Here is a 130302-nt window from a genome sequence, read left to right on the forward strand (position 1 = left end):
ATACCGGAAAACAGAACTGCTAGTGTGAAAGTACCCTTAGGCCCCTTTCACACGGGCGAGAATTCCGTGCAGGTGCAATGCGTGAGGTGAACGCGTTGATTTTCACGCATGTTCTATATTCTGCGTTTTTCACGCAATGCAGGACCCATAGAAAGCAAGTGCGGATGTGGTGCAATTTTCACGCATAGTTGCTAGGCGACGATGTAAGTAAATTGATAAAAGTCAATTTGCTGTAGTATTTTCCCTTATAACATGGTTATAAGGGAAAATAATAGCATTCTTATTAAAATGTGGCTTTAGGGGTTAAAAAATTAAAAAAATTAACTCACCTCACCATGTGGTCAGCGCGATTACATCATCAAATGTCCTTTGGCAGGTCCTGAAAGAAGAAGAATGAAGAAGATAGAAACATAGAAACATAGAATGTGTCGGCAGATAAGAACCATTTGGCCCATCTAGTCTGCCCAATATACTGAGTACTATGGATAGCCCCTGGCCCTATCTTATATGAAGGATGGCCTTATGCCTGTCCCATGCATGCTTAAACTGCTTCACTGTATTTGCAGCTACCACTTCTGCAGGAAGGCTATTCCATGCATCCACTACTCTCTCAGTAAAGTAATACTTCCTGATATTACTTTTAAACCTTTGCCCCGCTAATTTAAAACTATGTCCTCTTGTAGCAGATGCCAGCTGCGCGAACAACAGGATGAGGTGAGTTAATTTTTTAATTTTTTTTAACCCCTAAAGCCACATTTTAGTAACCATTCTGTATTAAGAATGCATAACCCCTAAAGCCACATTTTAGTAACCATTCTGTATTAAGAATGCTATTATTTTCCCTTATAACCATGTTATAAGAGAAAATAATAAAATCTACAGAACACCTAACCCAAACCTGAACTTCAGTGAAGAAGTCCGGGTTCGGATCTGGGTACCACAGTCAGTTTTTTATCACACGCGTGCAAAACGCATTGCACCAGTGCGATAAAAACTGAACATCGGAACGCAATCGCAGTCAAAACTGACTGAAATTGCGTACCTACGTACTCGGACAATTTTCCCTGATCGCACATACTACACATTCGGACTTAATCCAGACACGCTCTTCTGCAAGGGGCCTTAGCCTCTAAATCCATGTAGGAATACTTTATTGCCATCTAATGGTAAACTTTGTAATTACAGGTTCTATGCTGACCTCAGTAGGCAATGATTCTTCTGGTTAGCCAATAAAGGTATCATTGCTATAATTCTTTTGTCTTTTTTTAAAGTAAAAGTATTTAACATCACAGGTTTTTGTGGCTAACACAGTGCCATGCTATTTTTGCTAGACCTTAGTTTTGAAAGTCCATTTTCATCAGACATTTGACATCTAAATGCATGACTGCCGGTGGTTATCATTTTTTTCCAACTGCAATACTATAGAGCAGGGATGCCAACCCTAAGCGCCAGCTGTTGCAAAACTCCCAGCATGCCTGGACAGCTTACAGCTATCAGCCTACAGCAATGCATGGTGGGAGTTGTAGTCTTACAACAGCTGGAGGCCCGCAGGTTGAGCATCCCGGCTATAGAGGAAAGAATCATATTTTGATATTTCAACACATTAGGGGTCATTCACAAAATGATTCCCCCGTGTGCTGCCGGAGAATGCGCATAATTTATGCCTTGATATAAATTAGTCGCTTCTACAGCAGTCTGTGGGCGTGGAGTGAAAATCTACTGCACTCTGTGCCAAGTGGCGAGGATGGAGTAAAAAGCATATTTTATCACACGGGCATTTTTATTTTACCTCACTTTTGCATTACTAATTACCCCCATTGTTTCAAGTGACAAACTCAACTATAAAGCCGAATTCACGCATCTGCATGGCGGCTGTCTTATCTGTCTGTATTTGAACCCATGCACATGACCCTATCTGGTTTGCTGTCTGCAAATTGTAGCCCCGCAAAACACAGAAACACAGATGCCGGCCATGTGCATCCCGCATTTTTCCATAATGCACATTCCGTCCTATGTTAAAAATGCCTATTCTTCCGGAATAGAATAGGACATGCTCCATCTTCTTTGCAGGATGTCAGAACAGACATATGGATGTGGACAGCACACGGTGTGCTGTCTGCATTTGTTGCGGCCCTGTTGAAATGAATATGTAATACAGACAGAAAAAAAGCTTTTCAATGAAGAAATTGCAAAAATAAAATGTCCTCAACATATTTATGATGACCCTCAGAAAAAAAATGAATGCCAGAATTGCAGTTTTTGTTTATTTGTCACAAAAAAATAATAAAAAGTGTTATGTATTGCAAAAGACTATGGAACGCTCTGCCTGAGGAGGTGGTGATGGTGAGTACAATAAAGGAATTCTAGAGGGGCCTGGATGTATTTCTGGAGCGTAATAATATTACAGGCTATAGCTACTAGAGAGGGGTCGTTGATCCAGGGAGTTATTCTGATGGCCTGATTGGAGTCGGGAAGGAATTTTTTATTCCCCTAAAGTGGGGAAAATTGGCTTCTACCTCAAAAGGTTTTTTTTGCCTTCCTCTGGAAAACTTGCAGGATAACAGGCCGAACTGGATGGACTAATGTCTTTTTTCGGCCTTATGCACTATGTTACTATGTTAAAATGATACCAATGAAAACTAAAAATTGTCCCGCAAAAATCAAGCCCTTGGGATGCAGCAATGCAAAAACTTTATCTTTTTTTTAAATGTTTTTTTTATTGTGCAAAAGTAATAAAACATAAAAAATGACATGTATTTGGCATCACTGTAATCGTACTGACCCAGAGAATAAAGTTATCATGTTATTTATGCCGAAAAATGAACGCCACAAAATTTATAATGTAAAAACTCAGTTGGCAGTATTGCAGTTTTTTTTCATCCCACAAAAAAAGTGTTACCTAATAAAAGTAAATTAGTAAGTTATGTGTACACCAAAATGTAGGATTTCAGTTCTAGCATTAATGAAATATAAAATGCCTTTACTAAAAACATAGAAAACCTACACATTCTACAGTTTTCCTGCATAGGGAACACCATAAAAATGAAACCCATAAAACTAAGCTGGAATTGAGTATTTTTATAGCCTCCCAGTCCCACTACATCTTATGCAATATTAAATGGTGTCATTAGAAAGTACAACTTGTCCCGCAAAAAACAAACCCTCATATGGCTATGTGAATGGGGAAAAAAAGAAGTTATGGCTCCGGGAAGGCTGGGAGTAAAAACAAAAAACTGGAATTGCTGCATCAAGAAGGAGTTAGTATTAATACACAGTGCAAGAGCGGAGCCAGTATCCCCCTCACCATGCCGAAATATTATTAGTGGGACTTTGGGTAGCTCTATTACTATGGGCAGGACTATCTGTACAGCACTATTATTTCATATGTACAGGGTGAATCTAAATTCTCAGGACACCCTAAGTAATGGATGAGGGGGCCTATCTTTTAAGCCAGCGGTCCCCAACCGCCGGGCCGCGGCCCAGGACCGGGCCCTGGAGGATTGTTTGCCGGGCCGCGGCGATCAGGGCAGTCTTTAACGCTGTGCTAATGAAGCGCTTCCATTATGGAAGCGCTTCATTAGTACAGAAGGACCAGGAAGTGGTGAAGGATCTGTACTCACCACTTCCTGGTCCTCGGCTCGGCTATCGGCTGTGCAGGGCTGCGCACAGCGTGAGGTCGCTCTGTGACCTCACACCGTGCGCCGCGATACACAGCCGACAGCAGAATGAATGAAAAGGATCGCGATGGTGACTAGGAGCAGAAGAGGTAAGTGTTTATTTTATTTTATTTGCACTGGGGGCTGATGGCTGACCTGGGGGACATTGGGCAGACCTGAGGGGCTAATGGGGGACATTGGGCAGGCATGAGGGGCTAATGGGGGACATTGGGCTGACCTGAGGGGCTAATGGGGGACATTGGGCAGACCTGAGGGGCTAATGGGGGACATTGGGCAGACCTGAGGGGCTAATGGGGGACATTGGGCAGACACGAGGGGCTAATGGGGGACATTGGGCAGACATGAGGGGCTAATGGGGGACATTGGGCAGACATGAGGGGCTAATGGGGGACATTGGGTAGACATGAGGGGCTAATGGGGGACATTGGGCAGACATGAGGGGCTAATGGGGGACATTAGGCAGACATGAGAGGCTAATGGGGGACATTGGGCAGACATGAGGGGCTAATGGGGGGCTTATGGCTGACATGAGGGGCTAATGGGGGGCTTATGGCTGACATGAGGGGCTAATGGGGGGCTTATGGCTGACATGAGGGGCTAATGGGGGCTTATGGCTGACATGAGGGGCTTATGGCTGACATGAGAGGCTAATGGGGGCTTATGGCTGACATGAGGGGCTAATGGGGGGCTTATGGCTGACAGGAGGGGCTAATGGGGGGCTTATGGCTGACACGAGGGGCTAATGGGGGGCTTATGGCTGACACGAGGGGGTAATGGGGGTCTTATGCCTGACACAAGGGGCTAATGGGGGCTTATGGCTGACACGAGGGGCTAATGGGGGCTTATGGCTGACATGAGGGGCTAATGGGGGCTTATGGCTGACATGAGGGGCTAATGGGGGCTTATGGCTGACATGAGGGGCTAATGGGGGCTTATGGCTGACATGAGGGGCTAATGGGGGCTTATGGCTGACATGAGGGGCTAATGGGGGCTTATGGCTGACATGAGGGGCTAATGGGGGGTTTATGGCTGACATTGGGGGGGGGGGTTTATGGCTGACATTGGGGGGGTTTATGGCTGACATTGGGGGGGGGTTTATGGCTGACATTGAGGGCTAATAGATGGCTAAAGGTTTGGGGGTCTGATCTGAGGTCTGATTAACATTGGGGGTCTGATTGCTGGTCTGACCTGAGGTGTAATGAAATTTTTTTCTTTTCTTATTGTTCTCCTATAAAACTAGGTGCATCTTATAGGGCGAAAAATATGGTACAGTGCAGCAGAGACCAGTGCAGCAGAGACCAGTGCAGCAGAGACAAGTGCAGCAGAGACCATAGTCAGTTTATATAGTCGTTATATAGTGTTATATATTTTAATATGCACCTTGTGTTTTGTTATGCGCGTGAATCGGTCAGCCCCCCCCAAGCCCCGCCCCAGAAATTGTCTTGCATAAAACCGGTCCTTGGTGCAAAAAAGGTTGGGGACCACTGTTTTAGGCTATGCCCAGAACATGGCTGCCATCTTGAAAGTTGCAATATTGGATAAAAGGCAACATTTTCCAATGAGAAGTGGGTCATGTAGAATATGAAAGACCAGAATTTTCTCAGAAATCGATTGCTGCAATCAGATTTGCAATATCTCTTGTGGTTCAAAAGTTATCAACAAAAAAAGTTCAAAACTTCAAAGTTCTGTGTTCTGCATCCGGGAGAACACATTGAACACGTCAACTAGCTGTGCATCACAGGGAACGTTCCCAGTTGTTGTTGCAACTTTCTGTGTTAATAACTTTTGAACCACAGGAGATATTGCTTGATATATGCATATCATCCTTGATATGCTACATGACCCCCTTCCCATTGGAAAAAATTGCCCTTGATCCAATATGGCGGCTTTCAAGGTGGGAGCCATGTTCTGGACATAGCCTAAAAGATAGGCCCCCTCACCCATTACTGGGGTATTCAAATATTTCATTTTCCCTTTTATTTCTGAAATAAAAGGGTGTCCTAAGACTTTTGACTCCCCCTATATTTGGAGGAGTTGGGGAGCACAGTGGGCAGAGTATTGGGGATAGCAACAGGATAATACTGTTGGGGCACCAGGAGGGGAAGATGATTTAAAAATGAGGGACCTAAGATATCTGTGTGCCAAATTCTGCTGAAGCAAGTGCGGCTGAAAGAAGTCTTAAAGGCAGTCTGGTCCGAATAGAGAAGATGAGGAAAGAGAACATCAGAGGAGACATCACTGGATATAAGAGATATGTGGTGCTCAATTTTCTCCTCAGGCAGCAGAAAGGGTACAGTAGGTGCACCCCTGACAGAGGGGAAAATCATACTATATATCCCTAATACAGAGCCTTCTGGAGAATTACTGCCTTGTGAAATACTTGAAAACCGTGCCTACTGCTTATATTTGTACTGCAACCCTCATCATCTGTTCAGTAAAGAGAGACTTTATTTGTACTAACCAAGCGGCCGAGGTCACTGCCTCAACCATGCACAGGCCCCTGTACCTGTCCTCTTGCCAACCATCCACCCTCAAGGGCACACCAGCTGCCACCAAGCAGGATCCCCAAGCCTAAAGGGTTCCCCTCCATTCATTGCCCACACAGCCTAGGGAAGCACTGGCGCTGGGGTGAGGACTGAAACCACCCTCATTGCCACAACTCCCCTCTTCTCCACTCTCCATCCCAGCTCCTCCCCTTGTGGGTCAGTGCACAATGAATTGCCACCTGTGTCTATAGTTACCATTGATATAAATGGAAACTGCAAATAGTCTCTTTGTGCAGAGCTCCACCCTAGTGGTCGCTCCTGGAGAATACAGTGAATCTGTGAACCAGTAGAAGCATTTCAGTGCTGGCCTCCCCTTCCTCTGGGGCCCTTAGCAGTCACATACTGTATTACCTCCTTGGTAGGTACACCACTGCTAAATAGTACCACCATACAGTGACTGAATAATACCGGCATGTCTTGCCTTTTTCTTATTTTGTTTGAGGAAGTTGATATACAACTGCCTTACACCTGACTCTTGTTCTGCTATCAAACTGCTTAGTCTGACATTTGCTGGGAGGGGCTTTTTGATTGTTATGCCTTTTAATACCATTCGTTTTTGTGTTGCTTTGCTGGGTATAGTGAAAGTTTTCTGCAGTTTGTTTCTATAGTCATTGTCATGGGCAGTGGGTGTAGAACCACTGTTTCAACCAGTTTGACTTAGGGCTAATCCTAAGGGAGGCACCTGGCTGCTACCTTTTGGAATAGTCCCAGTGTGAGGGGTCAGGCAATACTCAGTAGTCAGTGACAGACAGAGGTCAGGGTGGGCATAGTATTTGCGAATCCGTGAAACTAATCTGAGGTCAGGGCAGGTGACAAACTATCAATACAGTAAACGGGCAAGGTCGGTACACAGGCAGATGAGTAAAATAGCACACCTTCAAAGGGAACTAACAGGCTAGACTACCTATTGCTCAGGCACCCTCCCTTAGGCGAAGGTGTCTTAAGTACCCAAAGGCAGCCAGCCATTGACTGAAGATTATGGTGCACACACTGGTCCATTAAGAGCCTGAGAGAGTGCGCTCACCCTAGCTATAGACCTGTCAAGGAAGCACAGGCTGTGGCCTGCAGAAAACATGTTGGTGTCACGAGGGTGTCAAGAGCCACGTCTGACTCCGTTATACCCGGGGTCAGGAAGTCGCAGCGGGTGGCTGCGCGCTCTATGTCTAAAGATCACGTTGTTTCTTAGTGATTGTTTTCTGTGTTTGCCTTGCAATCCTTTTTGTCTCACTCAGGGATCCGTAGCTTCTCCTCCTCAGCTGTTTCTTGTCTGCCACTCCCAACCTCCTTATATTCTCCTCTCACACTTCTCTAGTTGCCAGTTATAGAGCTTCCTGCCTGGACTTCTATACTGACCCACTGGAGCTGTGAATCCTGGTTGTTGTTCCAGAGTGCTACCCTCCGGATCCCTGTTGGGCTTTTTGTTGTCTCCTGTTGTCGCCCACCTGGGATTATATGTTGAGTCTGTATTGTCTGTCCTCCCCTTGGTGTTTTCCTTTAGAGCTAGTGGTGCGGACTAGTGTTCCCACCGCCCTGTTCACTATCTAGGGCTCATCTTAGGGAAAGCCAGGGTTTTAGGCACGTGATCGGCGTACAGGTGAGGAACCCGTCTAGGGACGTCAGGGCAGCCAGTTGCCAGCCGCAAGGTGAGTCAGGGGTCACCACCTTCCCTCTCACTTGGGCAGGGCCTTCCTCTTTCCCTCCCTCTGTGTCACGTATGTGATAGTCACGCCGATCGTGATATTATAACTGGCCCTTATTTTTGGGGAGAAAAAAAAAAAAAAAAAAAAAAAAAAAAAAAAAATTTTCTCTCTACTTAGAATCCAATATGGATCCTATTGCTGCTTTGGCAAAACAGCTTCAAGGCCTGTCTTTGGAGGTGGCAGGATTGAAGGCATCTGTCCTCCAACAACAGCAGCAAATGCAGCAGACCGCAAGCCCAGCGGTTGCTATGGGTAACCAGGTTGTTACAGAACCCAAGGTTGTTCTTCCTGACAGATTTTCTGGGGGAAGGGACAAATTTGTGACGTTCCATGAGGCCTGCAAATTATATTTTAAGCTGCGCCCTTACTCCTCAGGTAATGAAGAACAGCGGGTGGGGATTGTTATTTCCCTGCTTCAGGGGGACCCGCAATCCTGGGCGTTCTCGTTACCCCCTGGTTCCCAGGCTCTCCGGTCATTGAAGGGATTTTTTGGGGCTTTGGGTCTCATATATGATGACTCTGACCGAGTCGCCCTGGCTGAGTCGAAGTTACGGAGACTCCTACAGGGAGATCGGCCAGCAGAGGAATATTGCTCAGAGTTCCGTAGGTGGGCTACGGATACTCAGTGGAACGACCCGGCTCTCAGGAGTCAGTTCTGCTCTGGGTTATCTGAAAGGGTTAAGGATGCGCTGGCGCTGTATGAGACCCCCCTTTCCCTTGATGCTGTTATGTCCCTCTCTATCAGAATAGATAGACGTCTTAGGGAGAGATCGAAAATTCCTGAGCAATTGGTAACCTCTCCCAAGCAGCAGTTAGTCTGTACTGACTTAGATGAGCCTATGCAGCTAGGAGGAACTTCTCGTCAGGTCCGTCCTCCTGAGGTTCGCCGTAGGTGGGGGGCTTGTTTTTTCTGTGGGGGGAGGGGTCATTTCATTAATGTCTGTCCCTCCTTTCTCAAAAACAAAAGACCGTCGGAAAACTACTAACCCCAGGCTGTGCGGAGGATGTCAGCCGGGGGGTATACGTTTCCTCCATACGAACATCTCAATTTGTGTTGCCAGCGGTTATTGTTTTTGGTGTTAAGACGGAGTCTATTTCTTTTTTTCTAGACAGTGGAGCAGGGGTAAATTTGATAGATGCCCATTTTGCCCGCACTATGGGTTTGTCTCTCTGTACGCTGCAGAGACCTATTCCCATATTCGCTATTGATTCTGCTCCTCTGTCTCAGAGAAACCTCACTCACATTGTCCATAACTTACACCTTCGGGTACGGGACCACCATAATGAGTGTCTTTCATGTTACGTTCTGGAGGGCCTTCCCTCTCCTGTGGTATTGGGTCTTCCCTGGTTGGTAGCGCACAATCCAGTGGTGGATTGGCAGGCCAGGGAGATATTGGAGTGGAGTGAGCATTGCAGAGAGAATTGCTTAAATAACAATTGCTTAATCGCCTCCATAGCTTCCCTACCTACATTTATTTCGGACTTTGAGGACGTTTTTTCTGAAAAGGGTTGTCAGAAGCTACCACCTCATCGTCCTTATGATTGCCCGGTTAACCTGATTCCCAGTGCAAAATTACCCAAGTCCAGGTTGTATAATCTTTCGGGTCCCGAGAGACAAGCCATGAAAGATTATATCTCCGAGAGTCTGGCTAAGGGACACATCAGACCCTCTTCTTCACCCGTGGCTGCAGGGTTTTTCTTTGTTAAAAAGAAAGATGGGGGCCTGCGTCCTTGCCTAGATTTCCGTGAGCTAAACCGGATAACCATCCGAGACCCATACCCTCTTCCTCTCATTCCTGACCTTTTTAATCAGATTGCGGGTGCTAGGTGGTTCTCCAAACTTGATCTTACGGGGGCCTACAATCTGATTCGTATCAAGGAAGGGGATGAGTGGAAGACAGCTTTTAACACCCCTGAGGGGCATTATGAAAATTTAGTCATGCCTTTCGGTCTGACCAATGCCCCTGCTGTCTTCCAACATTTCGTTAATGATATTATTAGTCATCTCATCGGCAGGTTTGTAGTCATATACCTAGATGATATCTTAATTTATTCGGCTGATCTGAAAACACATGAAGTACATGTCAGGCAAGTACTGCAGGTCCTACGGACGAATAAATTATATGCGAAAATTGAAAAATGTGTCTTCGCCGTTCAGGAAATACAGTTCCTGGGATATCTATTATCTGCTTCAGGTTTCCGTATGGATCCTAGGAAGGTCCAGGCAATTTTAGATTGGGATCTTCCTGAGAACCTTAAAGCTCTACAACGGTTTTTGGGTTTCGCAAATTTCTATAGAAAGTTCAATAAAAATTATTCAGTGATCGTTAAACCCCTTACTGACATGACTAGGAAGGGGACTGATTTTTCTAAATGGTCTGACGCCGCTAAAATTGCATTTTCCTCTCTAAAAGAGAGATTTACCTCGGCACCTGTTCTAATTCAACCTGATGTCTCCCAGCCTTTTATTGTTGAAGTAGATGCGTCAGAGGTGGGAGTGGGGGCTGTATTGTCTCAGGGTCCGTCTCCTGGCAAATGGCGTCCTTGCGCTTTCTTTTCCAAAAAGTTATCTACTGCAGAAAAGAACTATGATATTGGAAATAGGGAACTGTTGGCGATTAAACTGGCGTTTGAAGAGTGGCGTCACTTCTTAGAGGGAGCAATCCACCCCGTCACGGTGATTACGGATCACAAAAACCTTCTGTACCTAGAATCGGCTAAGCGTCTCACCCCTAGACAAGCTAGGTGGTCGCTATTCTTTACCAGATTTAACTTTGTAATCACCTATCGTCCTGGGGCAAAAAATACCAAGGCAGACGCATTATCTCGTAGTTTCCCTGGAGGGGGTAATGTTAGTGATCCGGTACCTATTTTACAAAGAGGAGTGGTTGTCTCTGCTGTACACTCTGTTCTAGAGGGAAAGGTGTTAGAGGCCCAGGGGGACGCCCCGGCCTCTTGCCCCTCAGAGAAATTGTTTGTACCGTTAAACCTGCGTCTTGAATTATTAAAGGAACATCATAATTCGGCACTTGCTGGGCACCCGGGTAGTAAAGCAACCTTGGAGCTATTGTCTCGTCGTTTTTGGTGGCCAAGGTTGCGTCAGGATGTAATGGATTTCGTGTCTACTTGTTCTACTTGTGCACGCGCGAAAGTCTCTCATACACGTCCAGCAGGGTCTTTATTGCCACTTTTCATCCCCAATAGGCCATGGACACATCTGTCAATGGATTTCATCACTGACTTACCGTTGTCTGCGGGTAAAACAGTTATCTTGGTAGTAGTAGACAGGTTTAGCAAAATGGTACACTTTATTGCGCTACCCGCACTTCCTAATGCTAAGACTCTTGCTCAGGTGTTTATCAGTGAAATCGTGAAGCTTCACGGGGTCCCTTCCGATGTGGTTTCGGATCGGGGAACCCAGTTTATTTCTAAGTTTTGGAAAGCTTTTTGTTCCCGTTTGGGGGTACACTTGTCCTTTTCCTCAGCTTTCCATCCTCAGTCGAATGGACAGACTGAGCGTACCAACCAAAACCTAGAAACATATTTAAGGTGTTTTGTGTCTGAAAACCAAGAGGTGTGGTCATCATATTTACCGTTAGCCGAGTTTGCCATAAATAATCGCTGTCAGGAATCCACTGGCAAGTCACCATTTCTTGGTGCATACGGTTTTCATCCCCAATTTTGTACTTTCAAAGAGGGGGGGTCTTCTGGGGTTCCCGAAGAGGAACGGTTTTCTTCATCTCTTTCATCGGTATGGCAGAAGGTGCAAGCTAACTTGAAAAATATGAGTGGTAAATATAAATGCATGGCCGATAAGAAACGGTCGCCAGGTCCGGACCTAGGAGTGAATGACTATGTGTGGTTGTCTACTAGGAATATTAAGTTGAAGGTTCCCTCTTGGAAACTGGGCCCTAGGTTCATTGGTCCTTATAAAATAGTAGCCGTCATTAACCCTGTGGCTTTTCGCCTGGAGCTACCTCAGACTTTTAAGATCCATAACGTCTTCCATAAGTCGTTTACTCAAGAAGTATGTTCCACCTCTAGAACCATCACCGCTGCCACCTCCTCCTGTTATTGTGGATGGTAATCTGGAGTTTCAAATATCCAGAATTGTTGATTCTCGTCGGGTCCGCCGCTCTCTTCAGTATCTGGTGCATTGGAGGGGTTACGGTCCCGAGGAAAGAATGTGGGTTCCAGCGTCAGAGGTAAACGCCAACAGGTTAATTCAGGCTTTCCATGCCTCTCATCCTGAGAGACCTGGTCCTGAGTGTCCGGAGGCCCCTCGTGAAAGGGGGGGTACTGTCACGAGGGTGTCAAGAGCCACGTCTGACTCCGTTATACCCGGGGTCAGGAAGTCGCAGCGGGTGGCTGCGCGCTCTATGTCTAAAGATCACGTTGTTTCTTAGTGATTGTTTTCTGTGTTTGCCTTGCAATCCTTTTTGTCTCACTCAGGGATCCGTAGCTTCTCCTCCTCAGCTGTTTCTTGTCTGCCACTCCCAACCTCCTTATATTCTCCTCTCACACTTCTCTAGTTGCCAGTTATAGAGCTTCCTGCCTGGACTTCTATACTGACCCACTGGAGCTGTGAATCCTGGTTGTTGTTCCAGAGTGCTACCCTCCGGATCCCTGTTGGGCTTTTTGTTGTCTCCTGTTGTCGCCCACCTGGGATTATATGTTGAGTCTGTATTGTCTGTCCTCCCCTTGGTGTTTTCCTTTAGAGCTAGTGGTGCGGACTAGTGTTCCCACCGCCCTGTTCACTATCTAGGGCTCATCTTAGGGAAAGCCAGGGTTTTAGGCACGTGATCGGCGTACAGGTGAGGAACCCGTCTAGGGACGTCAGGGCAGCCAGGTGCCAGCCGCAAGGTGAGTCAGGGGTCACCACCTTCCCTCTCACTTGGGCAGGGCCTTCCTCTTTCCCTCCCTCTGTGTCACGTATGTGATAGTCACGCCGATCGTGATAGTTGGAAGCTGAAGGGTAGAGGAGGGTTAGCGGGTCTAGACCACAGGGAGAGCAGAGAAGCCAGCTGGGTGAGTAATGCGGCACCCATGCCTGCTATGAGGAGCAGAGCAGTGGTGGGTATGGGCCACCAGCGCAACAGTCATGAATCCTTGTCCACTGGCTTTGTTTGAGTGCATCCAGGGATTTGTAGTTTCACTGACTTATTGTTGCCTGTATTATAATTGTATTTGTTGTGGGTTCCGCTTTATGTTTGCTTTTGGGTTTTGATTTTCTACTGTCTTGTTGGACAGTCCATAGTCAGTTTCTGCTAGTTTTGATTCCTCTTACCTACATTCATCACTCTCCACCTATATGATATTGCTGTCTGCCATCTGTTCCATTGCTGGACTCCATGGGGGAGTTTTATCAAAGTGGTGTAAAGTAGAATTGGCTAAGTTGCCCATAGCAACCAATCAGATTCCACCTTTTATTTTTCACAGCTCCTTAGGAACATGAAAGGTGGAATCTGATTGGTTGCTATGGGTCACTAACCCAATTCTACTTTACACCAGTTTGATAAATCTTCCCCCATGAGTTCACTATTCTGTATTTGTTGCCTGTCAGTCTAATGTGCTTCATATATCTTTTTTGGTGACTGTCAAGTTGTTACATAATTCTGCTCTACTCTCAAGTCTGAGGGTATCTGAGTACCAAAAGCCTTAGTTAGGACTTGGCAAAGGCGACTATTATAGGTGAAGTCAAGTTCTGCACAATAATAATATATTATGTGACTGAATAATACCAGCATACCTTTCCTAAATTATATCACCATACTGTTAATAATAAATACACCCATAGTGAATAAAACCACATACCAAAACTGATACCTCCATATTATATTAAAGAAATTCTCCGGGAATTAAGAAAAGGAAAATACTTAAATATTACTTTAGTTAAATATATTCCCAAATACCTTTCATTAGCTACAATGGTTAATTTTGTTTAAGGAGCAATCATTAGGAGAACTAAAATGGCCGCCATCCTATTAGTACACACAAAACCTGTCCTAATCACACAGGAGGACAAGTTACTTTCCAACACTGAGGTAAAGAGCTGCCTCATCCTCCTCTCTGACCTGCTTGTCAGGGATTATGATTAGAGATGAGCTAATCGAAGTTGATGAAGTGGAATTTGATCCGAATTTCAGGAAAAATTCGATTTGCACCGAATCCGAATTTCCTCACGCTTCGTGGTAACGAATCACATTTTTTCCTAAAATGGCTGCTGCACGTATGAGGACATGGAGCAAGGAACTCTGGGAACGCAGGATCACTCATAATGTCATGCATGCAGCCAGCCCTGTGATGTCACAGCCCTATAAATAGCCTCAGCCATCTTGGATTCTGACATTTTCCAATGTACTTAGTGCAGAGAGAGTCATCAGCAGGCGCTAGGGACAGTGCTAGGAAAGATTTCATTGTGTTAAAAAAACAATATACAAGTTCAGGGAAAATTTTTTCAAGGTGTAGAGAAAGAATAGGAAGGAATCATTCCACAGCATTTATGTAGAACAGGGTTCAGTAGAGGAGGTTACAGCCTGGGTAATAGGAACAATCCTATTACACCTTGCTGCACTGACTGGGGATCCAGCAAACCATTCTTGCTATTGCAGGGTTTATTACAAGGACATATTTCTATGTCTTATTTGCCCTTGTGCGGTGCAGTTATATGTTCTAAAGCAGTTTTTGGCTTGTATTAGTGGGAAAGAAATGGCTTATTAGCCGTTGTGTGGTGAAGTGAGAAAATTACAGCTGTTTTTGGTGTGTATTAATGGCAAAAGAAAAATATATTTGTCGTTCAGCAGTGCAGTTTTAAGCCGTGTACCAGGGTGGGCTCGCTAGGATACAGCGGAGCCAGAGACAAGAAAAGCGACACTGACACCAGCTTTGTATGCAGAACAGAAACTTTACTTTAACAATAGTAATAACACAGCAATATTAATATATTGCCCCAGGCTCCCAGTAACTGTCCCTGTCCGAGGGACAGGCCTAGCCCGGTGGCGCACACAGTAGAGCCTGCGAGTCGTGCTGTGCCGCTAAACAGGACACACCTAGCCGGTGGCAGACGCAGCAGAGCCTGCAAGTCAAATACTGCGCCGCAGAACAGTTCTGTACGGCCTAGCAAAGCATATAACCCTATCTAACTACTTTGAGACCTAGGCTAGTTTCTGTTACTTCAGGCGCCACTCAGTATAAGTCAATGAATAACCAGGTCTACTGACCTGCGTCCGTTCTGGGCCCGAGGATGCCGCTTACCCGGGATGGCCACCAAACTATCAGCAACTGTGCGGCCTGGCTTGGTAATCAGATATCTGCTCACACACTGTAAACGGTCTTCCTGGAACAATCTCCCTTTCAAAGAGCCGGATCCAAGTAAGGGACAACAACTAGTCTCCTTCCTCTGCGTGCCCGTTCACTCCTGGACACCCGGAAGCCAAGATGAATTCAGATTCAGTCTCTCACAGAACATTGCTTCCACCATGGCAGATCAGCTCACACTTCCTGGTTCTCTTCAGAAGCAGCCTGCATGAGTCATAACCTGCTTTACATATGCAAATCCCAGAGTGTGCTGGTTGTAGCTGCAAAACAGTGGCATCTAGTGCCTGGAATGCCAAATGACAGTTTCAATACAATTAGGCACAAGCATTATATAGGAAGAGCTGTTCCACAATCTCACACAGTTATATGTTCTAAAGCCCTTTTTGTCGTGTATTAGTGGCAAAAGAAAAATATATTTGCCATTTAGCGGTGCAGTTATATGTTCTAAAGCCCTTTTGTGGAGTATATAAGTGAAAAAAAAGAAATATATATTTGCCGTTCAGCGGTGCAGTTATATGTTCTAAAACCTTTTGTGGAGTGTATAAGTGGAAAAAAATAAGGGACTATTTGCCGTTAAGCGGTGCAGTTATATGTTTTAAAGCCCTTTTTTGCGTGTATTAGTGGCACAAAAAAAGTGTTTGCTGTTGTGTGGTAAAGTGAAAAAATGACAGCCCTTTTTGGTGTGTATTAGTGGAATAAAAAAGGGCTTATTAGCCGTTGTGTGGTAAAGTGAGAAAATTACAGACTTTTTTTAATTTCCTTTTTATTTATTTATTTGATCTAACAGTATGTCAGACAGAGAAGTGCCAGGCCCTGCACAGGGGAGTGGCAGAGGCCTAAATGTTTCTTGCGCAGGCAAAGGTCGCAGCAGAGTAAGGGGGCGTGGCAGCAGGAGTCGCAGCGAGAGGACTGAGCTCCCGGTGTCATCTAGCGGTTGTGTCTTGACCAGCAACACAGTGGTTCTTGAATAGTTGTCTCAGTCATCCACTTCGTCCCAAGTGACATCAGACACCCCTAGCCAAGAGTCGGTGGGTTCGTCAGACACAACCCTTAGTTGACATAGCCCGGGAGCAGGCCCTGTTCCCTCACCTGTCCTCAACCTGGCTCTGTCCTTTTCTGTTCCCTTAGCCAGAGAAGTATTATATCCTGTGGGCTCAGCCCCACTATACAGCGAGGATGAGCTACTAGAGGACATTCAGCAGCTACTGGCCAGCCAAGATGTGGAGGAGACATCCGCCGCTTCCTCCGTTAGGTGGGCAAGTAGTGATGAGGAGAGTGACATGGGCGCTGGTGTTGCGAGCGGTGAGGCTCCTGACCCAGAGACCATTGAGGAGGACATCAGTGACATCCAGACAGTACTCGATGATGATGATGTAGCTGATCACACTTGGGAGCCGGGTGATGAAGGGGCTTCATCATCATCGGAAGAAGATGGTGGTAGCTTGCCTGTGAGGCAGCGGCAGAGACAGCAAGTCGCTAGTGTGGCCGGGAGTCAGCAGGGTGGCAGCAGTGGAAGGTTGGTAGCCAAACGTGCCTGGGGTAGACCACCTACTTCACAGCAGCCTTCCTGCCTGGAAAGTAGTGGTGCACTGGTTCATGGAAGCAGCAGTGGTAGCAGTCAGTCAATGCGTAGTGTTGGGGGTAAAATCACCTACTCGGCGGTGTGACAGTTTTTTGTTAAGCCGCCGGAGGAAGTGAACATTAGAATCTGTGGGCAGAATGTGAAGCGTGGCCAGGGTGCCAATGTTGGCACCACGGCCCTGCCTCAACATATGCAGCGTCACCTTGAAGTGGCTTGGCAGAACCGTGGCTCCGATGTGGTGGTCCAGCCTGCTGCAGCAACCGCTGCGTCACCCAGTGGCACACACCCGGTTTCAGGCAGTAAAGGCTCCACCACCTCACCCGAAGGGAGCTGTCTGTCATTCCCATCATCTGCTGGTCCTGATGCTCCTGCTCCTCCTCCTCATCAGAGAATCAAATTACTAGTTGATGATGCATTTGCTGCCGACATTATTGACAGATCCCTCCATGATTACTTGATTGCGACACACCCCACCACACCGGTTCTCTACACCCTACCAAAAATACATAAGGATAGAACCAACCCACCGGGACGCCCGATTGTATCAGGGATAAATTCAATCTTTTCACCAATAGCTGTCTTTTTAGACAAGGTACTCCAGGAATTTGCAACCACGGCCACCTCCTTTGTCAGAGACACCTCCCACTTTCTCCTTAAACTAGAGGAACTTGAATACACAGAAGGTAATCTATTGGTCTCATTTGACGTGGTAAGTCTATACACCAGCATAGAACACCAGAAAGGACTAGAAGCAGTACAACACAGACTCGACCATTCCAACTACACACCACAGAAGGTACAATTGATTCTCTCCCTTTTGGAAGTAGTACTAACTTGTAATTACTTCCTGTTTAAAGAGGATTTCTATGTCCAGTGCAGAGGAACCGCAATGGGTTCGAATGTGGCGCCAGCCTACGCAAATATGTATATGGCATATTTTGAGGAGGCCCACATATATCCATCCAGCTTCTTCCAGTATGTGAGAGGCTGGATGAGATATATCGATGATATCTTCTTCATCTGGACAGGAACCATACCACAACTGCAGAGATTCAATGACTACCTCAATGGGATACACCAGGAATTACAATTTACAAAAGTATACTCAACTGAACAACTTCAATTCCTGGATGTAAGGGTATATACTGAAAACACCACTTTACAAACAGATTTATTCCGCAAGGAAACTGACAGAAACAACCTCCTGCGTTTTGACAGTGCACACACGCGCGGAATGGTAAAGTCTCTCCCATATAGCCAGTTCCTACGGGTTAGGAGGATAGTGAGTAAGGAACAGAATACACATACCCGACTAAAAGAAATGACACAAAAATTCACGGAGAGAGGGTATCCCCCTAAACTGGTCCTAAAACATAAAGACAGAGTACAGTGTATGTCCAGACGGGAACTGATTGAAAAAAGAAAACCTAGAGAACAACTTAAAAAAATACCATTTGTATCTACATATACCCCCCTGAGCAACCAAATCTCATCCATCATTAAAAAGAACTGGAAACTCTTAACCCAGGCCTTCCCAGAAACTCCTGAGTTCCAGAACCCCCCCCCTACTTTCCTACAAAAGGGGAGCGAACCTACGAGACAGGTTAGTACATGCAGATGCACATACCCCAAAACTACAAAATAAAAGAACGGGCAGCTTCCCTTGTCTAGGATGTTGCCATTGCAACAGCATGATGAAAGGTAATACATTTGTACACCCACGGACAGGTACTAGATACCGTATTAAACAGCTATACACATGCAACTCATCATTTGTCATCTATATTTTACAATGTCCCTGCGGACTACTATATGTGGGCGAGACCACACAGGAGATCAAAAAAAGACTTACGCAACATAAATCCAAGATACGCAAACACGTTCTTGAACTACCTGTCCCAGAACATTTTGTAAAAACCGGACATAATATCTCACAGTTGAGATTTCAAGTCATCGATGGAGTCCCACAACTGAGGAGAGGTGGGGACCGAGAACTAAAATGGATCCATAGACTTGATACGCTGGAACCGAAGGGACTCAATAGGGACTTTAATTTGAGCATCTTCTTACATTAACATTTTTTTCCCCAGGTTATGTCCTGCCCAATCTCTATTCATGACTTTGCTACGGACGATTTTATCATAAGTAGAGTGCCCAACAATAGATAATTGTTGTGTTTATTTTAATCACTTCAGTCACCTTTTTCACCTTTACCTTACAGGGGGTCCTCCATGTGAAACCAGGTCTTATTAGTTTCTCCATCCGACTACCACTCCAGCTGCGCCTACACAGATTCCACAATGACCAAGACCTCTATCACTGCCATACTTCTTCAGCAGCTACACGGGAACCGCGGGGGTAAGTCTGATGCATTAGCAGCCCTCTAATGAGTATGTATGAACAGGGTGGTGTCGCCCCCGGTCGCCATCTGAATAATGAGCGGCCGGGGGGACACTACCATGTTAAGCAACCCCTGTCACAGAATGAACACACTCAAGGAATTTTGTGGTTTATTCTGTATACAGATAGGGGATGTATGAATGTCGGACTGTGGCCCCTGCTATAGGGACTGATGGCTAACCTAGTGTTGGCCACGTCCATGTAGGGGCCACAGCCTAGCACGGACACCCAAGTGACAGCTGGAATTGTCTAAACAACAATTCCAGCCAGATGGGATCCTCAGGCTGAAGATGCTCCCCCCGGTTCTCCCCCAGTTGCATATATATGTATGACAATTGCAGTTGCTGTGGAGGGGAAGCGATCCGAGCTCTGCTCGGGACTGCTGACTCTCCCCAGCAACAATAGACGTCATCAGTGCCTGTGCTCTGATTGGCGCCGCGGCCGGAGGACATTCCCTTCACTGGGATCTGCCCCCCGCCCCCGGCAACAGCAGACGTCACGGGCACCCGATTTTTCTATTGGCCGCCTTAGAATCCCTCCCCCTGTGGATGTGGGGACTCGGCGCAGGCGCATATGGAATCGGAACATGCCGGTTTTTGGCGCCATTTCACCTCCTGACTGAGCGCGGTTTTCACATGGTCCCTCCCCCATCAGTAAGTATTATGTGATTTTATGTATAAACGATATGTTAATGATTCAATTAACTACACTGAACCACTTGATAGGCTGAACCCCAACACTGAAGTTATCTCACATGTTGATTTTTGTTGCTCTATTGATGGGAGACACACCCATTGAACCACTATTTAAAGGCACATGTCACTATATGATTTCATAGCTTGATAAAGACCAGAGATGGTTGAAACGTTGCTATTCCAATGCTGCTGTTACCAATAAAGTAACCAGCTTATTCACCAGAACTGAGGAGTGCTGTGGATTTTCTTCTTTTTTATTTCCTCCTCCTCATCAGTCATTCCGTCAGCAATCCATCACCAAAGCGATTGCCAAAAGACAGCAGTATGCGTGCACTCATCCAACGGCGCAGAAGCTGAATGTGATCCTGTCCAAGTTGCTGGTGCTGCAGTCCCTCCCTTTCCAAGTGGTGGACTCTGCATCTTTCAGAGAACTGATGGCTTGTGCTGAGCCAATGTGGAGAGTCCTAAGCCGTCATTTTTTTGCCAAAAAGGCAGTACCAGCCCTGCAGACACATGTAGGTGGGCCAGTCCTTGAGCCTTTCAGTGTCTGCCAAAGTGCACGGCAGCGCCGACGCGTGGAGCTGTAACTACGGTCGGGGACAATACATGTCCTTTATGGCCCGCTGGGTTAATGTGGTTCCTGCACAGCCACACCAGCAACTTGGCCAGGAGGAAGACATTGGAGCACAAGCAATGTGTAGCTAAATGGGTGGTTTTTACACACAGGTGACAGGAGAGGAGGAGCAGCCAGAGGAGCTACAGGGCGATGAGGCCGCTGACCGAGTAAAGGCGGATGCTCAACAGACAGTACCCGTTTTTTGGTTTTTTTTGTTCTGACGGTTTAGAGGAAGGGCAAAATATTCAGTGACGTCAACACAAACTTACTCCTGACACCCTCTCCACTCTGTCAGGGGGCCTCTACTTGTATAAGCGTTTAATAGAACAGGTTCTGTAGACATCTATGTGGAATCAGCTGACGACAGTGTAAAAGGAGTGCGCTTCTTCTTGCCGCTAACATCGACCTGTAAGGCTGAGTTTATATTTGAGTTATTTGGTCAGTTTTGGCCCCGTGACTGCCCAAATAAGTGAAGTGTGCAGTGATTCTAAGAGCGACGCCTGTCATCTAAATGTCATACTGACTCACAGTATTGTTTCACTACCACAGTAGACTTCCTATGCGTGTTACTGCAAGGCACAGTGTTCTACACCACCATAAAGGCTCTCTGGAGCCAGGAAATAGGCGCTTTTTAATGCGATTCGGCGCGAATAAACTCGGATCTAAATGAATTTTAGCAAACAATTCAGCGAACCGGATGATTTTTATTTTTATTTGCTCATCTCTAATTATGATTCTGAATACAGATGATAAGATCTTCAGCTGAATCTTTGTAGGAATGGAGTTCATAAGGAGACATGAAGTACAGAGAGGACAGGACAGACTGTGGTAATGGAGACTGCATACAAGTGCTGCTGCTCATTATCTACACCCCCACTTCCTCTCTGTACTTCATATCTCCTCACGACCTCCATTCCTACAGAGATTCATTTAAAGATCATATTAAACTGTATTCAGGATCATAATCCCTGACAAGTAAGAGAGGAAGATGGCGCAGATCTTTAACTTACCCTCCTGTGTAATTAGGACAGTTTTTTTGTAGACTAGTACGATGGGAGCCATTTTATTTCTCCTAATGATTGCTCCCTGGACAAAATTACCATATAGTGGTCAGGTACCAGAGTATTACCAATCACCAGACTGGTCACAGACTAGACTAAAATGTGAAAGAATATAAAATATAGTTCAGGATGAATATTTAATAATTCAGGAAGGGCAATAACAGGAAGTTATTCTGATTGCCTGATTGGAGTCGGGAAGGATTTTCTTTCCCCTCTAAAGTGAGGAAAATTGGCTTCTACCTCTGGATCAACTTGCAGGATAACAGCCTAAACTAGATGGACCGATGTCTTTTTTCGGCCTGATAAACTATGTTACTATGAATTATTAGCCCATTCAGCTATCGTTGTGCACTACATCCTTTGTCTGTGGAGAGGTTCTGCATATCGTAACTCTTGTAATAATTATCACTCAGTTCATACAACATCTCCAGTTCAAATACCAGAGGCATCGTGACGGACACAATTGTCTGATGTCTATATCTATTCATTGTCCACTGAGAGGGGGCCTGTTCTCATACACTACTTTATTGTTAAAATATGACTCAGCCCCACAGACTTTCCTTGTGACTAGAGTTGAGCGAACACCTGGATGTTCGGGTTCGAGAAGTTCGGCCGAACATCCCGGAAATGTTCGGGTTCGGGATCCGAACCCGATCCGAACTTCGTCCCGAACCCGAACCCCATTGAAGTCAATGGGGACCCGAACTTTTCGGCACTAAAAAGGCTGTAAAACAGCCCAGGAAAGAGCTAGAGGGCTGCAAAAGGCAGCAACATGTAGGTAAATCCCCTGCAAACAAATGTGGATAGGGAAATGAATTAAAATAAAAATTAAATAAATAAAAATTAACCAAAATCAATTGGAGAGAGGTTCCATAGCAGAGAATCTGGCTTCCCGTCACCCACCACTGGAACAGTCCATTCTCAGATATTTAGGCCCCGGCACCCAGGCAGAGGAGAGAGGTCCCGTAACAGAGAATCTGTCTTCATGTCAGCAGAGAATTAGTCTGCATGTCATAGCAGAGAATGAGGCTTCACGTCAGCCACCACTGCAACAGTCCATTGGCATATATTTAGGCCCAGCACCCAGGCAGAGGAGGGAGGTCCCGTAACAGAGAATCTGTCTTCATGTCAGCAGAGAATTAGTCTGCATGTCATAGCAGAGAATGAGGCTTCACGTCAGCCACCACTGCAACAGTCCATTGGCATATATTTAGGCCCAGCACCCAGGCAGAGGAGAGAGGTCCCGTAACAGACAATCTGGCTTCATGTCAGCAGAGAATCAGTCTTCATATCATAGCAGAGAATCAGGCTTCACGTCACCCACCACTGTAAGAGTCAATTTTCATAAATTTAGGCCCAGAACCCAGGTAGAGGAGAAAGGTCCCGTAACAGACAATCTGGCTTCATGACAGCAGAGAATCAGTCTGCATGTCATAGCAGAGAATCAGGCTTCACGTCAGCCACCACTGCAACAGTCCATTGTCATAAATTTAGGCCCAGCACCCAGGCAGAGGAGAGAGGTCCCGTAACAGACAATCTGGCTTCATGTCAGCAGAGAATTAGTCTGCATGTCATAGCAGAGAATCAGGCTTCATGTCAGCCACCACTGCAACAGTCCATTGGCATATATTTAGGCCTAGCACACAGGCAGAGGAGAGGTTCATTCAACTTTGGGTAGCATCGCAATATAATGGTAAAATGAAAATAAAAATAGGATTGAATGAGGAAGTGCCCTGGAGTCCAATAATATATGGTTATGGGGAGGTAGTTAATGTCTAATCTGGACAAGGGACGGACAGGTCCTGTGGGATCCATGCCTGGTTCATTTTTATGAACGTCAGCTTGTCCACATTGGCTGTAGACAGGCGGCTGCGTTTGTCTGTAATGACGCCCCCTGCCGTGCTGAATACACGTTCAGACAAAACGCTGGCTGCCGGGCAGGCCAGCACCTCCAAGGCATAAAAGGCTAGCTCTGGCCACGTGGACAATTTAGAGACCCAGAAGTTGAATGGGGCCGAACCATCAGTCAGTACGTGGAGGGGTGTGCACACGTACTGTTCCACCATGTTAGTAAAATGTTGCCTCCTGCTAACACGTTGCGTATCAGGTGGTGGTGCAGTTAGCTGTGGCGTGTTGACAAAAGTTTTCCACATCTCTGCCATGCTAACCCTGCCCTCAGAGGAGCTGGCCGTGACACAGCTGCCTTGGCGACCTCTTGCTCCTCCTCTGCCTTGGCCTTGGGCTTCCACTTGTTCCCCTGTGACATTTGGGAATGCTCTCAGTAGCGCGTCTACCAACGTGCGCTTGTACTCGCGCATCTTCCTATCACGCTCCAGTGCAGGAAGTAAGGTGGGCACATTGTCTTTGTAGCGTGGATCCAGCAGGGTGGCAACCCAGTAGTCCGCACAGGTTAAAATGTGGGCAACTCTGCTGTCGTTGCGCAGGCACTGCAGCATGTAGTCGCTCATGTGTGCCAGGCTGCCCAGGGGTAAGGACAAGCTGTCCTCTGTGGGAGGCGTATCGTCATCGTCCTGCCTTTCCCCCCAGCCACGCACCAGTGATGGACCCGAGCTGCGTTGGGTGCCACCCCGCTGTGACCATGCTTCATCCTCATCCTCCTCCACCTCCTCCTCATCCTCGTCCTCCTCGTCCTCCAGTAGTGGGCCCTGGCTGGCCACATTTGTACCTGGCCTCTGCTGTTGCAAAAAACCTCCCTCTGAGTCACTTCGAAGAGACTGGCCTGAAAGTGCTAAAAATGACCCCTCTTCCTCATCCTCCTCCTCCTCCTCCTGGGCCACCTCCTGTTCCATCATCGCCCTAAGTGTTTTCTCAAGGAGACATAGAAGTGGTATTGTAACGCTGATAACGGTGTCATCGCCACTGGCCATGTTGGTGGAGTACTCGAAACAGCGCAACAGGGCACACAGGTCTCGCATGGAGGCCCAGTCATTGGTGGTGAAGTGGTGCTGTTCTGTAGTGCGACTGACCCGTGCGTGCTGCAGCTGAAACTCCACTATGGCCTGCTGCTGCTCGCACAGTCTGTCCAGCATGTGCAAGGTGGAGTTCCACCTGGTGGGCACGTCGCATATGAGGCGGTGAGCGGGAAGGCCGAAGTTACGCTGTAGCGCAGACAGGCGAGCAGCAGCAGGATGTGAACGCCGGAAGCGCGAACAGACGGCCCGCACTTTATGCAGCAGCTCTGACATGTCGGGGTAGTTGTGAATGAACTTCTGCACCACCAAATTCAGCACATGCGCCAAGCAAGGGATGTGCGTCAAATTGGCTAGTCCCAGAGCTGCAACGAGATTTCGCCCATTATCACACACCACCAGGCCGGGCTTGAGGCTCACCGGCAGCAACCACTCGTCGGTCTGTTGTTCTATACCCCGCCACAACTCCTGTGCGGTGTGGGGCCTGTCCCCCAAACATATGAGTTTCAGAATGGCCTGCTGACGTTTACCCCGGGCTGTGCTGAAGTTGGTGGTGAAGGTGTGTGGCTGACTGGATGAGCAGGTGGAAGAAGAGGAGGAGGAAGCCGAGAAGGAGGAGGTGGCAACAGGAGGCAAAGAATGTTGCCCTGCGATCCTTGGCGGCGGAAGGACGTGCGCCAAACAGCTCTCCGCCTGGGGCCCAGCTGCCACTACATTTACCCAGTGTGCAGTTAGGGAGATATAGCGTCCCTGGCCGTGCTTACTGGTCCACGTATCTGTGGTTAGGTGGACCTTGCTACAGATGGCGTTGCGCAGTGCACACTTGATTTTATCGGATACTTGGTTGTGCAGGGAAGGCACGGCTCTCTTGGAGAAGTAGTGCCGGCTGGGAACAACATACTGTGGGACAGCAAGCGACATGAGCTGTTTGAAGCTGTCTGTGTCCACCAGCCTAAATGACAGCATTTCATAGGCCAGTAGTTTAGAAATGCTGGCATTCAGGGCCAGGGATCGAGGGTGGCTAGGTGGGAATTTACGCTTTCTATCAAATGTTTGTGAGATGGAGAGCTGAACGCTGGCGTGTGACATGGTTGAGACGCTTGGTGACGGAGGTGGTGGTGGTGGTGTTGGTGGTACATCCCCTGTTTGCTGGGCGGCAGGTGCCAACGTTCCTCCAGAGGCGGAGGAAGAGGCCGAGGCGGCAGCAGCAGAATAGGCCGAGGCGGCAGCAGCAGAAGAGGTAGCAGGGGGAGCCTGAGTGACTTCCTTGGTTTTAAGGTGTTTACTCCACTGCAGTTCATGCTTTGCATGCAGGTGCCTGGTCATGCAGGTTGTGCTCAGGTTCAGAACGTTAATGCCTCGCTTCAGGCTCTGATGGCACAGCGTGCAAACCACTCGGGTCTTGTCGTCAGCACATTGTTTGAAGAAGTGCCATGCCAGGGAACTCCTTGAAGCTGCCTTTGGGGTGCTCGGTCCCAGATGGCGGCGGTCAGTAGCAGGCGGAGTCTCTTGGCGGCGGGTGTTCTGCTTTTGCCCACTGCTCCCTCTTTTGCTACGCTGTTGGCTCGGTCTCACCACTGCCTCTTCCTCCGAACTGTGAAAGTCAGTGGCACGACCTTCATTCCATGTGGGGTCTAGGACCTCATCGTCCCCTGCATCGTCTTCCACCCAGTCTTGATCCCTGACCTCCTGTTCAGTCTGCACACTGCAGAAAGACGCAGCAGTTGGCACCTGTGTTTCGTCATCATCAGAGACATGCTGAGGTGGTATTCCCATGTCCTCATCATCAGGAAACATAAGTGGTTGTGCGTCAGTGCATTCTATGTCTTTCACCGCTGGGGAAGGGCTAGGTGGATGCCCTTGGGAAACCCTGCCAGCGGAGTCTTCAAACAGCATAAGAGACTGCTGCATAACTTGAGGCTGAGACAGTTTCCCTGGTATGCATGGGGGTGATGTGACAGACTGATGGGGTTGGTTTTCAGGCGCCATCTGTGCGCTTTCTGCAGAAGACTGGGTGGGAGATAATGTGAACGTGCTGGATCCACTGTCGGCCACCCAATTGACTAATGCCTGTACCTGCTCAGGCCTTACCATCCTTAGAACGGCATTGGGCCCCACCATATATCGCTGTAAATTCTGGCGGCTACTGGGACCTGAAGTAGTTGGTACACTAGGACGTGTGGATGTGGCAGAACGGCCACGTCCTCTCCCAGCACCAGAGGGTCCACTAACACCACCACGACCATGTCCACGTCCGCGTCCCTTACTAGATGTTTTTCTCATTGTTATGGTTCACCACAACAACAAATATATTATTTGGCCCAATGTATTGTATTCAAATTCAGCGGGATATAAATTTGAGGCCTAGTATTTAGGCGCTGGGTGACCGGTATGGATTTAGTGACAGAATTAGACTTGGAAATGCACAGAAGCGTGTGTGTGTGAAGTTATTCTGAATGACCCAATGTGCACCTTGAATATTATATACCCTTTTAGGGATAGATTTCAAATAGCTCTGATATAGCAGAAACCACTAAATTATGAAATTGCTAAATTGGGAATTGTACTTCAACCCAGAACAAAAAATGTGCTTTGACGGACACTAAATATCTTGCCCAGCAACAACAGTACAACGGTGGGTAACGAGAGATTTAGAGGGAATTAAATTTGAGGCCTAGTATTTAGGCGCTGGGTCACCGGTATGGATTTAGTGACAGAATTAGACTTGGAAATACACAGTAGCGGGTGTGTGTGAAGTTATTCTGAATGACCCTATGTGCACCTTCAATATTATATACCCTTTTAGGGATAGATTTCAAATAGCTCTGATATAGCAGAAACCACTAAATTATGAAATTGCTAAATTGGGAATTGTACTTCAACCCAGAACAAAAAATGTGCTTTGACGGACACTAAATATCTTGCCCAGCAACAACAGTACAGCGGTGGGTAACGAGAGATTTAGAGGGAATTAAATTTGAGGCCTAGTATTTAGGCGCTGGGTCACCGGTATGGATTTAGTGACAGAATTAGACTTGGAAATGCACAGAAGCGTGTGTGTGAAGTTATTCTGAATGACCCAATGTGCACCTTCAATATTATATACCCTTTTTGGGATAGATTTCAAATAGCTCTGATATAGCAGAAACCACTAAATTATGAAATTGCTAAATTGGGAATTGTACTTCAACCCAGAACAAAAAATGTGCTTTGACGGACACTAAATATCTTGCCCAGCAACAACAGTACAACGGTGGGTAACGAGAGATTTAGAGGGAATTAAATTTGAGGCCTAGTATTTAGGCGCTGGGTCACCGGTATGGATTTAGTGACAGAATTAGACTTGGAAATACACAGTAGCGGGTGTGTGTGAAGTTATTCTGAATGACCCTATGTGCACCTTCAATATTATATACCCTTTTAGGGATAGATTTCAAATAGCTCTGATATAGCAGAAACCACTAAATTATGAAATTGCTAAATTGGGAATTGTACTTCAACCCAGAACAAAAAATGTGCTTTGACGGACACTAAATATCTTGCCCAGCAACAACAGTACAGCGGTGGGTAACGAGAGATTTAGAGGGAATTAAATTTGAGGCCTAGTATTTAGGCGCTGGGTCACCGGTATGGATTTAGTGACAGAATTAGACTTGGAAATGCACAGAAGCGTGTGTGTGAAGTTATTCTGAATGACCCAATGTGCACCTTCAATATTATATACCCTTTTTGGGATAGATTTCAAATAGCTCTGATATAGCAGGAACCACTAAATTATGAAATTGCTAAATTGGGAATTGTACTTCAACCCAGAACAAAAAATGTGCTTTGACGGGCACTAAATAACTTTCCCAGCTACAACAGGACAACGGTAACGAGAGATTTAGAGGGATTTAAATTTGAGGCCTAGTATTTAGGCGCTGGGTGACAGGTATGGGTTTAGTGACAGAATTAGACTTGGAAATACACAGTAGCGGGTGTGTGTGAAGTTATTCTGAATGACCCTATGTGCACCTTCAATATTATATACCCTTTTAGGGATAGATTTCAAATAGCTCTGATATAGCAGAAACCACTAAATTATGAAATTGCTAAATTGGGAATTGTACTTCAACCCAGAACAAAAAATGTGCTTTGACGGACACTAAATATCTTGCCCAGCAACAACAGTACACCGGTGGGTAACGAGAGATTTAGAGGGAATTAAATTTGAGGCCTAGTATTTAGGCGCTGGGTCACCGGTATGGATTTAGTGACAGAATTAGACTTGGAAATACACAGTAGCGGGTGTGTGTGAAGTTATTCTGAATGACCCTATGTGCACCTTCAATATTATATACCCTTTTTGGGATAGATTTCAAATAGCTCTGATATAGCAGGAACCACTAAATTATGAAATTGCTAAATTGGGAATTGTACTTCAACCCAGAACAAAAAATGTGCTTTGACGGGCACTAAATAACTTTCCCAGCTACAACAGGACAACGGTAACGAGAGATTTAGAGGGATTTAAATTTGAGGCCTAGTATTTAGGCGCTGGGTGACAGGTATGGGTTTAGTGACAGAATTAGACTTGGAAATACACAGTAGCGGGTGTGTGTGAAGTTATTCTGAATGACCCTATGTGCACCTTCAATATTATATACCCTTTTTGGGATAGATTTCAAATAGCTCTGATATAGCAGAAACCACTAAATTATGAAATTGCTAAATTGGGAATTGTACTTCAACCCAGAACAAAAAATGTGCTTTGACGGACACTAAATATCTTGCCCAGCAACAACAGTACAGCGGTGGGTAACGAGAGATTTAGAGGGAATTAAATTTGAGGCCTAGTATTTAGGCGCTGGGTCACCGGTATGGATTTAGTGACAGAATTAGACTTGGAAATACACAGTAGCGGGTGTGTGTGAAGTTACTCTGAATGACCCTATGTGCACCTTCAATATTATATACCCTTTTTGGGATAGATTTCAAAGAGCTCTGATATAGCAGGAACCACTAAATTATGAAATTGCTAAATTGGGAATTGTATTTCAACCCAGAACAAGAAATGTGCTTGAACGGACACTAAATAACTCGCCCAGCTACAGCACTAGGGACAGATTTAGCTGGATATAAATTTGAGGCCTAGTATTTAGGCGCTGGGTGACAGGTATGGGTTTAGTGACAGAATTAGACTTGGAAATACACAGTAGCGGGTGTGTGTGAAGTTATTCTGAATGACCCTATGTGCACCTTCAATATTATATACCCTTTTAGGGATAGATTTCAAATAGCTCTGATATAGCAGAAACCACTAAATTATGAAATTGCTAAATTGGGAATTGTACTTCAACCCAGAACAAAAAATGTGCTTTGACGGACACTAAATATCTTGCCCAGCAACAACAGTACAGCGGTGGGTAACGAGAGATTTAGAGGGAATTAAATTTGAGGCCTAGTATTTAGGCGCTGGGTCACCGGTATGGATTTAGTGACAGAATTAGACTTGGAAATACACAGTAGCGGGTGTGTGTGAAGTTATTCTGAATGACCCTATGTGCACCTTCAATATTATATACCCTTTTTGGGATAGATTTCAAATAGCTCTGATATAGCAGGAACCACTAAATTATGAAATTGCTAAATTGGGAATTGTACTTCAACCCAGAACAAAAAATGTGCTTTGACGGGCACTAAATAACTTTCCCAGCTACAACAGGACAACGGTAACGAGAGATTTAGAGGGATTTAAATTTGAGGCCTAGTATTTAGGCGCTGGGTGACAGGTATGGGTTTAGTGACAGAATTAGACTTGGAAATACACAGTAGCGGGTGTGTGTGAAGTTATTCTGAATGACCCTATGTGCACCTTCAATATTATATACCCTTTTTGGGATAGATTTCAAATAGCTCTGATATAGCAGAAACCACTAAATTATGAAATTGCTAAATTGGGAATTGTACTTCAACCCAGAACAAAAAATGTGCTTTGACGGACACTAAATATCTTGCCCAGCAACAACAGTACACCGGTGGGTAACGAGAGATTTAGAGGGAATTAAATTTGAGGCCTAGTATTTAGGCGCTGGGTCACCGGTATGGATTTAGTGACAGAATTAGACTTGGAAATACACAGTAGCGGGTGTGTGTGAAGTTATTCTGAATGACCCTATGTGCACCTTCAATATTATATACCCTTTTTGGGATAGATTTCAAATAGCTCTGATATAGCAGGAACCACTAAATTATGAAATTGCTAAATTGGGAATTGTACTTCAACCCAGAACAAAAAATGTGCTTTGACGGGCACTAAATAACTTTCCCAGCTACAACAGGACAACGGTAACGAGAGATTTAGAGGGATTTAAATTTGAGGCCTAGTATTTAGGCGCTGGGTGACAGGTATGGGTTTAGTGACAGAATTAGACTTGGAAATACACAGTAGCGGGTGTGTGTGAAGTTATTCTGAATGACCCTATGTGCACCTTCAATATTATATACCCTTTTTGGGATAGATTTCAAATAGCTCTGATATAGCAGAAACCACTAAATTATGAAATTGCTAAATTGGGAATTGTACTTCAACCCAGAACAAAAAATGTGCTTTGACGGACACTAAATATCTTGCCCAGCAACAACAGTACAGCGGTGGGTAACGAGAGATTTAGAGGGAATTAAATTTGAGGCCTAGTATTTAGGCGCTGGGTCACCGGTATGGATTTAGTGACAGAATTAGACTTGGAAATACACAGTAGCGGGTGTGTGTGAAGTTACTCTGAATGACCCTATGTGCACCTTCAATATTATATACCCTTTTTGGGATAGATTTCAAAGAGCTCTGATATAGCAGGAACCACTAAATTATGAAATTGCTAAATTGGGAATTGTATTTCAACCCAGAACAAGAAATGTGCTTGAACGGACACTAAATAACTCGCCCAGCTACAGCACTAGGGACAGATTTAGCTGGATATAAATTTGAGGCCTAGTATTTAGGCGCTGGGTGACCGGTATGGATTTAGTGACAGAATTAGACTGGGATATGGCCAAAAAATGAACAGACTATTGCTGGTTAAATGCACTTGGTGTGACAGCTTCACCCTGATGTAGGCTTTAGCCAAAAAACAACCACACCATTGAGGGTTAAATGCACTTGGTGACAGGCGCAGCTTGCCCCTGATTTTGTATATGGCCAAAAAATGAACAGACTATTGCTGGTTAAATGCACTTGGTGTGACAGCTTCACCCTGATGTAGGCTTTAGCCAAAAAACAACCACACCATTGAGGGTTAAATGCACTTGGTGACAGGCGCAGCTTGCCCCTGATTTTGTATATGGCCAAAAAATGAACAGACTATTGCTGGTTAAATGCACTTGGTGTGACAGCTTCACCCTGATGTAGGCTTTAGCCAAAAAACAACCACACCATTGAGGGTTAAATGCACTTGGTGACAGGCGCAGCTTGCCCCTGATTTTGTATATGGCCAAAAAATGAACAGACTATTGCTGGTTAAATGCACTTGGTGTCACAGCTTCACCCTGATGTAGGCTTTAGCCAAAAAACAACCACACCATTGAGGGTTAAATGCACTTGGTCGCAGCTTGTGCTGGCGCACCACAAGACACAAAATGGCCGCCGATCACCCCAGAAAAATGAGACTGACAAACGGTCTGTGCAGCCTAAAAACAGTGAGCAATTGAGGATCAGCAGCTCAATGATCCACAGCTGCAGATCGATCAGTTAATCAAGTCCTTTGGAGGAGTTAATCTGCCTAATCTCGCCCTACTGTCGCAGCCGCAACCTCTCCCTACGCTAATCAGAGCAGAGTGACGGGCGGCGCTATGTGACTCCAGCTTAAATAGAGGCTGGGTCACATGGTGCTCTGGCCAATCACAGCCATGCCAATAGTAGGCATGGCTGTGATGGCCTCTTGGGGCAAGTAGTATGACGCTTGTTGATTGGCTGCTTTGCAGCCTTTCAAAAAGCGCCAAGAAAGCGTCACAAAAGCGCGAAGAAAGCGACGAACACCGAACCCGAACCCGGACTTTTACGAAAATGTCCGGGTTCGGGTCCGTGTCACGGACACCCCAAAATTCGGTACGAACCCGAACTATACAGTTCGAGTTCGCTCATCCCTACTTGTGACCTATATATTGCTCCCCTTGTACACATGTTGGCACGTAACTCACACTTTTCGCATTTTTAACATGAACTAATAATAGTTACGTTTCATTTTTTCCAAATCCCAAATTCCATTCTCGTTTGTGGAAGTCAAATTATTAGGGAGTGGAGACCAAGGGCAAAGCTCACATATGCCATTATATCATCTTGTTTTGGTGAATTACAAATAGATCAGATACAGTCAAAATACAAAAATAGAGGGAACAGCACCCTAAGGACTCTTTCACACTTGCGTTCTTTTCTTCCGGCATAGAGTTCCGTCGTCGGGGCTCTATGCCGGAAGAATCCTGATCAGTTTTATCCTAATGCATTCTGAATGGAGTGAAATCCGTTCAGGATGCATCAGGATGTCTTCAGTTCCGGAACGGAACGTTTTTTGGCCGGAGAAAATACCGCAGCATGCTGCGCTTTTTGCTCCGGCCAAAAATCCTGAAGACTTGCCGCAAGGCCGGATCCGGAATGAATGCCCATTGAAAGGCATTGATCCGGATCCGGCCTTAAGCTAAACGTCGTTTCGGCGCATTGCCAGGTCCGATGTTTAGCTTTTTCTGAATGGTTGCCATGGCTGCCGGGACACTAAAGTCCTGGCAGCCATGGTCAAGTGTAGTGGGGAGTGGGGGAGCAGCATACTTACCGTCCGTGCGGCTCCAGGGGCGCTCCAGAGTGACGTCAGGGCGCCCCAGGCGCATGGATGAGGTGGTCGCATGGCACGTCATCCATGCGCATGGGGCGCTCTGACGTCATTCTGGAGCGCCCCGGGAGCCGCGCGGACTGTAAGTATACCGCTCCCCCGCTCCCCACTACTACTATGGCAACCAGGACTTTAATAGCGTCCTGGCTGCCATAGTAACACTGAACGCATTTTGAAGACGGATCCGTCTTCAAATGCTTTCAGTACACTTGCGTTTTTCCCGATCCGGCGTGTAATTCCGGCAAGTGGAGGAAACGCTGGATCCGGACAACGCAAGTGTGAAAGAGGCCTAAAAACAAACAAAAATCAAAAATAGAGTGGGTGGTCATCAATGTGGGGTTTAGTCCAACTCACCCCAAACAAAAAGTAGAGGCAGCAATTGATAGCAATATGAAGCAAAGGTGTGTTGTTTATTCCAAATGCAACTTTTTGGTCGCAGAGCCTTTTTTAAGCATTGCATCTGGAATAAATCATACATCTTTGGTTTACATTGCTATGGCGTGCTGGCTCTACTTGTCTTTCAGACGCAACGGCAGAATAAGCATATCCAATGATTTACAAGAGACATCTTCTCTTTCTGCATGTCCTCTACCCAGCACAGAACCCTATGGCTACTTCTCCCAGCCACCATTAGTCTCTGTAGAGTTTACTGCCTCCATTGGTGCACCACACGATTATAAGTAGTAGAGTGCTGCTGCAGAGCCTGTAAAAAGGCCCCATGTAAAGTAAAAGTATAAAAAAAAGGGGGGGGGGGGGAACCATCTGCCCTCTCAGCATTCACACATTGCTGATCAGTGGCCATTTCACCCCTCTGGTCACCTAGTATTTTATATGGAAGGGTGGGTAGGTTGGAAGTGGGATTTTCCATTCTCACATCCCCTAGTGCAAGATTTCCAAGTTGCCCTTGGTCAGCTCACAAAAATTTCTCACTGTACCCCTAGTTAAATACCATGAGAAGTGTCACCTAACAAACAAACTAAACATTCTCACTATACCCCTAGATGTAGAGTATTTTTCACCCTATAAGACGACCATAATACACACCTAGGTTTTAGAGGACAATAAGAAAAACATTTTTTTTTTCATTAGACCGCTGGTCAGACCACCAATCAGACCCCCAATGTTAATCAGACTTCAGCTGACAGCCCCAATAAGACCCCCAATGTTAATAAGACCTCAGATCAGACTCCCAATGTGAATGACCCTTAATCAGACCTCAGATAAGAGCCCCATATGCCTCTCACCAGCCTCCAGCAGCCTCATATCAGCCCCATTGCCTGTCACCAGCCCCCAGCAGCCTCATATCAGCTCCATTGCTTATCATCAGCCCCAGCAGCTTTATATTAGCCCCCTTTGCCAGTCACCATGCCCCCAGCAGCGTTATATTAGCCACCACTGCCTGTCACCATGCCCCAGCAGCATTATATTAGCCAACAATGCCTGTCACCATGCCCCCAGTAGAGTTATATTAGCCCCCATTGCCTGTCACAATTCCCCCAGCAGCGTTATATTATCCACCAATGCCTGTTACCATGCCCCCAGCAGCAGTATATTAGCCCCCATTGCCTGTCACAATGCCCCCAGCAGCGTTATATTATCCACCAATGCCTGTTACCATGCCCCCAGCAGCAGTATATTAACCCCCATTGCCTGTCACCATGCCCCCAGCAGCGTTATATTAGCCAGCAATGCCTGTCACCATGCCTCCAGCAGTGTTTTATTAGCCCCCAGCAGCGTTATATCAGCCACCAGTATCCTCATATTAGCCCCCATCAGCCTCATATGTAATAAAATAAAAAAGCACTTACCTTTCCCGCTCTGGACGGCCCCACCCATCTCCTCCAGCGCGATCCTCTTCCTTGTGCCACAGGCTGTGCTGTGAACTGGCGTGCACAGCGTGAGGTCACAGTGCGCCCTCACGCTGTGCGCAGCCCTGAACAGTCGACAGCCGAGGACCAGGAAGTGGTAAGTATAAAGCCTTCACCGCTTCCTGGTCCTCTGGTACTAATGCGCACTTCCATAATGAAAGTGCTCATTAGTATTCCCCCCATAAGAAGCAGGGGCATTTTTGCCCCACTTTTGGGGGAAAAAATATGTCTTATGGGGCAAAAAATACGGTATATCATGTGGGATGATCCAGAAATTCTAACAATACCGCTAGATAAATACTTGAGGGGTGTCACTTCACAAACTAAAAGTTTTCTCTATACCATAGATAAATTCCTTAAGGGTGTAGTTTTCAAAATAGGTTCCCTTCTTGGGGGTTTCTTTTTTATTTCACCTCAGAGCCTCTGCAATTGTCAGCCAGTTCTGTGTAAATGACCAAATTAGGTCTCAAATTAGCATTTGCCATATTCCCAAGCATCAGACTACGGTCACGTGTAGGGTTTTTTGAAAATCAGGAAATGCCAGCGTAATGATAAGAGGGCTGACTTTTTGAAGACTGGGCTCAACATATTGGGTACTGAAATGGCATATCTGTTTTATAATTGCACACACCTGTGGGGTAAAATTCTCACTACACCCCTAGTTAAATTTCATGAGGGGTGTAGTTTGTAAAATAGGGCCACTTCTTCAGGGTTTCCATTGTACTGGTACCTCATGGTCTCTGCAAATGTGACATGGTGTCCAAAAGGCATTCCATTAAAATCTGATGTCCAAAAGCCTAATAGCGCTCCTTCACTTCTGAGTCCTTCTGTGCTCCCATACAGCAATTTATGACCACATATGGAGTATTGCCATATCTAGGAGAAAATATGTAACAAACTGTGGTGTGCTTTTTGACCTTTTACCCTTGTGAAAAAGCAAAATGTGAGGCTAAAGCAACATTTTAATGGAAAATATTTATTTTTATTTTTACAGCCCAGTGTTGATAAATTCTGTGAAACACCTGTGGGGTCAAAACGATTACTACAATCCTAGATAAAATCCTTGAGTGACGTAGTTTCCAAAATGGGGTCACTTTTTGGGCATTTCCATTGTATTGGTTGCCTCAAGGCCTCTGCAAATGCAACATGGTGCTCAAAAAGCATTCCATCAAAATTTCTGCTATGTGCCTGTACAGCAGTTTATGACTACATACAGGGTATTGCCATATTCAGGAAAAAATACGTAACAAACATTTTATCCTATTACCCTTGTGAATTTACAAAATGTGGGGCTAAAACAACATTGTATTGAAAAAAAATAACTTTATGTAATATGACTATCTGTCTTAAGGACTCAGAGCGTACCGGTACATCCTAAATTTAAATTTACATTGAGAGGCGTGGCGGGGGTTAATTGTGACAGGATGCCCGCTGAAATCATTCAGCGGGCATCCTGCCACAACGCCGGGGGGGGTCCCCCCGTATCGGCGATCGCCGCAAACCGCAGGTGAATTCAGACCTGCAGTTTGCGGCGGCGATCGGGCGGTGCTGCCATCGGGTCCCCATGCGGCTGTGGGGGGGACCCGATGGCATGGAAGGCAAAGCAATGTCTAAGGAACGCATTGCGCTGCCTTCCGGTGAAGAGCCTATGAGATCCAGCCCCCTGGATCTCACAGGCCCCAGAAGCTGTATGAGTAATACTCACTGTATTACTCATACAGCCAATGCATTCCAATACAGAAGTATTGGAATGCATTGTAAAGGAATATACCCCCCAAAGTTCATGTCCCAAAGTGGGACAAAAAATAAAGTGAAAAAAAGTTGAAAAAATAAAGTTTTTCCCCCCACAAAATTAAAAGTTTCAAGTTAAAATAAACCAAAATTTCATTTCCCCCAAATAAAGTTAAAAAAAAATTGGTAAAAAATAGGGTGGGGGGGAGTATACATATTTGGTATCGCCGGGTTCGTATCGACCGGCTCTATAAACATATCACATGACCTAACCCCTCAGATGGACACCGTAAAAAATAAAAAATAAAAACTGTGCTAAATAAACAATTTTTTTGGCACCTTACATCACAAAAAAGTACAACAGCAAGCCATCAAAAAGGCGTTTGCACACCAAAATAGTACCACTCTAACCGTCATCTCATCCCGCAAAAAATGAGCCCCTAACTGAGACAATCGCCCAAAAAATAAAAAAAACTATGGCTCAGAATATGGAGACACTAAAACATCATTTTTTTTGTTTTAAAAAAGCTGTTATTGTGTAAAACTTACATAAATAAAAAAAAAAGTATACACATTAGGTATCGCCACGTCCGTATCGACCGGCTCTATAAAAATATGACATGACCTAACCCCTCAGATGAACACCGTAAAAAATGTAAAATAAAAACTGTGCTAAATAAACAATTTTTTGTCACCTTACATCACAAAAAGTGTAATAGCAAGCGATCAAAAAGTCATATGCACCCCAAAATAGTGCCAATCAAACCGTCATCTCATCCCACAAAAATCATACCCTACCCAAGGTAATTGCCCAAAAACTGGAAAAATTATGTCTCTCAGACTATGGAAACACTAAAACATGATTTTTTTTGCTTCAAAAATGACATCATTGTGTAAAACTTACATAAATAAAAAAAAGTATATATATTAGGTATCACCGCGTCCGTATCGACCGGCTATATAAAAATATCACATGACCTAACCCCTCAGATGAACACCGTAAAAAATGTAAAATAAAAACTGTGCTAAATAAACAATTTTTTGTCACCTTACATCACAAAAAGTGTAATAGCAAGCGATCAAAAAGTCACACGCACCCCGCAAAAATCATACCCTACCCAAAGTAATCGCCAAAAAACTGAATAAATGATGTCTCTCAGACTATGAAAACACTAAAACATGTTTTTTTTTTCTTCAAAAATGAAATCATTGTGTAAAACTTACATAAATAAAAAAAGTATACATATTAGGTATCGCTGCATCCGTGACAACCTGGTCTATAAAAATATCACATGATATAACCTGTCAGGTGAATGTTGTAAATAACAAAAAGTAAAAACGGTGCCAAAACAGCTATTTCTTGTTACCTTGCCTAACAAAAAGTGTAATATAGAGCAACCAAAAATCATATGTACCCTAAACTAGTACCAACAATACTGCCACCCTATCCCGTAGTTTCTAAAATGGGGCCACTTTTTTGGAGTTTCTACTCTAGGGGTGCATCAGGGGGGCTTCAAATGGGACATGGTGTAAAAATAAAACAGTCCAGCAAAATCTGCCTTCCAAAAACCGTATGGCATTCCTTTCCTTCTGCGCCCTGCTGTGTGCCTGTACAGCGGTTTACGACCACATATGGGGTGTTTCTGTAAACTACTGAATCAGGGCCATAAATATTGAGTTTGGTTTGGCTGTTAACCCTTGCTTTGTAACTGGAAAAATATTATTAAAATGGAAAATCTGCCAAAAAAGTGAACTTTTGAAATTGTATCTCTATTTTCTATAAATTCTTGTGGAACACCTAAAGGGTTAACGACGTTTGTAAAATCAGTTTTGCATACCGTGAGGGGTGTAGTTTCTTAGATGGGGTCACTTTTATGGAGTTTCTACTCTAGGGTGCATCAGGGGGGCTTCAAATGGGACATGGTGTAAAAAAAAACAGTCCAGCAAAATCTGCCTTCCAAAAACCGTATGGCATTAATTTTCTTCTGCGCCCTGCCATGTGCCCATACAGCGGTTTATGACCACATATGGGGTGGTTCTGTAAACTACAGAATCAGGGCCATAAATTTTGAGTTTGGTTCGGCTGTTAACCCTTCCTTTGTAACTGGAAAAAAATTATTAAAATGGAAAATCTGCCAAAAAAGTGAACTTTTGAAATTGTATCTCTATTTTCCATTAATTCTTGTGGAACACCTAAAGGGTTAACAAAGTTTGTAAAATCAGTTTTAAATACCTTGAGGGGTGTAGTTTCTAGAATGGGGTCATTTTTGGGTGGTTTCTATTATGTAAGCCTTCAGACCTGAACTGGTCCCTAAAAATTGGATTTTTGAAAATTTCTGAAAAGATTTGCTTCTAAACTTCTAAGCCTTAAAATATAATTCCCAAAATGATCCAAACACGAAGTAGACATATGGGGAATGTAAAGTAACAACTATTTTTTGAGGTATTACTATGTTTTATAGAAGTCGAGAAATTGAAACTTGGAAATATGCAATTTTTAACAAATTTTGGGTAAGTCAAGAATAGCCTGGATAAGTCAAAGCATTTTAAAGTTATCAGCACTTAAAGTGACACTGGTCAGATTTGCAAAAAATGGCCAACTCCTTAAGGTGAAATAGGGCTGAGTCCTTAAGGGGTTAAAAACCTTCAGTTTTTCATGCAATCCCCATTCATTTCTTTGAGACCAGAGCTGAATGAAAAACGTACAACATAGAACATGCTGCGATTGTTCTTGAACACAGAGATTATGAGTGATAAACAATGTTCATGTGTACAGACCCACGAAATGAATGGATCAGGATTCAACCTGGACGGAAAACTTGCTTGTGTGGAAGAGGCCTAAGCCATTTTGACCTTGAGGACATGAACCATTTCAAATTTTTTTTTTCTCTTGGCTTTCTGGCAAACATATATTTGTAGTTCTTGATATTCATTTTATTCAACTTTGTTTAGGGGCTTAGTCACAACACATCACAAGGATTCCTCCCTTTTTATGTCATAAGTGTTGATTGTGGCATATATAGGGTTGAACATGGGAGATCAGAAGCTTCTTTGAAAAAATACCATGTTAAGACAGAAGGCCATGGTTTGGGTGTTAAGTGTATTTTATTAGGAACGCACCTTTCAGGATCCAAGTCTCACCTCAGAATCTTATTGAGACTACTGTGAAAGCAATACTTTGAATAGAGGGACAAACCTTCTTTCAAAAGCAGTTCGTATTAAGGTGCATTACTACCTTATACTTGCCATCTTTTTTTAAATGTACAGGAGAAATGGGAGCTATCTACTAGAAGATCTCCTGGTTGCCTCATATGCTCACCTCTTCCTATTCCTATGCTTGCCACTAATCCTGGGCTCACTACAGACAGCGTATTGACGCCAAATGACTTACTAAATGTACATGTTCATGCACACAACCTACAGAGCATTGAACATATACCTCTATAATTTTTCCAAATTTTTTCACGTTACACCCACAAGCTTAAATTTATTTTTTACATGGGATTTTATGTTATATACCAACACAAAGTAGCAAGTATGTGTGAAGTAAAAATAAAATGATACACGGTTTTCAAAATTTTTAATAGATGGAAATCTGAAAAGTGTGGCATGCATTTGTATTCAGCCCCCTGTGCTCTGATACCCCTAAATTAAATCCAGTATGACCAATTGCCTTCAGAAGTCACCAAATTAGTAAACAGAGTCCACCTTTGTGTAATTTATTCTCAGTGGAACTACAGCTTTTCTATGTAGGCCTCAGAGGTTTGTTAGAGAACATTAGAGATCAAACAGCATCATGAAAACCAAAGAACACACCAGACAGGTCAGGGATAACGTTGTGGAGAAGTGTAAAGCAGGGTTAGGTTATAAAACAAAATATCCCAAGACAAGCCTACCAAGACATGGCTGTCCACCTGAACTGACAATCCAGGCAAAGAGAGCACTGATTAGAGAAGCAGCCAAGAGGCCCATGGTCACTCTGGAGGAGCTACAGAAATCTACAGTTTAGGTGAAGGATCTGTCCACAGGACAATTATTAGTTGTGTACTCCACAAATCTATCCTTTATGGAAGAGTGGCAAAAAGAAAGCCATAAAAAGTCCTGTTTGCAGTTTGCAACAAGCAATGTAGGGGACACAGCATATATGTGGAAGAAGGTACTCTGGTCAGATGAGACCAAAGTTGAACTTTTTGGCCTAAATGCAAAATGCTATGTCTGGGGGAAAACTAACACTGCACATTACCCTGAACAGACCATTCCCACCATGAAACAAGGTGGTGGCAGCATCTTGCTGTGGGATGCTTTTCTTCTGCAGGGACAGTGAAGCTGGTCAGAGTTGATGGGAAGATGGATTGAGCTAGAAACAGGGCAATCCTGGAGGAAAACCTGGTAGAGGCTGCAAAAGACTTGACACTGGGGCGGAGGTTCACCTTCCAGCAGGACAAAGACATACAGCCAGAGCTACAATGGAATGGTTTAGATCAAAGCATATTCATGTATTAGAATGGCCTAGTCAAAGTCCAGACCTAAATCCCATTGAGAATCTGTGACAAGACTTGAAAATTGTTGTTCACAGATGCTCTCCATCCAATCTGACTGAGCTTGAGATATTTTGCAAAGAAGAATGGGCAAACACTTCAGCCTCTAGATGTGCAAAGCTGGTAGAGACATGCCCCATATTTGCAGCGAAAGGTGGTCCTACAGTATTGACTCAAGGGGGCTGAAATCAAATGCACTCACGCACACCCTTTCCAGATTTTTATTCATTAACATTTTTGAAAACCATGTATCATTTTCCTTTTACGTCACATATACTTGTTAGTTTGTGTTGGTCTAACACATAAAATCCCAATAAAAATACATTTAAGTTTGTAGGTGTAACGTTAAAAAATTTAGAAAAATTCAAGGCACTGAAAATCAGCCAACTTATTCTAAAGTAGCTCTTGAAGAGATCCTACATAGGATATGCTATTGCATTCAATGCTCTTTAGAAAAATATATATTCTAAGGCCTCTTGCACACAAACGATTTTGCAAGCAAGTTCAGTCAGTTTTGTTTGCGGTTGCGTTCAGTTGTTCAGTTTTTATTGCGTGGGTGAAATGCGCATTGATGAGTTTTTCACACGCGTGATAGAAAACTAAATGTTTACAAACATCTCCTAGCAACCATCAGTGAAAAACGTATGGCAACTGTACTTGCTTGCGGATGCGATGTGTTTTTCACGCAGCCCCATTCACTTCTATGGGGCCAGGACTGCGTGAAAAACGCAGAATATAGAACATGCTGCGATTTTCACGCAACGCACAAGTGATGCGTTAAAAACACAATGCTCATGTACACAGACCCATTGAAATAAATGGGTCCGGATTCAGTGAGGGCGCAACGTGCTTGCATCACGTATTGCACCTGCGCGGAAAACTCGCTCGTCTGAAAGGGGCCTAAGGCTCTAAAAATCAACAGATACTGTACAAGAAATGTGAAAACGCCGTTTTTTTTGTCTGACCAGATTTTAATCGGAAGGGTATTTGATCTGAGATGTACACTAGAGTTGAGCGAACACCTGGATGTTCGGGTTCGAGAAGTTCGGCCGAACATCCCGGAAATGTTCGGGTTCGGGATCCGAACCCGATCCGAACTTCGTCCCGAACCCGAACCCCATTGAAGTCAATGGGGACCCGAACTTTTCGGCACTAAAAAGGCTGTAAAACAGCCCAGGAAAGAGCTAGAGGGCTGCAAAAGGCAGCAACATGTAGGTAAATCCCCTGCAAACAAATGTGGATAGGGAAATGAATTAAAATAAAAATTAAATAAATAAAAATTAACCAAAATCAAATGGAGAGAGGTTCCATAGCAGAGAATCTGGCTTCCCGTCACCCACCACTGGAACAGTCCATTCTCAGATATTTAGGCCCCGGCACCCAGGCAGAGGAGAGAGGTCCCGTAACAGAGAATCTGTCTTCATGTCAGCAGAGAATTAGTCTGCATGTCATAGCAGAGAATGAGGCTTCACGTCAGCCACCACTGCAACAGTCCATTGGCATATATTTAGGCCTAGCACACAGGCAGAGCAGAGAGGTCCCGTAACAGAGAATCTGGCTTCATGTCAGCAGAGAATCAGTCTGCATGTCATAGCAGAGAATGAGGCTTCACGTCACCCACCACTGCAACAGTCCATTGGCATATATTTAGGCCTAGCACACAGGCAGAGCAGAGAGGTCCCGTAACAGACAATCTGGCTTCATGTCAGCAGAGAATCAGTCTGCATGTCATAGCAGAGAATGAGGCTTCACGTCAGCCACCACTGCAACAGTCCATTGGCATATATTTAGGCCTAGCACACAGGCAGAGCAGAGAGGTCCCGTAACAGACAATCTGGCTTCATGTCAGCAGAGAATCAGTCTGCATGTCATAGCAGAGAATCAGGCTTCACGTCAGCCACCACTGCAACAGTCCATTGTCATAAATTTAGGCCCAGCACCCAGGCAGAGGAGAGAGGTCCCGTAACAGACAATCTGGCTTCATGTCAGCAGAGAATTAGTCTGCATGTCATAGCAGAGAATCAGGCTTCATGTCAGCCACCACTGCAACAGTCCATTGGCATATATTTAGGCCCAGCACCCAGGCAGAGGAGGGAGGTCCCGTAACAGAGAATCTGTCTTCATGTCAGCAGAGAATCAGTCTGCATGTCATAGCAGAGAATGAGGCTTCACGTCACCCACCACTGCAACAGTCCATTGGCATATATTTAGGCCTAGCACACAGGCAGAGCAGAGAGGTCCCGTAACAGACAATCTGGCTTCATGTCAGCAGAGAATCAGTCTGCATGTCATAGCAGAGAATCAGGCTTCACGTCAGCCACCACTGCAACAGTCCATTGGCATATATTTAGGCCTAGCACACAGGCAGAGCAGAGAGGTCCCGTAACAGACAATCTGGCTTCATGTCAGCAGAGAATCAGTCTGCATGTCATAGCAGAGAATGAGGCTTCACGTCAGCCACCACTGCAACAGTCCATTGGCATATATTTAGGCCTAGCACACAGGCAGAGCAGAGAGGTCCCGTAACAGACAATCTGGCTTCATGTCAGCAGAGAATCAGTCTGCATGTCATAGCAGAGAATCAGGCTTCACGTCAGCCACCACTGCAACAGTCCATTGTCATAAATTTAGGCCCAGCACCCAGGCAGAGGAGAGAGGTCCCGTAACAGACAATCTGGCTTCATGTCAGCAGAGAATTAGTCTGCATGTCATAGCAGAGAATCAGGCTTCATGTCAGCCACCACTGCAACAGTCCATTGGCATATATTTAGGCCCAGCACCCAGGCAGAGGAGGGAGGTCCCGTAACAGAGAATCTGTCTTCATGTCAGCAGAGAATCAGTCTGCATGTCATAGCAGAGAATGAGGCTTCACGTCACCCACCACTGCAACAGTCCATTGGCATATATTTAGGCCTAGCACACAGGCAGAGCAGAGAGGTCCCGTAACAGACAATCTGGCTTCATGTCAGCAGAGAATCAGTCTGCATGTCATAGCAGAGAATCAGGCTTCACGTCAGCCACCACTGCAACAGTCCATTGGCATATATTTAGGCCTAGCACACAGGCAGAGCAGAGAGGTCCCGTAACAGACAATCTGGCTTCATGTCAGCAGAGAATCAGTCTGCATGTCATAGCAGAGAATGAGGCTTCACGTCAGCCACCACTGCAACAGTCCATTGGCATATATTTAGGCCCAGCACCCAGGCAGAGGAGGGAGGTCCCGTAACAGAGAATCTGTCTTCATGTCAGCAGAGAATCAGTCTGCATGTCATAGCAGAGAATGAGGCTTCACGTCACCCACCACTGCAACAGTCCATTGGCATATATTTAGGCCTAGCACACAGGCAGAGCAGAGAGGTCCCGTAACAGACAATCTGGCTTCATGTCAGCAGAGAATCAGTCTGCATGTCATAGCAGAGAATCAGGCTTCACGTCAGCCACCACTGCAACAGTCCATTGTCATAAATTTAGGCCCAGCACCCAGGCAGAGGAGAGAGGTCCCGTAACAGACAATCTGGCTTCATGTCAGCAGAGAATTAGTCTGCATGTCATAGCAGAGAATCAGGCTTCATGTCAGCCACCACTGCAACAGTCCATTGGCATATATTTAGGCCCAGCACCCAGGCAGAGGAGGGAGGTCCCGTAACAGAGAATCTGTCTTCATGTCAGCAGAGAATCAGTCTGCATGTCATAGCAGAGAATGAGGCTTCACGTCAGCCACCACTGCAACAGTCCATTGGCATATATTTAGGCCTAGCACACAGGCAGAGGAGAGGTTCATTCAACTTTGGGTAGCCTCGCAATATAATGGTAAAATGAAAATAAAAATAGGATTGAATGAGGAAGTGCCCTGGAGTCCAATAATATATGGTTATGGGGAGGTAGTTAATGTCTAATCTGGACAAGGGACGGACAGGTCCTGTGGGATCCATGCCTGGTTCATTTTTATGAACGTCAGCTTGTCCACATTGGCTGTAGACAGGCGGCTGCGTTTGTCTGTAATGACGCCCCCTGCCGTGCTGAATACACGTTCAGACAAAACGCTGGCTGCCGGGCAGGCCAGCACCTCCAAGGCATAAAAGGCTAGCTCTGGCCACGTGGACAATTTAGAGACCCAGAAGTTGAATGGGGCCGAACCATCAGTCAGTACGTGGAGGGGTGTGCACACGTACTGTTCCACCATGTTAGTGAAATGTTGCCTCCTGCTAACACGTTGCGTATCAGGTGGTGGTGCAGTTAGCTGTGGCGTGTTGACAAAAGTTTTCCACATCTCTGCCATGCTAACCCTGCCCTCAGAGGAGCTGGCCGTGACACAGCTGCCTTGGCGACCTCTTGCTCCTCCTCTGCCTTGGCCTTGGGCTTCCACTTGTTCCCCTGTGACATTTGGGAATGCTCTCAGTAGCGCGTCTACCAACGTGCGCTTGTACTCGCGCATCTTCCTATCACGCTCCAGTGCAGGAAGTAAGGTGGGCACATTGTCTTTGTAGCGTGGATCCAGCAGGGTGGCAACCCAGTAGTCCGCACAGGTTAAAATGTGGGCAACTCTGCTGTCGTTGCGCAGGCACTGCAGCATGTAGTCGCTCATGTGTGCCAGGCTGCCCAGGGGTAAGGACAAGCTGTCCTCTGTGGGAGGCGTGTCGTCATCGTCCTGCCTTTCCCCCCAGCCACGCACCAGTGATGGACCCGAGCTGCGTTGGGTGCCACCCCGCTGTGACCATGCTTCATCCTCATCCTCCTCCACCTCCTCCTCATCCTCGTCCTCCTCGTCCTCCAGTAGTGGGCCCTGGCTGGCCACATTTGTACCTGGCCTCTGCTGTTGCCAAAAACCTCCCTCTGAGTCACTTCGAAGAGACTGGCCTGAAAGTGCTAAAAATGACCCCTCTTCCTCCTCCTCCTCCTCCTCCTCCTGGGCCACCTCCTCTTCCATCATCGCCCTAAGTGTTTTCTCAAGGAGACATAGAAGTGGTATTGTAACGCTGATAACGGTGTCATCGCCACTGGCCATGTTGGTGGAGTACTCGAAACAGCGCAACAGGGCACACAGGTCTCGCATGGAGGCCCAGTCATTGGTGGTGAAGTGGTGCTGTTCTGTAGTGCGACTGACCCGTGCGTGCTGCAGCTGAAACTCCACTATGGCCTGCTGCTGCTCGCACAGTCTGTCCAGCATGTGCAAGGTGGAGTTCCACCTGGTGGGCACGTCGCATATGAGGCGGTGAGCGGGAAGGCCGAAGTTACGCTGTAGCGCAGACAGGCGAGCAGCAGCAGGATGTGAACGCCGGAAGCGCGAACAGACGGCCCGCACTTTATGCAGCAGCTCTGACATGTCGGGGTAGTTGTGAATGAACTTCTGCACCACCAAATTCAGCACATGCGCCAAGCAAGGGATGTGCGTCAAATTGGCTAGTCCCAGAGCTGCAACGAGATTTCGCCCATTATCACACACCACCAGGCCGGGCTTGAGGCTCACCGGCAGCAACCACTCGTCGGTCTGTTGTTCTATACCCCGCCACAACTCCTGTGCGGTGTGGGGCCTGTCCCCCAAACATATGAGTTTCAGAATGGCCTGCTGACGTTTACCCCGGGCTGTGCTGAAGTTGGTGGTGAAGGTGTGTGGCTGACTGGATGAGCAGGTGGAAGAAGAGGAGGAGGAAGCCGAGAAGGAGGAGGTGGCAACAGGAGGCAAAGAATGTTGCCCTGCGATCCTTGGCGGCGGAAGGACGTGCGCCAAACAGCTCTCCGCCTGGGGCCCAGCTGCCACTACATTTACCCAGTGTGCAGTTAGGGAGATATAGCGTCCCTGGCCGTGCTTACTGGTCCACGTATCTGTGGTTAGGTGGACCTTGCCACAGATGGCGTTGCGCAGTGCACACTTGATTTTATCGGATACTTGGTTGTGCAGGGAAGGCACGGCTCTCTTGGAGAAGTAGTGCCGGCTGGGAACAACATACTGTGGGACAGCAAGCGACATGAGCTGTTTGAAGCTGTCTGTGTCCACCAGCCTAAATGACAGCATTTCATAGGCCAGTAGTTTAGAAATGCTGGCATTCAGGGCCAGGGATCGAGGGTGGCTAGGTGGGAATTTACGCTTTCTATCAAATGTTTGTGAGATGGAGAGCTGAACGCTGGCGTGTGACATGGTTGAGACGCTTGGTGACGGAGGTGGTGGTGGTGGTGTTGGTGGTACATCCCCTGTTTGCTGGGCGGCAGGTGCCAACGTTCCTCCAGAGGCGGAGGAAGAGGCCGAGGCGGCAGCAGCAGAATAGGCCGAGGCGGCAGCAGCAGAAGAGGTAGCAGGGGGAGCCTGAGTGACTTCCTTGGTTTTAAGGTGTTTACTCCACTGCAGTTCATGCTTTGCATGCAGGTGCCTGGTCATGCAGGTTGTGCTCAGGTTCAGAACGTTAATGCCTCGCTTCAGGCTCTGATGGCACAGCGTGCAAACCACTCGGGTCTTGTCGTCAGCACATTGTTTGAAGAAGTGCCATGCCAGGGAACTCCTTGAAGCTGCCTTTGGGGTGCTCGGTCCCAGATGGCGGCGGTCAGTAGCAGGCGGAGTCTCTTGGCGGCGGGTGTTCTGCTTTTGCCCACTGCTCCCTCTTTTGCTACGCTGTTGGCTCGGTCTCACCACTGCCTCTTCCTCCGAACTGTGAAAGTCAGTGGCACGACCTTCATTCCATGTGGGGTCTAGGACCTCATCGTCCCCTGCATCGTCTTCCACCCAGTCTTGATCCCTGACCTCCTGTTCAGTCTGCACACTGCAGAAAGACGCAGCAGTTGGCACCTGTGTTTCGTCATCATCAGAGACATGCTGAGGTGGTATTCCCATGTCCTCATCATCAGGAAACATAAGTGGTTGTGCGTCAGTGCATTCTATGTCTTTCACCGCTGGGGAAGGGCTAGGTGGATGCCCTTGGGAAACCCTGCCAGCGGAGTCTTCAAACAGCATAAGAGACTGCTGCATAACTTGAGGCTGAGACAGTTTCCCTGGTATGCATGGGGGTGATGTGACAGACTGATGGGGTTGGTTTTCAGGCGCCATCTGTGCGCTTTCTGCAGAAGACTGGGTGGGAGATAATGTGAACGTGCTGGATCCACTGTCGGCCACCCAATTGACTAATGCCTGTACCTGCTCAGGCCTTACCATCCTTAGAACGGCATTGGGCCCCACCATATATCGCTGTAAATTCTGGCGGCTACTGGGACCTGAGGTAGTTGGTACACTAGGACGTGTGGATGTGGCAGAACGGCCACGTCCTCTCCCAGCACCAGAGGGTCCACTAACACCACCACGACCATGTCCACGTCCGCGTCCCTTACTAGATGTTTTTCTCATTGTTATGGTTCACCACAACAACAAATATATTATTTGGCCCAATGTATTGTATTCAAATTCAGCGGGATATAAATTTGAGGCCTAGTATTTAGGCGCTGGGTGACCGGTATGGATTTAGTGACAGAATTAGACTTGGAAATGCACAGAAGCGTGTGTGTGAAGTTATTCTGAATGACCCTATGTGCACCTTCAATATGATCTACCCTTTTAGGGATAGATTTCAAATAGCTCTGATATAGCAGAAACGACTAAATTATGAAATTGCTAAATTGGGAATTGTATTTCAACCCAGAACAAAAAATGTGCTTTGACGGACACTAAATAACTTTCCCAGCCACAACAGGACAGCGGTAACGAGAGATTTAGCGGGATATAAATTTGAGGCCTAGTATTTAGGCGCTGGGTGACAGGTATGGGTTTAGTGACAGAATTAGATTTGGAAATGCACAGTAGCGGGTGTGTGAAGTTATTCTGAATGACCCTATGTGCACCTTGAATATTATATACCCTTTTAGGGATAGATTTCAAATAGCTCTGATATAGCAGAAACCACTAAATTATGAAATTGCTAAATTGGGAATTGTATTTCAACCCAGAACAAGAAATGTGCTTGAACGGACACTAAATAACTCGCCCAGCTACAGCACTAAGGACAGATTTAGCGGGATATAAATTTGAGGCCTAGTATTTAGGCGCTGGGTGACAGGTATGGGTTTAGTGCCAGAATTAGACTTGGAAATACACAGTAGCGGGTGTGTGTGAAGTTATTCTGAATGACCCAATGTGCACCTTGAATATTATATACCCTTTTAGGGATAGATTTCAAATAGCTCTGATATAGCAGAAACCACTAAATTATGAAATTGCTAAATTGGGAATTGTATTTCAACCCAGAACAAGAAATGTGCTTGAACGGACACTAAATAACTCGCCCAGCTACAGCACTAGGGACAGATTTAGCGGGATATAAATTTGAGGCCTAGTATTTAGGCGCTGGGTGACAGGTATGGGTTTAGTGCCAGAATTAGACTTGGAAATACACAGTAGCGGGTGTGTGTGAAGTTATTCTGAATGACCCAATGTGCACCTTGAATATTATATACCCTTTTAGGGATAGATTTCAAATAGCTCTGATATAGCAGAAACCACTAAATTATGAAATTGCTAAATTGGGAATTGTATTTCAACCCAGAACAAGAAATGTGCTTGAACGGACACTAAATAACTCGCCCAGCTACAGCACTAGGGACAGATTTAGCGGGATATAAATTTGAGGCCTAGTATTTAGGCGCTGGGTGACAGGTATGGGTTTAGTGCCAGAATTAGACTTGGAAATACACAGTAGCGGGTGTGTGTGAAGTTATTCTGAATGACCCAATGTGCACCTTGAATATTATATACCCTTTTAGGGATAGATTTCAAATAGCTCTGATATAGCAGAAACCACTAAATTATGAAATTGCTAAATTGGGAATTGTATTTCAACCCAGAACAAGAAATGTGCTTGAACGGACACTAAATAACTCGCCCAGCTACAGCACTAAGGACAGATTTAGCGGGATATAAATTTGAGGCCTAGTATTTAGGCGCTGGGTGACAGGTATGGGTTTAGTGCCAGAATTAGACTTGGAAATACACAGTAGCGGGTGTGTGTGAAGTTATTCTGAATGACCCAATGTGCACCTTGAATATTATATACCCTTTTAGGGATAGATTTCAAATAGCTCTGATATAGCAGAAACCACTAAATTATGAAATTGCTAAATTGGGAATTGTATTTCAACCCAGAACAAGAAATGTGCTTGAACGGACACTAAATAACTCGCCCAGCTACAGCACTAGGGACAGATTTAGCGGGATATAAATTTGAGGCCTAGTATTTAGGCGCTGGGTGACAGGTATGGGTTTAGTGCCAGAATTAGACTTGGAAATACACAGTAGCGGGTGTGTGTGAAGTTATTCTGAATGACCCAATGTGCACCTTGAATATTATATACCCTTTTAGGGATAGATTTCAAATAGCTCTGATATAGCAGAAACCACTAAATTATGAAATTGCTAAATTGGGAATTGTATTTCAACCCAGAACAAGAAATGTGCTTGAACGGACACTAAATAACTCGCCCAGCTACAGCACTAGGGACAGATTTAGCTGGATATAAATTTGAGGCCTAGTATTTAGGCGCTGGGTGACAGGTATGGGTTTAGTGCCAGAATTAGACTTGGAAATACACAGTAGCGGGTGTGTGTGAAGTTATTCTGAATGACCCAATGTGCACCTTGAATATTATATACCCTTTTAGGGATAGATTTCAAATAGCTCTGATATAGCAGAAACCACTAAATTATGAAATTGCTAAATTGGGAATTGTATTTCAACCCAGAACAAGAAATGTGCTTGAACGGACACTAAATAACTCGCCCAGCTACAGCACTAAGGACAGATTTAGCGGGATATAAATTTGAGGCCTAGTATTTAGGCGCTGGGTGACCGGTATGGATTTAGTGACAGAATTAGACTGGGATATGGCCAAAAAATAAACAGACTATTGCTGGTTAAATGCACTTGGTGTGACAGCTTCACCCTGATGTAGGCTTTAGCCAAAAAACAACCACACCATTGAGGGTTAAATGCACTTGGTGACAGGCGCAGCTTGCCCCTGATTTAGTATATGGCCAAAAAATGAACAGACTATTGCTGGTTAAATGCACTTGGTGTGACAGCTTCACCCTGATGTAGGCTTTAGCCAAAAAACAACCACACCATTGAGGGTTAAATGCACTTGGTGACAGGCGCAGCTTGCCCCTGATTTTGTATATGGCCAAAAAATGAACAGACTATTGCTGGTTAAATGCACTTGGTGTGACAGCTTCACCCTGATGTAGGCTTTAGCCAAAAAACAACCACACCATTGAGGGTTAAATGCACTTGGTCGCAGCTTGTGCTGGCGCACCACAAGACACAAAATGGCCGCCGATCACCCCAGAAAAATGTGACTGACAAACGGTCTGGGCAGCCTAAAAACAGTGAGCAATTGAGGATCAGCAGCTCAATGATCCACAGCTGCAGATCGATCAGTTAATCAAGTCCTTTGGAGGAGTTAATCTGCCTAATCTCGCCCTACTGTCGCAGCCGCAACCTCTCCCTACGCTAATCAGAGCAGAGTGACGGGCGGCGCTATGTGACTCCAGCTTAAATAGAGGCTGGGTCACATGGTGCTCTGGCCAATCACAGCCATGCCAATAGTAGGCATGGCTGTGATGGCCTCTTGGGGCAAGTAGTATGACGCTTGTTGATTGGCTGCTTTGCAGCCTTTCAAAAAGCGCCAAGAAAGCGTCACAAAAGCGCGAAGAAAGCGACGAACACCGAACCCGAACCCGGACTTTTACGAAAATGTCCGGGTTCGGGTCCGTGTCACGGACACCCCAAAATTCGGTACGAACCCGAACTATACAGTTCGAGTTCGCTCATCCCTAATGTACACCTCTTGCCTTGGCAATGGCATTGAACAGTTTCCTGAGAGACATTTTCAACGGATCCCTACTAGGAGCTTCCCCTGCATTAAGGTGCCATCACACATGACAGAATTTGTTGCAGAAAAGTTCTGTGACTGAAAATCAGTTCCATTCATCTGAATGGGTTGTTTGGTGTCAAGCACATGGATTTCCGCCAGCCCCATTCAGATAAATGGAACGGATTTTCAGTCACAGAACTTTTCTGTCATGTGTGAAGACAATCTTATTGTTGCCTACCTTCAGCTCTTATGAGAACCATGGGATAATGATCAAGTCCTCTAATAGTGAAGTACTTTAGTGGGACTCAAAAAAAGTTTAATAAAATATAAGAAAATGTAAAAAACTATAAATAACACACAAAACCTCCCCATTAAAACAAACTTTATCATAGCAAAAATTATACTATGAAACTATTAAAAATGAAATGCACATCTCATTATTTAACCCACATGGTGAATGCAGTAAAAATGTAGGTGCCTATAAAAACAGACATCTACAAAAAAAAATGAAATAATTAAATATAAATCATATGCACTACAAAATGGGGCCAATGAAAGAACAAAACAAAAGCCTTAACAAAGATTCATTGAAGGAGAAAAATGGTTTAGGCTTCCTTCACACATAAATTTGGTTTGGATTTTTTTTAAGATAAAAAACACCCTTAGGCCTCATGCACACGGCCGTTGTTTGGGTCCACATCCGAGCCACCGTTTTTTCGGCTCAGATGCAGACTCATTCACTTCAATGGGGCTGCTAAAGATGCGGACAGCACTCCGTGTGCTGTCTGCATCCATTGCTCAGTTCCATGGCCCCGCCCCAAAAATTTAATATGCCCTATTCTTGTCCGTTTTGCAGACAAGAATAGGCATTTCTACAATGGGCCACCTGTTCCTTCCGCAAATTGCGGAAGGCACATGGGCGGCTTCCGTTTTTTGCGGTTCCGCGTTTTTTTTTTGTTTTTTTAAAGCTCAAAAATGCATGGCAAAAACTGCAACTGCGACATGCTGCAACTATCATTCTAAAAAATTTGTGACTTTGGTGCGATATCAATGTCGCGTGTAGCCCTAGCCTAAAGACTCTTACTTTTCATCACTGATGAGTGCCGTGGATTTATGCTTCTGCTCTCTGATGGAACCTTGTGATTGACCCATTGTTCACTTAGCACCGCAGCTAAATAGTTGTTGCTGTAGTGCCACTGGTCCCAGCAGTGCACGCAGGCAGTGGAGTAGCATGGGGGGGGCGTTGCCCCAGGCACCAGACTGCAGGGGGCGCTGGCCGCTGGCGCAAAAAAATCTGTGAACTGAGTTTTTCGCTCTGCCTCTGCTGCACTTCACTGAGAGGCCCCGCACACCTTCCAGGCAGGAAAGACACTGTGGAGCCAGAGCAAGAAGAAGATGGCTGCCGCAGTGCCCATTTAGCACGGACTCCATAGGCAGGCTGAATGAGCGACACTGACAGTGAGTAACAGTCAGTGTCGCAGTGTGACTGAGTCACTCCCTGAGTGCTAGGTGGGGTGACCAGGCGGGTAGGCAGTATATCGAGGGGTAATACTGGTAGGCCTGGCCTGGTATATGGACAGCAGAGATGGGCAGATGGCATCCTCTGGGCAGTACTGTACTATCAGCAGTGAGTGACACCGACTGTCACTTAGTGCTGATAGCCAAGCAGCAGGCAGTGAAGTGCCATGAGAGCCAGGCCAAGCAGGTGGCAGTAAGGGTGTTGGTGAAGGATGACCAGAGAGACAGTACTGCCCAGAGGATGCCATCTGCCCATGAGTCACTGTCTGAGTCACTTGTCTCCCTGAGTGTTAGGTGTGGGGTACCAGGCGGTATATGGAGGGGTAATACTGGTAGGCCTGGTTTATGGACAGCAGAGATGGGCAGATGGCATCTCTGGGGGTTGTATCTTACATGGCACTGTATGCTGGAAGGGCTGAAGGCAGGGGTAGTGATGTATTTTACATGGGACTGTATGCTGGGGGGCTAAAGGCAGGTGGGGCTGTTTGCAAGAAGGGCTGAAGGCATATATAGAAATAGAAGGTATATAGAAATAGAATTTGGCCCACACTGCTGAAGCCTGGCCCCAGACTTCAGGTCACACTGAGTGTGTTGTGAATTCTGGGGCCTCACACCCCTCTACTACATTATCTGTACTCAGAGAGCTATCACTGTGTTATCTGTAGTGTTACATAGGACTGCAGGTGACATCTACTGCATTAACTGTAAAAAAGGGGCATGTCTATAGGTTGGGGGAGGGGACGCAATACCTGGCTTGCCCCAGGTGCTGGCAACCCACGCTACTCCACTGCACGCAGGTGTACCGAAATTCAGGACTTGTGCTATTTTCTTTGATTAGACAGCAATGGCGGAACTGGTTTTTGACAGGCAATTATATATGAGGTCAGTATAAATTTTGCAATCATTTTAGGCGCAGTACGTACCTGAAGTGAAGAAGTTTATTGTAACGGCACCGCTTCAGCAGACAAGGGGTTAAGATCCGTTTAGGCGATATGCCCCTTTCCGAGAGACAGGCACAGCTACTGCAGAACACCAAACTCCCGAACTGGATACAAAATAGCACTCCAAACTGGAACCTCACAAGTAGCTGTCAGTCAGACGAACAGGAAAAGCTTATCCGTCAGCTTACACTCCTGGCAATCAGTCTCCAACAGCATACAGGGAATCCCCCAATAACGAGACAAGGCTCCGTGTTGAGGGTCAAGCAGTGGTCTGAAGTGCTGGCACACCCAGCCTGGTTTTTATTGCAGTTTGTTGCAGATACAGGACAGATACAACATATCCCCACAATGCATCATGGTTTCCTCCCCTCTGTCCTGGAGACGACCGAACACAATCCAATTATCTCTCAGGACAAAAGGGAGATCACCAATACACATGTGGAGACAACAGGACAGGAATTACCACCCAAACACACAATGGCACACCCCTACAGCAAACACAGACATTTAACATATCCCCAGATAGCTCAAGTCTGAGTGCATATCATTAGGTGAATGGCACTCAGAATACACAAATACAATAATATTAGCTATCTGGGTGCCCTCACATAACATACAATTTAACCGAACGCATAATAACATAAAACACAATTCCAAAGACAGATTTAAGCTGTGCGGCCGGTCTGTCTTCTCCTTTACAGTTACTATGGGCCATAATCCTGAGGCAAGAGGCTTTTAAACAGTCCTCTCCAAAACCCAGTGGCGAGGTTGGTTTCGCCACACATCTCCCCCCCCCCAGGGAAGACTAACCAGATACCTGACCTCACGCCGGTCGGTACCTGAGTTAGTCTGGCAGCCCACCCACAACCCAATACTGGACCTGCTGAATTTCGTAGCCTGTCTCTGTCCAGTAAGTCCACCAAGGTGATGTTGGAAGCTGGTACTCCCGGTCTCTGTGTTGCTCCCTGGTTTGGAGTGGAGGTTGCTTTGTGGGCAGGGATCAGCGGTACTCAGCCCTGGTGCCAGCGCTACCACGGAAGAAGCCTGGTTGGAGCCTGGTTGTTGGAGGGGGAGACCGACTGTCTCTACCCCCTGTGCTGTAAGTGCAGAGACCACGGTCCCATCTGCACTGTTGTGGGGCTTACTGTCTCCCCCTGGTGCGTTAAGCTGCCGCTGGGGAGAGGGGGTAACGAGCTCCTCTCCCATACATACTTCCAGCCGCTGGGGAGTGCGACCGACCGCCTCCGCTCCCAATACAGTGTCCTGCTGCTGGGGAAAGGAGACTGGGCTCTCTATTCCCTGTAGGACACTCTGCCGCTGGGGGACAGGACCGACTGTCTCTGCCCCCTGTAACTCCGCCTGCCGCTGGGGAATGGAGACTCGGCTCCCAATTCCCAAAAAATCATGCTGCTGCTGGGGGGCAGGAACAACTACCTCTGCCCCCTGTAACTCAGCCTGCCGCTGGGGAGGGAGACCGCTGCTCTCCCCTCCCTGCACTTCACACTGCCTTCCCGGCACATCACTCTGCTGCTGGGGGGCAGGAACAACTACCTCTGCCCCCTGTAACTCAGCCTGCCGCTGGGGAGGGAGGCCGCTGCTCTCCCCTCCCTGCTCTTCACACTGCCTTCCCGGCATATCACTCTGCTGCTGGGGGGCAGGAACAACTACCTCTGCCCCCTGTAACTCAGCCTGCCGCTGGGGAGGGAGGCCGCTGCTCTCCTCTCCCTGCACTTCACACTGACGCTGGGGAATGGAGACTAGGCTCCCACTGTCCCGCAACCGTAACCTCCGATGGAGGTCCACCCAACGTGGCAGCTGACCGTCACCTTCTGCCCGGTATAGTAGGGTCTTAGACACTAGATTCCTCACGAACTTCACGTATTTCTCACCTGGATTGGGTCCGAAGAAGTTCAGCCGCAACCACATCATACGGTCAAATTCCTCCACAGAGTATCTGTACTCCACTGCTGGTTCCATCCTGGTGCTTTTAGGGTCACTGTACTGAGACATGCGTTGCCCTTAAATTGTGGAATCCACAGAAATGGTGTCTCCTGTAGCTGTCCTTCTGGCTGTAGGAACGATCCCGCTGCTTGCCACCAATGTAACGGCACCGCTTCAGCAGACAAGGGGTTAAGATCCGTTTAGGCGATATGCCCCTTTCCGAGAGACAGGCACAGCTACTGCAGAACACCAAACTCCCGAACTGGATACAAAATAGCACTCCAAACTGGAACCTCACAAGTAGCTGTCAGTCAGACGAACAGGAAAAGCTTATCCGTCAGCTTACACTCCTGGCAATCAGTCTCCAACAGCATACAGGGAATCCCCCAATAACGAGACAAGGCTCCGTGTTGAGGGTCAAGCAGTGGTCTGAAGTGCTGGCACACCCAGCCTGGTTTTTACTGCAGTTTGTTGCAGATACAGGACAGATACAACATATCCCCACAATGCATCATGGTTTCCTCCCCTCTGTCCTGGAGACGACCGAACACAATCCAATTATCTCTCAGGACAAAAGGGAGATCACCAATACACATGTGGAGACAACAGGACAGGAATTACCACCCAAACACACAATGGCACACCCCTACAGCAAACACAGACATTTAACATATCCCCAGATAGCTCAAGTCTGAGTGCATATCATTAGGTGAATGGCACTCAGAATACACAAATACAATAATATTAGCTATCTGGGTGCCCTCACATAACATACAATTTAACCGAACGCATAATAACATAAAACACAATTCCAAAGACAGATTTAAGCTGTGCGGCCGGTCTGTCTTCTCCTTTACAGTTACTATGGGCCATAATCCTGAGGCAAGAGGCTTTTAAACAGTCCTCTCCAAAACCCAGTGGCGAGGTTGGTTTCGCCACATTTATGACCTATAAAACCAAGTACGTTGTGTATGTAGGTAGTCATGTATGCTTACTGAAAATGGGGAGGGTTCCCCTAGATTGATACAGCATATGCAGGAGCGTCACAATAATGATGCAAGAGTCATGCAGTTTATGGGCTTGATATGTGTGCAGAATGGGGGGGGGGGGGGGGGAGGGAAATATACAAAAATTGTTGCTCCAGAAAGAAGCTAAACTGGAGACACTAGAACTGCTCAATCTTGATGATCAGAATGCATTTTAAGGGTACTTTTACACTAGCGTTGTTAGAATCCGGTAAACCGTATACAAACGGATATCTTTTTTCCCCCAGATCCGTTGATATACCGGATCCGTCTCATCAGAAATAACGGGTCTGGTATTTACATTTTTACAAAAATCAAAAGCGAAACTAGCTCCTCCTATATCCCGATGCATGCGCAGACCGTAAAACCGGATCCGGCGATGTGGCAATTATCACAACACTTGGTACTGGATCCGGCATTAATACATCTCTATAGAAATTAATGCCAGATCCAGCAAGTGCGGTTATTGTTCCGGGATTTTGTCCGGAAAAAATACTGCAGCAAGCAAGTTTGCAAATGAACAAAGAGGGACACATTGTGTTGCGCGCGAAGCACGGTGCAGCAAATATTTTCAGCACTAGGCCATGCCTCTAACTCCACCCAAAACATAACTATACACCAGATCCCACCCAGTCCCCTTAATGCCCCACATAGTAATTATTCCCCCTTCATGGCAGGTATTTATGCCCACATTATGCCTCCTTCTCAGAAATTTGTTCAGCTGTGCCCCCAGTAATATGCCCACATTGTGCCCCCCAGTAATAAGCGCACATTGTGCCCCTCACAGAATGTAAAAAAAATTAACACCACATACTTACCTGGTTCCTAGCAGCGGCAGCAGGACATCGGCTGCTCTGGTTTGTGGAGGAGATGGAGCAGAGGCTGACTGCCAGCCAGCCCCGCACAGACCAGAGGTGTGGAGAGCTGGCAGGGGGGAGGAATGATGAAGCGGGGAGCCGATGCCGGCGATGGCTCTCTGCTTCATTATGGCCATGGTCTCTGCTTCCTACGGACGCAGAGGCAGCTGACAGAAAGTGGGACATACCTCCCCCCGTACCGGGACAGCCACTGAAATTCGGGACTGTCCCGCCGGATCCGGGATGGTTAGGAGGTATGTAAATACAGCAGAGCAATGAATGGGGAGATCTCTGGATCCATATGAGGTACAGATGTGGTAATAGGCAGGAGCGTTGCTAGGTTAAAACAGTTGGGGGCAGTGCCCCTGATGTTTTGTCCCAGTCCCTGAATGTCCAGCCTGCCTGCTAGATACAACTGTATTGCCGTCTTTAGGACAGCAATAAAATTGAATCTAATGCACTAGAAGAGCTGAAGGACCCATGATGACATCACAGGTCATGTGACCAGTAAAACAGGCAGTGGTTGAGAAGGACCTGCGATGATGTCACCATCATGTGACCAGTGCAGGAGAGGGGGGCAGTGAAGAGGAGAAGTCCTGGGGGAAAAAGCTGTGGTGATGTCTACTACATGCGGAGAGGTAAGTGAACGGAGAGGCACAACAATGCTGGGAGTTGTGGTTATTTAACTGGGACTGTATATTAGGGCTGAATGGAAGGAAGTTATTTACATGTTGATGGCGGCTGTGGGAGGGAGTGATGGGATTTACATGGGACTGAATGTTGGAGGGGGATAGGGGAGGCAGTGATGTTATTTACATGGGACTGTATGTTGAAGGCGGCTGTGAGAGGGGATTATGTTATTAACATGGGACTGTATGTTGGAGGCGACTAGGGGAGGGAGTGATGGTATTTACATGGGACTGAATATTGAGGGGGCAATGTTATTTACATGGGGCTAAATGTTGAAGGTGGCTGGTGGGGGGATGATGTTATTTACATAGGACTGAATGTTGAGGGGGTGATGTTTACATGGGATTGCATGTTGGAGGCGGCTGGGGAGGGGTGATATTTACTTGGGACTGTATGTTGAAGGCAGCTGGGGAGGAGGTGATGTTATTTACATGGGAATCTATGGTGGAGGGAGGGAAACAGTACTATTTACATAGGCTATATATTGGAGGAGCTGAAGGAAGGGGAGTGATGGTATTTACATGGGACTGTATGTTATAGAAGACTAAGAAAGAGATGTTATTTACATAGGACTATAGTTTGGAGAGGGTAGGAGAGATGGTGTGATGTTATTTACATGAGACTGTACAGTGGAGGGAAGAATATAACTACAGGGGGCAGTATAAATACTGGGGGCACTGTAGGGGCATTATAAATCCAGGGGACATTAGGCGTTCTTATTACTACTGGGGGCTCTATAGGAGGGACTTATATATCTGCCTTATTTCTACTAAGAGCACTATGGGGGGCCTTATTACTACTGAGGGGTCTGTAGATAGCTTTATTACCACTGAGGGAACAATAGGGGGCTTTATTCCTACTGGGGGCTCTGTGAGGGTATTAATACTGGAGGGCTCTTCTACTAATGGGGGCACTCTTGGGGAGCGTTATCACGGTTGGGGGCACTGTACGGGGCAGTATTACTAATGAGGGCATTCTAGAAGGGAATTATTATTGGTGGGACTATGAGGAGCACTATTACTATGGGAGCACTAATATTTCTTCAGGATAGTATTTGGGGGTATTGGGAAGCACAGTGAGCAGCAGGATAACACTGTGGGGACTCCAGGTTGGGAGATGATGATAGAAAAGTGTGGAAGCTAAGATGTCCATGTCTCATACTCTGCGGCGATGAGGCAGCTGAGAGAAATTACACGGACCAAATGGAGACGATGACAGAGATCTACATCAGAGGAGACGTCACCTGGAGGCCCTAGATGTGAGAGGTATGTGCTGCTGTATAGCAAGTACAGCAAAATGCTGTGTGTGTGGGGGGGAGGCGACTTGAAGAACTGGGCCATATTCATTGTGGATTGGGCCCCGAATCTTTTGAGACCCTAGCAACGCCCCTAGTTCTGGGTTTGTTAGAAGAGATTGTCATGTACTATATGATGTCTGATTTTCACTTTTTGCATCTGTCATGGCATAACCCCTTTAAATAATTGGCCATACACATTAGATAAATGTCTTCTGAACACGCCAACTTTAGTCGGATCTAATGTGTATTGGGACCTCCTGATAGATGTCAGAGTAAAGAAGGACTGGACATGTTTGGCAGTGGCTTAGTCCCCTCTCCCTACTGAAATAATTTACAAGGGCCCATGAGTGAAACATGAAAAACAATACACACACCGTGTAACATAAAATGGCCAAACTTTTATTTCTCTATGAATATATTATTGCTTCTGGAAAATAAATAGCATGTACAAAGTAACAGTAACAATCATTTCTGCACAGGGTCATGAAGGAAGGAATGTAAGTTCCATTTTACTTGGCTAGATAACTGCACTTGTAGATGAAGGAACAGAAAAGCAGATGTCCCACCAACAAGGAGGGTTAGTAAGAAATCTCATTCCTCTGGCATATTGATAGAAATGGAAGGGCTCCTTCCCATTGTACATGTGAAAATGAAAGGATCTGGACATTCTGATATAATAAAAAATAATAATAAGTTGATGCACTTTATGTAGCAATTCGTATCACTGGATCTGAATTCTTGACCCGGGCAATAGAAAGTTCACACTATAGGTAACCAACTATAGTTACCAATTACAAAAACTGTTATGGATGAAGTACTATTAGAACAATAGGTTCTGACTAATGCTTCAGTAGAATGCTCCAGAAAGCAGTGAAATCTACAATCAGTATCAATGTTTCTTCCTTCCATAGTCATTTACGTATGTATCTTTTTTCCCCATTTACGTTCAGTTTTTTTGCTTTCTGTATATGGAACCATTCATTTCAATGGATCTGCATAAAAAACGGAAGGTACTCCATATGCCTTCCGTTTCCAGATTTCCGTTCAAAGATAGAACATGTCCTATTAGGCCTTTTGCACACAACCGTATGGCTTTTTTAGTATTTTCCGGTCTGCAAAAAACTGATCCGCAAAAAATACGGATGATGTCCGTGTGCATTCCGTTTTTTGCGGCCTTTGATGGAACAGTACTATCCTTGTCCGTTATGCAGACAATAATAGGACATGTTCTATCTTTGAACAGAAAAAAGGAAGGCATACGGAGTACCTTCCGGTTTTTTTTGAGGATCCATTGAAATGAATGTTTCCGTATACAGAACGCAAAAAACAGAACGTAAACGAAAAAAAACAAAAAAACGTTTGTGTGCATGAGGCCTTATTTTCCGCATAACGGAAAAGGATAGTACTATTCTATCAGGGGCCAGCTGTTCCGTTCCTCAAATAACGGAATTCACACATACATCATCTGTATTTTTGCGGACCGCAAAATAGGGAAAAAGCCATACGGTCGTGTGCAAGAGGCCTTAGGGGCATATTTTAGATGCAGGTCTTAATAAAGGCCCATATCTGGCCATATCTGGCGCTGGATTCATTGAAGTTATGAAGAGGCGCAGGCTTCTCCATAAATTCGGCGCATTCAGCGCCAGTTCTAAATGTAAGACAGCTTCCTAGCAAGGCCACACGGAGTGGCACTGTGATGCGGTCAATAACAGTTTTTTTATTTGATAGTTTAATAGCTGCATGAAAATGCGAGAAAACTGCTGTTTCACCTGCAAAACCGAATAGTCCAATACCAAATGATTTTGTTTTCTAGCCAAATCATGTGGCCATTTAACGAATAAAAACTGTATATCGCTGTGGTTTTTGCATCGTACCCGCATCACTACCACCCCCATGTAGCCTCATCTTTACACAGGTCAAATGTAATTTAGGCCCCGTTCACACAAATGTATTTTTGCTCCGCATCTGATCCACATTTTTTGCAGATCGTATGCAGACCCATTTTTCCTCCACATTTTGAAGTCCAGAATTGGCATTGGTACAGTGGGTCTGCAAAAAATAAAATAAACGGATGCAACATGAACATCATCCACATTTTGGGGACCGCAAAATACATACGGTGAATGCACCCTTATGTGGGATTTATACAGAATACTTAATTTGTAGACAGAAGACAATATCGAAAAATAATCTGATTGCACTTTCCTATTATCAGATAATCTAAACTAAACTTGTTCACAAATAAAAAACTGAACAAGAGTGTAACACTTAAAGGGGTCGTCCAAGTTATTTTCATTGATGACCTATCCTAAGGACGGGTCATCAATATCAGATCAGCTGGTTGAAAAGAAGGCATGTGTCGTGCCACCGCAGCCTCCTCTTTATTGTTTACCTGGTCATCGTCGCAGCAGCAGTGAGCAGGTGTAATTACAAGATGCCGTCATACAGACTTCAATGGGACGGCTCGTTCGTTTCCAAGTGTATATGAAATGAATGGGACGGCTTAGGTGTAATTGCACCTGCTCACCACTGCTGTTGCGACGGTGAGCAAGTAAACAATGAAGAGAAGGCTGCGGTGACACGGTGCGGCCTTCTCTTCAACCAGCTGATCGGCAAGGGTGCTGGGTGTCAGACCCCCCGCCTATCTGAAAATAACTTGGACAACCCCTTTAATAGAACTTTCTTATTAATGTTACAACCTGTAATCACAGATAAGCTTTGATCACTCAATTTACAGGAAACTACTGTATTAAAACAAGTTCACCAATTTATATATAGATGTTATCTCCATAAAAAAAAACTTAAACTATTCCTAAACTTACAAATTAACTTTATTCAAACCCACTCTATAAGTGACTAAATTAATTTCCGTAACACGCTTTCATTATTTTTTTTTTTTTTTTACTTTTCTTAGCAAAATAGGCACCTGAACTTCAGCCTATTGCGCTTTAGAATCCGTACTCCTGTACACTGTACAGATTGGCATAAAGCTCCGTAGCAATCGTTGCTCCTGCCTCTACCAGCGCTACTCTGCTAAAGCCTGGCATAGATGGGCTATGTCAGGCTTTAGCAGAGCAGGCACAGACAGAGGGGCAATGTGCTATGAAGCTCCTGCCCTGCACTTGCTCCACTAATGGCTTCCATTGCACATTGGTATTGTTAGTTTGTAAGTTTAGGTACACTTTAAACAACTAAGATACAAAATACTTCAGCCAAATTCTGCAAGACTCTGAGCTCAAATTACCCAGCTTTCCTTCCTTGTTCAGTGTCTGTGCCAAGTTTGGTATGGAAATTTAGCATTCACAGAATTTTTATACAAGGCACCGTGCGGTATCAGAGTTAGTCTTTCCCAGAATGCAGTTCACCACAGGCCTACTGCATTATGCTGGAGTGTGATTATTCCAGTAGCAACCAGAAAAGATCTGAATGCAGCTCTGGGCTCTATACAATGCATGTACTTAAATACTGAGGTTTTCATACAGATTAGTTCTATTTGTAAATATCCTAATAACATTTCAAGGTAAACATACACTTTACACATGTACACGTACACAAACGTGTATAAAAGCCGGCACTGCCACGTGTCACCCGCATCCCTGACCACTTTGTTTTTCAAAAGAATAAAGCACAAAAGTTTCGACATATGGTGAATGTCGCCGCTTTTCTAGATCTTGGAAAACATACACTTCGATAAAATTACAATTTGGGATTTAAGAAAAATACAGTATACTTTTTTTTTTTACTTGAATATAAACACATTAAATAACCTTCATATCTGTTACCTTTACAAAGTAAAATTCAGGTCAAAACATTTTAAAGAGATTGGCCCAGATTTACTAATGTGCCTGCAGTTCACCTAGAATCTTTCTAAAAAGTGGTGCAAATTGACACAATTTTGCCACAAGCTTTGCAGGAGAGGGACATGGGCCTAACATGCCCCACTTTGAGCCACAATGCGCCACACTCTAGTAGATCATATAGACTTAACGTTTCTACCCTTCACCACATTTATCCCCCAGCCTGAGCCACTGGTGCATTTTGTCTAGGCAGGCTGTCACTTCTTTTATCAGGATGAAAGCTGCCCCATTATTGGCAGCACATCTCCTTGTTCAATCAGGGATGTGCTGCCAATAATAAATGAAACTGATTATGGGAGGAACGTCTGCAGAAGCAATTGTTCCTCCGAGACGCAGTTTGCATTGGCTGGTCACTGTGTAATCAGGCCGGTGGATGTTCTGCACGTCCCGTACATCATTTATTACAGCTCTAAAGCTAGCTATACATTATACTTTGTCGGCCAATCCTGCCGAGAACGGCCGACACACTAAGGCTGGGTTCACATCACGTTTACATATACATATATACAGAAAAAAAACATACATGTTAGCGCATGCCCCATACACATGCCATAGAGTAGCATCTGTTCACCCTAGATTTCCATTGTAAAAAAATGTATACGTTAACATATAAATTGTTTTACCGGACTCAGAGGTGTGCTAGGTTTTTGCATCTCCCCCCCCCAACGTATACGTTAATCATAGGGCACTGGACGTGAACCCAGGCTAACGTGTATGGAGCTTTCCCGATATTGGTTGTCCGGGGAGATAAGCCTCTGCCAGAAGTGTATAGCAGCGGTTTTCTCCGTTCTGCCCATAGTATATACAGAAACGTTCCGCCAAGCCGAACGTGTTTGTATATAGGGAAGCGAAGCGGGAGGGAGATGGAAGAGATAGGTTAAGTTTACAACATCTACAGGTTTAGTAAATCTGGGCCATAGGGTAAGCCAGTCAAATAATTTACTGGTTTTGAGGTCACTTTCAGTACAAACAATCTTCAAGTTCACTTTGAGGTAATCTCGTTTTCAGAAGAGAATACATAATTTTTTTGTAAAAAAACTAAATAAATAACTTCTAGAACAGATATATATATATATATATATATATATATATCCTCCTTCATTTTAATATATTGTAAAATATTATCTTTGCTATTATGGATGGATGTTATTTTATTTTTATATATACACTATCACAATAAATTACAGTTTCTGCAATATTTTTTTTAAACAACTATTAGAAAAACTCTATAACCATAAAATATTTAGTAACCAACTGTCAAAATATATTACCAGTACAAAAAACTTCATTTATATGCCCATATGAAAGGTCCATTGGCAAGTCTTACATTTTATGCCAAAAACTGGACCAGACAGAGGCGTACCTATAGGGTTAGCAGGGGAAGTGGATGCTTTGGGGCCCGAACTCAGAAGGGGCACGCCCAGGAGGATGACTAAAAGATTTGTCAGTGCCCCCTCAGCAGTATTTTAACATTACATTATATAAGGCAACACTGTAGGAAATGGATGGAGTGGCTGATGGGTCTCATCTGAGAAAGCGATCTTGACTAGCCACAAGAGTGGTGGTTTCATGGGAGGAGAGGGTTGCGAAGTTGCTGGGGGACCCCGTAATTTTTTTTGCTGTGGGGCCTATTCATTTATAGTTACGCCATATACAGCATCAACACAGACCCTTTGAATGTGGCCTTAAACATGACTTAGGCCAGGTTTACACACTGTGCCAAAAAAAACCTGAATATGCTAGAAAATAATTGATATAATATTGTATTAATTTAACACTTATTTCTTGAGTACTTAGGCCAGGCATCCTTGTCACAGCAGCCACATTTGGATGAAACCATATGCCATATGACAGGGTTTTCAAATAAAGTGTTAAAGGGGTTATACAACATTATATCAGACCTCCCTGAGTGGCCGACCCATGGAGGTGATCATACTTACTTGGTCCCCACTGCAGGGTTAGGTCTCTATCGCTGCACAGCTGGCTCGGGATCTCCCTGATATTAACATCCTGCTGACATGTGACCTCTGCAGCCAATAGCTGTGGTGACTTGCTCCCCTTGCATCACATGACCATTTGTCTTGAAGCAAGGGGAGCAGATCACGTGCCCCTCACTAACAAGATGTTGATATAACCACACCAGGGAGATGAAGAGTCGGCTGTGGAGTGAGATACCGAATCCAGCGGCAGGGACCAGGTAACTATGATCCCCACCACGGTTTGAGGTCTGATATAATGTTGGATAACCCCTTTAATTGGCTACCCAAGTTTTCCTGTAACCACATGAACCAACAAAATGATTGTTAGTGGCTGCACGGTTTCTTGAGTAAGGCCTTTTTCACACGTCCGTGTCCATGATGTAATCTATGATAATAGGGTTAGTGACTTATCTGTAAAAAAATCTGTGTTTGGACCATATATGCTTTTTTTTTGCTCTCTGTGCATCATCCATGTTTAATGGACACTGCACAGTTGAAAATTAATTGGCCTGTGAAACACAGACGAAACATTGATGGCGTCTGTGTTGGGTCCATTAGAATAATGAGCGCGATGGATCCGTAAACAAGAACAAAAGTTGGGCATGCTTCCATGCTAAAACCACAAACCCGTAGAGCGTGCTAAAACACGGATGTGTGAATGCACACATTAAAATCAATGGGTATGTGTGCAGTCGGTGTTCTCCGTGAACCAGCTTACATACTCAAGAATTGTTGTAACCAAATGAATACAATATTATGTAAATTATTTTCCAGGAAATTAGTATACCTCTTTTGAGTTATAAAATTAGCTTTATAACCAAAGATGTAAGTACACCACCACTGCAGGTGTGATATCTGTGCTGACAGACCACGAAGCAGGGGCAGATTGGCCATATGGGCCTTACAGTGAAATTTCCCGGTGGGCCGATGCCTAGGAGGTCCACCCAAGCCCTCTTCACGGCCGCCAGCCGGGTACATAATGATCTGATTCTCTCCTATGCACCTGGCCAGCAGCTTCAGGTGCCCTCCTGAATTCAACTGTATTGACATCTTCAGGGCAGCAGTATACTTCAATACTGTGGCACAGGTGGCAGTATTTTGTACTGCACTACAGTATTTTGTTTAGCTTGGGTGGTATGTTGCTCTGCACCATGATATTGCTGGCTCTGCCTAATTATGTTGCCTTGCCTCCTGTCAATTTGGACCCACCTGCCGACCCACCTGCAACACGGGGCCACTTTTATGTTTTTTTTCCAGGGCCACATTTAGTTCCCAAGACGTATATTGTTACTTAAACAAATTAAGTGTAACAAATGCAAATCAGAAATGAATGGAGAGGAGGAATCACATGACTGCACATTTTCAATACTATCAGTTAAGTAAATCAACAAGGCAGAGTTAACCATTTCTTGCTAATAAAACAGCAACAGGATTTTGGAAAGATGTCTTGGTGAAAAATCCACCCTGGGAAATATAGTGGTTTAATTTACAAAATAAATAATGTACCTGTTGTCAAACATTAAAATGTCCATGGTCCTATAGAGGGGTAACCTTTAATATATCACCTTTATCAAAGACAACTTTGTTGGAGAAATATATAGCTATCAAACCAAAAGCTGCAGCTGATGCAATGTAGGCGGTCACCGTCTGTGTCATGTGTACGATGAAGCCCATAACTAGGGAGGGGAGCACCTGAGACAAAAGACAGGCACTGTCTAGTATAGCCATATCCAAGCATATCCCATTGTTTGGAGTAGTAGGTTCTCCAACCATGACAGAGTTGTCACAGGAGGGACCAATGCACATAGTTGGGGAGTGTGAGGAAAACATTGCAACACTATTATTATTTGATGCATCTTCCATGAATCCAGGCTTTCGCTCTTTTTCCTTTATCTCCTCCTCAGCCACGTCCTTATACTTTGGGAGAAACACCTGTTGAAAAGATAAACATTTTCATATCTGGTAAATACAATTACATTACAATAATTTTTTGCACCAAGAAAAAGTAAAACATGGCCGGAAAGCAAATGATTGAAGCAAAATATCACAATAATATGAAAAACCATAGGCACAAATATGTACTCTATATAACGTGACATGTAGAAGAAGGTATTACAGTAAGCAAAATGAGCTTCAGAGCAAGAGGTGAAAAACTTACAGAACAGAAGGAAGCTTTTCTGTAGTCCATGAGCAGATGGCCTTCCAAGGTAAGCAGGATAGGAGAAAAGAATAACCAATCAGAAGGCAGGAAATGAAGAGAGATAAGAAGATGGAGAAATACATTCAACAAGAGAATAAATGGAGGTGAACGTCAAAAACAGGAACGATTCTATTAGAGCTAGAGGATTTCTAGCCCTTTACACAGGCTGAGAATCGCCTAAACGTAGGATAAATCATCAACATCAATGCTGAGAGTCAAACCCACCACCACCACTGGTCAGATGTTTGCAGGAGCTCTGTACACTGTGCCTGGTTACTGCCGCTCTCTCCCATTCACTTGTGGCTCCTACAAACAACTGATGGGCGAGGGTGCTGGGAGACCCCCACCGATCTGATATTGATGACCTATCCTAAGCATAGGTCATCAATAATAAAGTCCTAAAAAACACCATTTAAAATAGTTTCTCATTATTCTTAAAGGCTCAAACTTATCACAAGTATCCATATGCAAAAATAGTACCAAAAAATGGAATCGTCTTCCAAGGTTCAGTGGCATTGTATAATACTTGATCTAGAGATAAGTTTCAAGCATATACGGCTGCTTTCCCCTGTACTCAGTCAAGGTTGTTTGACTCTTTATTACTACTTAGAAAATCCTTGTCATGGATACACCTCCCTGAGAAGGGTTAACCCATGCAGGAATCGATTCATGTATGACCCTTTTCCACACAGTGTAGGCTGACTAATCGGGGGACGTCTGAAGGAAATGAGTAAAGAAAAGCAAAGACTGTTACCAGGAAGGTACCGGTAATGGCAAGACTTTCTTTTCTATTACTATGAAGGTACATGGATGCAGTAATCATCATGTGCCCATGACATGTTGTGTGGCAACAGAATAGTCTGGCACTCTGTCATCTAGCGCATTAGTTAGCATGTGTAACTCCTCCCTCATTGGGTCATTCAATAATCTTAAGCCAATGGGCTTGGTGATTAATTGCGCCTCTTATTAGTTCCTGCCTCATACCATTGCTTCTTATCAGGAGAGTTCTTGGGGACTCCAAGTTCCTACCCAATCGGTGGGCATCGAGTATAGAATACGGTCTGCTGGCCAAACACGCTAACTCCCCGCCCCCCACTAAGGTGTTTACCAGGAATTCCTGCCCATATACAATAACCACGCTTCCTGACCTGTAGTCCACGCTGTGTGCACATGGTTTGCTAAAGCACCTTCTCTGTATCTTGCATGGCTCTACACTCTCCCTAGTTAATTGTTCATTCGACTGACACCTTGCAGAGGATCCATCCTTTTAAATGTGTTAAATGACAACTTATGTACAGGGCAGTTTTAACACATTGGTGGGACCAGTGGATAAATTTCATGAGTGATCCTGTAGTGGTGTAGTTATGAATCCAGCACTGGGATGAGATAAAAACACTGTCTGTGCCTCTGTCTCCCTCCAGAAGCTCACCGATTCTCCTAACCCCTCCCTCTCCATAGACTTCTATAGTCAGCATATAACCTGAACCCTCAGAGAGGTGAAGAAAAGGCTGTCAATTGAGAATGAATGATCAGTACAGGAATGGAAGAGTGACTGAAAAGTGAAAAACAGGAATATTATTAAGTTTCCTATATGTGCTTGCACTATTGATTTATGCAAAGTCTGTTGAAAGTACTGTCCCTATTTAAGTATTCAGTAGGATTTAAATTGTTTCCCATAGGATTTACAGGTAGTTGATACCATCTACATTACGGTATATTTCCTGTAATTACGGTATATTTTATATTATTCTAGCTTATAGGTGTTACTATTATTAAACATGTGAGTTCTAGCCTTTAGCAAGATTGTTTCTGTATTAAAGCATAGCAAGAGCAAATTAAACGTTACGCATTTCTCTCTCCTTGTTCTGGAGATCGGTGGGAGATTGATTGACTCCCACCAATCAAAACTTTTTATATCGCTCTATAATGCATCAAAAATGTTTTTTTTTTTAAATCGTATATATATAGTAGCTCACCCCTCCTGATATCATGAACAGGTGCTCACACTAAATGCGGTTCACCCCAACCACACAAGAAAGTTAAATAGTTATATAGAATATAGTGGGCACTCAATACCTGTAGCTACATATAGGGTACAACACATTTATTTATTATTATACAATATACATATATATAACTCAATAAAATTCTAAAAAATGGCAATTAATATACTCATAAAAGTTGCAATTAATATATTCCTAAAAAATTCCACTCCTATAAATTTATATCCTGTGTTGAAAGTTCATATGTCAAAGTCCGTATGCTGTATTAAAAATTCCTTTAAGGATTTGCCACATCAATTGGCGATAAAAAGGTATTAAATTATAGTGCAGTTCACTTGATGTGCTGTATACCAAAATTAGTACGGATATACGGGGTAATGTTGAATAATTCCAGGGATGGTATAATGCAGTATATTGACGGTACTTACTGCGTTAGTCCACTCTTTTTATATCTCTGACCGTAATGGCGTCCCACTACAGATCAGGTCACTCACCCTTCTTCTTATGGGTTATGGCGTGTATCGCTCACCAGTTCGTCCCGATGTCAGTTCCCACATTCATTCAATGGCGCTCTTCCTGCTTGAGTTCAGCGTCCCACGTGTAGTGTCACGTGATCGGAGCTTTAACACTTTGTGACGTGATCTCTGCTTTGTTCCAGAGGCGGTACCAACCTCTATGCGGAGAATCACTCGCAGGTGCTGTGGGCAGTTTTTTTGGAAACAGTCCTTGTTGGATACTGACAATAGCTTTTAAGATGCTGTACAGTTTCTTCTTTAACGCTGGGATCTCATCCGCTATCGCTATACGCGTTTCGGGGTTCCGTACCCCTTCATCAGTAGCTGGTTTATGAGATCCTTCTCCCTTCTTTAAATACTGTTATAAGTTCCGCCCCTTGTTCTAATTGAGGTTCTAGAACAAGGGGCGGAACTAGGATAGGAAATACTTATAAACCTTTGAATATTGGATACTAATCATGTCTGTGAATAGGAAGAATTAGTAAGTTGCGAATAATATCCTGTGAACATGAATAACCGTTATAGTAAGTTAAAAAATGAAAGAAAAAATTGCGAAAAATTTCTCAAAAAAATCGCATGGAAAATTATATGCGAATATATACACATGCGAAAAAAGGCAGATACAACTACTCCGATTTTTAGAGCCTCCTAACCAGATTTTGGAGAGAACCTCAATTAGAACAAGGGGCGGAACTTATAACAGTATTTAAAGAAGGGAGAAGGATCTCATAAACCAGCTACTGATGAAGGGGTACGGAACCCCGAAACGCGTATAGCGATAGCGGATGAGATCCCAGCGTTAAAGAAGAAACTGTACAGCATCTTAAAAGCTATTGTCAGTATCCAACAAGGACTGTTTCCAAAAAAACTGCCCACAGCACCTGCGAGTGATTCTCCGCATAGAGGTTGGTACCGCCTCTGGAACAAAGCAGAGATCACGTCACAAAGTGTTAAAGCTCCGATCACGTGACACTACACGTGGGACGCTGAACTCAAGCAGGAAGAGCGCCATTGAATGAATGTGGGAACTGACATCGGGACGAACTGGTGAGCGATACACGCCATAACCCATAAGAAGAAGGGTGAGTGACCTGATCTGTAGTGGGACGCCATTACGGTCAGAGATATAAAAAGAGTGGACTAACGCAGTAAGTACCGTCAATATACTGCATTATACCATCCCTGGAATTATTCAACATTACCCCGTATATCCGTACTAATTTTGGTATACAGCACATCAAGTGAACTGCACTATAATTTAATACCTTTTTATCGCCAATTGATGTGGCAAATCCTTAAAGGAATTTTTAATACAGCATACGGACTTTGACATATGAACTTTCAACACAGGATATAAATTTATAGGAGTGGAATTTTTTAGGAATATATTAATTGCAACTTTTATGAGTATATTAATTGCCATTTTTTAGAATTTTATTGAGTTATATATATGTATATTGTATAATAATAAATAAATGTGTTGTACCCTATATGTAGCTACAGGTATTGAGTGCCCACTATATTCTATATAACTTTTTTTTTTTTAAGTTAGTGAGTTAGTGACACTTCAAAGGCACTCGATCTTATTCAGGGATATTTAAAGAAGGCATTCCTCCTACTGATGTTGCCAATATCAAATGAAACTTGATTGAAATTGCGCTAATTTCATCCAGCTCTAACTGATTACATTTCAAAGTTTCTTAAAAGGGGTTCCAGAACCCCAAGTAATTTAACATTTATAACACTCCCTGTAAATGCACCTAATATGGTGCCCTCCTTTTCATCCTTTTTAGCTACAGATCGGTCAACTCCCAGGTTACAAGATGGCCGCACAGATTCACAGACTGCCTGATGCGTACTGTGCATTTCAAGGCATGAAACTTCGTGCCACCCTTGCCCAGCACTACTCACATGAACAGTGCTCGCCAATCCAAGAGCAAGGCAGGACAAAGTAGGAAATGGTTTGGGCTACCAATGCACAGCGTGTATCGGGTAGTCTGAGAAGCGGTGCATCCATCTTGGAAGGCAGAAGAGGAGCCCAAGAATTAGCGGACCTGCGACTAATAAAATAAGGAGGAGGAACGTGAATTGTTTTTGAGCCGGAGGGCCACTTTAACGCTGAAATAAAACTTGTCTCTGTGCAGTGATGGACATGTCCAACTGCTCCATGTGCCCACTGAGACCAGCGAGTGGCTGCAGCAGGCAGGTGGGATAGTTGGGGATGCCACTGCTGGACATCATCGCTACAGTGCAAGATACAAAGAGTAACGCTTCTTCTGTTCTCTGCCTTGACCTAAATTTCTTGGTCTTGGAAAACTGCTGTAAGTTTATAGCAAGATGCCATCTCCAAAACATCTGATAAATAATACACCGTCTTTATAGCAACCTGAATTTTAACTATACCGATAAAATACATTTTTCGGTTGACCTAATTAGATTTGCACCCAAGTGGAAAAGTTAAAGGGAGTCTGTCACCACAATTTGCCCTTATAGACTACTTACATAGCACTATAGGATCAGTGAAATGGTACCTTTGTCTTTTTGTTTGGATTTTCACCAGGGGCAAAAATGAGGGCTCGCAAGTGCCCAGGGGCGGCGTTCAGGCTGTAAGTGCCCAGGCCGCTCTGCCTTCTTCTCACATAACCCCTCCCCAGCCTGTTGCTTGGCCTGCCCTGTAATCCTCTTACATCATCCAGTGTACTCGCTGATATTCTGCCGTCGCATGCGCCTTACTAATGCTCAACAGGCCTTTTGAATTGGACTATTTTGTTTACAATTTTTTTTAATCTTTGGTGATCATTATTATATCCAAAAGAAGGGTAGGAAAATGGGGGCAAATGTGGCCCCCCCATATGCCAACCTCTTCATGGCCCAGTTTGAAGAGGATCACATATACCCACATCCATTATTTCGAGCCTATGCATTAACATGGCGTAGATTTATTGACAGTTTTTTGTATTTGGACAGGAAATAGGGAATCATTCCACAATTTCTATACACATATTAATCATGTGATTGAAGACCTACAGTTTACTGCCCATATTGATGAAACCACTATTCATTTCCTTGACACCTCGTGACCAAGGATTCCAGTGGTTTCCTTAGAATAGACATTTATACTAAACCGACGGATCGAAAGACGCTACTTTTGTATTCTAGCTGCCATCGTAAGAATACAAAGGTATCGTTACCTCGGTCACAATTCGCTAGGGTATCGAGAATTGTAAGTGACCCTATAGTGAAACATCAACGACTGATGGAAATGTCAGATAAGTTTGAAGCACGTGGTTATCCACGAGGTCTTCTACAAAAAGAGAATAAACTGATCACTCAAGGAAAACTTGAACCGAGACCTTCACGACTACAACAAATCTTTACCTAGACTTCCATTAGTGGTGACATATCACCCTTTTGTACACAAAATTCAACGGATTATACAGAAAAACTGGCTGCTACTAGGTAGATTTTACCCGGATATAAAGGAATTCAACAGTCCCGTTAGAATGCCCAAGAAACCTACGTGACACTTTAATAAAAGCAGATATTGGCATTTGAGAGAATTCCACCAAGACAGACTGTATTTTCCAATCCAAAAATGGGCACCTTCCCTTGCTTGAATTGTGTACAATATACCCATGTTATGAAAGGGAACACATTTACACATCCACACACGCAGGGCCGGCCTTTGTGGTGTGTGGGCTGTGCGGCCGCACAGGGCGCCATAGCAACAGGGGCGCTGGGCGGCCGACAGCTCGCAATGTAATATGCGGCAGGCGAGGCTGCACTTGTGTTCTCCCTCGGGACGCCCCCTCCATCTCGCCCTCCCCTGTCTGACCTGATTCGTTCCTCCTCCCCTGTGTCTGACCTGCCTGCTGCCCCCGCAGCTGCCAATAAGAAGAGAGATGGGAGGAGGAGGGTAGGGGCTGAGGCCACTGCGCCACCAATGAAGATAACTGACCTGTAATACAAATACAGGAGGCGGGTGCACTGGCCCGTACGTAATTTTTCCCTTCCCTAACCGCTGGTGAGGCTCCCGGTGCATGCGCAGTGTCGGCCGGTGTCCAGCTGAGAACATCCATCCGATCACTGCGCCTGCGCACTGGCCCATAGTTTTTCCCTACCCTAACCGCCGGCGAGGCTCCTGGCGCATGCGCACTCTGCTGTGAAATTTCCCTAACCTGTCGTTGTGCGCCTGCGTGGCGCTGCACACCTCCTCACGTCATGTCCGGTGCGACCGGAAGTGACGAGGGTAGGGAGATCTCACGAAGTAGGGAAGTATAACATTACACCGGCCTTTGGGGTGTGCGGGCTGGTAACTACTTGGTTGGATAGTCAGCCAGCCTATGCCATGATGCCAGCACCAAGCAGTGTTTTTTTTTTTTGGGGGGGGGGGGGGCGCCACAAGGTTAGCTCGCACAGGGCGCCTGAACACCTAAGGCCGGCCCTGCACACACGGGTAAAACATATAATATAAAAGGTTTCTTCACATGTACTACCTCGTTTGTTATTTATCTCATCAAGTGCCCGTGCGGCCTCGCATACATTGGGGAGACTTCCCAATGTGTGCGAGACCGCATTAGTAAGCATAAGGCTGACATACACTGTAACAAGTCTGAACTCCCCATACCCCATCATTTTATTCAAGCCGGTCACCATATCAGTCAATTACGGTTTCAAATAATTGAACATATCCCTTTATCACGTCGAGGGGGGAAATCGAAAACTTCTACTCCAAAAACGTGAATCTTACTGGATACATGAACTTAGGACATTGTCCCCATTGGGACTTTGAATTTTATATACAATGATACTATAATGGTTTTCTTCTTTCTTTTTTATTTATGGTATCCACAGACTAAATGACCCTATATACAGGTAGGACTTTTTATGTAACTGTGATGCCTTGTCCATGCCTGGTAGTCTAATGAACTAATATATCAACGCAATTTTATTAGACTAACATACTAATGTATCTAACTAACCATACTTTTTGCATATCCATAGTTTCTTCGCATATTCATAGTTTTTTTTACACTTTGTCTATGGATCTGAGCATGAAACCTGACCTCCGATGTTAATATCGATCATATTGAATGAATAGTATACACATGGATCTACCGATTTCTAACATTTCAATTCTTACTGTTGATTAGACATTCCGATTTTTGGATCGGAGTTTCCGATTTTATCGGATTTTCAGATCTTTTGGATCGGATGTTGCGATTTTTTTTAATGAATATTCAAATACTACGGTATAGCCATGTGACATTATCGCAATCACATGATCGGACCTCCGCTATTGCAACTGCGTATGCGGACATCCTGATGATGAGGTTTCCCGAAACATCGCGAGATCAGGCTTTGCATAAATACCGGATATGTGCATGTCACTTAGCACAACGCCACTCTCCTTTAGTCAGGACTACTCAGAGGTATGTACATGCTACTGGTAACTATATGCTTTATACTTTATTGGTTCTCTATATATGTGCTGCAATACTCCATTATCTGGACCCCTTATTGCTGCGATACTTTGTAGCTGAATAGAACGATAGTCAATGGATATACTACATGGAGCGTGGCACATAAATAGATGTACTAATTCCGGTTGATTTAACCCATTGTGGTCTGTACACATATTGGTATATTGAATGAATCTCTGCAGAGGTTTATTATTTGATATTCTCCTGTTTCTCTACCTCTATATAGAGGTCATAATCTGGCTATAAAATTTTGATATGTCTTGATTTTCTTTGATGTCCACTGTTGCTCGAGGTTATCAGAAAATAATCATAAATGTCTTTTCATGTTCTGATCTTATATTTTAGTGTTTCCCAACCAGTGTGCCTCCAGCTGTTGCAAAACTACAACTTCCAGCATGCCCGCACAACCAAAGGCTGTCCAGGCATGCTGGGAGTTGTAGTTTTGCAACAGCTGGAGGCACACTGGTTGGGAAACACTGTTATATTCTGTTATTTCTAGTTATTTCTGTGATGACAACCCCATGATCAGAATATGTAATTTTTTATACATGCATGCAGACTGTATTAGGCTACTTTCACACTTGCGTTCGGAGCGGATCCGTCTGGTGTCTGCACAGACGGATCCGCTCCTATAATGCAGATGATGGGATCTGTTCAGAACGGATCCGTCTGCATTATATTTCAGAAAAAATTCTAAGTCTGAAAGTTAGTCAGACGGATCCGTCCAGACTTTACATTGAAAGTCAATGGGGGACGGATCCGTTTGAAATTGAGCCATATTGTGTCAACTTCAAACGGATCCGTCCCCATTGACTTAAATTTAAGTCTGGACGGATCTGTTTGGCTCCGCACGGCCAGACGGACACCCAAACGCTGCAAGCAGCGTTCGGGTGTCCGCCTGCTGAGCGGAGGCCAAACGGTGCCAGACTGAGGCATTCTGAGCGGATCCGCATCCACTCAGAATGCATTGGGGCCGTACGGATCCGTTCAGGGCCGCTTGTGAGAGCCTTCAAACGGAACTCACAAGTGGAACCCCGAACGCAAGTGTGAAAGTAGCCTTATAGTATACCGTGTATATATGTATATATCTGTAGATTTGCCTCTATATGGTTGTGTTTCTGTTTACGTATTTTATTGTCATATATTGATTTGGTGTCATTATAATCAACAGGCCGTGAACAAGGTCTGGGAGGACCGAAACGTTGGCCTAAATAACTGACAACCACCAGTGGCATTTCAAATAAAAAAAAGTTTACTTTATTCACATTAATCTTGAGTGCCGTGAATTACATTATAAAATGCGCACTGTGATGACCATTGTGGGCAGCAGCATCATTCCATGCAGTGCGCATGCGGGATAGCGGCCAGTACACTGGATTACAGGGCGGGCCAAGCAAGCTAAGAAGATAGACCGGCCTGGGTACTTACAGCCCGAACGCCGCCCCTGGGCACTTGCGAGCCCTCATTTACACTTGAATAAAACTCTGTTTTTGCCCCTGGTGAACATCCAAACAAAAAGACAAAGGTACAAATTGTGGTGACAGACTCCCTTTAAATGTGTCTCACACAAGTTGTAGCCATTGCTTATCTGATAAAAAATAACAGCTGTAATGTAACTTGATAGATCATGGAGATGAGTATAGAGATCGCAAATCTGGAAAAGCAACTGATATGTGCCATTTCTGTGAGAAAACTGGCTCCATTTTTCTAAAGCTGATGGAGAACATGGTATACAGTATCTGCATACAATGAAATGTAGGTGTGAGCATTATACATGGGTGACTTCACCGATGTGATGACTTACCTGTCGGTTATGATGATAAAGTGAGGTAAGAGTGTATGGCAGGATCTGCAGTACAGAAAATGGGATGCCTGTCATAGCAGCGGATGCTATTACCACTGTAATATTATGGGAAAAGCATGTGATTATTGAAGCAACCGGGAGGCAGGAAACCGCAAACAGGTAGACGATTCGCGTTCCAAATGTCTTCACCAGGTAATCCATGGAGAACGAAAACACTATTGATGTCACAGACTGAAGGAAGAGGCCCAAGCTTCCCATTCTGACTCCTGGAGAAGAATGAAAAATTAAAATGTAAACTTAGAAAACATATGACATCATACTGTCTATTAACGGGCATCTGTCAGAAGATCTGTACCAAACTGGCTGACCCATTGCATGTGCACTTGGTAGCTGAAGGCATTTGTGTTGGTGTCATGTTCATATGTGCCCGCATTGCACAAAATTATGTTTTAATATATGTAAATGAGCCTCTAGGAGCAACGGGGGCGTTGCCGTTACTCCTTAAGACTCTGCTCTCTCTGCAACTGCTGTGTCTTCTGCACTTTGACAGGACCATGCATTGTGATGGTTTTATTGCATATAGTAATCATTTTTCTCAGCACTGCGGGCACATATGAACATGGAACCAACACAGATGCCTTCTGCTGCCAAGTGCACATGTAACTGCTTGATAAAGACTTATTATAATCGAAACGTCGCAATTGTATGCTGCTTAACTAAAGTGGAATTTTCTACAAAAACGGAGGAGTGCTGCAGATTTTTCCAATTATCATGTAACAGGTCAGCCAGTTTCATAGGTACAAATCTGCTGACAGATGCCCTTCAAGGTATAATCACATATGTACTATGACTGACCTGCATCATACTGAAGTCTAGCCTCCGTCCCCGGTTCTGCTATTGGCACACCATGATAAAGTCCTCCCCCAATGAAGTCAGTGTAAAAGAGAGAAAAGGTCATAAGGCTCATCCATGAGCACAGCTGGGCCATGAACAAGCGGCCCAGAGCGTCAGGAACTCTGCAACAAAACGTCCTGAAGCGTGATACCAGAGCACACATACTTCGCAGCGCTAGGGCCATTCGCCAAACCCTGTGTGGTAGAGACCAAAGGTGACATGTTCTTGTGCAAGTCCAACCCTTGCCTGCTGGTTCTATATCTGGGTGTTCAGCATTAATCCAGACCTCTTCGGAAACAAAGAATGTAGCAAAGATGCATCCGCAAAATATAATAAGTAGGAGTGTGAAAAGGCACTGTTCTTGCCCACCTAACTGGTGTGCCAGCCAGCTGTCACTCCAGTCCACAGAAGGCAAAAGGAATCCAATGCATGCTCCTAGTCCAACAGTTAAGGCGTACACTGAGAAGGCTTTTCTGCAGGCTTCTCCTTCCGGGAAGAGATCAGAGAGCAGTGCTTCCAAAGGAGTGAAACAAACCTGTGCACAGGAATCTAGCAGCCCAACACCCAATATAAGGAAGAACACCTCCATGCCGGCATAGTGGTGACCTCCAAGGCTGGCGAAATGTTTGGCAAAAGGAATGATAATGAGGGACAGTATTACTCCAAAACATAAAAACCAGATGAAGGGCCGCCGACGGCCAAATCTGCTGCTCCAATGGTCACTTGCAGAGCCTATTAGGTGTACAACTAAGAGACCAAGAATGGGCCCGATACCTAGAAGTGGAGACATTAAGGAAACAAGACTTGATATATACACTGCTAGCAGAAAAACTACATACCCCACTTATATAAAAAAAGAGGGAGATTATCAAAACTGGTGCAAAGAAAATCTGTCCTAGTTGCCCATAGCAACCAATCAGAATCCGCCTTTCATATTCCAAATGAGCTCTGAAAAATGAAAGGTGGAATTCTATTGGTTGCTATGGGCAACTAAGCCAGTTTTCCTTTACACCAGTTTTGATGACAGTCCCCCATAGTATTTAAAAAGGTTATTTGGGGGTTTGATATTACAGTGTTCACTATGCATTAAAAATGACATGACAGCTTAATTCTGTGGGTCAGTACAATTACGGCGACACAACATTTGTATAGGTTTTATTATGTTTTGCGTCTACAGAGCTGTATTGAGGGCCTTTTTTTATGGGATGAGCTGTAGTTTTTATTGGAACCATTTCAAAGTATTTTTGATCACTGAATTAGAATATTATTCCAGTCAATGGGATTCTGAAAGGCTCCCTGAGAAGCCGTGCCTCTGGCCAGAACAGGGTCAAGGCTGTCATGGCAGCCATTTGGAATCCCGTGGGGGCTCAGGTGGGAGGACAGTCTAACCCCACAGATGCCGCAGTCGCTATTGACAGCAGCATCTGAGAGCGTCATGTATGAAGAAAACTCAGAATGCGAGCTCGCACCATACAATCCCTTAAAGCTAATCACATACATGATTATGCATTAAGGGGTTAAAGAGTGCCTGTCACCTCGTCTGACATGTCTCTTTTAGTGACAACTTGCAATAATTCGAGCATTTTTTCATATAACTTTATGTGTTTCCAATACTGTTCCCATTAAAACTTCATGGATAGATGTAAACTAGGGATTACCATACCCCCTTATCAGAGGTGTGTCCCTGGGCAGTCTGCCACTGCCGACACCAACTGGACAGACTGTGAAGGGATACACCTCCAACTGGTAACATCCAATTGTAAATTTATTCTGAAACATCTAGCAGAAATAATAGAGGAACGGCACAACATACAGCCATAAGAATAAGTGCTCCAGAATTGTCATTTCATGTGAAATACAACTATTTACTAAAACAGACATGTCAGGAGATGTGACAGATCCTCTTTCACGTCACATTAAAAATTCAAAAATAATTCCATTCAGCCATTTATGTAATTTAGTATAGCCACTGAGCCATTATAATGGATAACTAAAGCAGCCTGATACACCTTTAATTCACCAGGTTGCAGATTTACCTACCTAGTACCATGGTCATGAATTTTTCCTCCACTCCAGCTTCAAGAAGCAAAGGTGGTACAAAGGTGATCCCTGCGGCTAGACAAACTTCAAGACCACAAGTCAGAGAGTTAACCAGTAGGAGCTGTGCACGAGGACTGCGAAGGACCTCGGGGATCCCCGCCTTCTGCATCATGGACACTGTAGTTTGTGCACCTTGATTATCCTATAAACCGCTGCTAAACATGGAGTGCAATCTGGGGCGGCCACTCTGTTTGGGCTGACAGAAGCCCATTTCTAAGAAAGAGTCCTGGTATTATGTGGTGCTTCAAGCTATGCAGCTTCCATATGCTATGAACTCAAAAGTTGATGTCCTGAAGCACTTAAGTTGTGTTTGCACATTCAATTTCCATGAGGTTAAATCCAGCATGTCAATACCATCTCCTGTGAAAGAAAAATTATGAAATGTTAACACAACATACAGTACACATAAAATACAGTACACTAAAGTAGTGGTTTTAAAGGGTAACTGTCATGTTTTCATAAAAAAAAACCTGTTTTAGCATATGTTACTGCTGCAGCAGCATTATACATAAAGAAATCTTTAGTTTCTTCACATACCACCGTTTTCCTTGAGTTTTTCCCTTAGTTACGGCTGTTTAAACATTTACATTATGAGGATCTTCTCAAGATGGCAACTATGCCAGTTCTCTGAGGCCAAAACTGCTTTCCCTCAGGTCACATACAAACTTGCTGTAGCCAGCAGCTTCCTGCCAGCCAATCAGATTGGATTACTGAGAGACACGCCTCCTCACTCTGAAGCCTAATGCAGGCATGCAGTGTAAAGGGAGCAGTGGAAAGGGACAGGGGACATTAATGAAAGCTGTTATTATAAAGGTAATTACAGATCTTTTGACAATCATTGACAGACTAACTTAGGTATACATGCCTAGCTCTAATAAACTAGCAAATTAAATTAAATTATGACAGCTACCCTTTAATAATCTATTCAGTTCCATATGCTTTATCTAGAGATGGCGTATAATTTCCCTAAGGTTGGGTTCACAAATACTTTATTAATCCCGACGGTCTGTTCTGGTGGAGAAACTACTGCCGGAGTTTACTGTATCCAACATAGTTCACCATGGGATCCAGCCGCTTTTGGCCAGAAAAAAGATGCTGCCTGTATTATTTTTTGTCCGACCGAAAGCCGGCATATAGGCTCAGCCAGAATTCAAAGTGCCTATGTGAACTCAGCCTAAACTGTCTACTTAATTACAGTTAGTCAAGTAAACATACATAACAGTGTGCAAATGGTTGTAATGTAAGGTTTCTTGCTAAGGCAACAGTACAGAGTGTGGCCTGGCCGCTGGATCCGCTTGCGGATTACCGCTAACTTCCAGCCTGCATCGGTACTTTCCATTTGAAACCACAGCATTTAGTGGTAACTCATGTGAATGGACACCCTTATTAGGCTACTTTCACAGCTGCGTTAGGTGCAGATCCATCTGGTATCTGCACAGACGGATCCGCACCTATAAATGCAAACGATGGTATCCGTTCAGAACAGATCCGTCTGCATTCTATGTAAAAAAAAGTCTAAGTCTAATTGTTAGTCAGACGGATCCGTCCTGACTTTACATTGAAAGTCAATGGGGGACGGGTCCGCTTGCAATTGCACCATATTGTGTCAACGTCAAACGGGTCCGTCCCCCTTGACTTACATTGTAAGTCAGGACGTATCCGTTTGGCTCCGCACGGCCAGGCAAGCAGCATTTTGGTGTCCGCCTCCAGAGTGGAATGGAGGCGGAACGGAGCCAAACTTATGCATTCTGACCAGATCCGCATCCATTGGGGCTAAACTGATCAGTTTGGGGCCGCTTGTGAGAGCCTTGAAACGGATCTCACAGGCGGAAACCGAAACGCTGGTGTGAAAGTAGCCTTAGGCTATGTCTACACGATGACATTTGTCACGCGACAGATAGGGCACAACTACACTGCAACATTTGTCGCGCGACATTTTGTTGCACTAATATTGCGCGACAATATTTATAATGGCAGTCTATGGTGTCGCACTGCAACATGCAAAATGCTGCGACTGCGATGCAACAGTCGCAGAAAAATCCATCTTGAAGATTTCACACAAAAGTGTCTAGTGACGTCTTGGTAGAAGAGATAAATGGATTTCCCCAGAGTTGAAAAAAGGAAGGGGAAAGCCTGGATGCACCACTTCATAAGAACATGGGTACATTGGTGTCTTCAGTTTAAAGGAGTTCTCTGGGAATGATTTAAAATGGGCGTCTTAGAATGTGAGCAGGACTGATTGCCTCCACTTGCAGAGCTTCCTAGGTGGGTGAGGGAGCTTTACTACACTCATTTTCATATACTACAAATTGGTGAGTTTTCCTGTCAGGCTACTCAGTCATGATGGTATAATGTAGGCAGGATCTCATCATCACTATCTACTGTAGAGCAGTGTAGTATGTAGAGAGGCCCACCCCCTCACCGCTCATCCACCCCGGGCAGCTCTACTAGAGGAAGCAGCCAGTCCTGCTTGCATTCTAGGCAAAGGTTGCTGGCAGCAATTCAATCTTTAAGAAACAGATACCCTACGGGTTTGGAGTTGGTGGTTCAACATACTGAAGTATAATTCTCCACTGTGTAAAAACAATTTGGTTACGAATCAAGGAGTTAGTACCTCGGAACCAAAGCCGTTCGGAGAGTTCGGATCCAAGTTCGGATAAAGTGATTTTCCAGTTTAAAAATCAAATACCAAAGTTATTCACCAAAGTCTCGCCAGACTTCGGGAATAACTGACTTCACCTCATCGGAGCCCGTACATTTTAATGCTGTATGGAGACGGATTTCTGTACAACATTAATCCGAACTTTTGAGTGAAGCAACTTCGGATCTAGGATGCCGAAGCTCGCGTCGCTCATCACTAATTGTGAGCTCCACTGGGAACAGTGATAATATATATAAGCTCTACAGAGTATGTTGTTTACCGCCTAATAGTAAATCTGTCTTACTTGTCCATAGCAACTAATCAGAGCTCAGCTTTCAGTTCCTATAGGTCTCTGAAAAAATGAAAGCTGAACTCTGATTGGTTGCTATGGACAACTAAGAGTGATTTACTAACAGGTAGATATTGGAGGCGGGTTACTGTTCCGTAGGCCACCCTGTATAAGAAAGTACAATAAATATATATTAGATGTCATAGCAATCTGCATTTATTCTAGCTTCTAATAAGCATTCCGTCTGAAAATAAATTACCTTGCCAACACAAGGGCAGGTACGCCCCAAGGATTATTTTTTGCCCCTCAGCCTTTAGGAGATAACTATTTACAGAATTTTCTGCGGCCTGACCAGCACTAGCTCACATCTAGCCCAGTTTGCATGTGGGAGGGTAATTTAGGTTGGCAAAAATACCAAATGGATACCTCAGTGGTTGCTCACTCTGACGCAGGAGATTAAGGGCTCTTCATCTTCAAGACTGTCAAGTCAGGGCACATTTCAAAGAAGGGGATTGAGGTCACCATATTAACTCCTACGTTATAAAGACACAACTACTTTCAATCATATTATTTTGGGAGTAGCACTGCAGTCAAAGGAGTAAAAGCTGAATAAACCAGATGGACAAGGAACTTCTAGAGGTGGAGTGGAATCTTGTAAAACAGGAAGGTCTTAAGAAGCAGGAAGATATTTTTGTTAAAGGGGTATCCGAGTCTATGAAAATAAAATAAAAACACTGTAGTTGCTTATTATATGACAGACTATAGCTATATGAGCACCTTGATGCATGTTTTGATACAGCTGAGCTCTCCTCATTTCTCCCATGCTGCCACCTGTGGGAGTGTCAGCAGTGATGGAGCTGCTCTTCTCTGTATCCTCCCACTGCTGCTCCACGTCCCCTACTGCTCTACCTCTGATACTTCCCAGCCCACACCCATTACATCATCACCCACAGCCCAGTACTCCTCATAGCATGCTCAGTCCCTTTCTCATGGTGAAGTATGGAGCCTTTTGGGGATTTTACCTTCCCATCAGCCTCCTGGATGATATCCTAGTGATTCACAGGAGCAATCACACATCATAGTAATAAAGATTATGCTAGCCATCTCACTATTCATACTTCTCAAGACCCTGCATGTGAGCTGACTGCATATTCCTTATTGGTATTGTGGTATCCAGTCAGGCTGTGCACTGCTGCTCTCTGTTATCAGCCACTATATATATGTTCTGCCCAGCTGAGTTGAGAATAGTTACAGATCACGTCTGCCTCAGTTTTGGTATTTCTGTAGTGATTAGTGTGGTTATAGCACTATCTAGTGGTGCTAAATTGTATTACAATTTGTTTTTCCTGTTACAAAGACTTCTGCATTGTGGGTGATGTAAAGCATTGTGGGAGTGCAAAGCATCCTGGGAAAGAGAAGCCTCCAGTCTCCAGGACACATCAGCAGAGCTGTCCTTTTGCATATCTCCTTCTTAAATTCCACCATGCTTGTGAAAGCAAATCTGGTGATGGATCTACCTTTGTTTCAGGAATATTATGTTATGCAGAGCTGTTCAGTCAGTTGTAATTGTTACTCTGGGAGTTGTTACTACTGTTAGCTAGATATGTAATCTTATGTACAGGCAGCCATTTTACCATGTGCTTCAGTGGAAATGTTAGAGTACATGTTATCTATACTTTATACTTATACTTGCTATTTGTATTCTAGTAGTTTTACCAAACAATCCTGTTTTGCCAATGAACAATCCTGTTTCCTAATAAACAAGTTAGACTACAAAGAACAGTCCTTTTATTTGGAAGACAGGAATGGTTTATGTTGAATGTCAGACTGCACACTATGTGAACGTGTATGAAGACAGAACTAATTTTATATATATATATATATATATATATATATCACATCGCTCAGTCACCACTGTTCTCTGTTATCAGCCCCTATATATAATACATCGCTCAGTCGCTGCTGCTGTCTGTTATCAGCCTATGTATGTATATACATAACAGACAGCAGCAGCGACGGAGCTATCAGCCACTATATATATATATATATATATATATATATATATTACATCTCTCAGTCACCGCTGCTGTCTGTTATCAGCCACTATATATATAATACGTCGCTCAGTTGCCGCTGCTGTCTGTTATCAGCCACTATATAGTAGAATGCCCCTTTCACAGTAATTTTTTCCGTTGTGCTACCGCACATAGTAGAATGCCACTTAGTGCCCCCATCATATTATAATGTTCCATTAGTACCCCCTTTTTATCATAATGTTCCATTAGTACCCCCTTTATAGTAGAATGCCCCTTAGTGCCCCCTTCATATTATAATGTTCTATTAGTACTCCCTTTATAGTAGAATGCCCCTTAGTGCCCTCTTCAGAGTAGTTTTATCCCCTAGTGCACCCTTTATCCTTTATAGTAGAGGGCACCCTTCACAGTAGTTTCCCCCTGCATAGTAGAGTACCATCTTCATAGCAGAATGTCCCCTTCACAATAGTGTTGCCCCCTTAGTGCTTCTTTCACAGTAGTTTTGTTTACACAGTGCTCCCTTTATACTAGAATATCCACATAGTGCCTCCTTTACAGTACATAGACCCCTTAGTGGTCCTACTTCATATAAGAATACCCCCTTAGTAGTCCCTTTGCAGACAGCAGGGCTGTACTTCAGTGACAGCACACCACTATCTCTCTGCACTAGCGCTGGCAACTCTGCGGGCTGGAGAACAAGAACAGGCCGGGGGAGGGCAATGAAGGTGTCTCAGGGATGATTGCCACGTTCATTGTGGGATGGAACAAGGCAGCCAGGATCACATGCACAATGAACCGCACCTGATCCTGAAGCAAGGAGGAAGCAGGGGAGTGTACCACGTGACTGGGATCCAGATTACTGGCCCAGTAGCAAATTTTTAATTACTGTCTGTTAGAAAATTAACACACACACACCTTTGGGGGCAAAATAAAAATAAATACTGAAATCTTGGAATAACCCTTTAAGATCTCTGGAGACGTAAAGCTCCATTAACATTAGTGTTTTTCAGTTATGGCAGGGCTTATTCACATGCCATTTTTCTCTTCCATGTGTGGTCCATTTGAAGTCCATAAGGACAAGGTGAATTCTTTGAAAGGGAAATAAAAAATAAAAATAAATATATAAAAAAAAATCAAAAAACTGCAAATTTTTTGGGGAGTTTTGTTCTTACAGTGTTCACTATGTGCTAAAATTGTGCTTGGTATTTCAATATGATAATGTACATTCATATACCTTTTTTTATATATATTTTACAACTTTTTAAGAAGAAAAAGCCTTTGAAAAACAATTTTTGCATTGCGATATTCTGACACACATGACTTTTTTATGTCTGTATATAGAGCTCTGTGAGGGCTTATTTTTTGCAGGGCAAGCTGTACTTTTCATTAGTAATATTTTGGGGCACATAGAACTTTTTTTTATCACTTTTTAATCATTTTTTTTGTGGGGGGGGGGGGGGGGTTAAGTGACCAACGAATAGTGATCCAGTTATTTTGATTTCCAAAAATATGTTTATAATTTTATAGTTCGGACATTTTCAGACATGGCAATACCGATTCCGTTTAATTTTTTGTCATTTATTTTATACGCAAAGTTAGGAAAGGGGGGATTTGATTTTTCTTGCTGTAATTTCCTTAGATACATTCGATTGCTTATACCAGGGGTAGGCAACCTCCGGCACTCCAGCTGTTGTGAAACTACAACTCCCAGCATGCATACTTACTCTGCTCTTCTAAGAACTCACATAGAAATGAATGGAGCATGCTGGGAATTGCAGTTTCACAACAGCTGGAGTGCCGAAGGTTGTTGATCCCTGGCTTATACCATAGACTGCAATATTATACCACTTCAGTCTATGGGAATTCTCCACAGGGCTAAACAGGCAGTTTGTTATGGAAGGTCGAGGAACCTTTCCAAAGCCCCTGCCATATGAACCAATCAGAATACAGCAATTTTGCTTCGGGGGGAGGTCCAATTGGAGGACAGAGTGGGCTCCCTCCCTCTGATCGCCGTTACCTCCTCTCCCAGTCATTGCCGCCATGTATGCATTGGATTCACAAGCCCACTCTATACCTACCCTGCATGCATATGACAGATATATCTGTCATATAGCGCAAAGAGGTTAAAAGCAGATAGTATATGGACCCATACAAATCAATGGTGACCTTCTGTCCGTTTTCTTCATGACTCCGTCTGAGAAACTTAGCACATGTTTTATTCTGGTCAATTTTTTTTCGGATCTGACTCACTCTTTCAAGATACAGAAGTGAAGTAAAAACAAAACGCACATGGGAGCCATTCAGGTACTATACATTCTTCATGGATCCATTTTTTGGGAGTAAATAAAGCGTTATTCTATTTCATCTATTTTACCGAAAAACTTACAGAATTCAATGAGATATATTAATGGTACCTGCCTTGAGTTCAGTTAGCCTCCATTCCATCATATTTCCATTGCCCTGATAGGCAGAATATTGCAGAAGTCTATTAGACGTGTAACTGTTGGGAACCTACCACCAGCTTCCCTGCCTGACATCCAGACTGCTGTCATCTTTTCTACACAATATTCCAGTGATAACACATGGGTCTGGTTTTGGTGCACATTGTAATTCCCATATTAATAGATCCTATTCAAGCGATTATAGGGTGTATTCCCATCTGGAAGATTTATGGAATATAGTTAGGATATGCCATAAATGTCAGATAGGTGAGGGGCCCACCTCTGGAAGCCCTTCCTATCTTGAGCACAGGACCCCGAAATGAAGGGAGAGCAATCCGTGCATGTGAGACAACCTCCATTTACTGCTGTTGGAATTCCGAAAGCAGCAGACGTATGGTGGTGTGCTCTCCATTCACTTTGGTGACCCTGCTCTGGTCTCAGAGGTTGAACTTGCACCTATTTGACATTTGTAGCCCTAGTGATATGTCCTTTATGTCCCATATGGGACAACCCCTTTAATACACAGAGAAGATTTTTCAAAACTGGTACAATAGACAAATGGAGAGCTTGGACAGCATGGAATGGCCACCAGCTCTACTAATGTTCTAATGTTCTACTCTGAAATGTGGAATGACAGGTTTCTCGCTTAGGTAGACCTGTCAATCAAGCCAAGCCAGAAGGGCATTTTGAAATTCCTGACAGGTTCGTTTTAGAGATCTTGAAAAAAAAGAAAGACATTCAATTGACATATCAAGGACTGCTCATTTGGGCCTAATGCACACATCAGAGCACCCCATGCACAATGCCTGTATATGACATCAGAGGCATACAGAGGTACAGTATGGCCCCAAAGTCTTTTATTGGTAACATTACTATGCTGTACAACTCTGAGCCTGCATGGAGCGGTAAGATGACATAATACCTGTGTACGAGCCTCCCTTTCTTTAACATAGGTGGTTTGTATCATAAATTGGTGGCTTGGAAAGGGGAAGGGCAAAGAAACGTATTAGAAATGATGGATTTAGGTAAAAGATGACTTATTGGGGAACTTGGCTTGAAGTCATGGGGAGGCAGAAGAATCAGATAAGGCAGCTGTTAGGAGGACATGAAACGACAGAGCTGAGGAGGCAGTAAGCAGATGAGGTATAGAAATGGCAGAATGCTTGACAGAAGTGAACAGGCAGCAGACAGTAACATGCAAAAGATATCAGATTAGAGGTTGGCTGCTGTGAGCTGTGAACATTGCTTTTCATATCTGCATCAATATTTATGCTTCATGCATAGGGAATGAGTCATCAGAAAACCTATTGTTTAACTCAAGTTTAAAATTATATTTTTAAAGAATTTTTGGTGGTTACCATATATTTCAGACTATAAGACACACTAAATGATCCAGGATTTGGAGGAGATTTTTTTTTCAGACTTCCAATCAGACCTCCCAATCATCTTCAGACCCCTAAGCTCCATCAGCCTCAGAACAGCCCCCCCCATCAGCCTCAGAACAGATCCCCCCATCAGCCTCAGAACAGATCCCCCCCCATCAGCCTCAGAACAGATCCCCCCCATCAGCCTCAGAACAGATCCCCCCCATCAGCCTCAGAACAGATCCCCCCATCAGCCTCAGAACAGATCCCCCCATCAGCCTCAGAACAGATCCCCCCCATCAGCCTCAGAACAGATCCCCCCCATCAGCCTCAGAACAGATCCCCCCCATCAGCCTCAGAACAGATCCCCCCATCAGCCTCAGAACAGATCCCCCCATCAGCCTCAGAACAGATCCCCCCATCAGCCTCAGAACAGATCCCCCCCATCAGCCTCAGAACAGATCCCCCCCATCAGCCTCAGAACAGATCCCCCCCATCAGCCTCAGAACAGACCCCCCATCAGCCTCAGAACAGATCCCCCCATCAGCCTCAGAACAGATCCCCCCATCAGCCTCAGAACAGATCCCCCATCAGCCTCAGAACAGATCCCCCCCATCAGCCTCAGAACAGATCAGCCTCAGAACAGACCCCCCCCCCCATCAGCCTCAGAACAGATCCTCCCCATCAGACATAAAAAATAAAATAAACAAACTTACCTTGCTTGCTCCAGACGGCGCTGCACTCACCATCCCTGGTCTTCTTCTGGGATAATAGAAGCAGTCATTAGCCTTGGGACTACAAGACGCGCTGCCATTTTTCCATCACTTTTGGGGGGGAAAGGGTCTTATATGCCGGAAAATTTTAAATTTTCCATGTCATTATGTATAGTTAAATTTTTTTTATTAAAAACTAAAAAATCCTGAAGTTTTGGCACGTACACTGGCCTAATAATATGTGCCATTTCTTGGTCTGTAGAGATCACTTTTTTTAGCTGTTAGAACAGGCAGGATTACAATGACAGCTAATACCTCTGTATAGATAACAGGATCTACCATTCACAATAGCTGATTGTCAAAGTTTATCTATTCTTTCCTTGTACAAACACCTCTGCACAGGTCACAGAGCATGCCTAGAAAACTCTCCCAGACCTCCAGTTTGTTGTCTCCATGGCTGATAACAGCTCAGGCATGATGGCCGCCCCCCCATAATCATGTGCAAGAAATAGAATAAAAAAAATAAAAATCTACATTTGTCTGGACATGTTCTGTTTTTTTTTTTTTTGCGGGGCCACGTAACGGAGCAACGGACGTGGACAGCACACGGAATGCTGCCTGCATCTTTTGCAGCCCTATTGAAGTGAATGGGTCCGTATCAGAGCTGCAAAAAATGCGGCTCAGAACCAAACAACAATCATGTGAATGAGGCCTAACAGAAGGGCTGCTGGAAGCTGGAAATCACTTTCTAGGTACAGTAATGGAGTCTTTCTACCTGGCCCATGTAGATAGCGGTATACTGAATGCAGATGGCCCAGTACAAGCAGTGTGCATGCTGTCAGCAGCACATACCTGTTTACATGGGGCGATGTACTGGTGAGAAACAGTGATTTCTGGTTCTGCATAAAAGGTGTGAGCCTCACTATCTGGATCTTGCAGCCAAAAATGAAGAGCCCACCCAGATTGGCATTGTCTTTGGCATTGCAATATGACTGTGATTTTAAAGGGAACCTGTCTCCGGGATTTTGTGTATAGAGCTGAGGACATGGGCTGCTAGATGGCCGCTAGCACATCCGCAATACCCAGTCCCCATAGCTCTGTGTGCTTTTATTGTGTAAAAAAAACCAATTTGATACATATGCAAATTAACCTGAGATGAGTCCTGTCCCTGACTCATCTCACATACAGGACTCCTCTCAGGTTAATTTGCATATGTATCAAATCGTTTTTTTTACACAATAAAAGCACACAGAGCTATGGGGATTGGATATGGCAGGTGTGCTAGCGGCCATCTAGCAGCCCATGTCCTCAGCTCTATACACAAAATCCGGGTGACAGGTTCCCTTTAAAGGACTTCCCTATACAACTGTTTACACAGACACATAGCCAAAGGTCATCTGATTAAAATGTTATTTTTCTTTTGTTGATCCGAGGCCCTGTTCCTGCGTTATGCTTTTTCTTATTATGCAAATTGGGCCTTTGGTGCAATGAGGGTGTCACCACTGCTCTTGGTACACCCAAGCTCCACTCTTTTCTGTGTGTCAATCAAAGCAGTGATGGAGGGCCAGCCACAGAAAGGGGCAGAGCCTGGGTGCAACAAGAGCAATAGTGTAGAAAATAAGTTGGTCCGGCCTTCCTTCGTGATGATCCAAAAGGCACTTTTTTAAGTAGAATGCATGTTTTGTCATGCCATCCCACCCATACAATCAAAAATATTCCCAAAGGGGAACTAATTAGAGCCAGGAGAAACTGCAGTCTGACAAGTACTTACGAAATTGAAGCGCAGGACATTATTAATAGATTAACATGCAGAGCATATCCCCAACAAAAAATGTTAAAATACAATAAAGAAGTTTTGGATATGAACAGAGACCATTTGCTCTCCGTAGATCCAAAGAAACACAAAGCAAAAAACAGGAAAAAGAATTGTGATACAGAACATACCACTAAGAATGTTTTTGTTACACAATTCAGCAGTGAATATACACAAATTTGCAATATCATTCAAAAGCATTTCCCAGTGCTAGCATGTGACAAAAAGTGGGGTTAAATGTGCGGCACGCAAAGCCCCCACTATAGCCAACACAGTTAGTCCTAGTCTTATTCAAAATAAAAAATATTTGAAACCGTTAAACACTTGGCTATCCACTAAAGGAAACTACAAATGTGGACTTTCCATCTGTACCTGTTGTAAATACATGAGAATTTCGAGATCATTTCAATCCAGTGTTAATGGTCAAAGGTTTGCGATAAAATCATTTTTAAATTGTAATACAAGATGCTATATATTTGATCACCTGTAACAAATGTATGTTACAGTATGTAGGTTGTACTATTAATGCCATAAAAACTCGGATAAGAAAACACATTTCAGATGTACCACACTATGAAAGCCGCAATATTTCTGCGGCTAGTCTTCATTTTGCGTTAGTTCATGGTGGTGATACCTCTGACATGTCTGTGCAAGGCATTGAAAGGGTCAACAAACCAGTAAGAGGAGGCGACCACAGGAGGAAACTCTTAAATAGAGAATCCTTCTGGATTTTCCAGTTAGAAAGCCGCCAGCCACAGGGGTTAAATAAAAGATTAGACTTGATCCTACAGTACTAACTTTTTTCTTTTGCTATGTCTTCTAAATTACCCAGGATGAATTATATTTATTCTTTTTAGTTTAGTTTTATTGTCAAGCCACTTGATGCCATGATTGCCTCAGCTGTGGCTCACTTCCCCCTATAAAGGTGTACATCTTAGTGTGTTTTGTGCAGTCATGAGTAAGGGCTAAACTGTCTTTTGCCCGAAACGCGTAGACGAATGCAACCTGTATCTGGATGTTTTTAGTACACTGTTCTACTTAATAAAGTGCCTTTTGGATCATCACGATGCAAGGCTGGAACAAACTTATTTTCTACATTTATCCTCATTTACTCCCAAACCGGGTGATGGAGCGGTTCCGTGCCTCAAAAGTGGAGTTCCAGGCAGGTGAGAGCTGCTCACCTCACGTTTTTTCTTGAATGAAGAGCAATAGTGACACCCTCATTGCGTCACAGGCCTAATTTGCATATTAAAAAATATCATAACTCGAGAACGATGCCTCAGATCAACAGAAGCATTTTAATCAGCTATGTGTCTATACAAACAGTTGGATCAGGGGAGGTCGCTGGTGACAGATTCCCTTTAAAGGCGCTTTTACACAAGCCGATTATCATATAAATTATAGTTAATTTGAGCGAAACTGAACGATTATCGAGCAGTGTAAAAGAAATGAACAATAGAGCGACAATCGGTAGATTTCTCATTGGCTCGATCACTTGTGTGGGCACAAAGATCATCAATGGACGATAACGATTTTATACGTGTAAACAGGAATCGTTCACTGCACGCCACTCAAATTTCGCTTTGTCTAAATGCAACAGTCTGCTTTACAAACGATGGAATATGAAGTCAAAATTTGTGCTTCTAAAGGGTCGTTGTTGAAATGTTCACTACACCAAGAAACAACTCACTTGCCGCTCAATCGTACCGATCAGGAACCTTTAGTCACAACAGTCAAACAAAGTCCATTGTGAATTGTCTGCAGTGGCCCAGGATTAGTTGTTCCTGTTCACACTGTAACTCACCCCCACTTCTAGGGAATATACTTGGGGCTGCCAGTTGCAGATGACAAAGCACCCGACACTGTAGAAGGAGGGAGAATTACCATATTATCTTTTTCAGAACAGCAGGTATTTCTACATTCCACTGCCGTGCCTCTTGTACGTCAGCTTTGTAACCCAGTCATAGCTGAGTATACAGCTATAGTACAAGTAATATTACATATGCAAGTCATCCCCTCACAGATTTACATGCTGACTTTGCTGACCCCTGTGTTCTCAACAGTATTTCACTAGAAAAACCACACCCTTGTTCACTGAGCCCTTTATAAAAGGCCTCAAAAATCACACCCATAACAATCTAGTGACAAGAGCAAAAGAACATATCAGGAAATGACAGAATGAAAATACAAAATCCATGACGCAGTATAGTAACTATGTGAACGCTGCATACAAACTGCAATCCCCATTATACAGTTATGTATTGTGTAGTAAGAAATGCATCCACCTATATGTATTTAAATATGACAGTTTGTGACGCTTAGATCAGCAGGTGCCATAAGAACAGAGGGAGTAAAAAAAAAATATTCCAAAAGTCTTCTTTCTTAAAGGGATGTCATTAAAAATATGTCATCATCATTTATGTTAAACATATTTTCAAACAATTTTTGGTGATTTTATGTTTAATTTTCCATGTTGCTATCTATATTTAAGGAGTCCCACAATTTTTTTTATTTTCTGACCTGTTAGAAAAGTACACGATGTAAACTGTAAGTGAAGGTAATTTTCTTACCTGTGCCTGTATTTAGGAGTTATAACCTCCCTTCTGATTCTCAGCTCTGTCATGTGACCGACACTCTGACTTTCCAAATAACACAGCATCTTATGTGTGGACAGGAACTCAGTTTCTCTATTTATTCCTATGGAAGCCTTAATGTCAGTCTAATGGGAATGAATAAAGAAGTAACTGACTTCCTGTCTTGTGTCAGTTGGAGATCAGAGTGTTGGTCACGTGACACAGCTGAGGATCAGAAGGGAGATTATAGTACAGTCACTGGTAAGAAGATTACCTAAACTCCTGCTGGTTTTTGTACTGGCCATTAAAGGCCACCATTCCCACTAACGGATTGTCGGCCAAACTCACTAAGAACAGCAGGGTTCGACCGACAGCCTAATGTGTGTAAGGAGCTTTTGAGAGAAATATTGAGTGAAGTGGATATTTTCAACAGATCCTTGTTCTCCTGGGAGAGATGTCTGGCAGCTGCTTATTACCCTCTCCCCACAGAATACACATACACAGAAAACTCTCCCATAGAAGTCAATGAAGTTGCCCTCCTGACCATGATAGCTGCTGTAAAGCAACAGCTTGGGCAAAACAGCAGACCCCATAATCATGTTCAGGAAATAGAATAAAAAATCTACTATTAGGTTTTAACAGGCAGAAATTTTTTTACACATTCCCTTTATTAAAAAGGGGCCAAAAAAAAACATATAGCGTGGAGAACCTATTTAAAGAGGAACTCACCATTCCCAATATGTCTGCTATAGTAAATAATTGCATTACACATAAAATGACAATTCTGGAACATATATTCTTATGGCTCTATGTCGTGTGGTCCCTCTATTATTCCTACCAGAGGTTTATCAATAAAGGTACGACTGATTATTACCAGTGGGGGTGCCTTTCACGGCAATGGCAGACTAAGAAGGGGCCCCCTCCAACTGTTGACATCTAGTTATAACCTCTAGTAGGAATAATAAAGGAACCAAGCAATTTACAGTTACAAGAATAGATGCTCCAGTATTGTTATTGTCCTTTTAAAAGGGGTTCTCTGGGAATCAAGAAAAATTAAAATGCTTTAATATTACTTTATTATAAATATTTTCCCAAATATCTTTTATTAGTTATAATGGCTCATGTTGTCTGGGGAGCAATCATTAGGAGAAATAAAATGGCCGCCGTGCTATTAGTACACCCAAAACTTGTCCTAATCACACAGGAGGATAAGTTACTTCACAACACTGACCTAAAGAGCTGCCTTATTCTCCTCTCTGCTCTGCTTGTCAGGGATTATGATCCTGAATACAGTTTAGTATGATCTTCAGCTGAATCTCTGTGGGAATGGAGTTCATGAGGAGACATGGAGTACAGAGACGAGGTGAGGAGTGGTAATGAGCCGCACTTGTATGCAGCCTCCATCACCACAGTCTGTCCTCTACATCCTCTCTGTACTCCATGTCTCCTCATGAACGCCATTCCCACAGTATTGAGCTGAAGATCACATTAAACTTTATTCAGTATTATAATCCCTGACAAGTAGAGTAGAATGAAGGATTAGGCAGCTCTATAGCTCTGTGTTGTGAAGTAACTTGTCCTTCTGTGTGATTAGGACAGATTATGTGTGCACTAATAGGATGGCGGCCATTTTATTTCCCCTGATGATTGCTACCCAGACAAAACAACCTATTATAACTAATAACAGGTATTTGGGAATATACAGTACAGACCAAAAGTTTGGACACACCTTCTCATTCAAAGAGTTTTCTTTATTTTCATGACTGTGAAAATTGTAGATTCACACTGAAGGGCATCAAAACCTAGGAATTAACGTTAAGAAAGGAGGAGGCGGGGACACTTATGGCGGGGCCCGGTGCAGTGACTCTAATACACCGGGCCCCGCAACTGTTAAACATTCAATTTGATCTCTATATCTAATTGTAGACGCGCTGTACGGTACTTACTGTAGTACCGGAGGTATAACATTAAGACGGCGCAGCGCCTGCCGCAGCTCCCTCCTCATGCGCCGCCTGTCCCAGCTCCTTCTGTCATGCGCCGCCTGCCTGTTCATTCATAAAATGAGATAAGCAGGCAGGCGGCGCATGAGGAGGGAGCTGGGGCAGGCGGCGCATCAGGAGGGAGCTGAGACAGGCGGCGCATGACCGAGGGAGATGCCGGTCTGCGCCGTCTTAATGTTATACCTCCGGTACTACAGTAAGTACCGTACAGCGCGTCTACAATTAGATATAGAGATCAGATTGAATGTTTAACAGTTGCGGGGCCCGGTGTATTAGAGTAGAGTCACTGCACCGGGCCCCGCCATGAGTGTCCCCGCCTCCTCTCTCCACACTGATCCATCTGATGGGGGATATGTAGATGACACTTATGGGGATCTGTGGATGACATAAGTGTCATCCACAGAGCCCCATAAGTGTCATCCTTTTACATTATTTACCTTATAAGTGGTAATAATATTAATAAAAAAAAGTTCTGAGCTACCCTTATTTTGCTTCAAAGTTCTTTATTTGAAATTTAAATTTTTTTCCTGAAATTTCCCTCTTAAAATGAAGGTGCGTGTTATACGCCTGTGCGTGTTATACGCCGATAAATACGGTAGTAATTTTATTTTCTTAATTCCTGGAGAACCCCTTTAAGGTCAAGCCAACCTGAGCAGAAATAATCTGAAAAGTACAATTGGAACTTGTATGAGAATGTTTTTTTTTACTGGGAAATCCGAAAGTGATATGGATATTAATCCTCACTATGCCCTTTTTCAGTTAAGACTCAGATTAGCACTTTCTCCACCCATCGCTATTTTCCTCATGCCTTATCACTGCATTGTTTGCTGAAGCAAAGTTCATAGCTGTTAGATACAAAAGATTCCCAGGTGAAAACTGTGAACGGATAGACAGCTATGAATAGACTGAGGGAAGGTCCGCCCGTAGGTTTTTGCTGGCATTTTTTGGCACCTAATGCATTTTTAATACATTTATTGTAGTAAAGAAAAAAAAACTATAGCTCCAGATGGTTAGCTGAAGGTCTATGGGAAATATGAAATGCAAATGCCCAAAAAATGCAGTTCGCCCCAAAAAAAATTGTGGATTTTCTTATATTATTATATCAAATGATTGCTATCACTGACTGATGACGCGGAGCACCATTACTTACTGGCAGTGTGGAACCGCTGGTCTCAGAGTAATTTGTGCATGATTAGGCTCCATTCAGACGTCCGTAGAATAGGTCCGCATCCGTTCCGCAATTATCCGGAACGGGTGTGGACCCATTCATTCTCTATGGGTCCGGAAGAGATACACTATGTGCTCTCGGCAGCTGCATTTCCGGAGCACGGCCCGATCTTCCAGTCCGCAGCTCCGCAAGAAAATAGAGCATCTCACAAACACACACACACCTATATACACACTACACACACAGATATACCACATAAATGTTACATATACATACACCATATATGCACTACACACACACATATATAAATACATCATATATACAGTACACACATTTTATATATATATATATATACACACACACACACACACACATACACATATATATTATTGTCCACTGCAGCTGCTAGACATAGGACAGGATGCGAGACAGCAACACAGGAGGGGCGTTGCCAAATTCTCAATCTAACTGACCCTAAGTCCTAGCACAAAAGACATTTGAATGGACATTATATTTAGCGCTGCCAAATGTACAAAAGCATATAGCACAAAATACCTGTTTCATCCAGCAACATCTCCTCTGATTCAACACGTTCTCTTTCCTCATCTTCTCCATTCAGACCAGACTGCCATGACGACTTCTCTCAGCCACATTTCATCTCTGCAGAGTCTGCCACACAGGCATCTTAGGTTCTTCACTTTTCCATCATCCTCCCCCTTCTTGTGCCCCTGTTCTGCAGCTACTTCCAAAATTCCGTCCGCTGTGCTCCCCCTTATACTATACTGCAGAAATAATAGTGCTATACAAAAAAATCCCCCCTATAGTAATAGAACTCCCAAAAGTCCCACCAATAGTAATATTTCTCTACCAAAGTGTCCTTATTAGAAACAGTGCCCCTAATAGTGACAATGCTCCCCTAGAGTGCACCAGCTAGTAGTAGTGCCCTCTATATTGTGCCCAATACTAATAATGCCCCCATAGTACCCATAGTATTAATAATGTTTCCAAAGCAGAAATTATTTTCTCTAAAGTTCCCCAGGAGTTATAATGCCCCCATAGTTCCCCCTTTAGTTATTATGCCCCCAGTAATTATTATTCCCCCATAATGCCCTCAGTAGTTATTTGCAGGTGGTTGTGAAGACCCAGCTTAGGCAGTCACAATGATGTAATTGCGTCGACACTGCCTGCGCTATTTTACTGCCTAAAAGGCTTCAGGCCTAGTGGTCTGAAGCATGTGAGGGTGAACGGAGAGGACCGCAGTCTTCAACTGCTCCAGGTGGTGATACAGTTGTCTGACTGGCAAGGTGTTCTGTACTGCTGTCTGTGACTGACAGCAGTACACAGCACCAGTACAGGAATCAGCCAGCAAATTGTTCCGCAATGTGGTTGTAATTTTAACAAATGGATGGGGAGAACCGGGCAGAGCTGACTGAATACCACCTCTGGTTTGTCTGAGATAATGAAAACCCTTGGACATGCCCTCTAATAGCCTAATATAAATAATTAACTTATGATCACCCGCTTCTCCAGTGCCGATCCAGTCCTCCTGCCACTGCTTGTTTATGTGAACATGCTAGACAGTGATTGGCTGCAACAGTCATGTACCATATGCCTACATGTTACTGCTGCAGCTTGTAAACAGGTTTGGATTGGACCAGCAACACAGAACGGCGCTGGAGAGAAGGGTTGGTAGAAGATGACTTGTTTATTTTAAGTTATTGCAGGGCTTATCTGAATTTTTTAATTATCTTGGACAACCCCTTCATGGTTCCCATACATCTTTAAAAGTTGTCGACCTAATGAGCTACCACTCCCAACCCCCTATATACATACATGCTCGGCCAGATATGTGTGTTTTCAATGATGAGACAGGAGAAAGCTGGTGGAAGCTTATCTCATTGGAGAACAAGAGGGTCAAGAGTTAAATTTCTAAGCACCTGGTCTCTCCACCAAAAACATCTGTCGGGGGAGAGTCAGGGGTACCAACACATGTTAGGAGCTGTTCACATCTCGTTTTTGCTGTACATCAAGTAAATACGTTTAAGACAAACACAAAAAAAAAGTACTCAAATGTATGTCATTTTGTGGTTATCTTTTTTTCAACATACGTTTGACAATTGTGACTATTATTTAAATTTAAAAAAGTATAGATTTTTGTGAAACCTCTTTTTTTAAAATAAAGATTTGAAATGTATCAAAAGCAGTGGGAAGTATCTGGATAAAAGCCGATATGTTCACTGCATTCTCTGCAATGTAAAATGAAAAAAGTATGTTTCTGTTTTTTTTTGCAGGACAGAAAAGTTTGGTATGCTATGTTATTACTCAGAACTGAAAAAAAAAAAATAAAAAAAAAAAGGTACAGAAATTCATACAATGTCAAACGGACCCAAAAGTATGCACTTTTGAACTACGTACGCCCAGTTACAGTCTATAGGTATGTCAAATCATAAGTTTCCATATGTTTTTTCTGTTTACTAATTTTGACATACAGCAAAAATGACATGTGAACAGCCCCTTAGGCTGCTGGCCAGTCCTGCTGAAAACAGCATATTCAGACAACAAAAGTATAAGGCCCCTTTCACACGGACGAGTATTCCACGCGAATGCGATGCGCGAGTTGAACGCATTGCACCCGCACTGAATCCCGACCCATTAATTTCTATGGGGCTGTTCAGATGAGCGGTGATTTTCACGCATCACTTATGCGTTGCGTGAAAATCGCAGCATGCTCTATTTTGTGCGTTTTTCACATAACGCAGGCCCTATAGAAATGAATGGGGTTGCGTGAAAATTGCAAGCATCCGCAAGCAAGTGCGGATGCGGTGCGATTTTCACGCACGGTTGCTAGGAGACGATCGGGATGGAGACCTGATCATTATTATTTTTCCTTATAACATGGTTATAAGGGAAAATAATAGCATTCTGAATAGCATTCTGAATACAGAATGCATAGTAAAATAGCGCTGGAGGGGTTAAAAATGTTTAAAAATAATTTAACTCACCTTAATCCATTTGATCACGCAGCCCGGCTTCTCTTCTGTATTCATCTTAGCTGTGTGGAGGAACAGGACCCGTGGTGATGTCACTCCGGTCATCACATGATCTATCACCATGGTAAAAGATCATGTGATGGATCATGTGATGACTGGAGTGACGTCACCACAGGTCCTGTTCCTCCACACAGCTAAGATGAAGACAGAAGGAGATGCCGGCTGCGCGATCAAGTGGATTAAGGGGAGTTACATTTTTATTTTATTTTTTTAACCCCTCCAGCGCTATTTTACTGTGCCACAAACAGGAAGTTAATATCACCAACCATTCCCATTTTATTAAGGTGTATCCATATAAATGGCCCACCCAGTAGAACAGTACTATCCTTGTCCGTAATGTGGATAATAATAGGACACGTTCAATTTTTTTTTCAGAACAGACATACGGAAATGGAATGCACATTGAAATTAATGGTTTCGCATATGGTCCGCAAAAAAACCCGGAAAGGACAAGAAATAAAATACGTTTGTGTGCATGAGCCCTAAGTTGTATGGGGACCTTTAGGTTAAGTTCATACACAGGGCAGCCGCAATGACGCAGCAATCTGTGCCACCATATTTTTTTGTTTGCTGCAAACCAGCTTGGTCCTCAAATTGATGAACAACCGTGCAATTCTGTAAGTAAGGCCTTGTGTGTCAGTGAATCGTGGCGTGGATGCCTGCTGTCTGTGGTCTCCACGGACAACTCACATACCCATTGACTCTAATGTGTGTATTCACGCATCAGCGGTTTTCCCTGGGTCCATGGTGGCACTACAGAGGCATGCCCTATTACAAAACTCTCACACACACATTATAATTTATGAGTCTGTGAAAAAAACAGACACCACAAATACGTCCGGTGTCATCACGGACCATTGGTAGGAGATGCTCTGGAAATAAACTTTCAGCTTAGCAGTGTCCGTGGACATCTGCACGGATGAACCATTGACCATCTTGTCACAGACATGTGAAAGAGGCTCACCCTGGGCAGCAATAGCAAGGTAATATGCTGTGTACATTTTACAGTGGACTCTGAATACAGTAGCCGAGGAGGGTACAATACATATTTACAGAAAAGCTGCCCGTACATGTTAACTAAAGATGGCTGGCGATTGAATGAAAGTTTTACATGACACTTCGGTCACTGTCTGCTGAAATGGTATCTAAAATGAAATGTGTATCATGTAATTGGCCAACTATGAGCAATCTTTAATGGCCAACCATGTTTGTCACTTAGTACTTGTGCAATGTGGACTTTTGCACATATTAGTGGTGAAAACACATCTATGGTGATCGAAATTCAATCCAGTAGAAATGCGGGAGGTGCGAGTATTCCGGTCTCAATCCAGAATGCCGAAATGAACCCATGTTACAGCCATAGGAAGGCACCTATACTTCATGCACACTTCTATTCATACTCCATTTACATAGAATGTAAAAGTACACATTTTAGCACAGGCTTATCACAAGATAAAGTAATAATACTGCATACAAGATAATATACTTAAAATAAAATCAGTGAGGTAAGAAAATAAATCTGTGTCCAAAGAAAACGTAAAAAAGGAAACCACATCCTGGAAGATCTGGTTTTTGACAAAGAGACGGTGTGTTACTCAACAAAGACCAAGCTTTCACCTGTTGACGCTCCTTGATTTCTCTTCATACTGATCCACATAGTGACTATTCCTGCTATGGAGGATTATTTTTATTTATTTTTTATGAAATCTGAAAATAATCAACTTACTAATATACTGGGTGCAGCAACTTTGCACCTGTGGTGTATAAAACTCTGTAATGTCACCCATCAGAGATAACCACATGTCCACATCATCCATAGGTTTGCACATCTTTAATATTTGAGGCTCTGCACAGATTTGCGAACAGTGAGAGATGAATATGTCATGTGCACATCACTCCTAGCTTCGGCTTCAAAAACTCCATAAAAACACCTGAACACCCAGCCAAATAGCTGTTCCGGTAATCCAACTACTAGACTCAGCCACTTTAGTAAAAAGCTAGATGAGGAAGAAAGAGGACATATGTGTGCTCATTCCTCAGAAGACTAGGCTTGAGTACCAGAGAATCACCATCTCTGATATTTGCATCAAGAAATGCCATTTCTACTCTACAATACTCCAGAGAGAAAGAAAGAAATAGGTCAGTCAGTAAGGTATTCGCTATTTAAGGCTTAACACTTTACTGCAGGGAAAGGGACATTGCTAATACACCCTTTGCACTTTGACACAGCCCTGGCCAGCCGTATCTTAATCGAGTCTAGACAGTTACAGACAAATGCAAGAACCTTACTGCCAGGCACAGATACTGCAGAGAGAGACCTTGGAAACATAGAGAAGAGGAGCACTACAACCTCCACCTTTGCCTTTATCCATACATCACTATTGAGCAAGATTTGAAAGTTGCAAATTGTTTGGAACTGTGTTTCATACCGTTGGATGTACTACACCTCCCATTCTGCACATTAGTAGAGACAGACTCATCTATTCTCTACAACTGGCCTGGTTACTGATGCCAGTACCATTTGCTGGCCACTGCACCTACATTTCCGGCCTTACACCTGCACCAAAATAATACCAGCAGGGGCACCCCAAGTACCATCAGGCAGGAGCCCCAACATCAAAGTGCGCCCTCCTATAACTGCCCTGGCCCTATTGAGCATCAGTTTGAGGAACGCCACTGTGATTTATGGGAATAGCTGTTGCAGCCAAAACCACTACCACTCCTGTACTCTGCTCCACTCCTCCTGGGCTTGCAGGCATTTTCGGGATTGACAGGAGTCCCAGCGATTGTACCCCACTGATCAGTTAGCTATCCCACATCCTTGCTAGTTTTCTCAATAACTTATTCTTATAAACCTATGATTCAGAAAGGTATGAAAGGTTACTTTTAACTATTCATTTATCAATACTGAACTAGGGAATCCATGAAAAGTAGACAGTATCACATTTGGATAGCCAATGACTAAATAGGAAAGAACGGGACCTGTTGAATCTGCTTGTCCCTGGAGAATATAACGGGGGAGATTTATCAAACTGGTGTAAAGTAGAAATGGCTTAGTTGCCCATAGCAACCAATCAGATTCCACCTTTCATTTTCCAAAGAAGCTGTGAAAAATGAAAGTTGGATTCCAATTGGTTGCTATGCACCAATTTGATAAATCTCCCCCAAAGTTTGTATTTTATGTGGTAAACCCTTGGATTTTATTAAAGGCAAAGGCAATATTTTACCAGTAACGGTTTGTTGATAATGTAAATATATTTCATCTTTTCATGTTGAAAATTTCAGACTGCGTCTATCGTTATTTAAATTTCCTGTCCTTGAAAGACCAGCAGGTAACTGCATCTATAACATATGTGCAAACCATAAAAGGATATCAGACTGGGTTTACACGTTCTCACAAACAGAAAAGCCATATAAGAATACGCTGAAACATTCAACAAATGTAAAGTATTTGTTGTTATGGTTTCTTTTCCCCCCTAGATCACATTAAAGGGCTTGTCCTGCCTTTTTTAAGTGGTCCTGAAGATACAACATCACTGGCAGATTGGCGTGGGTTCCGACACCCCACAGCTTCACAATCAGTTTTTCTGTGTAGAGCCATTGCCAGAAGTCAGCACTATCAACACCAGCAACGGAGCAGCAAAACGGCGTGGTTGTGGGGTGTCGGACCCCCTTCGATCAGCTAGTGATGGGCTATCCTCATGACAGGCCATCACTTAAAAAAAGGCTGGACAACCCCTTTAATACAAGACAAAAATGTGTAACATGAACGAGTTATGCTTGACATTGTAAATACCTAAGGGATATTTTACAGCCACTGAACAGTCACTGTTATTATCATGACTACAATTTCTAGTAAGAGTAGTTATATGTTAATAGCCATCTTATATATTCTGCTGAAACTGATCTTGTATTTGAGGAATCCTTTCAGTAGGTTAGGTAGATAGATTAGGTATTAGGGACTCCACAACTAACTACATAAGGCTGAATGTGCAAGAGAATCTTCCATTGATCCTCCTATGGTTATGTAAGTAAAAAGTGGTTTTTCTGGTTTTACAGTTTCTTCAGGGTTACAGTCATTTACTTTACAATAGCAGTAATTTATAAAAATTGTTCCCCGGGCGCCTTTCCCTCAAAAACCTCTTCAATCAACACCAGATAAATACTGCAATACAGTGCCTACATAATAGGCTAAACAGCAACCACATAAACAGTTTCACATTGTGCCCAGATAGGTTTCTTACAGCATCCCCAGAAATAATTCAGGCTGCACCTAGTTTAATATTGCATAGAGTATCAAGATAAATCAATGCAGCCACAGAATTTCTAGTCCTTCCTGCTAAATATTTCCTCTCTGGGGTGAAGTTTATATCCATGGAGGTCTAGGGTAGTTAACGGTAAAAAACTTGGTGGCTTATCGTAGTGAAGGGCTAATAAAAACATTCCTAGTGTGGCTTGGTGGTCAACAGTTGTAAAGGGGTTAACACCAATATCCATGGTAGTCAAGAGGAAAGATCTCATAGGACACCATAGCACAAGATTTTTTTTTAAACAGAAAAGAAAAAAGTTGTGCTCAGCCTCACCCACTTCTATGTCAGAAAAAGTAGAACTGGTGCTTCATAAGTATGGCACCCATTCTGAACACCACTTTTCTCAATGTATTTAAACCAGACAACTGGAATAAATACATGAATATTACTCGGGCTGATTGAGCAAGCGATTGTCAGGAGAGAAGCGTTCCCTCCCGGCAATCACTTGCTCGCTAGTGGAGGAGACTGCTGCTATTACATGTAGTAATCTCCTCTGCAGCAAGGGGAAGAGCGATCACCATGCCATCACTCATCCCCATGCTGTATAGTGGTTTGCTGGCGGCAGATGGCTATTAGACAGCACGGTCTGCCATCGGCAACACTGATTTTTAAGTATGCTTAAAAATCTGAATTGCCCAATGAATGAGCATTTGCTTGTTCATCGGGCAGTCGGCGGCAGTATTACACTGCAAGATGATTGCTAATGAGGTGTTAGCGATTATCGGTAAAAAAAATCGGCCTGGGTAATACAGCCTTTACAGTTCTGCCTCTTTCCTTCCTTCACATATTATATTATAAAACTGGTTGCCTGCAGCCACCACTGGGGGGAGCTCTGTGCGCAGGGATTTATACAGTTATCATTGAATGCAACCGAGGCTGTAAAAATGTAAGAGTATAAAGGAAGGATTAACACTTTTCCTAAAACAATTGCATTGAGAATTGTATCTGTGACTCCCCAAACACTCTAATAAGCATATATGGTATATGCTAGGCCTATCTTACACTGGGTGATGCTCCAGATTAGGGATGAGCGAATCGACTTGAGATGAGACATCCAAAGTCAATTTGCATAATACTTTGTTGAATACTATACGGAGCAAGCGCTCTGTACAGTATTATAATGTATTGGCTCCTATGAATCAATTTCTACTGTAAAAAAACCATTTCCCGAATGCGGGTTCGGTTCCAAGGTACCACTTGGAACCGAACCCGAGTTCGGGAAATGTTGTTTTACATTATAAATTTATTTATTTATTTATAATGCGAAGTTTCACAAAGTAATAACTTCGGCTCATAGGAGCCAATACATTCTAATACTGCACGGAGCGCTCACTCAGTACAGTATTCAAACGAAGTATTATGCGAATCGACTTTGACTGTTTCATCCGCAGTCGATTCGCTTATCCCTACTCCAGATCTTCAGTGATGACACAGCATCACAGCTGGGGGAGGAAAGGACAGCAGGTTCCATGTCAGAGGATATGAAGGAAACATGATACCAGTTAATGATTAACCAATTTGTGGTGGCAGTATGGGGAGCATCAGGCCAAGAAACTACTGCTGGTGTAACTCTGACAGCAAGACAGCACACAGAAGTAATCCAAACACCCTGTACACGGCGTATGTCAAGTTCATGCTAAAGATGCATAGTGTAACATCATTGCATTATCTTGAAACAAAAGCCATTGAAAAGAAATTGCTTAACGCATTAAGTTTAGATAACATGTCTCATAAAGCATGTGTGTTAACCCTGCTACGTCCTTAATACAGTAAATTAGCTCACTGGTGTCCCATGGACAGTGGGCATATATTGGAGCATACTGATACTTTTCTTTTTATATGCTGTCTTTAATATAAGGTGCATGTAAATGGATTGTCTCATGCTGACTACTTCATTAACTACAACCCTGATGATATAGGGGGAGATTTATCAAACTGGTGAAATGTAGAACTGGCTTAGTTGCCCATAGCAACCAATCAGATTCCACCTTTCATTTTACACAGCTCCTTTGGAAAATGAAAGTCTAAATTTGCTTACCGGAATTTATCTTTCCTTGAGTCCAAAGGCAGCACACACAAAGGGTTAATGTCTTGCTCCTCCCATCTAGGACAAAAGATAAATCATTAGTAAATCAGATTAATTAACCCCCTATAAAGGAGGGCACACCCACTAGGCAGACGTGTTTTTTACAAGCAATGTCTTATTCACGGAGGGATATATTGTGCTGCCTTTGGGCTCAAGGAAAGATACATTTTGGTAAGCAAATTTAGACTCCTTATCGTCCCTCAGGCAGCACACACAAAGGGATCTGAAAAGCAGAATTAAACAAGATGGGGGGGAGAAGAAATCGCAGCCCTAATTATCACTTGCTTGTCAAAGGCTGTATCACAAGCACCAGATACATGCAACTTATATTGTTTTGTAAAGGTGCATGGAGAAGACCATGTAGCGGCCCTATAGATTTGATCCAATGCCCCCTCCCCCTTTTTTTCCTCTGCCCAAGAGACTAAGTGAACCGAGTTGAGTGTCCTGTAACTCCACATGGTAACTGAAGTACTTGAAATTTAGAAGCAGATTAATAGTATTCTTAATCCAAGCAGTGTAGGCTTGCTGGCTTTTATACTTCTCTATAAAAAGTTGGTCAGCCGACCTCAAGGACCCTGGTTCTCCAATGACCAGTAGGTGAAGCTTGTCTTGTTTGCTGAATAATGATTCAGATGAATTTCTTAACTAACACTAATGTCAGATGAGAGCTTTGGTATGATATAGGGCATCTACCTTAAAATCAAGTCTTCTTGGTGTACTTTCAGATATGGCCCTTTACATGATAGAGCTTGCAAAGTCTGACACCTTCTTGGCTGATGCAATTGCCAAAAGAAATAAAACCTTTCAAGATACAAACCTTAGTGGTGCCCCTGTAAGACGCGCAAATAAAGATTCAACCAGGGTCTTGAGGAGAACAGCCCGATCTCAGGCTGGAATAGGAGGCTTAACCAATTAATTTAAACTGAATAAAGAACGTAAAAGAAAAAAAAGAAAAAACATGAATGCACGAAGGCTCTATCTGTGCAAGCAGTGGCAGCCGTGAAAAGAACTCTTACAGTGTTAGGTTTTACCCAAACTGGAAACCTTTCTGTAAAAAAATTTAAGACTTCAGACAGATCAAGATTCTGCAAAGTTTCCACCACCACATCTTACAAGCCCTTTTTCAGTCCTGAATCATCAGATTTCAGGCTGTAAGCTGAAACATCTCCGGTGTGGATGCTGTAGACCTGCTTGAACCAGAAGATTCGGCTGGATTGTATCTCCAATAATTTCCTCTGCAAAGCTGTAGCCAGTGAGGGATCATGGCCTGGCTATGGCTGGGACTCTTGTCTCATTTTCCTGAGCACTGAGGATATAAGGAAAAATGGAGGAAAATCTGGATGAAAAATTCCTTCCCAACTGAAAGACAGGCCATCTATTCTTTCAGGTGGAGTCGCTGAGACTTCAACTGTGACCTGCTTAACAGATCCGCCTGAACATTCAGAATACCTTGAATGTGGATGGCTGTCTACGGTTTGACATTCCACTGCCCAAGTCATAATTTGACTGTATTGACTAATCCGTGGATCAGAGCAAGTCCCGTGCCAACTGTTGATGAAGCACATGGTGGAGATATTATCTGTTTGCTCCACCACTGACTGATTCTTGAGCCTAACCTAAATGAAGAGCTAGATATATTGCTCACAGGTCTCTGATATTGGATCACAGATACATCTCTTGAGGAGACAACCTCCCCTGAACTCAAAGAATGTGCAAGTGTACACCCTGACCAGATTTATTGGAATGACCAGAAAAATCTACTTTGTTCAGTATTTCTTGGATGAAGCCATCAAGACAGGTCTTCCCGAGTTTCTGGCTTGATCACCACAAGACGAACCAGACGCGATAAACACTGGTTTCTTCCTGAAACAATGCTGGTTTGCAATGTACACTAATGCACATGTTACGGCTTCTATCAAAGAGGTCAGGAAGTATATATTTGTAAACAGAGCGGCTGCCTGATCTGATAGCAATCTTGAATAGCGACAGGAGTGGCGGTTGCACGGGAGGGGGGGGGGGATCTTGCACAGAAGTTGCTGGGATGATCCATTTTCAAATATTTGCTGCGGGGCCAAGTTAGGTTATTTCTAGTTACTCCATTTGGTCCTGACTGCCACTTGTTGATGGGACTTTAGATCTCACATCCACCTTGATTTCTGGATCTGCTCCTGTGAGAGCCTAAGCAGCCAGTTTCTGGAGTCTAACTAGAAGCTAAGGGCGGAGTTAGTGCCACAACAAACTTAGTAAAAACACTAGGCGATAAACCAAAGGCCAGTGAATTGAAGATAAAAAAAATCCTGATGAGTGATGGCCATAAAATCGTCCAGTTGGCGAATGTTGATAACAAAACAGAAATTCACATCATGAATTTCTTCCGAAAAGGTATTTGTTTAGACACGTCAGATCTAGCCTCCATCTTACCTGTGGCTTTGGCACTGCATAGACTCTTGAAAAGACCCCAGACATTTCCTGGAAAAGAGGTCAAGATTTTCCTGTGAAGTCCTGAAACAACCACCATATGAGGCTTTGTGAAGGGTTGACTATTTTGTCCTGGGGGCAATTTCTTTAACCCGAGAAAGTAACCTGGGTACAAGAATCAATTTACAGGTGTCTGACGTAATCCTTGCACAATTTGAGAAAAGCTTCTGTAATCTTGCTCCAATTGGAAGCCTGGTGTTCCGAAATTTGAGTTTTCCCTGTACCAAATTTCTACTTTCTAGTGCTTGGAAAGCCTGAACAAATAGAACTTACTCCTCTCTATCTGCCCCTTCTGAGCCCCTCTTAGGTGATCTTTAGAATGAAAATGACAAGAATGAAACAAGACCTAGACGTCTATTGTGAAAAGGAGACCCCTCTGTAACAGAGATTGATTCTAAATAGAATTAATTTGGTGAGGAACAAAATGGCGCTAATAGAATGTCCCTCTGCACAGAGTGTCTATGGGGATCACATGAACTCAGAGTCACATTCAGGGCCCGTTCACATGAAAGTATTTTTTCTTTCCAACATGTCCCGCAATTTGCAGATCTCATGCGGACCCATTATTACAATAGGATCGAGAGACACGGACAGCACACAGTGTGACGTCCACATCCGCACATCCATTCCGCAGCCCCAAAAAGAGATAGAAATGTACCCCCCTTGTCCGTATTGCGGACAAGAATGGGCATTACCATCATAGGGCTGGATGTTCTGAACTGCAAATGCAGAATGCACACTGTGGCATCCGTGTCCTATGGATCCGCAAAATCGGATATGATTCTGTGAATGGACCCCCATCTTAGTGACTAAGTGAGACTTCATGGGAAAGTAATCCCTATGTACTAGGAGACTGGTGCCAAAGACATGAAGGAGACTGAAGTCATCGACAAGGAATTACTATGTTTCAGCAGAGAAACAATCTTTCTGACTAGAAGATCCCTGACAGGAAATAACCGATTTTTACTTAACATGTAGGGATAAGCGAATCGACTTCGGATGAAACATCCAAAGTCGATACGCATAAAACTTTGTTTAAATACTATATGGAGCGAGCGCTCCGTACAGTATTAGAATGTATTGGCTCAGATGAGCCGATGTTATTACTTCGCAAAGTCTCGTGAGACTTCGGGTAATAATTTCATAAATTAATTTCTACTGTTAAAAACCGTTTCACGAACTCGTGTTAGGTTCCAAGTGGTACCTTGGAACTGAACCTGCGTTTGGGAAAAGGTTTTTAAACAGTAGGAATTAATTTTTATAGTTATTACCCGAAGTCTTGCAAGACTTCGTGAAGTAATAACTTTGGCTCATCTGAGCCAATACATTCTAATACTGTACGGAGAGCTCGCTCCATATAGTATTTAAACAAAGTTTTATGCGAATCGACTTTGGATGTTTCATCCAAAGTCGGTTCGCTCATCCCTATTAACATGTTACCCATCAAGTTTAGCTCAGCTGCACCCATATACTCCAAAATTGCTCCTGAGATGGAGACACTGCCTGCAGGCCTGAAGGTAGTAACTGTGCTTGTAACAGCCAAACTAGCACTTCTCACAGGGACACACCCTGAAACATACATTGATAGCTTGCAGGGAACACCCGCTGCATATGAGAAACTTACCCGGACCACTCCAGGATAAATCCCAGCTCAATCATCCCATGGAACACCCGATGGGGCAAATAAACTCTGAAAACCACTTTCAGTTCAGTCATGTCATGTAGTAAATTCTGGAGCACACCTCTATAACATGCATATGACTCTGGACACCCTTCCAGCACCTCATATGGTACTCTGGAAACCACTTCTAGCTATATAATATCAGGCTTAGTAACCATACTGGCCTCCACAGCCGCAGGAGCCTCTGTATGTGTGAGCTTCATTGTCCTAATCAAAATTAAAAAAACATGTCGGCCTAGTGGGTGTGCACTCCTGTACAGGTGGGTTAATTAATCTGATTTACTAATTATTTATCTTCTGTCCTAGACAGGAGGAGCAAGACATTAACCAATTGTGTGTGCTGGCTGAAGGACGATAGGGAAAGGTGGAATCTGACTGGTTGCTATGGGCAACTAAGCCAGTTCTACTTTCCACCAGTTTGATAAATTACCCCAATGGTGTTAAATGCAGGCCAAATAAATGAATGGTCATCTGTGTAAAACATAAAGGGGCCACGCAGGACGACTCTTTCTTGGCAGCTTTCCGCTACGAGAGGATAGCCCCTCTATGACATCCATAAAAGGGCTTGTCTTTTTCTCTCTTACATCAGACCAGATATTGCAATACTGATATAAGATGTAAAAGGGTTTCTGTGATCTATCCTCCGGATAGGTAATCAATATCTGATCGGTGGAAGTCTGATTCCCGGCACCCCCGCAGATCAGCTGTTTGAAGAGGAAGCAGTGTTTGTGCAAGCACTGCTTCCTCTTCAAGATTATACTGCGCGTTGTCTCATCCCCAGTGAATGGAACAAGCACTTGTAATTATACTGCGCCTTCGAGACTTCCAAGATGAGTCGCAGTGTAATCTTGAAGAGGAAGTAGTGCTTGTACAAGCGCCACCTCCTCTTCAAACACCTGATTGGCGGGGGTGCCAGGAATCAGACCCCCACTGATCAGATATTGAGGACTTAGGCTACATGCACACGACCGTATGTGTTTTGCGGTCTACAAATTGGGGATCCGCAAAAAAAAAAAGGATGACATCCATATGCCATCCGTTTTTTTTTTTTTGCAGATCCATTGTAACAATGCCTAAAACGGACAAGAATAGGACATGTTCAACTTTTAAATGAATGGGTCGGCATAGTATCAGCAACAAAAACAAAACGGAACGGACACGGAAACAAACAACGTTCGTGTGCATGTAGCCTTATCCTGAGGATAGGTCATTAATATGTACTGGCTGCACAACCCCTTCAAAGAGATATTCTGCATTTATGATTTTGCCAAAAGTTATGCAGCGCAGGCAACGTTCTGTGCTGATCTCTAAGGCTGGAATCCCCCATTGAGTTTTTAATGTAGGTTTTGGTGCAGTTTTATGTAATTTTTGATCCTCAGTCAGGACTGGATTCCAAAGTTATGAGAAATATAAAGGATAGACTTGTACATCTCATTCTTGCTGGATCCACCTCTAGTTTTGGCTCAAAAAATGCCTTTATAAACTGCAGGTGTGATTCCAGCCTTATGGGACTTGCATATGCCACATATTCCGCAGGTGGGTGACCAGTTCCTTGTGTCATAGTAAATTTGTGTTAATGGTCACTGCATCTATGAAATTCCTTCAAGAAGGATGGTGATAAATGACCCCTTCTGTTCCCGTGGCTGTTCCCTGTGTTTTTTTTATTCTGGAGCATTGTTTGAGGGTTTTTTTGGTAGATTTTTAATTGTTACATCATTTTAAAACAAAAATGAATGTTGCCACCTTTAGGCTCAATACAGTACATGTATACTACTGTAGAACACATCATTCCTGCCTGCCTGTCCCCTACTAGTACACTGACATTACCTTTCCTCTTCTAAATTACACCACACATATATATGCTATATAGATAGATAAGAGGTTTTAACGTCACACTTTATTGATTTCATAAACTTCTTCAACTGATAATTTCTTCCCTGTCTTTACAATATGACATTATCATTCATCTCCATATACACATTGATTGTCTTCAATGAGATTTATTCCCCTCCCACAGCTATGTCTAAGGCACTCTCCAACCAGTACTCTGCCAGTACTGACCAGGTACAAGTACCCCGAAACAGCTGTCTCAAGATGGAGCGCTCGTCCTTTTAAAGGAGTCTCTGATTTGGCTAATATGAGCTAATTTGCATAATACAGCATTATAACGAATGCACACCTCATCACTTCCATCCCAAATGACACAATAAGGGAAGGGGTTAACTCTGCAATCTGCAGGCAGCATGTTATAGAGCAGGAGTAGCTGAGAAGATTGATATATAGCTTTATGGGAAAACATTCAGCAAAACTTGCAATTTATTCATTTAAATTCCTGCTCATTCTGGGCTTTGAAGTCCAGGAGGCGGTCCTATCAGTGATTGACAGCTATCTCTGTATACACAGTCATAGAGGGAAGGCTGTCAGTCACTGATAGGACCGTCTCCTTGTCTTCAGTCAGTGACTGACAGGTATCTCTGTATACACAGTCATATAGGGAAGGCTGTCAGTCAGATAGGACCGTCTCCTTGTCTTCAGTCAGTGACTGACAGCTATCTCTGTATACACAGTCATATAGGGAAGGCTGTCAGTCAGATAGGACCGTCTCCTTGTCTTCAGTCAGTGACTGACAGCTATCTCTGTATACACAGTCATAGAGGGAAGGCTGTCAGTCACTGATAGGACCGTCTCCTTGTCTTCAGTCAGTGACTGACAGCTATCTCTGTATACACAGTCATAGAGGGAAGGCTGTCAGTCACTGATAGGACCGCCTCCTTGTCTTCAGTCAGTGATTGACAGCTATCTCTGTATACACAGTCATAGAGGGGAGGCTGTCAGTCACTGATAGGACCGTTTCCTTGTCTTCAGTCAGTGATTGACAGCTATCTCTGTATACACAGTCATATAGGGAAGGCTGTCAGTCAGATAGGACCGTCTCCTTGTCTTCAGTCAGTGACTGACAGCTATCTCTGTATACACAGTCATAGAGGGAAGGCTGTCAGTCACTGATAGGACCGTCTCCTTGTCTTCAGTCAGTGACTGACAGCTATCTCTGTATACACAGTCATATAGGGAAGGCTGTCAGTCAGATAGGACCGTCTCCTTGTCTTCAGTCAGTGACTGACAGCTATCTCTGTATACACAGTTATATAGGGAAGGCTGTCAGTCAGATAGGACCGTCTCCTTGTCTTCAGTCAGTGACTGACAGCTATCTCTGTATACACAGTCATAGAGGGAAGGCTGTCAGTCACTGATAGGACCGTCTCCTTGTCTTCAGTCAGTGACTGACAGCTATCTCTGTATACACAGTCATAGAGGGAAGGCTGTCAGTCACTGATAGGACCGTCTCCTTGTCTTCAGTCAGTGATTGACAGCTATCTCTGTATACACAGTCATAGAGGGGAGGCTGTCAGTCACTGATAGGACCGTTTCCTTGTCTTCAGTCAGTGATTGACAGCTATCTCTGTATACACAGTCATAGAGGGAAGGCTGTCATCACTGATAGGACCGTCTCCTTGTCTTCAGTCAGAGACTGACAGCTATCTCTGTATACACAGTCATAGAAGGAAGGCTGTCAGTCACTGATAGGACCGTCTCCTTGTCTTCAGTCAGTGACTGACAGCTATCTCTGTATACACAGTCATAGAGGGAAGGCTGTCAGTCACTGATAGGACCGTCTCCTTGTCTTCAGTCAGTGACTGACAGCTATCTGTATACACAGTCATAGAGGGGAGGCTGTCAGTGACTGATAGGACCGTCTCCTTGTCTTCAGTCAGTGACTGACAGCTATCTCTGTATACACAGTCATAGAGGGAAGGCTGTCAGTCACTGATAGGACCGTCTCCTTGTCTTCAGTCAGTGATTGACAGCTATCTCTGTATACACAGTCATAGAGGGAAGGCTGTCAGTCACTGATAGGACCGTCTCCTTGTCTTCAGTCAGTGACTGACAGCTATCTCTGTATACACAGTCATAGAGGGAAGGCTGTCAGTCACTGATAGGACCGTCTCCTTGTCTTCAGTCAGTGATTGACAGCTATCTCTGTATACACAGTCATAGAGGGGAGGCTGTCAGTCACTGATAGGACCGTTTCCTTGTCTTCAGTCAGTGATTGACAGCTATCTTGGTATACACAGTCATAGAGAGAAGGGGCTGAGCTGTGCCTACGCCATGTGATCAGAGACTGATGACCAATCCTTAGTATAGGTCATTAATATGAGATTGGCAGGGGTCTGACTCCTGGAGGTCTGAGATTAGGACCTCAATATCAAAATCCCGGAGAACCCCTTTAAAAGTTACTACAAGAATGCAGCAATTTTATGTGTTAAAGGGAACCTGTCATCAACTGTATGCTGCCCAAACTAACAGCAGCATAAAGTAGAGACAGGTTAGATGATTTCAGCCGTCTGTCATTTATAAGTTAAAAGTAAGTGGTTGCCAAGAACCAACATGACAATCATGGCAGACGAGGCCTGGAAAAGAGTCCCGGACACCTGAGAAGAGTCCTGGTTATTCATGACTTCCTTCTCTCATGCCCATCTGCTGATGACTGACAGTCTCCTACCTAGTTTTCTCCCTTTCTATCTAGGAGAGAACTGCCAATCATCAGCAGATTGGTGGGAGAGCAGGAGATGAATAACCAGGACTCTTCTCAGGTAGATTGGACTCTTCTCAAGGCCTAGGCTGTAATGATTATGATGCTGGTTCTCAGCAACCACTTACTTTTAGCTCATCATCGGCACACCGCTGACATCAGCAATTTCTGTCACTACTTTATGCTGTCCTCAGTGAGATCAGCCTAAAGTTGATGACAGGTTCCCTTTAAGGAAGATTGTATTTGCTGATGGGACATGAGACTCTGCGAATATTTGTTTCCATATTTCAAGCAGATAAACAACCTCCAGCAACACATATACGTATAAAGAATGTGCTGCTTCACGCACTGAAGAAAGCGAATCCCTTTGAGATAAGAAGTGAAAGGACTATACAGGGAACTGGTGAAGTATTCATTAGCTTCTGCTATAATTACAGGACATTGGATCCAAGCTCTAGGGATGTATGGACTGTACACTGTGTCGTACGGCACACCCTGATTATTGTCTTCTATCCCTAGTAATGGATCCAAATAATGTCAAATATTGGAATGATATTCGTAGATCACGTGACTGGAAAGGAGAGCCAACCGCAGCAGAAGGGGCACGGTGCTCAGCTGGGCGAAGCTGCCCCCTTGTTTCATCGATCTGCCTCCGCACCCTCATTGATCAGAGTCACTATGACATACCTAAAGATTTATCAAAGGACGGCAACTTATTCACACTTATCCATTTCTGGCCACCCTTACAGCATCCACAGTCTTCCAACTTTCCTAGAGATGGTAGAAATGGTTAATCTGCCCTCCATAGTAATCATTGTGTTACTGCTGTGGTCCGAGCTGAATTGCCCTATACCAGGTCAAGAGCTGCGCTCTGCTTTGGTGGCGCTACAACCGCTTCTTCTATAGACTGACCTTCACTGGTCTGGTGGGAATCTATCTTTCCAACATAGGTTTTTGCTGTTTTTGCCTACACTTTGGCATTTTAGTTGCATTTATTTATTTATTTTTAACGTGACTGCGCCAAAAATCTGTTTGAAATTGACACTTTAAGCTCTGGGGGTAATTGTGTGACCCCCATGGATATAAAATGATTACCATACAGCCGATGTCCCGCTAAAACACAAATATATTGAATTGACATTTTGCCATCCACACATTTCTTCTGGAAAAACAGAACTAATGAAAAAAACAGCCACTGAAAAAAACGCAAGCAGTTTTGGTCTTATGGCTTTTTTTTGTGGTAAAAAAAACCTAAATGCCAGAACAAAAATACATGTGACAAGGCTAATTTCACACGAGCGAGTTTTCTGTCCGGGTGCGATGCGTGCAGTGAACGCATAGCATCCGGACTGAATCCTGACCCAATCATTTTCATTGATCATCTGCGTTCAGGAAAAATCGCTGCATGTTCTATATTGTGCATTTTTCACGCAGCTCTGGTTCCATAGAAGTGAATGGGGCTTCAGTGAAAAACTTAAGGAATCCGGATGCAATGCGTTTTTCACGGATGCTGTTATTCTTCAGTTTTACTACGTGTGCGTGAAAAACGCATCAAAACTGATTACATCCGTGCGTAAAAACTGAAACAATGAACACAATCGCACACAAGACTGACTGAACTCACGTGCAAAACCATCAGTTTTTCCCTGAACAGATCCTGACACAATCCGTATCGCTGGTGTGATGAGGCCGGTACCTGCACATAGTGTGGATTTGTATGCGGAAAAAAAAAACGCACACAAACCCACATTATTTATTGTGCTTTTGGTGAGGTTTTTGTTGCAGATTTTCTGCTTATTTTAATAATGGCATTAAAGTCTATGGAGAAAACCTCTTATATAAGGCCTAATTCAGACGGCCGTATGCTGTCCTGCAAAAATGCGGATCAGTTTTTTTGTGGATTAGATGCTAGACCCATTCTCTTCTATGGTGCCATTTGCTTCCGTTCTGCGGCTCCGCAAAACAAAAAAAACATGTCCTATACTTGTCAGTGAAAATCAGGACGTGGCCCCAATGAAGTCTTTGGGTCCACAAAAATGTGGAATGCAATCCGTTTTGTTTTGTGGACATGCAGAACTGTTTGCAAAAAACGGATGTGCATTTTTGCGGGCAGCATGCGGCCGTCTGAATAAGCCCTAAGGTGCGGAATCGCACTAACAAATGACAGGCTGCGGATTCAAACCCCCCCCCACGGCAGGTCTTATTACGTGCGTCCAAAATATGCAATGTCACATGAGATTTGACCGATCTCATTCACTGTACTGTATTACGTCGCGTTTTTTTCTGCGCAGAAATCCACACGTTATCTGCAATATGTGCAGGGAGCCATGGGCCCAGTTCACACAACTTGATTTTCAAAGACACGCTTCAAAAAAATCTGCAGAGGTTTTTCAGGGCGTTTTTTTGACGTGTCTTCTTTTAACCAATGGTTGTTCACTTCAATACAAAGCTGCATTTTCAGCTTGAGGTTTCTGACGCGGATCTACGCCAAAACAAAGCATGGAAAATGCGCTGAAAAACCGTATAGACTTACATGGTGCTGTTCTTTTATGCTTCCCATTCATTTCAATGGGAGAATCAGCGCAGATTTGGCCCCAATATAGGGCACGCTGCTTCTTTAATCCACGTGTAAAAAAATATTTAAAATAAGCAAGTGCTACCTCCCATTGAAGTGAATGGGAGGCTGTTGCAGCTGATTTCGAGGCAGAAACGCTCCAAAATCAGCACCAAAAGCTCAGTGGGAACTGTCCCTTAAAGCTCTTTAGTATATAAAGGTCATTGTAATATGGGCTTATACGACGCTATAGGTCAGTGGCAAGGAAGGGTTAATCCAGGGCACAGGGAAGTATTGAGGAGGCGGAAAATAAGGACAAACTAGCATCCTAAGTATTCATTTGATGTGAGTCACAATTCTTCCTCCGGAAGATGAGAGGGAAGAGCGGGGCTTCTCCGGGACAACATAGGGATAGTGGGAAGGAGAGGGGGGCTGCCAGATGTACTACTCTCCCCAGCATCTACAGGTACATGGTGAGCAGGGAAGGGTTAAACGGCTTGTGCTTGTCACATAATATAAGGGGGGCATTGCGGGGGTACATGACAGGGGCATTTAGGCTGCCCCAGGACAAGAAGGACAAAGTGTCCGGAGGACAGTGGTGAGAATGGGCAATGTCTCACCTGGCGGGCGGCCTCCGGGATGTGTCCGAGCCCCAGTATCACCTTCCCGGACGGGTCCTAGGCGACAGCTCTGCACCTTCTCACTCCGGGCTGCAGTTTTAAATCTCAGGGGGCGGCGCATGCGCGGTGTCAGACAGGGAGGTTACACGAGCGAGACCTGAGGGAGGAGGTGTGACACGGAGTCCGCGCTGTCACTTGTCATAGGCAGGGCAGACGGGGAGCCCGCCATGGTCCTGTCAGGATACAGGTGTGGGCACCTCCTGAGGGGGAGTCCTCCGAAAGTGCTCGTCTCTGCCCATGCAGATTCCTGCCTGGAGTCCTGGACCTGTGTATGAAGTACTAGCAATCCCAGCACACCAAACCTCTTACTTTAGCTGCAGGAAGAGGCCGGTAATGGCTTAAAGGGATTCTCCTCCACAACCCATACGTTTAGCATGTGTTATGGCTGGATCACCTGGACCCCCTTGAGCTAGTTGGTAAAGCTCACAGAAGTCTGGGCATAACTGCTGCTGTGGGGCCCCAATAACTACAGGGGCCCATCTCCACCCAGACAATGTGCAGATAGTGATATGGAAAATAGACGCGTGCATTGTGTTTTGCGGTATTACTGTGCTGTGACATCACTGATCTATTACTGTACATCACCACCTGTATTATCATATGCATGGTGATATCACTGTGAGCCTTACTGCTGTACCGTGACATCACTGTCCGTATTATTACTGTGCTGTGACATCACTGATCTATTACTGTACATCACCACCTGTATTATCATATGCATGGTGATATCACTGTGAGCCTTACTGCTGTACCGTGACACCACTGTGCGTATTATTACTGTGCTGTGACAACACTGATCTATTACTGTACATCACCACATGTATTATCATATGCATGGTGATATCACTGTGAGCCTTACTGCTGTACCGTGACATCACTGTCCGTATTATTACTGTGCTGTGACATCACTGATCTATTACTGTACATCACCACCTGTATTATCATATGCATGGTGATATCACTGTGAGCCTTACTGCTGTACCGTGACATCACTGTGCGTATTATTACTGTGCTGTGACATCACTGATCTATTACTGTACATCACCACATGTATTATCATATGCATGGTGATATCACTGTGAGCCTTACTGCTGTACCGTGACATCACTGTGCGTATTATTACTGTGCTGTGACATCACTGATCTATTACTGTACATCACCACCTGTATTATCATATGCATGGTGATATCACTGTGAGCCTTACTGCTGTACCGTGACATCACTGTGCGTATTATTACTGTGATGTGACATCACTGATTTATTACTGTACATCACCACCTGTATTATCATATGCATGGTGACATCACTGTGAGCCTTACTGCTGTACCGTGACATCACTGCGTATTATTACTGTGCTGTGACATCACTGATCTATTACTGTACATCACCACCTGTATTATCATATGCATGGTGATATCACTGTGAGCCTTACTGCTGTACCGTGACATCACTGTGCGTATTATTACTGTGCTGTGACATCACTGATTTATTACTGTACATCACCACCTGTATTATCATATGCATGGTGATATCACTGTGAGCCTTACTGCTGTACCGTGACATCACTGTGCGTATTATTACTGTGCTGTGACATCACTGATCTATTACTGTACATCACCACATGTATTATCATATGCATGGTGATATCACTGTGAGCCTTACTGCTGTACCGTGACATCACTGTGCGTATTATTACTGTGCTGTGACATCACTGATTTATTACTGTACATCACCACCTGTATTATCATATGCATGGTGATATTACTGTGAGCCTTACTGCTGTACCGTGACATCACTGTGCGTATTATTACTGTGCTGTGACATCACTGATCTATTACTGTACATCACCACCTGTATTATCATATGCATGGTGATATCACTGTGAGCCTTACTGCTGTACCGTGACATCACTGTCCGTATTATTACTGTGCTGTGACATCACTGATCTATTACTGTACATCACCACCTGTATTATCATATGCATGGTGATATCACTGTGAGCCTTACTGCTGTACCGTGACATCACTGTGCGTATTATTACTGTGCTGTGACATCACTGATCTATTACTGTACATCACCACATGTATTATCATATGCATGGTGATATCACTGTGAGCCTTACTGCTGTACCGTGACATCACTGTGCGTATTATTACTGTGCTGTGACATCACTGTGCGTATTATTACTGTGCTGTGACATCACTGATCTATTACTGTACATCACCACCTGTATTATCATATGCATGGTGATATCACTGTGAGCCTTACTGCTGTACCGTGACATCACTGTGCGTATTATTACTGTGCTGTGACATCACTGATTTATTACTGTACATCACCACCTGTATTATCATATGCATGGTGATATCACTGTGAGCCTTACTGCTGTACCGTGACATCACTGTGCGTATTATTACTGTGCTGTGACATCACTGATCTATTACTGTACATCACCACATGTATTATCATATGCATGGTGATATCACTGTGAGCCTTACTGCTGTACCGTGACATCACTGTGCGTATTATTACTGTGCTGTGACATCACTGATCTATTACTGTACATCACCACATGTATTATCATATGCATGGTGATATCACTGTGAGCCTTACTGCTGTACCGTGACATCACTGTGCGTATTATTACTGTGCTGTGACATCACTGATCTATTACTGTACATCACCACCTGTATTATCATATGCATGGTGATATCACTGTGAGCCTTACTGCTGTACCGTGACATCACTGTGCGTATTATTACTGTGCTGTGACATCACTGATCTATTACTGTACATCACCACCTGTATTATCATATGCATGGTGATATCACTGTGAGCCTTACTGCTGTACCGTGACATCACTGTGCGTATTATTACTGTGCTGTGACATCACTGATCTATTACTGTAACATCACCACCTGTATTATCATATGCATGGTGATATCACTGTGAGCCTTACTGCTGTACCGTGACATCACTGTGCGTATTATTACTGTGCTGTGACATCACTGATCTATTACTGTACATCACCACCTGTATTATCATATGCATGGTGATATCACTGTGAGCCTTACTGCTGTACCGTGACATCACTGTGCATATTATTACTGTGCTGTGACATCACTGATCTATTACTGTACATCACCACCTGTATTATCATATGCATGGTGATATCACTGTGAGCCTTACTGCTGTACCGTGACATCACTGTGCGTATTATTACTGTGCTGTGACATCACTGATCTATTACTGTACATCACCACATGTATTATCATATGCATGGTGATATCACTGTGAGCCTTACTGCTGTACCGTGACATCACTGTGCGTATTATTACTGTGCTGTGACATCACTGATCTATTACTGTACATCACCACCTGTATTATCATATGCATGGTGATATCACTGTGAGCCTTACTGCTGTACCGTGACATCACTGTGCATATTATTACTGTGCTGTGACATCACTGATCTATTACTGTACATCACCACCTGTATTATCATATGCATGGTGATATCACTGTGAGCCTTACTGCTGTACCGTGACATCACTGTGCGTATTATTACTGTGCTGTGACATCACTGATTATTACTGTACATCACCACCTGTATTATCATATGCATGGTGATATCACTGTGAGCCTTACTGCTGTACCGTGACATCACTGTGCGTATTATTACTGTGCTGTGACATCACTGATCTATTACTGTACATCACCACCTGTATTATCATATGCATGGTGATATCACTGTGAGCCTTACTGCTGTACCGTGACATCACTGTGCGTATTATTACTGTGCTGTGACATCACTGATCTATTACTGTACATCACCACCTGTATTATCATATGCATGGTGATATCACTGTGAGCCTTACTGCTGTACCGTGACATCACTGTGCGTATTATTACTGTGCTGTGACATCACTGATCTATTACTGTACATCACCACCTGTATTATCATATGCATGGTGACATCACTGTGCGTATTATTACTGTGCTGTGACATCACTGATCTATTACTGCACATCACCACCTGTATTATCATATGCATGGTGATATCACTGTGAGCCTTACTGCTGTACCGTGACATCACTGTGCGTATTATTACTGTGCTGTGACATCACTGTGCGTATTATTACTGTGCTGTGACATCACTGATTTATTACTGTACATCACCACCTGTATTATCATATGCATGGTGATATCACTGTGAGCCTTACTGCTGTACCGTGACATCACTGTGCGTATTATTACTTTGCTGTGACATCACTGATCTATTACTGTACATCACCACATGTATTATCATATGCATGGTGATATCACTGTGAGCCTTACTGCTGTACCGTGACATCACTGTGCATATTATTACTGTGCTGTGACATCACTGATCTATTACTGTACCTCACCACATGTATTATCATATGCATGGTGATATCACTGTGAGCCTTACTGCTGTACCGTGACATCACTGTGCGTATTATTACTGTGCTGTGACATCACTGATTATTACTGTACATCACCACCTGTATTATCATATGCATGGTGATATCACTGTGAGCCTTACTGCTGTACCGTGACATCACTGTGCGTATTATTACTGTGCTGTGACATCACTGATCTATTACTGTACATCACCACCTGTATTATCATATGCATGGTGATATCACTGTGAGCCTTACTGCTGTACCGTGACATCACTGTGCGTATTATTACTGTGCTGTGACATCACTGATCTATTACTGTACATCACCACCTGTATTATCATATGCATGGTGACATCACTGTGCGTATTATTACTGTGCTGTGACATCACTGATCTATTACTGCACATCACCACCTGTATTATCATATGCATGGTGATATCACTGTGAGCCTTACTGCTGTACCGTGACATCACTGTGCGTATTATTACTGTGCTGTGACATCACTGTGCGTATTATTACTGTGCTGTGACATCACTGATTTATTACTGTACATCACCACCTGTATTATCATATGCATGGTGATATCACTGTGAGCCTTACTGCTGTACCGTGACATCACTGTGCGTATTATTACTGTGCTGTGACATCACTGATCTATTACTGTACATCACCACATGTATTATCATATGCATGGTGATATCACTGTGAGCCTTACTGCTGTACCGTGACATCACTGTGCGTATTATTACTGTGCTGTGACATCACTGATCTATTACTGTACATCAACTCATGTATTATCATATGCATGGTGATATCACTGTGAGCCTTACTGCTGTACCGTGACATCACTGTGCTTATTATTACTGTGCTGTGACATCACTGATCTATTACTGTACATCACCACATGTATTATCATATGCATGGTGATATCACTGTGAGCCTTACTGCTGTACCGTGACATCACTGTGCGTATTATTACTGTGCTGTGACATCACTGATTTATTACTGTACATCACCACCTGTATTATCATATGCATGGTGATATCACTGTGAGCCTTACTGCTGTACCGTGACATCACTGTGCGTATTATTACTGTGCTGTGACATCACTGATTTATTACTGTACATCACCACCTGTATTATCATATGCATGGTGATATTACTGTGAGCCTTACTGCTGTACCAGCCTTACTGCTGTACCGTGACATCACTGTGCGTATTATTACTGTGATGTGACATCACTGATTTATTACTAAACGTCACCACCTGTATTATCATATGCATGGTGATATCACTGTGAGCCTTACTGCTGTACCGTGACATCACTGTGCGTATTATTACTGTGCTGTGACATCACTGATCTATTACTGTACATCACCACATGTATTATCATATGCATGGTGATATCACTGTGAGCCTTACTGCTGTACCGTGACATCACTGTGCGTATTATTGCTGTGATGTGACATCACTGATTTATTACTGTACATCACCATCTGTATTATCATATGCATGGTGATATCACTGTGAGCCTCACTGCTGTACCGTGACATCACTGTGCTTATTATTACTGTGCTGTGACATCACTGATCTATTACTGTACATCACCACCTGTATTATCATATGCATGGTGATATCACTGTGAGCCTTACTGCTGTACCGTGACATCACTGTGCGTATTATTACTGTGCTGTGACATCACTGATCTATTACTGTACATCACCACCTGTATTATCATATGCATGGTGATATCACTGTGAGCCTTACTGCTGTACCGTGACATCACTGTGCGTATTATTACTGTGCTGTGACATCACTGATCTATTACTGTACATCACCACCTGTATTATCATATGCATGGTGATATCACTGTGAGCCTTACTGCTGTACCGTGACATCACTGTGCGTATTATTACTGTGCTGTGACATCACTGATCTATTACTGTACATCACCACCTGTATTATCATATGCATGGTGATATCACTGTGAGCCTTACTGCTGTACCGTGACATCACTGTGCGTATTATTACTGTGCTGTGACATCACTGATCTATTACTGTACATCACCACCTGTATTATCATATGCATGGTGATATCACTGTGAGCCTTACTGCTGTACCGTGACATCACTGTGCGTATTATTACTGTGCTGTGACATCACTGATCTATTACTGTACATCACCACCTGTATTATCATATGCATGGTGATATCACTGTGAGCCTTACTGCTGTACCGTGACATCACTGTGCGTATTATTACTGTGCTGTGACATCACTGATCTATTACTGTACATCACCACATGTATTATCATATGCATGGTGATATCACTGTGAGCCTTACTGCTGTACCGTGACATCACTGTGCGTATTATTACTGTGCTGTGACATCACTGATCTATTACTGTACATCACCACCTGTATTATCATATGCATGGTGATATCACTGTGAGCCTTACTGCTGTACCGTGACATCACTGTGCGTATTATTACTGTGCTGTGACATCACTGATCTATTACTGCACATCACCACCTGTATTATCATATGCATGGTGATATCACTGTGAGCCTTACTGCTGTACCGTGACATCACTGTGCGTATTATTACTGTGCTGTGACATCACTGTGCGTATTATTACTGTGCTGTGACATCACTGATTTATTACTGTACATCACCACCTGTATTATCATATGCATGGTGATATCACTGTGAGCCTTACTGCTGTACCGTGACATCACTGTGCGTATTATTACTGTGCTGTGACATCACTGATCTATTACTGTACATCACCACCTGTATTATCATATGCATGGTGATATCACTGTGAGCCTTACTGCTGTACCGTGACATCACTGTGCATATTATTACTGTGCTGTGACATCACTGATTTATTACTGTACATCACCACCTGTATTATCATATGCATGGTGATATCACTGTGAGCCTTACTGCTGTACCGTGACATCACTGTGCGTATTATTACTGTGCTGTGACATCACTGATCTATTACTGTACATCACCACCTGTATTATCATATGCATGGTGACATCACTGTGAGCCTTACTGCTGTACCGTGACATCACTGTGCGTATTATTACTGTGCTGTGAAATCACTGATCTATTACTGTACATCACCACCTGTATTATCATATGCATGGTGATATCACTGTGAGCCTTACTGCTGTACCGTGACATCACTGTGTGTATTATTACTGTGCTGTGACATCACTGATCTATTACTGTACATCACCACCTGTATTATCATATGCATGGTGATATCACTGTGAGCCTTACTGCTGTACCGTGACATCACTGTGCATATTATTACTGTGCTGTGACATCACTGATCTATTACTGTACATCACCACCTGTATTATCATATGCATGGTGATATCACTGTGAGCCTTACTGCTGTACCGTGACATCACTGTGCGTATTATTACTGTGCTGTGACATCACTGATCTATTACTGTACATCACCACCTGTATTATCATATGCATGGTGATATCACTGTGAGCCTTACTGCTGTACCGTGACATCACTGTGCGTATTATTACTGTGCTGTGACATCACTGATCTATTACTGTACATCACCACCTGTATTATCATATGCATGGTGATATCACTGTGAGCCTTACTGCTGTACCTGTGACATCACTGTGTGTATTATTACTGTGCTGTGACATCACTGATCTATTACTGTACATCACCACCTGTATTATCATATGCATGGTGACATCACTGTGAGCCTTACTGCTGTACCGTGACATCACTGTGCGTATTATTACTGTGCTGTGACATCACTGATCTATTACTGTACATCACCACATGTATTATATGCATGGTGATATCACTGTGAGCCTTACTGCTGTACCGTGACATCACTGTGCATATTATTACTGTGCTGTGACATCACTGATCTATTACTGTACATCACCACATGTATTATCATATGTATGGTGATATCACTGTGAGCCTTACTGCTGTACCGTGACATCACTGTGCCGTATTATTACTGTGCTGTGACATCACTGATCTATTACTGTACATCACCACTGTATTATCATATGCATGGTGATATCACTGTGAGCCTTACTGCTGTACCGTGACATCACTGTGCGTATTATTACTGTGCTGTGACATCACTGATCTATTACTGTACATCACCACATGTATTATCATATGCATGGTGATATCACTGTGAGCCTTACTGCTGTACTGTGACATCACTGTGCGTATTATTACTGTGCTGTGACATCACTGATCTATTACTGTACATCACCACCTGTATTATCATATGCATGGTGATATCACTGTGAGCCTTACTGCTGTACCGTGACATCACTGTGCGTATTATTACTGTGCTGTGACATCACTGATTTATTACTGTACATCACCACCTGTATTATCATATGCATGGTGATATCACTGTGAGCCTTACTGCTGTACCGTGACATCACTGTGCGTATTATTACTGTGCTGTGACATCACTGATCTATTACTGTACATCACCACCTGTATTACCATATGCATGGTGACATCACTGTGAGCCTTACTGCTGTACCGTGACATCACTGTGCGTATTATTACTGTGCTGTGACATCACTGATCTATTACTGTACATCACCACATGTATTATCATATGCATGGTGATATCACTGTGAGCCTTACTGCTGTACCGTGACATCACTGTGCGTATTATTACTGTGCTGTGACATCACTGATCTATTACTGTACATCAACTCATGTATTATCATATGCATGGTGATATCACTGTGAGCCTTACTGCTGTATCGTGACATCACTGTGCGTATTATTGCTGTGCTGTGACATCACTGATTTATTACTGTACATCACCACCTGTATTACCATATGCATGGTGATATCACTGTGAGCCTTACTGCTGTACTGTGACATCACTGTGCGTATTATTACTGTGCTGTGACATCACTGATTTATTACTGTACATCACCACCTGTATTATCATATGCATGGCGATATCACTGTGAGCCTTACTGCTGTACCGTGACATCACTGTGCGTATTATTACTGTGCTGTGACATCACTGATCTATTACTGTACATCACCACCTGTATTATCATATGCATGGTGATATCACTGTGAGCCTTACTGCTGTACCGTGACATCACTGTGCGTATTATTACTGTGCTGTGACATCACTGATCTATTACTGTACATCACCACCTGTATTATCATATGCATGGTGATATCACTGTGAGCCTTACTGCTGTACCGTGACATCACTGTGCGTATTATTACTGTGCTGTGACATCACTGTGCGTATTATTACTGTGCTGTGACATCACTGATCTATTACTGTACATCACATGTATTATTATATGCATGGTGATATCACTGTGAGCCTTACTGCTGTACTGTGACATCGCTGTGCGTATTATTACTGTGCTGTGACATCACTGATCTATTACTGTACATCACCACGTGTATTATCATATGCATGGTGATATCACTGTGAGCCTTACTGCTGTACCGTGACATCATCACTGTGCGTATTATTACTGTGCCTTTTTCCTAGATTTAATACTGATGACTGTCCTATGGACAGGTTATCTATATCTGATCGGTGGGGGGTCTGACTCCCGGGACCCCCACCGATCAGCTGTTTGAGAAGGCACCAATGCTTCTGTGAGCCCCTGTGCCTTCTCCGTGCTCACCAGGCACAGCGCCGTGCATTGGTATCACGCACTTCTATGGGGCTGAGCTACGTGTTTAAAGTGGTTTTCCACTTTATCAACTACCGAAGTTATTTGTTTAGAGGGTCTGGCATGTGGTCTGTATTCACTTTGGGGTGTGCTGAAGGGGGTCATATGTACTTTTTGTGTATGCTGGGGCATGTCCTATATCAATGGGCAGGACATAAAGCCCACTTTTTTTGCACAGAGAGCATGGCAGACGCCATT

At 44.0% G+C, this 130302-nt stretch overlaps 1 protein-coding gene across 3 annotated transcripts; it reads right to left on the reverse strand.

The window, feature by feature from the left end:
• Window positions 1-65492: 65492 nt before the first annotated feature.
• LOC122933439 (solute carrier family 45 member 3-like) lies at window positions 65493-119996 on the reverse strand. Of its 3 annotated transcripts, XM_044288434.1 has the most exons (6): window positions 119874-119996; window positions 107902-107967; window positions 81409-81828; window positions 79330-80142; window positions 78475-78740; window positions 65493-68401 (listed from the first exon to the last, which is right to left on the reverse strand). In XM_044288434.1, the coding sequence occupies exons 3-6, from the start codon at window positions 81578-81580 to the stop codon at window positions 68006-68008; spliced, it is 1647 nt and encodes a 548-aa protein (XP_044144369.1). In that variant the 5' UTR covers window positions 81581-81828; window positions 107902-107967; window positions 119874-119996; the 3' UTR covers window positions 65493-68005. The 3 variants fall into 3 exon arrangements, with proteins under 3 accessions (XP_044144369.1, XP_044144370.1, XP_044144371.1); XM_044288435.1 differs by lacking the exon at window positions 107902-107967 and having other exon boundaries at window positions 119874-119964; XM_044288436.1 differs by lacking the exons at window positions 107902-107967; window positions 119874-119996 and adding an exon at window positions 99059-99167.
• Between the last annotated feature and the right edge of the window lie 10306 nt (window positions 119997-130302).

Source organism: Bufo gargarizans, chromosome 3 (assembly GCF_014858855.1).
Source record: "Bufo gargarizans isolate SCDJY-AF-19 chromosome 3, ASM1485885v1, whole genome shotgun sequence".
NCBI lineage: Eukaryota > Metazoa > Chordata > Amphibia > Anura > Bufonidae > Bufo > Bufo gargarizans.

What these genes read in the sequence shown, in the direction of transcription:
- LOC122933439 (XM_044288434.1), bottom strand. Translation starts at nt 81,580, where the DNA reads ATGATGCAGAAGGCGGGGATCCCCGAGGTCCTTCGCAGTCCTCGTGCA. An exon ending in ATTCATGACCATGGTACTAG is followed by an intron (nt 80,143 to 81,408) that starts GTAGGTAAATCT and finishes CTCCACTTCTAG; the next exon opens with GTATCGGGCCCATTCTTGGT. An exon ending in TTTATCATCATAACCGACAG is followed by an intron (nt 68,402 to 78,474) that starts GTAAGTCATCAC and finishes TCTTTTCAACAG; the next exon opens with GTGTTTCTCCCAAAGTATAA.